General features: G+C 47.4%; 1 pseudogene; it reads left to right on the top strand.

The window, feature by feature from the left end:
* The first annotated feature begins 93,667 nt into the window (after positions 1-93,667).
* On the top strand, positions 93,668-94,698 carry LOC144133972 (uncharacterized; annotated as a pseudogene).
* The last annotated feature ends 49,481 nt before the right edge of the window (positions 94,699-144,179 follow it).

Below are 144,179 nucleotides of genomic sequence, written 5' to 3'. Positions count from 1 at the left end.
AGCTTCTCCAAGCGAACAGTAGGTGCTGGAAGTCGTCCAAGGAAGTAAGCGCTGATGCGCCCAATTCGTTCATTACAGTGTACCGTCGAAAGCGTGCCGCCGTGATGTAAGCAGTTGTTGGAAGCAGGTCAACAATCGGTCCACTGAGGGCTGCATTCGCTAAAGCGTCAGCTGATTCATTTAATAGAAGACCCCTGTGCCCAGGAACCCAAAGAAATCGAATTGATGTGATGTGTGGAGGGATCAGGAATTTTAGTATTCGAAAGAGCTGCGATTCAGTGGACGCCGAGAGGGAAGTGCATAAAGATAACGAGTCCGTAATTATTATTACTGCAGATAAAGAAATTGGTACCTTGCGCAGAGCGAGAACCACTGCTAGAAACTCAGCCAGATAGATAGGAGTGAAATCTTGGAGACGGAGAGAAAAAGATCAGTCAAGGGACTGGGAGTAAATACCTACGCCTGCCTTTTCTGCACAAACCGAGCCATCAGTCACAATTGCAACATGTGAGCTGAAGGTCGACAAATAACCCTGCCACATACCATTTAACCATGAGAAAGGCAGTAATTTTGCATTACATGGATAAATGTTATCGTAGATGATTGACAGTTGCGGGGATGGACCGCACCGGAACAATTTCAGGTATTCGCACGTTGAGTGGGCCCAGCAAATATTCAACGAAACAGATTTGGGGAGTTTGAAGGCGAGACCATCCGACACCCAAGAACTCCGCTCGCTGCCCTAGGAAGATCAACTCGGATGCATGCTGCTCCGAGTCGCAAAACTTTAAAAACGTTTGTACTGTCAAAAGGCGAAACCTTGCAGTAAGAGACGGCACCCGCGCTTCCAGATACAAAACATTGTTTGCCACGTATTTAGGGAGACCCAAACACAGGCGCAGAGCTTCTCGCTCTAAGAGCAGAAGTGGGCGCAGTTTGTATGCAGCTGCTCTAGAAAACAAAACGCAACCGAATTCCAAGATTGGCCGGATATACATTTTGTAAATCAGCAGAAGAGCATCTCTGCGCATACCGCAGCGAGGGCTACTCATCCTTCGCAGAAGGCCTACCGCCCGAATCCCTTTCGCAGCAACCTGATCTATATGTGACCGCCAAGAGAGAGAGGAGTCATAAGGTACCCCGAGATACTTTAGGGAACATACCTGAGGAATGACATGATGACGATAAGACAATGAAATGTGTACCTGTTGAGTAACCGGAAAAGGTAACAAAGTGCACTTGTTTACATTAAGACTTAAGTGTAATTCAGATAACCATCGGTCAGGGGAATTTAAATATGACTGTAAAACCATATACACAGAATGTAAATCACTCGCAGCAGCAAAGAAAGCTATATCGTCGGCATACACGTACGTAGTCACGTCAGGGGAAGTCGGAATCGAACTGAGTAAGAGGTTGAATAGAACAGGGGAGAGAACTGCACCTTGAGGCACACCTCTAGATTGATGAAATTTCCTTGTAGAAACTCCGCGTTGACAACAATAAAATTCTCTGTCAGCCAGGAAAGCTGACACCCATTCCACAAAATAAATTGGCAAGCCCAGAGCCCGTAGTCTGTACATCAGAGGCCCATGTTCGACACTGTCATATGCTTTCGAGATGTCAAGAGTTACCAGCGCAGCATACTGTCGACGCCGGCGCGCTAGTCGGACACGGCTTTCGAGGTCAGTATGCGCACACCATATAGAGCACCCAGGCTTGAAACCAATCTGACAGGGGTAAAGTAGCCTCTTTTTAGTAATAATGGGCATGATTCGTCCATACAGCACGCGTTCAACCAATTTCACCAGATTCGATGTCAATCAAACTGGTCGAATGTTGTCTAAGTCCAACCCTTCGCCTGGCTTTTTAAGCACCGGGATAATTTTGGAAACACTCCATACATCCGGGATCCATGGGGTTCTAATAGAGTAATTTACCAGCTCCAATATAGCATTGGGGGATTCGTCGAACAGTATTTTAATCATCGCAGAGGTGACACGGTCAGGACCAGGAGCTGCAGAAGGTAACCGATTTATCACCTGGGAGAGCTCAGAAACCGAGACATTAAGGAAATCATCATAGTGATTCCCAAGCAGTTGTGGGCGAGAGAGCGCAGCCGAAAAACGGTGTTCCAAGCCTTTGCCAATTTCTCCTAATGACCTGGCAAGCTCTACTGGAGTCAGCCCATTAGAGGGAATGTCGTGAGGCGGTGGCAGCCTGTTTCTTGACCTCAGAAAGCGAAACAAGGCTTGTCTGTTATTAGATTTTGATAGATGGTCATAATTCTCTTCATCATATTTTTCTTTTGCCCTAGCGACTGTGCGCTTGAAGGTAGCTGCAAGAAACTTATAATCGATCCAATTCTGGGGACATTGATTATGGATGAGTTTCTTCCAGGCTGCCTTGCGCCGCCTATAATCCTTTGAATATTCTGCATTCCACCAAGGGCTCAGAGAAGTGCCTATGCTATCGCACACTGTAAACTCTGATTGCCTCCGTACCCGATCTAAAATAGAGCATAAGCCTAACACCGTGCTCTCCTGAGACAAATTTGGCAAAGAGTGTAGTTCTGAACTGAGTGAACTTCTGAACTTGTAATCGACTAGGGTGCAACTGAATCCGCCGATAGAAGTCATCGGACACACAATGTCAAAAGTGAGTGGGAAATGGTCACTGTTTGTTGCAGAGTCAACCGGAGTCCAGGAGGAAACTGCTACCCCTGGAATTGAAAACGTTAAATCCAATGCTGATCGGGAGTGCCCACGGAGAAAGGTCGGAAGACCCGAGTTATGACAGTTTAGGTTATTCACACAAGCCCAATCCCATAAACGCAAACCGCACTGGTCTGTTCGATAACCCCAAGTCAAGTGATGCGAATTGAAATCCCCAACAAGCAACACATGTGATCTGCTGACAGAGAGTAAGGAATCTAATGGCCGTGTGTCATGAACCCGAGATCGAAAATATACATTTGCGACATTAATGGGATGGAAACCAGGAACTGAAAGATCCACTGCCTGAATTTCGCAATGAGCGTCCACACGCTGAAACACCAATCGTGCCTTGTGACAGAATCTGGATGAAACCAGCAGAAGCAAACCGCCCCCCCCCCTTGATGGGCGGTCCATTCTAAAAATTCGATAATGTTCCATTTGAAATGAAAACTCTTTCGACAACCAGGTTTCTTGAAGCGCAATGACAGGAGGAGAAAATCGATTTGAAAGAGGTACTAAATCAGTGAAGGCTGATTGAATGGAACGGCAGTTCCACTGCAGCACTCTTAGAGACCCTATTCTGCCGAGAGATCTGCAGCAGCAACTGCCTTTTCCAAAATGCTGTGGTGACCAGTTTTTCCTGAATTACTCTTTTTTGTTTTGGATTGAGGGGAGCTAGACGGACCAGCAACGGCCAAAGGAGACCGGCTACGTTTCTGAGCTCGAGCATCGAGCTCCATCAGCTCAACACACCCATCAATTGCTCCGGTCGTGACTTCAGGTACATGAGTTGGAGGCGTGCGCTCTTTTCGCGGCTGCATTGAAACAAGGAAAGGCGTCTCCGCACTGAGTTCAGTAGGTACTGCAGGATACACGGATGACTTCAACGCAGCATTGGAGGTCATTATTGAAGAGGTCATTTGCGCCACCATGACTTGCGATATGCACTCTCTTACTGAATTCACTAGCCGATCCATTACCTTGGCCATTGCCTTTTCAACCGCTGTAGCAATCGCATCTGACAGGCTTGAATCCACGACCGCAGTCGTCTGCCGTGCTGCCACACTTGAGTACCCGTACGTCCTTTCCTTAACAATAGCCATAGCCTCGCGCCTTGAGCACCGGCGCTTTTCTAACACTTCCAGCACCTTAACCTCCTCAGCCCTTGCAGGACAATTAGAATATGTGGCGGAGTGACTACCGCTGCACAAGCAACACATCTCATCTTTTGAACACCTTCCTTCACGGTCATGATTACCACCACACACACTGCACCTTGAGCTCTACTTGCAGGCGTTCGCGCTGTGGCCAAACCTCCAGCAGTTGCGGCATTGAAGTGGCCTTGAAGAATACGGATCTACCCTGAAACCCAGGGGCCGCACCTTCAACTCAGATGGACGGGAGAGACCAGCAAAAGTGGCAATTACCGTTTCAGTTGGAAGTTTGGTTTCCTCGACGACCCGAGTGCACCGATGTACAGAAATCACCCCTGCGGAGGAGAGTTTCTCTAGCGTTTCCTTAGGGCTAAGGCGTGGGTCAACACCTCGCACCAGACCTTTAGAGCACGCAAAGTGCGGCGATATAAATGCGCTTACCGACTGTCTTCGAAAAGCTGTGCACGTTAACAAATCCATGATGCAGGCCTGGTCGGCCGACCTGCACACCACGCCCCCTCTGCCGTACTGCCGGACATCACAGATTTTTAAGTGAGGCGTAATCGCCTGCAGTGCAGTCTGAACCGCATCCGGGTTATTGAGTCGAATGGCGCCACCATCCGATGGAACCAAGGCCACGGAAATAGTGCCGACGCCACCCCGAAAGTAGGCGTCCAGGGGGAGTTGGTTAGGGGAGAGGCTGGCCGACCAGGGGGAGTTCCCCTGGCCAGGAGAGGACGTCGACATGCGCCCCTAGCGACCTGCAAGCGCCCTGCAAAAGCGAAAGACAATCAAGCAATCAGAAGCTAGTGATACGAACAGTCACCGCCCAGTGAGAGCCAAGGCGCTGGACAGCGCTTCTTCTTCTCCAGGTCCTGAGCGTTCTCTCTAGCGCGTGCTGGGAACACTGCTCCCTTGTCGGCACCTGCTGTCTCCTCCTACGCTGACCTTCTCACGCTCCTTCTGCTTCGCATCAGAGAGCGAGCAACGCGTCAAAGCAAGGAGCGCTGAGTGGTTCTCATCTTTTCCTATATCGCGCGCTTAAATTTGACTGTATTCGCCTCCGGAATTAAGGCGAAGGAATTACTGATAAGCACTCGCCTCTGAGAAGCTCCAGCCTGAACGAAATGCCTTTCTTTGAGATTTACACCATAGCCTATTCATTCTTACCAAGGTATGTTTTAACGCGATAGCGCTAAAGCTCTGCTTCCCCAGAAAATCCGGTGTCGGCGTTGCTGGAGTGGGCCTCAGTGTATTCAGCGAAAAATCACGATCCTTTCTCTCGCAATGTGTCTCCAGAAAGCAACAGGATGCAGTTGGGCCACTTAGGTCTTGTTACCTCGCATCGCCATCAAAACCTGCCGCTTGACGTACAGCAAAGTGCCTACCATGTCAGGTTGCAAGTAAATTAATGATTGATCATTCGGAAAGAGCAACCTGGATGGCACAAGGCCCACTGCTGAGAGCACCTGCCACTGAATGGCAGTGGCTCATCGCCTCACCAGTGAACCACTCTACCAGGAGTGATGTGAGGACCTCCAGAATCTATGAATGCGAAGTATAGAATGAGATTCTGCATATAAGGGAATTAACCCTATACACTGGCGTGTCATATTGCTTAGGGGGAGCATAAAGGTCCCCTCCCCGTTTTGATATTTCAGTTCAAGCGTGTTTAATGTAGAGCCTGCCCTCATAAAAGGTTCAGAATTACTGTCGGAAGATTTTTTATTAAAGAAACAAAGAACTGCGCAGAAAACCATAACTAGCTTGCAGTTTAACGCTAGAACTTTAGCTAGTGAGGCTAGCATAGCAGTGCTGTTCGAGGAACTAGCGGGAATTAAATGGGATGTGATAGGGCTTAGCGAAGTTAGGAGGATAGGTGAGGCGTATACAGTACTAAAGGACGGACACATACTGTGCTATCGCGGGCTAGAGGATAGACGAGAACTAGGTGTGGGATTCCTCATTAATAAGGATATAGCTGGCAACGTAGAGGAGTTCTACAGTATTAACGAGAGGGTAGCAGCTATAGTAATTAGGCTGAAGAGGAGGTACAAGCTGAAAGTAGTGCAGGCCTACGCACCCACATCCAGCCATGATGACCAGACCGTTGAAAGTTTCTATGAGGACGTAGAATCGGCAATGAATAAAGTAAAATCGCAGTACACTGTACTGATGGGCGACTTCAATGCGAAGGTGGGCAAGAAGCATGCTGACGACCACGCGGTAGGTGACTATGGGATAGGCTCTAGAAATAGCAGGGGAGAGTTTTTAGTCGAATTCGCGGATAGAAATAATTTACGGATCATGAATACCTTCTTCCGCAAACGAGAAAACAGGAAATGGACCTGGAAGAGCCCCAATGGTGAGATTAAAAATGAAATCGACTTCATACTATGCGCAAAACCTGGCATCATTCAGGATGTGGCCGTCCTCGGAAAGGTGCGTTGTAGCGACCACAGAATGGTAAGGTCTAGAATTAGCTTAGACTTGAAGTGGGAACGGAAGAAGCTAGTGAAGAGGAAGACCATTAACGAGTTAGCCGTAAGAGGGAAAGCACAGGAGCTTAGGATAGCGCTGCAAAACCGATATTCGGCTTTAACTGAGGAAGATGATCTTGATGTTCATTCAATGCACGATAATCTGACATCAATAATTACGGAGTGCGCAGTAGAAGTCGGCGGTAGGACAGTTCGAAAGGATACCGGGAAGCTATCTCAGGTGACGAAAGATTTGATTAAGAAGCGCCAAAACATGAGGGCATCTAACCCTACCGATAGAATAGAACTAACGGAGATATCAAATTTAATAAATAAGCGCTAGGTAGCCGACATAAGGAAGTTTAATATGGAGAGAATCGAGCATGCTATAAAGAACGGAGGTAGCCTAAAAACAGTGAAGAGGAAACCAGATGTATGCATTAAGAGGCAAGCAGGGCAATGTCATTAACAATATGGATAAGATAGTTAACGTAGCCGAAGAGTTCTACGCAGACCTGTACAGTAGCCAATGTAATCAGAGCGCTAATGAGAAAGACAGCAGTGCACAGCAATGCGTCATCCCGCCAGTAACGAAAGATGAAGTAAAGAAAGCCATAGAAGCAATGAAAAGGGGAAAAGCAGCTGGGGAAGATCAGGTAACAGCAGATCTGTTGAAGGATGGAGGGGACATCGTGCTTGAAAAACTAGCCACCCTGTATACGAAATACCTTATGACCTCGACTGTACCAGAAGCTTGGAAGAATGCAAACATTATCTTACTTCATAAGAAGGAAGACGCCAAGGACTTGAAAAATTACAGGCTGATCACCTTACTATCCGTTGCCTACAAAGTATTTACTAAGGTAATCGCTAATAGAGTCAGGGCAACGTTAGACTTTAATCAACCAAATGATCAGGCAGGCTTTCGTAAAAGATATTCAACAATAGATCATATTCACACTATCAATCAAGTGATAGAGAAATGAGCAGAATATAACCAACCGATATATAAAGCTTTCATTGATTACGAGAAAGCCTTCAACTCAGTGGAAACCTCAGCAGTCATACAGGCATTGCGTAATCAGGGGGTAGAAGAGCCTTATGTCAAAATACTGGAAGATATATATAGCAACTGCACAGCTACTATAGTCCTGCATAAAGTCAGCAATAAAATTCCAATAAGGAAGGGCGTCAGGCAAGGAGACACGATCTCATTAATGCTGTTCACCGCATGTTTACAGGAGGTATTTCGAGGCCTGAATTGGGAACAGTTAGGAATAAGAATAAATGGAGAATACCTAAATAATCTGCAATTTGCTGATCACATTGCTTTGCTGAGTCACTCAGGAGGGGAACTGCAAATCATGATCAATGAGTTAGACAGGCACAGCAGATCGATGGGTCTAAAAATTAACATGCAGAAAACCAAGGTAATGTTCAACAGCCTAGCAAGGGAACAACAGTTTACAATTGGCAGCGAGAGCCTAGAAATAGTAACGGAATACGTCTACTTAGGGCAGGTAGGGACAGCTGATCCGGATCATGAGAGGGAGATAACTAGAAGGATAAGAATGGGGTGGAGCGCATGTGGCAAATTCTCGCAGATCATGAGTGGCAGTTTACCAATTTCCCTCAAGAGGAAAGTGTACAACAGCATAATCTTACCGGTACTCACCTACGGGGCAGAAACGTGGAGGCTAACGAAAAGAGTTCAGCTTAAGTTAAGGACAACGCAGCGAGCCATGGAAAGAAAAATGATAGGTGTAACGTTAAGAGATCGGAAGCGGGCAGAGTGGGTGAGGGAACAAACACGGGTTAATGACATCCTAATCGAAATCAAGAGAAAGAAATGGGCTTGGGCAGGGCATGTATTGCGTAGGCAAGATAACCGGTGGTCCTTAAGGGTAACGGAGTGGGTTCCAAGAGAAAGTAAGCGTAGCAGGGGGCGGCAGAAGGTTAGGTGGGCGGATGAGATTAAGAAGTTTGCACGCAAAGGGTGGATGCAGCTGGCAAAGGATAGGGTTAATTGGAGAGACATGGGAGAGGCCTTTGCCCTGCAGTGGGTGTAGTAAGGCTGATGATGATGATGATGATGAGCTTGCAGTTTGTACGCTCGCCTGCATAATTGTAGTAAGTATATTTTTATAAAAACGGTGAATAATTTCATGTTTTATGTCCTCCACTACTGCCAAAAGCACCTGACGAAGCAGGTACCTGCTCTCTAACTTTTGGGCAGTAGAGATTTCTTTGATTTCTTCCCCAAAACCCGGATTGATTGGTTCATCATGTAAATATTTTTAAGTGAGCTGTCTTGTCGTTTCTTGCCCATTTACAGGGAATGAGTTAAAATTTGTAAAGCACAAGTTTAAATGAAAAAAAAAAATGGCGGGCGGTGTGGCATGCTCACCCAATAATGTACTAGGCGCGCTGGCTGTTTGTGTTTTAATTATGTTTACATAAGATATACGCAGGTTACTCGTGTGCGGTGATGTTTGTCGAGATGTTCCGCCCACCTGGCCCCCTTGGCTGGTGGGCCATCTATCCAAGGTTTGAGACAAAAAAACCATTACCGAAATTTGAATTTGGAGATTTTAGTGCCTGCACACTTTGAATGCTGGCATGATTTTAGGGCTCGCGTTTTCAAAGCATTCGGTGCGAATATATCCAGAGAAAAGAAAATCTCCGAGAAATATGGAAATTTAAAATACAGCCAACAAAATATGCTTGCTTACTGCGGCGAGTAATGAGTCAGTAAACTGGCATCTTAGATAATGCTGCGAGTAATTCAACTTCAATATGTGCGTCCCTTTTGTGTTCTTTAATATATAGTTTTGTTAAAACGGGCTTTACTGCTGCATTGCTCAGTTTCTTGCAACATGTAGTTAATGAGATAGATTTGAAGCCGCTGTTAATCAGAGCGGTGCAGGCTTGCGGAGCGACATGCTATTGAGGTTAAATTTTGGGACCTGGGGGTACTCCTTCTCGTGTGCCCTCCTGTTGAGGTAGATTCTTGGGTACGGGATTAATCCCGGGAGAAAGATCAGGAACTTTGCTTTGAGGCTTTAGTGTATGCATCTTTGGAACTGACATAACTCTAATGACAAATGCATTTTTGTTGTTGCTTTTTGTTCCCATTTAAACTTTTTCCCTTGCACTGCAATCATGAATGGGAAGTTATACGCAACATATATTGTAAATACACTTTGAATGCTAAATTGCAATCGGAATGTGAACCAATCTCTGCAGTGGAAAGCAAGGCAAGGCAGATTTCCATAGACATACTTTTCCCATTTATGTGCAGGCGGTCGAAAATACCCGTAACGCAAAAAATAACGTTCTCATCAACAACAAAAAGCGTAAAAGATCAAAGAATTCAAGAGTGCCACGGATATATTTGTGCTGATCTTGTGCGCCAAATCCTCAATTGAGAACGCAAAATAGAGCCAATTTTTTACGCAGGCACCAATCCTAGTTTTTAAGGCCTTTTCTTGTCATGATTAAGAAAGCTGGTGTTTTCAATAAAACCGCTGTTTTCGGAACATTATCCGCATAAAATCCTGCCCACACAAGTGCTGGCTCTATTGTAGCGGGCAGTTTACTGATTCTTTAGCGAAAAAAACTGAGCCGAATAACTTCGCGCGTAATAAGACTTTCGCCTAATGGTGCATATTTTAAGAGCGTGAGCTCTTGCTCAGAACGCTTCGACATTTCGTGGGGTCTGCTACCACTCTTGATCACAGCGCCATCAGTGGCAGCAACTAGTCACCACGTTTCGAGATTTCGTGAGGTTTCCTCACATTCTGAGACCAAAGCGCCATTTGTGGCTGCTACTAGAAAATCGCGCATCTCGCATTGCGACTATCAGCGCCATCTACAATAGAATTGTAGAAACAACCACCTGCCACGTGCCAATGATGACATCATGGTCAGATATGGTGGACAGAGGTGGAACTATGTGAGTATGAATTCAGGGGACGAAGCGGGTCCTAGGTTTGGTTTCTCGAATCCAAGATGGAGGCCATTAAATTTGGTTATGGCCTCTCATTTCTTTCGCCCCTCACCAAAAAATGTCTTAAAACGGGTAGGAAAAATGTCCCGTTATCGGACTGCTATAAATGTATACATTCGTTCCGCGACATATACTCCGACAACAACGGGCATCCATCCGAGGAGAGTTGTGTACCGAATTTTGTAGGCAAATAAAACCCTATCAGTTGTGGTATGGCAATAAAACCCCAATTCAGTTTGGGACGTATCTTCAGGGGGTGCAACTCGACAATGGGTAGATGTGCATCGTAGTTTCCCTTATAGATGGAACTAGGCGGCGATTGTTCCGATAACCGGCGTCCGTGCACGCGTATCAGAGCATAGTGGCAATCCACCGCGTTTTAAAGGGTACCACATTCCGTTTCTTGAGAGGAGCGGGGCGGTCTTCGCTTTCTTCAACTAGTAAACCAAACAGCTACCGCTCGGCAATTCGACGTGTTTCAGAATGTGCGGTATTTTCAGGCGCACGTTGGTATATCAATCATGTTTTTAAACGGATGATGCCCTTTTAATGTTATAGTCTGTGGAAAGCCATCTCACCTTAAAGTTCAAAGAGCAATTACCTACTCTCTTAGAGCATAAAGTGGTAGGTCTTCATGTAAAATATTTTAGAAACTGAAGGGGAAATCGTTCACTGTTTGAAAGGTCATGACTAAAAAATACTTTCCTCTAAATGTATATGTTTTGAATAACCCCGCTGGATGGAATGGTATTTTTCTTCGAACGGTTGAGTTAATAATAATAATAATAATAATAATAATAATAATAATAATAATAATAATAATAATAATAATAATAATAATAATAATAATAATAATAATAATAATAATAATAATAATAATAATAATAATAATAATAATAATCAATCAATCAATCAATCAATCAATCAATCAATCAATCAATCAATCAATCTTTATTTTTCGGTGCCCAGGAACAACCCAAAGGTCTTGGTGCTGGTACACCAAGCCTTGAACATTTTTATATCGTCCGCATAAAGGAGAAATGAGGAGTTTTTGACCACGGAGGAAACGTCATTGATAAAAACAGAGAACAGAAGCGGGCCTAATACCGAGCCCTGAGGAACTCCGCTGGTTGGAGTGTAAACAAATGAGGTCTGTCCATTTACACTGACAAAGCAGGACCGATCAAGAAGATAGTTGCGTAGGAGGGCTACAATTGAAACGTCGATCTCAAACAGCAGAAGCTTTTGAAGAAGTAATGAGTGAGTAACAACGTCGAAAGCTTTGCTCAAATCACAGTACACAGCGTCTACCTGACTCCTCTGAAGGACTTCAGCTGATGTATACGTCATAAAAGTCACAAGGTTAGTTGTAGTAGAACGACCTTTTATGAAACCATGCTGATTATGAATGATTACATTTTTGAGGTGGAAGGAAAGTACTTTGTGCAAAGCTAATTCAAAAAGCTTAGAGGTTGCACAAAGAAGAGAAATGGGGCCGTAGTTCGAAACATTAGATTTGTTTCCTGATTTGAAGACAGGGAAAACACGCGCCGTTTTCCACACGCGGGGAAAGGCAGAATTTTTCAAACAGTTATTAAATATTGTGGTTAAAACAGGGACGAAGGTACTATTGAAGGCTTTTATTATGGCGGCTGGAATGCCATCAGGTCCAGGGGATAAAGATGGTTTCAAACACTTAAGACACTCACTTACTAACTTCTCGTCGAGAAGAACGGAATTATGTGCGCCAGCTGGAAGGCACACGGAGTCGAAAAGTGGAGATTTGTACACGGAGGAAAAGTGTTGAGCAAAGCCGTCAGCGACATTCCGAATTTCATTCCCATGAGAGTCAACTAAGTGAATATGACTATCAGATTTATTCGAACGCTTGCGAACGTATCGCCAGAATTCAGTAGGACGATTAGAGGCACTATTCTCTAAATAATCAAGATAGGACTCATGATCCCGCTTGTACAGGCATTTGCAAAGGGAACGCAAGCGGCGAAATTCATCTGCCCATGTATCCAGCCCAGGGCGTTTCGCTTTATGGTGGGCCCGCTCCTTAAGTTTCAGCGCTGTTCTAAGTTCCTTGGAAAACCAGAACGGAAACTTGCTGCGAGTAGGAGTGTGCATAGGTATGTACTGGCGCATACCATTGAGAACTATTTCAGTGAAGCGACTGACTTGTTCGTCAACATCGCTGATTTCGCTTAAAACAGACCAGTCGACAGAAGAGAAGAAACCGAAGAGACCAACGTAGTCGCCAAGTGCGTAAGCGAAACGGGGGGAATTCCCCGCACGATTTGAATTAGCAGAAGGTGGGACAGAAACCGAAGCCGTTATTAGAATTGGAGGATGAAATTTGTCACAGCGAGTAAGTGAGATGTCAGATGACGAGACTCGAACATTTTCAAAATTAGATAAACAAATGTCAAGAACATTACCACAACAGTTTTCAATTAAATTGTGTTGCTGCAAGGTGTTAAAAGCTATGAAATCAAAAGCCGGTTGCACTTACTAACTACATAATGATTGTTGTGTGAATATGTAAAGGTATTCCAGTTAATACCTGGAGTATTAAAATCCCCTAAAATGAGCAGTTTGTGCTTGCTATGAGAAGTGATAACATATTCAATAGAATGTAGTACATCATCGTAGGCAGGAGGAGGCAGATTAGGGGAAATATAGAAAGCTGCCAATAAGAGTTTTTGATGTCGAGTTAAAGTGAGCTCTAACCAGACAGATTCTTCGATGGTTTCCAGGTCGGAACGCCGAACGCACTGCACGGAACTGTCAATAGCAATGAGCACTCCCCCTCCCTTTTGTTTAGAAGCTGATTCAGGGCGGTCACTTCGAAAAACAGAATAGTTATTAGGAAAGAAGTCACCTGAGTTATCTTCGCTAGACAGCCAGGTCTCAGTAATTACAACAGCCGAGTAACAAGAGGCTAATGCATTAGAAAAAAATACAGGTCCCTTAGTCCGAAGACCTCGGGCATTTTGATAATATATATCCAAGTTAGGGTTGACTGCGATCAACCGTCAGCTCGGAAGGATGCAACATACCATCCAGGAGCTTTCCACGAAAAGCCTTGAAGATGCAGCCCGTAGGCCACATCGAAGGGTCAACAAGCTGATCGTAAAATTCCGCGCTGACTGTGAGGTGGAAGGACGAGTAGGAGTCATATTTCGTTTTCAACTGCCGGCAGGTTAGGGGGGTGACGTTCACGCACTTCAGATGGTTCGTCAGATCAGCCGACGTTGTCTCAGGGCACAGCTTGGAGACGAAAATAGCCTTCGGGCGCTTCTGAGGTCTGGCGACGTTCAGACTGGATGAGCTCGACGAGCCAGTGATGGCTGGGCTTCGGTGCTTCTTCTGCGCCTCAGGCGAATTAACTACAAGTGGGGGGACAGATACAGATGTCGGGCAGGTGGCCAAATCAACAGGTGCCATCCCACAGTGAAGGGCAGCAGAGTAGCTCTTGGATGGCTGGAACATACGGGAAGGACTGCTCGCGGACAGGGGCTCGACGAAAGGCGGATCACGCTGCGATGAAGCAGGGCGCCTCGCAAGCTCCTCGCGTAAGCTGCGAACATCAGCCCGCAGAGAGGCAACGACCTCAGCCTGGAGAGCGAGCGCCCGCGAGTTGTCACCACGAAGGCGCTCATTCTCCTCCCGCAGTAGGGAGCCTACATACATGCTTAGGGTGGTGACATCTCTCCCAGTGTTGCCGAAAACGGCCGCTAAACATGACGGGCAGCCATGTTGTTCCCCTTGAAGAGAGCATCCCCGGCTTTCAGTGGCGTGGTCGCTGGGGCGATCTACAACAATAGTTTATATTCTAGTTTATCGGCGTTTCTTTCGAAGTTAGTACCAACAGATGACGCCGTTCCGACGACATAGAGCAGTTCTCAGCGACGGTGCATTACACTCCGAACGGGTCTCTCCTCTGCGCGCGTCATCGCGCCAAAAGGCAGCGCTTATCAATTACGTAAAAAGGGTTCCTCCTCACGATGAGCACTAACCGAGCTTAGGTGTTGGGCGTTCAGAATTTAATGTTATGACGGTAATCAAAAGATTACGCAGGCCCACTTTTTAATGCTTATCAATTACTTGGTTCATGCGCGGCCTGTACAGAATGTGGCCGTAGTGGCTGTGTAGCTTATGTCGGGCATAATCGCCGCAAGTGTTCTATCGTTGGATAGCTTATGTCGAGTATAATTGCACCGGACTAATTGTAGGTCTCAATTAATTACCGGTAATTAGTTAATTGTAATGTAATTGAAATTTACGCTACATCACTAAGTCGCTGGATAGCTTATGTTGAGTACAATTGCACTGAACTAATCTTGTCTTACCGACCATTAATTAGATAACCGTGATTAAAAATCAATCGTTATGCTCCATCATCAAGCTATATATCGTTGGATAGCTTATGTCGAGTATAATTCCACCAGAGTAATCGCAGGTCTTAATTACCATTAATTATTTATTTGATTTAAAATTGAACCTAATGCTATAGCATCGTCATATATCGTTGAAAGGTCTCGATGAGTAGAATCGAAAATGTAACGGTAAACCGAGCTAACGCTGGTCTATGTAGGTTCAAAATAAAACCACGCAACAGAAGCAAAACAGTAGCACCTAATGCTTATGCATTCACAGCACGGGAAGAGACTTAAGTGCCCCAGTAGTTCTATTACCGACATCACTATGGCATTTGCGTGTGCAATGTACCATTAGTTTGTGCATTTTGCTCTTCTGTGAGCAATTACACATGCTCTACGCAATGAGCTATGCAACCCCATACTAGCACACTGTAGCTTCAGCAAAAGGTATAAACATACTTAAAAAAATTTAGGGAATCTTGAGGCTGATGTTAACAAATTAAGATCGAGTGTTGTAAGCGTCTTAGTTTTGTACAGATTGACATTGAGTTAACATTAAAGCAGTGCTTCATTTCACATTGCCTACCATTTTTCCACGTGTGCTGAGAAACTAACTTGTTCAGTAGGAGGCTCAAATGTTCAGAGTGTAACATGAGACTTGCTGGAATGGAATCAGAGAAAGAGGAGCAATACAAACAATGGGACAAGTGAGAAAACCTAAAATCAAGAAACCAAATGACATTTTCAGACGCCTTCGTGTAAACATTCAAGAAGCTTCTTTTATTGCCGACACACTTCTGGCAACTGTCAATTAAAGGGGAGGTGCTCATATTCTTTCTCAAGCAAACTGACAGAATATATAAGCATCCGCAGCCAGCTAAAGTGCATATGAAATTACATTCTTCCATTATCAGCATCTGTGAAACCAGTGAAATTTTTGTACACATATCAGTCACTCCTGTAAAACATATCTGGTGCGCACACTGATGGTGTAATTGCAAACAGGCTTATTATTTTTAAACATTGACCGAAGTAAAGCAGCTTCGTTGCTCAATGAACACTTCTACATAAAACAAAATATACTGATAGCCATGAACAAATTGCATGAGTGCAGTACAGAGGACACAATAAATGGGCTAAATCAGCAGGACTAGTAATGCAAACAACTCAAATGATAATGAGAAACACCACGGCAACTCTGTGGGAGCGTATGTTTTACAGCCCCTAAATAATGCAAGGCATGGTAGTGATGCTCCAGCCACAAAAATAAGACTGTTACGCACTTCACAAAAGACTTGAAACAGTGGTTTACACATTTGCATCTAGTTCCAACACTTGCTCCTAAAAACTTCACCTTTGATGAACACACTAGTGGCACGCACTGTAAATCAGTTTGCTATTTCCAAATGCTGACTGAAGCAAAGCAGCTTCATTGGTTAGTGCACACAATCTGCAAGCAACAGCTTGCTACAGAGAGGTGACATAAAAATATGCTGAAAGACGTGAACAATTTACAGGCGAGCAAAGTACACACGACATACACAGTGAAAGTGTCAGAGTGCTATATTCGGGTACAACCCAAGGAAGTAGTGGCAGATGCCCCCCGACCGTTTCCATCCAGCCAATAGCGGTGACCGATTTTCATGACAACGCGGTCAATCCGATTAAGCCACGGTTAACTGCCGTTCATCTGCCACTCCCAGCGATGCAACTTCCCAGCATTAAACATGGTGTCATGAAAATCGGTTGGCGCCATTGGCTGGATAGAATTCTTTAAGGACATCTCCCCTATTTTCTTGAGTTGTGTCAAACTATAGAAAAACAACGAAAGCAAGGCCAAATCATTAACTAGCTGACTGCAAGCATCTAAGCATATGATGTTACCATCCTTCTCAGAGTTCAGACCAGGTTTGTTGCGGCACATGTTTTGCTAGACATTCCATCCACCCTCTGTGCATGCTGCTGTCGTAGATGGATCCTCAGTCTTGTCCTCACATATTTTGTCAGGAGGACCTTCCCTGCCTGAACATGATGTGTTTCACAGCAACCTAAGTTCAACTTGACAGCCTTGCACAGGGCATTCAGAATGCTAGCAAATGGGGTTTTGAGCACCATGATTTCCTTCATATCTGCAAAAGTCTTAAACTGCTCCTCACATTCTATAAGGACATTAATCACTGCTTGCGTTGGATAAATGAGGTTCTCAGAATTTTTCACGTACTCTTTAAGCTTAATAAGATTGCTATACTGATTTGTAGCATCTCCAACAAGGGCATTTTTGCAGTCACTACAGTTACCAATGGACTTCATGACAGACTTGACCAGGAATCCTCCTAGATAAGCAAGAATGTCACATTCTGCTTCTGTGAGAGCACACACAAACAGGTTTTCTAGCTCTTCAGGCTCTTGGTTTTGTCCCTCATGTCTCTGGATAGTTGGGTCAAGGAGGTCAGCTAGATGCAAGCTGTCATCAACCTCGTAGCTAGAATTTGTAGGTGTGTGCATGAACTGTCCAACACAAATCAGCTTCAGTGCACACTTAACGTCGTATGCACTAGGGACCGGCTTCTTGAGTCTCAACACAGAGAATATGTTTTCGAGACAATCTTGTACGAGCCGGCCAAGAAGCACATACTTGTAGCTTTGGTTGTCCAAGAGGTCTTGCGACAGGCTGAGAGCAACAGTGGTCGATGCCAGAAGGCCAGCTTGTGAAGGCTTCCAATGTGCCGTTGCTCCCATTTTCATTTGACGGAAAGTGCTGCACGTCAGTTCCAAAAGCGCAGTGGCCTCTTTATGCTTTGAAGGATCTATATCGCTCAGAGCAATAACCGGATGTCTGGCCGACATAAGGGTGTACCACCTGCTCACGAGGTTAAAAAACCACGCTGTAGCCTCTGCTTCGGGGGGCAAAATTTTTTGTTGGATTAAATATCGGATAGCAGCAGGAGCCTCACGGAACAATTGCACAGCAATGTTCACTTTCATGGTAGTGAAATGTCCACTGCTGATGTGGATTTCCGACAGCCTATTTGCAATCTTCAGCTCACTTTGACAGTCGTACTTCAACACTGCTTCAACATGCTCCACCTTGACAGTGCCAGAAGGAAGACTTTGTTCCTTAACAGTTTCTTCACCCAGAGTGAATTCTCCCACTCGGAGTAGTTGGGCACGGATGTTCTTCAAGACGTGGGCGGGGTCAGCCATAAAGAATAGTTGCCTGCCACGGAGGTGCGGGTGCGGAATACAGCAGACAGTCTGTGAGTTTCTGTGGTTGGACAAGCCAAGCAGGCGCCAAACTGCACGGTTGGCAGCTCCCATGTCACTTGTGACAACAAGCACTCTAAGCGAGATTTGAAAACAAAGCTCAATCAAGTGGAACACAATGTCCTTCAAAATAGAGCCATCTATCGACCTTCCAGTGAAGTGATAGGCGATAACCTGTTTCCATCTCGTGTTCACGCCACCAACCATGAACACAAGAGCATGGTTGGCAACATCTGTAGCGGACTCCGGCAATGTAGTGCTCCCAAAAAAGCAATCAAGCGAGCGATCGTGGTCAAATCCTTGGGAGATTTCCATCTCATCCATGAAGAGCACACAGTCTTTTTCTATGTCTTGCATTGTGGCTACTTTGGATTTCAGGACATTAAAAACTTCATGAAGAACTCCAGGCAAAAATTTATTATTTTGAAGCCTTCGTATTAATGTCCTATTGCATGGCAGTGGATATGATAATGATCTTAATAATTCATAGCCTGCTGTTCCACATGCGTGCTTTATTTGAAGGGCCTCTCGAATAGTCTTCTCAGACCACTTAAGGCCCTTCGTAGTTTTCACCGTCAAAGCCCTTCTCTGGTCGTGTTTGAGGAACGGCAATTGTTCCAAGGTTATCATTTTTTGTTGTGGCGACTGTGACTTCTTTACAAGACTGCGCAGTTTTCTCTTTGTTTGCTCGTGAAGCCTCTGTAGGTTTCTGTACTTTTGGGCCAAGTCCTTATTTCTCTTTCTCAGCTCAGCATTCTGTCTTTGAAGAGACAAGTCAGTTGAAGCCGTACTTGAACCAAGTGTGAATGCAGCTTGAGGTATTTCTTTACTTGATCGCTCATTACTATGCTGTGACCTTTCAGCGCTTAAGGATTCGGCCTCCATGGGTGAAGCTGCGGGCAGAGGAAGTCGACTTGCATCAGTGGAATCTTCCCCACTGGCTTTATCTGTTCTCAGAAAGGAATGGGCAACGCTGTCTGCATAGATAACAGTGTCGACAGCTTTGGGCGGCAGCAAGGTGGTTGTTAAAGGTAGATCATACCCTGGTACCTGAGCACATTGTAGTGGACTGACAGTGTCCTGGGAACTCATGCTGTCACTCACAGCCGAGTCTTGTGTTTGTTCGGCTGTTGATGCGAAGACAGGCTCTAGAGCAGCACTACCACATGGTTCATTTCCGGTGGGGTCAAGTACTGGGCTTTGCGTTGGCGTGGCCGGACGAAAGCAAGACCGCTTCTTCGGAGGCTTCCGGTGTTTCGGGATGGCTGAAATAAAAAAATTCAGTCAATAGGGTAGCACTACACTCAAGAACTGCAGAAATTCTGCATTTACAGAAGAGCAACCTAGTACCTGCATAAAACTTCCAAATAAACTTCAGGAGTAGTAATATCAGTTGGGTTTTAAGATCCCAAAGCTGTACTGGGGGGCTTTAGATTTCTTACCGCCAGTGCATATTTAACAGCGTCGGAAAGCATGCTACAACTGGCAATGATTCAGTCGTGCAAAATTGTGCTCAACAGCAGGTTGTGTTAGCAGCTGAGGTACCATTGATGCAACTAGAATTACTAATCGTCCTGAATTTTGCCATTTTAGCTTCTGTGCCAGGTGACATAGAACAAATGAGACAGCACAGTATGCAGTCTGCTTTAGGATATTTGTTTGATTCTAGACGCCCCCTTTCTCGCAGGCGTCGGGTGAATTATAAAGAAAAAACGATGCTATACAAAGTATAAACACACTATAGGTGGCCTTGTGCTCTTTGAATACAAGGCTATATCTGTGTGTTACGTTTTGGATCTTAGTATCATATATATGAGTGCATTCAATGTGTAGAGAAGATAAACAGTAGTCCCTTAGGGAAGCAGTGGGTGTTCAAGAAAAGCAAATATAGTAGGGGTAGGCAGAGAGTTAGGTGGCAAAAGTTTTGTTTAGTGCCATACTTTATACCTTTATGGCTTACACGGAAGATTTCAATTGTCATTCATTCATTTTTTTTTCAATCTACAGTGAAAAATGAGCCAGAGGTAATGCAGAAGCCGTTAAAACACGTTAAAACGACACCTTTGGAGCAGCCGAAGGACTAGCATGCTCTACAGTTGCGAGTACCGTATCGGTGGGCTCACGTTTATCTATCGCAGAGGTGAAGAAAGCCAATGTTTTGTTCTTGGGAAGGCTCAGTGGCTGCTGGCTACAGTTAACCACCCGTAGGGGCACTCTGTGGGCGTCATTAACTGTCACGAGGCACGCGGCTGCCTTCAGGCCATTGCTGAGAGAGTCGACCGGCTCAAGCACTCCCACGGCGCCGCTCTCTACATCTGAAGGCACAAACGCGTACAAAATGTGCTCCGACCAAGGAAGGACGACCGCCTCCTCGACCAGCCGGACGGCAACCCGCGAATATACCTTCTCCAATGATCCCACTGTTTGACGGGTGTCAATATCGGTAATGCGAATCTCAGCCCCTCTCCTGTTTAAAAACGGAACTTTTGAGCCGCCCGCATTAACCTCTTCCTCAGAGAATGAGACTACTACCTTCCCTTTTCTCAAAAAATCCTGCCCTAATATACCTGACACTCCGTTTGGCAGAGACACCGTGTCCGGGCATACGTAGCAGGGGTGCTCCAATGCAATTCCGCCGAGAGAGAAGTGTAACCGGTAGAGTCCACTTATGCCAAGAGGATCCCCCGTTATGCCTACAAACTTGGTTGCCATGCCACCAGACGCTTCCAACACCTCGCGGTCCCCCTTCCTTCGAAGCGTGTTAAAACTGCTCTCCTTAAGCAATGTCACCTTTGACCCCGTATCTATCAACAATTCCATGCAACAACCATTTAACTTGCAACGCACAACAGGGCATGCCTCGTCGGCCACACAAACTACCACCACCTCATCATCCACTGCTCCCTCCCCACGCTCCTCAGGCTGGGGAGGACTAACTAGTTTTTTTGACTCGGTATCTGGAGCCCCGCTGTCGGCTTGCTTAGGGCGTGTCTCGCCTGCTTCTCTTTGTGGCTCCCCACGGCGCACGTTTTGGCAGAACCTGGCGATGTGTCCGCGACCCTGGCAAGCGAAGCATACGATTTCTTCAAAATCTCGCATACCGCGCCTGTAGCTTTGTGGCGGTCTCCGGTTTCCAGCGAATGGGCGCTGTTGAGCGCGCGCTTCAACCTGGCGTTCTACCTGCTGAGATAGCAGCTGTTCCAAGCGATCTAACCGCTCTGTCAAGAGAGCAACCTCAGGGTTGAGCACCGCTCTCTCTATGACGCGTACTCTCGCTGCGGCTGTCGTTAACGCCTCATTTCGTTCCTCATCCAATGCGGCCTCCACGGCTTGGTCGAAATTGCTCGGCTTGCGCGAGAGCACGAACCGGCGCACGGGGTCTTGCAGACCAGCCACGAACAAAGCGGTCATTTCCTCTTTAAGTATATCCTCCGCGTATTTCTTCCTTAGCTGGTCTCCTTCCTCCTCCCTGCTTAACGTATCGCGTGCTAGGCGCTGAAGCCGCGACGCAAATGTTCGCACGTCCTCCCCTACCATCTGTCCGGCGTCACGGAACCTCTGTACCCGCACGTGACGTGGTTCAGTGTCGAAATGCTCAAACGCGAGCTTCTTAAATTCCGCAAATGATTTTGTGGATTTTACTTTTTCGTCTCGCCAGGCAAAATCATGAGCAGCTCCTGCCATCTTACACCTCGCCATTCCCAGCATTTGAGCATCGGACCATCCCCCCATTTTCCCATCTCTTCTAGCATGGAAAAGAAATCGCAGATTGGAACCCCTGTCTTATCTCCCGTAAACGTCGGAATGACGCTTCCTAATGCCAGCATGCTTGCTCCGAGCGACGGCTGTGGAGTGGGAGCTCCCTCAGATACAGTCATCTTTTTTTTTTTCAAGCCCTCCAGTGCCTCAAGCCTCTCAAATGGGGGTAAAAGTCCCACAATCAGTCCCGTGATTCCCTTTTGATTACAATTTTGAAGTCATGAATGTCACAGCATTCAGAGGACATTTGCTTTTGAGACCCCACTTCTGACACCAGTGTGATGACCCCCATAATGCGCAGGTCCACACGGGACGGAGAGGCAAAGAGACACCGTATGGCTCAGTTTAAACAAACAGGTATATTCAATAATTACACATGATTAAGATTATACATCAGAGGCTGGGGCGTCCGAGCTTACGTGCCGACGACTTCATGGGGGCGATGGAGTGGCTCCGGAGTTGGGCTCGAGCGGTTGCTGGCAGAAGCTGCACGCCGTCGGGCTTCGGCGCTGAAGGCCCTCTTGGCGAACGATGTCGTCCTCAGCTCCGACTCGACTGCATCCGTTTACATGTGCTTTTAAGCACTTGATTAACAAAGGATTAAGGGCGGTCATTTCCAGTGGCCCGCCCAAAGCATCAATTCTCCAATCCAAAATAACATGCGAGATGGGGACCACCCCTTGGGTTGGGCTTAGCCTCGAACCCAGAGTCTGTTAACAATACAAACTAAATAAACAACAAAAACGCCACCACTCTCTCTCAAGTGAGAGTATACACAGGCTCTCTCTTCGGAGCTAATTCACTAGCGCCTGTCTTTCCACATTCTTGGCGAGTACTGCCTGTCCGCCATGACAGGTGTCCGTCACGGCCCTTCTGGGAATGCGCTTTTGTTCACGAGGCACGGCGGGAAGCTGTGGGTGCCTTCCCGGCGATAGCCCACGTCGAAAGGGGAAGGAGGGAAAGAATGTTGTCTTCGCGGTAGCGCATAGCGTCGGCTGTGGTACGGCGCGCTCTGGCCCGCGGACAGCTCCCTTGTCCTGGAATGTGCCCGGAAATTGGGGAGGATAAAGCCTGTTTCCCCGGGGCGGCGGCGGGTCCGGTTGTTCTGGTCGTCACTCAAAGAGCATGGCTGGGTAATTGATGATGCCGCTGTCACGGGTGTCCGTCTACGCCGCGCCGTCGAACGTGGATCCTCGTAGCACACACGGAATGTCACACAGGCCATCGCGAGGGTAATCGGACTCTGTAATGAGTGTGCTGAAAGCGCCATCATGGATCCCATTGAACACCTACTTAATCTAATCTTCCTCCACCACAGAAACAAGAAGCATTTGCACAAGTCCATGGCGTCCTCAGCATATGGGGCCTTGAAGGCCGCCAAGTGGCGATTGCCAACTTGTGGTCCCGATATCAGATTGGTGTCGTCCCTGAAGTAAGATATAACTTTGTTCTGCTTCTCGACGTCGTCCCACTTCGTGTGCCGACTTACTCGTTCGTAGGACAAGAACCAACCGAGTAAATTGCTCCAGTCCTCGGCATCTAGATCACGGCTGCCACTGAAGATAGAGAGGTCTCGTTGACAGAAGGTACCAAGGCAGGTAATAGCAGAAAGCCGAAGTTGGCTGATGTTGGATGTGAATATTGTGGTACCTCGTTCAAGTAAAGAGCGGAGCTTTTGCTCGGTCACAGCGACCGATACAGGAGGCAGTCAGCGTGCAGCAGGGCAAATCACTCAGCCGCAGAAAACCAGCTTCAGCTCTAACTTCATGCCCTGGCCATCTTCGATGGCGGCGAAGCGAGGAGCGCTGAGAAATTCTTATCTCTTCTTATATCGCGCGCTTAAATTTGACTGCATTTCTCTCTGGAATTAAGGCGAAGGAATTACTGATATCACTGTGTCGGTGTTGTTGGAGTGGGCCTTGGTGAATTCAGCGAAATATCGCACTCCTGGCTCACGCATTGTCTCCAGAGAGCAATAAGAGGCAGTTGGGCCCCTTAGGTCCCGTTACTTCGCGTCGCCATCACTACCTTTCAACGGACCAAGAGAAAAGCACCCACCTTGGCAGGTGGCAGGTAAATTAATTATTCGTCTTTCGGAAAGAGCAACCTGAGGGGCAGGCCCACCACTGAGAGTACCTGCCATCGCAGGGCAGTGGCTCATCGCCTCACCAGTGCACCACTCTACCAGGAATGAAGTGAGGACTTCCAGATTCAATGACCACGAACCATAGAGCGACATTCTGCATATATAGAATTAATACTTTACACTGGCGTGTCATATTCCTTAGGTGGAGCATAAAGGTCCACTCCGCGTTTTCACAATTCAGATCAAGCGTGTTTAAATTCGAGCCTGCCCTCACAAAACGTTCAGAATTACTGCTCGAAGATATTTTATTAAGAAACAAGGAATTGCATCAAAAACCATATCTAGTTTGCGGTTTGTACGCTCACCTGTATAATTATTGTAAGCAGATTTTTTAGGAAAGGGTGAATTATTTCATTTTTTATGTCCTCCACTACTGACAAAATCAGCAGACGAGACATGTATCTGCTTTCCGATTTTTGGGCACTACAGATGTTTTTATTTCTTGCCCAAGACGAGTAGTGGCTGGTTCACGACTTAAAATATATTGAGGTGAGATGTCTTGTCTTTCCTCGCAGTATTACAGGGAATGAGTTGAAACTTCGAAAGCAGTCGTTTAAATGAAAAAAATGGCGGGCGGTGTGGCATGGCTGCCCAATAATGAATTAGGCGCGCTAACTGTTCGGGCATTACTTCGGTTCACTTAAGAAGTATTCTGGTTGTTCGTTTGCGGTGACGTTTGTCAAGATGATCCGCCCACCTGTCCCCCGTTTCAGGAGGGCCGACTATCAAAGGTTTCACACAAAGTTGCGCCGCTTAAATTTGAATTTGGAGATTTAACTGCCTGCACACTTCAAGTGCTGTTATAATTTAAAAGCTAGCGCGTTAATCGCAGGCGATGTATATTATCTAAAATAAACAAAATCATCAAGAAATATAGCTGGCTTAGGCAGTAAAAAATATGATTGCTTACAGCAGCAATTAATAAGGGAAAAATGGCATCTTAGTTCTTGCTGCAAGTATACTACGTAAATATCTGCTTAAATTTTGTGTTATTAATTATGCAATTTTGTTAAAAGGGGCTTTAATGCGGAACGGCTCAGTTCCTTGGAACATGTTTTTAATCAGATAGCTCTGAAGAAGCTGTTATACAGAGCGGTGCAGGCTCTCTGAGCGGCATGCTATTCAGGTTGAATATTGTGACTTGGAGCTACACCTTCGTGTGAGCTCTCCTGCTAAGGTAGATTATTGGGCACGGGATTAATCCTGGGAGAAGGATCAGGAACTTTGCTTTGAGGCCTTAGTGTATATATCTTTGAAACCGACATAACTCTAATGTCAACTGCCTTTTTGTTGATGGTTTGTTCCCATTTAAACTTTTTTTCGTTGCACTGTCATCATAACTGGGAAGTTTTACATTACATGTATTGAAAATACACTTTGAATGCTAAATTACAATCGGATTCTGAAGCAATATCTTCTGTGGAAAGCAGGACAAGGCAGTATTCCCTAGAAGCACTTTTCCTATGTATGCGCAGGAAGACAAAAATACCCGTAACAAAGATGTAACAGATCACAGAGTTCATTAGCGCCACGGATATATTTTTGCTGATCTTGAGGGCTAATTCCTCAATTTAGAACCCCAAAAAGAGCCATTTTTATGAAGGGTTCAATCCTAGTTTTTAAGACCTGTTATAGGCATGATTTTAAAACTCATGTTTTCAATAAAACCGTTGTTTTCGGAACAGTCTCTCCATGACATCCTGCCCATAGTAAACCACACCAAGGCTAGCACCATTGTAGTGGTCAGTTTAGTGATTCTTTAGCGAAAAAAAAGTGACGCGCATTACTTCGCGGGAAATAAATATTTCGGCTAATGACGCAGATATTAAGAGCGTGAACTCTTACTCATAACGTTTCGAGATATTGTGGGGTCTGCTACCACATTGATCACAGCGCCATCTGTGGCAGCAACTACTCATCTTGTTTCGAGATTTCGTGAGGTCTCTTCCCACCCTGAGAACAAAGCGTCATCTCTGGCTGCAACCAGAAAACACCGTATTTCGCATTGCGACTAGTAGCTCCATCTACAAAAGCACTGTAGAAACAACCACCTCCGACGTGCCAGTGATGATGTCACAGACTAATATGGTGGATAGAGGTGGATCTATGTGAATGTGACGTAAGGCGAGGAAAAGGCGGCATAGTTCCGGATTCTTGAATCCAAGATGGCTGTCATTAAAATTTATTTTGCCATCTCATTGCTTCCTCCCCCTCACCAAAAATATCTAAACCCGGGTGGAAATCTGTTCCGTTACGGGACCGCTATGCATGTATACATTCGTACAGATATATATACACCGACCAAAACGGGCAACCATGGGTGGAGAGTTGTGTACCGAATTTGGTAGGCAAAAAAAGCTCATGAGTTGCGCTATACGAAAAAAAACACAATTAATAATTAGGTAAATATTATGCACGCAATTACTAATTGAACAGTAACCATATCAGACCGCAAGCCGAATTCTATGCCGAGCTCAACCCCCCAAACGAAGCAATATTGCGTTTGGGACGTATTTTGAGGGGGTGCAACACGACAATGAGTTAACGTGCATTTTAATTTATCTGATAGATGCTGCTAGGTGGTGATCGTTCCTCTAGCCGGCGTGCGTGCACGCGTAGCCGAGAGTGGTGGCAATCCAGCCCGTTTGAAAAGATAATACATTTCGTTTCTCCAGACGAGCGGCGCGTCCTTCTTCGTTTTCTTCATCTAAAGAACCAAACAGCTAACGCTCGGCACTTCATCGTCTTCCAGAATGTGGTGGCCTTTTCTGGCGCATGTTGGAATATCAATCATGTTTTAGAAAAAAGGATGATGCCATTTTAATGTTATACAGTCTGCGGAAAGTCATCTCACTTTAAAGTTCAAAGAGCAATTACCTACTCTCTTAGAGCATAAAATGATAGGTCTTCATCGATAACATTTTAGAAACTCAAGGAAATATTGTTCACTGTGCGAAAGGTCGACTTATGTTTAATATTTGCCTCTGAACGTACGTGCTCTGTATAACCACGCGAAAAAGAAATTTTGCTTCGAACGGTTGGATTTATAAATTCGAATTTAACTGCTCTCGCTCTGCTCATTTGAACTAAGCCACCTGCAGGCCATAATAGTTTGGATTAAAAACGTTTGTCACATGCCTTCAGGACCTGAAACCCATATAAGCCTGCATTGGTACTTCTAATTTTCTAAACTGCGTTGACGACACCACACATTAATATTATAAGAAACCAGTGCAGAAACTGATGGGTTAAGAGTGCAGCAGAGATGACGCTGTATTTTTAGCTCTATCATTTTTTACCTGGAACGATGGAGCCCTTTAGTGGTGCTTTCTTTTTTATTTCAAGGCTAGCCTCCAGAAACTGTTTGCAAAATGCAGCTTGATAACAATCATCGTAAAACTGCGAAGCGCAGCTAATATCCTATCAGGTTGGTTTACAAGAGCATAGTTAACGTTTAGGTTTATGGGTGTTTAACGTCCGAAGGCGACTCAGGCAATAAGAGACGCTGTAGTGAAGGTTTCCGGAAATTTCGACCACCTGGGGTTCTTTAACGTGCACTGACATCGCACAGTACAAGGACGTCTAGAATTTTGCCTCCATCGAAATTCGACCGCCGCGGCAGGGATCGAACCCGTGTCTTTCGGGCCAGCAGCCGAACGCCGCAACCCCTCAGCCACGGCGGCGGCTACAAGAGCATAGTGATTGTTAAAGTTCTAACAAATCTGAAAAACTGTATAGTGAAAAGTTGTTTAAGACGTAGCATTATTTACGTAAAACAAGCAACGTAATTTATTGCTGCAAATGAGATGATGATCTTACCTTATTTAAGCTTCCTTCTGATCCCTGCTCATATTCTCTCGTTTTAAGTTTAGTTATGTACCCCTACTACTATAATAAATGTACAAATATCCAAGGAAAAAATAAACCGTTATGCTTTGGATTTAATACCTTTTGTTCGTGTTTCAGCACATTTAGCTTTAAAACTTACCTGTATTTGGTAGCGTATCGGCAAATGATGTGCCTTCCTTAAATGATTTTTATTATTTGTTTGATGTCCCTATATATGGTGAGTGTCTAAAGATATAAATATTCATTGTCTGGAAAGGTTGCTATCGATTGGTGTGTTATATGTGAGGCTCTTGCGTTCGACTCGCGGCTGACCTTAAACTCAATTCAAACCAGGTGTTATGTATTTGAGAATATAATGAGTGCAACAGGAACACACAATGATTAAAGCCTCATCGCTCATTATAGTCGTTCTGTGCGAGAAATGACGGGCTTAGGCCAGGTTTCGCTGTATTCAGACATAACGTTGCCTACAGAGACACTAGGATAAAAAAGCCGCTCCAGAGACTAAGTGTTGGCGGTGCGTAGATATATGCCGCAAAGAGACGTTTTCATCTCGTGAATCGAGCGACTGTTTTTCACTCAGGTCAGATACGGCTGCAACAGTGTCTACGATCGCAAGCTTCGAAACACCTTCAAAGCTGGCGGACACAACGTTTGTAGGGAAAAGACGAAGACATTGATGTTCAGGCGAGAACATAGCTTGTGCATCATGAACTGCGGCTGTTAGTCTTTCTACGTGGCATACGGAGGCCGGGGGCGCATGTGCGAGACAGAGCATTGAAGACGAGAAGAACAGAGACCAAAGGGAAGGGACGATGAACGCACGACACTGCCGGCAGCTCCTGTGGAACTCGAAACTGAGGTGCTGAACAAGTTGTTGCAGGTATTGCATTGACGGGCAGCAGTATGCTACCTTGGCAGTGGCGTGCGACGCGTCTTGGAATCCTGCAAACAAATTAAATATGGGCGGTTGTGCGATCAGCGCCCTGGAGCTGCAGCCGGGAGCGCAGATCGAGCAAAGCTGCAGGGCGATCGCACCACGAGCAAGCATACGCTACACCGGTGAAAGGGCAGGGCGACCGAACGCCTCGGCATAGTTGCGAGGCGCCGCCAGAATGGTCTCCGGTGCGTAGACGTAACTCAGTACCGCATCGCCTAAGGCAGGTGCCGTGAGGGCGGCCTCAGGATAAGGCAAAGAGAAATCGGCCGGAGCTGGAGGATGGTCAGAATAAAGAACATCAGAGATCTAATTAGATCTAAATTAGATGCCCCAAATGCGGCGCAATGAATAATGGTGGCCCCGGTCTTCAGGTCAGCAGCGGTAGCTGAATGCGACCTCCCCACTTCAAAACTTCTTCGTATGTTATTAGAGGCAAGAGGGCTCGGTGTCCGTGGCCAGTCCTACGAAGAATGCGTCAGCCTGCTGGCCAACCAACACACTGTGCTTACGTACCTCTTCAAAGCTATGGAAGAGTTCGGAGGACATCGCGAGGGTAGTCCGACTCTGAGCAATGAGTGTGTTGAAAGTGCCAACAGAAATCGACTTGAAAGCGCTCTGAATCTTACCTTCTGTACGGTCGGGTTTATTCGGAGAAGCTCCTTAACTGGAGCAGGGCCAACAGCAATCCTAGGTGGGCTAGTCTAGCCAGGAGCGTGCACATGTAGCCATGCGGCTCGCGCGTATGATCGTCGTCTTCCTTACAGTAGCCCCCGAACAGAAGAGGGGCCATCTTGGCGACTTAAGGTTCGGATAAGACCGCGGTGTCGTAGTATCTCTTCAGGCGCTAGATATGGACAGTCTCGCGGCCGCGGCGTCTGAGATCGGGTGACGGCGTGAGAAGTTCAGCAATATAGTTGACTGGAGATGTTTGCTCCAAGTTGCAATATGGCCCCCGATATTTAGCGAGCAGATTCTGGGACACGCCCGGAGAACTGGGACGTATCCACAGCCAGACATGAGAGCTGGGCGAGTAATGTTGAGTACGTTGATCTTCATCGTGGAGCATTATTTGATGGGACTGGGTAGCTGTCGTGAACGACCGTACGGTCTACCGGTATTCTTCGGCGTGCCTGGCGTCTTCGGAAACGATGGTCCTCTAAGATGCGTGAGGGTAGTGGGGAGAACAGTATCAATGGGAACAGAGGGCTGGCGGCCATAAAAGAGGAGGAAAGGAGGGAATCCTGTCGTAGACTGCGCAGCAGTATTGTACGCGAAAGTAATATACGGGAAAATAAGGCGCCAGTTCGTATGGTTCAAACTGCGTACATGGGCAGCATGTCCCCCAAACCTCGGTTAAAGCGTTCAGTGAGGCCGTTGGTAAGAGGGCGGTAAGCGGTGGAAATTCGATGGATGACGTTGGACTCACGGAGCAGAGCTTTGATAACATTAGGTGGTAAGACACGGCCTTTGTCGCTGAGTAGTCCTCGAAGGGCACCGTGTGGAAGGATGAACCGACGTAGAAGTAAGGATGCCACATCCTGTGCCGTGGCAGCAGATAGCGTGGCGGTTTCAGCATACCTCTTGAGGTCATCGATGGCAACTATGGTCCATTGTTTTCCAGAAGCAGTATACGAGAGGGGTCCATATAAATCGCTGCCGTCGCGGTCGAAAGGCCGAAAAGCGGTCGAAAAGACAGCGGCTGCAACTCGCCAGTAGTACGGGTAGTGGGTGTCTTGCGGCGTTGGCAGTCGAGGCACGAGTGCAAGTATTTCAAAACGAAATTGTACATGCCACGCCAGTAGTACCGGAGTCGGAGGCATGTGTAAGTCTTGAAAAGGCCTGCGTGACTGCATTGCAAGTAAGTGCGAAAACATGCGCAGATATAGGGCCGGATGTGGTGAGGAAATGCAGAGCCATTTTTGTCCATAAGGATGATAATCATGGCGATAAAGCAGGTTGTCTCTGATGTCAAAATCGTAAGCTTGACTGTGCAGCGCGCGGGATGGTGTAACCGCCGATGGTGAGAAAAGAAAGTCGACAAGAGCACGAGTCCAGAGATCGTTGCGCTATTCAGAAGATATGTTCCTGCCGGTAGGAGACGTAGTAGGGGCTCCGATTTCACAGAGGCTTGCAAGTTCGGCGGGGAACGAGGAGCGAGACAAAGCGTCAGCGTTTTGATGCTTGCGGCCCGACCGGAAGACGACACGGATGTTATATTCTTGAAAACGCAGCACCCATCGCGCCAAGCAGCGGAAGGATCTTTCAATGAAGAAAGCGAACAAAAGGCGTGGTGATCCGTAACGACATCAAAAGGACGGCCGTAAACGTAAGGGCGAAAGATGCCTAAGGCCCGCACAATGGCCAGGCACTCTTTTTCAGTCACAGAGTAGTGAGACTAAGCCTTGGTAATTGTGCAGCAGGCACAGGCACCGGCATATCCGCCGTATCCATATTTGCGCTGGGCGAACAATGCACCGAGGCCAATACCGCTGGCATCCGTGTGACTTCAGTTGGGGCCGCCAGGTCGAAACGCTACAAGATGGGTGGTGCCGTGACGGGACGACGCAAGGTGTAGCAAAAAATCGTCATTAGCGCCGAGCAGCTGAGCCAAAGAGGCAGCAATTGAGGCAAAGCTGCGAATGAAACGCCTAAAGTAAGAGTAGAACCCTTGGAAGCTGTGAAGTTCGTTAGCGGTGGAAGGTTTGGGAAATTCAGTCACGGCACGAAGTTTTTCGGGGTTAGGGCGTACAGCGTCTTTCAACAGAACGTGAGCTAAAATTGTCAGTTGACGGACTGCCAAGGTGCATTTTTTAAGATCAGCGGCAAGCCTGCGTTTGTGAAGCATGTCAAGACGTCCTTCAGGCGACATAGATGTGGTTGAAAGTCGGGTAAAAAGATAACAATATCATCCAGGTAGCACGAGCACATCCTCCATTTGAGGCCACGCAAAACGGTATATATAATTCGCTTGAAAGTGGCAGGAGCGTTAGAAAGGCTGAGAGGTATTACGGTAAACTGGTAGAGGCCGTCAGGGGTCTCGAAATTGGTTTTGGCACAATCTGCAGCTGCCATTGGGACCTACCAATAACCAGAGAGCAAATCAAGGAAAGAAAAGAGCTCCGCACCTTGTAGACAGTCCAGAGCGTCATCAATACGGGGCAGGGGGTAGACGTCTTTGCGTGTGATCTAATTAATGCTGCGGTAATCGAAGCAAAATCGAACGGAGCCATCCTTCTTCTTCACAAGAAAAACCGGGGAGGCCCAGGGACTGGTGGAAGGCTGAATAACGCCGCTCTGAATCATGGTGTCTACGTGTTCTTAAATAACTCGTTCAGTGGCGGAAACACGATATAGGCGCTGTCGCCGAGGGGCGTGGGCGCCGGTGTCAATGCGATGGTCGACAGTTGACGTGCGACCCAAAACGCGTTGCTGGCAATCGAAGGAGGAGAGAAACTCCTCAAGAAACGCAATAGGCCTGGTTCGCTGAGTTTGAGGTAGTGTGGCGTCGATAGAGCGAAGAAATAGGTCGGTCAACAACGGGGCGGGCGCAGGAGTAGGTTTTGTTTAGGTTTGGTTTATGGGGGTTTAACGTCCCTAAGCGATTCAGGCTATGAGAGACGCCGTAGTGAAGGGCTCCGGAAATTTCGACCACCTGGGTTTCTTTTACCTGCACTGACATAGCACAGTACACTGACCTCTAGAATTTCGCCTCCATCGAAATTCGACCGCCGCGGCCGGGATCGAACCCGCGTCTGTCCGTCCAGCAGTCGAGCGCCATAACCACTCAGCCACCGCGGAGGCTGCAGGAGTAGGTGAACTGAGGGCGTCCATTGCGACTGGCGGTGATCCTGTGGCAGCTTCGGGTGGTTGAAAACAGAATCAAAGAGCTGCACGGTGCCGAAGCATTCGCCACGCCGGAAAGCCAAGGGGCTTAAAAACGGCTTGATGACCCACAGTGCGGTGAGGCCGGCGGAGAAAGTGAGCAGGGCATAGGGCAGCGGCAGGCAATGGCGGCGCAGAAAAGTAGAATACGGCTTGAAGAGGACACTGGCATCGCGAACACAAGCACAGGAGAGAGGCACAATCACAGGAGAGCACGGAGGAATTCAGTACTGTTGGCGACAAAAGCTTTGACAGAAGCAGGGGCGCCACAAACATCAGTCTCTGGCAAGAGATTCGACAACGTATAGAGCACTACTTGAGCCATAGCACAGTCGATGACCGCGTCGTGGAGCGATAGGAAGTCCTAGCTCAAGGTGATCGAACGTGGACATGACGGCAGAATGATGAAATCAACGAAATATAAAATGTTTTAAATGACTAGTCGAGCTGTACACGCTGATAACAACTAGATGAGGTGCGCACTTGCATTTCGTAACTACAGGCCAGAAAACGGCGTCTTCCCTTTCCTGAAAGATCGGCATAGCGCTGCATTCATGACAGAAGCCGCAGCACTGCAGTCGACAAGCGCCATCACAGATACGCCCTGTACAAAAACTTCAATTAATATAGAGGCTGAGAAACAAGGCCTTTCAAATTTCGACGACAGCGCAGTTCTCGCCTCAGATACAGCGGCACCTAGCTTGCCACTTGAATGGTCGAGGGACGCCGTCGCATCGGAGAGATGGAGCGCCGACGTGGAGAAGGCGAACGGCGTCCAGAGAAGGCGCTGCGCCCAGGAGACAGAGAACGGCTCAGTGACGGCTCAGCAGGAAGGGAGTGCTGAAGCTGGGACCAGTAACCGGATTCTTCAGAAGTTTTTCCTGAGACGTTCATGCGTCGACAGCAAAGCCGCGCCACATGCCTTGGCAAGCCGCAGAAGTAGCAGATCGGGTGGCTGCCAGGCGTGCGCCACGAGTTTCCCAGTTGAGCAGGCGGTCCATTATTATCAGGCGTGCCCCAGGAGGTTCGCAGATGAGCAGGCGGTGGAATAAAAGCAGCGGGCTCTCTAACGAGACCAGCAGGCGGACCATAGGTAGGTGGACGAGGTCGCGAAACAATGGCTCACCCGTTCGCAGGTCGAACCGATACTGTAAATTGCTCCACTCCTCGACGTCTTGGTCATTGCTGACACTGACAGAAGAGTCTCGTTGACAGAAGGCGCCAGGGCAGGTGGCAGCCGCAAGCCGAGTTTGGCTGATGTCGCAGGTGATGATTGTGGTACGTCCTTAAAGTGAAGGGGGGAGCTTTTGGTCGGTCACGGCGACCGATACAGGAGGCAGTCATCGTGCTGCAGGGGACAGCACTCAGCCGCATAAAATCAGCTTCAGCGCAAGTGTCGTGCCCTGGCCACCACCGATGGCGTCAAAGCGAGGAGCGCTGAGTGGTTCTCATCTCTTCCTATATCGCGCGCTTAAATTTGACTGCATTCACCTCCGGAATTAAGGCGAAGGAATTACTGATAAGCACTCGCCTCTGAGAAGCTCCAGCCAGAAGGAAATGCCTTTCTTGGAGATTTACACCATAGCCTATTCATTATTACCAAGGAATGTTTTAACGCGATAGCGTTAAAGCCCTGCTTCCCCGGAAAATCCGGTGTCGGCGTTGCTGGAGTGAGCCTCGGTGTATTCAGCGAAAAATCACGATCCTTTCTCTCGAAATGTGTCTCCAGAAAGCAACAGGAGGCAGTTGGACCACTTAGGTCTTTTTACCTCGCGTCGCCATCAAAACCTGCCGCTTGACATACAGCAAAGTGCCCACCATGTCAGGTTGCAAGTAAATTAATGATTGATCATTCGGAAAGAGCAACCTGGATGGCACAACGCCCTCTGCTGAGAGCACCTGGCACTGAATGGCAGTGGCTCATCGCCTCACCAGTGCACCACTCTACCAGGAATGATGTGAGGACCTCCAGAATCTATGATAGCGAAGTATAGAATGAGGCTCTGCATATATGGGAATTAACCCTTTACACTGGCGTGTCATATTCCTTAGGAGTAGCATAAAGGCCCCCTACCCGTTTTCATATTTCAGTTCAAACGTGTTTAATGTTGAGCCTGGCCTCTCAAAAGGTTCAGAATTACTGTCGGAAGATTTTTTATTAAAGAAACAAAGAACTGCGCAGAAAACCATAACTAGCTTGCAGTTTGTACGCTCGCCTGCATAATTGCAGTAAGTAGATTTTTATAAAAACGGTGGATAATTTCATGTTTTATGTCCTCCACTACTGCCAAAAGCACCTGACGAAGCAGGTACCTGCTCTCTAACTTTTGGGCAGTAGAGATTTCTTTGATTTCTTCCCCAAAACCCGGATTGATTGGTTCATCATGTAAATATTTTTAAGTGAGCTGTCTTGTCGTTTCTTGCCCATTTACAGGGAATGAGTTAAAATTTGTAAAGCACATGTTTAAATGAAAAAAAAATGGCGGGCGGTGTGGCATGCTCACCCAATAATGTACTAGGCGCGCTGGCTGTTTGTGTTTTAATTATGTTTACATAAGATATACGCAGGTTACTCGTGTGCGGTGATGTTTGTCGAGATGTTCCGCCCACCTGGCCCCCTTGGCTGGTGGGCCATCTATCAAAGGTTTGAGACAAAAAAACCATTACCGAAATTTGAATTTGGAGATTTTAGTGCCTGCACACTTTGAATGCTGGCATGATTTTAGGGATAGCGCTTTCAAAGCATTCGGTGCGAATATATCCAGAATAAAGAAAATTTTCGAAAAAAAAATGTTAAATTTAGGAATACAGCCAAGAAAATGTTTGCTTACTGCGGCGAGTAATGAGTGAGTAAAATGTCATCTTAGATAATGCTGTGAGTAATTCATCTTCAATATGTGCGTCCCTTTTGTGTACTTTATTATACATTTTTGTTAAAACGGGCTTTCCTGCTGCATTGCTCAGTTTCTTGCAACATGTGGTTAATGAGATAGATTTGAAGCTGCTGTTAATCCGAGCGGTGCAGGTTTGCTGAGCGACATGCTATTGAGGTTAAATTTTGTGACTTGGGGGTACTCCTTCTCGTGTGCCCTCCTGTTAAGGTAGATTCTTGGATACGGGATTAATCCTGGGAAAAGGATCAGGAACTTTGCTTTGAGGCTTTAGTGTATGCATCTTTGGAACTGACATAACTCTAATGACAAATGCATTTCTGTAGTTGCTTTTTGTTCCCATTTAAATATTTTTCCTTGCACTACAATCATAACTGGGAAGTTATACGCAACTTATATTGTAAATACACTTTGAATGCTAAATTGCAATCGGAATGTGAACCAATCTCTTCAGTGGAAAGCAAGGCAAGGCAGATTTCCATAGACATACTTTTCCCATTTATGTGCAGGCGGTCGAAAATACCCGTAACGCAAAAAATAACGTTCTCATCAACAACAAAAAGCGTAAAAGATCAAAGAATTCAAGAGTGCCATGGATATATTTGTGCTGATCTTGTGCGCTAAATCCTCAATTTAGAACGCAAAATAGCGCCATTTTTTTACGCAGGCTGCAATCCTAGTTTTTAAGGCCTGTTGTTGTCATGATTAATAAAGCTGGTGTTTTCAATAAAACCGCTGTTTTCGGAACATTATCCGCATAACATCCTGCCCACACAAGTGCTGGCTCTATTGTAGTGGTCAGTTTACTGTTTCTTTAACGAAAAAAACTGAGCCAAATAACTTCGCGCGAAATAACACTTTCGGCTAATGACGCATATTTTAAGAGCGTGAACTCTTACTCACAACGCTTCGAGATTTCGTGGGGTCTGCTACCACTCTTGATCACAGCGCCATCAGTGGCAACAACTAGTCACCACGTTTCGAGATTTCGTGAGGTCTCCTGACATTCTGAGAGCAAAGCGCCATTTGTGGCTGCAACTAGAAAATAGCGCATCTCGCATTGCGACTATCAGCGCCATCTACAATAGAATTGTAGAAACAACCACCTACCACGTGACAAAGATGACATCATGGTCTAATATGGTGGACAGAGTTGGAACTATGGGAGTATGAATTCAGGGGACGAAGCGGCAGCCTAGGTTTGGTTTCTCGAATCCAAGATGGATGCCATTAAATTTGGTTATGGCCTCTCATTTCTTTCGGCCCAAACCAAAACATGTCTTAAAACGGGTAGGAAAAATGTCCCGTTATGGGACCGCTATAAACGTATACATTCGTTTCGCGACATATACTCCGACAACAACGGGCATCCATCCGAGGAGAGTTGTGTACCGATGTTTGTAGGCAAATAAAACCCTATCAATTGTGGTACAGCAATTAAACCCCAATTCAGTTTGGGTCGTATCTTCAGGGGGTGCAACTCGACAATGGGTAGATGTGCATTGTTATTTCCCTCATAGATGGAACTAGGTGGCGATTGTTCCGCTAACTGGCGTCCGTGCACGTGTATCAGAGCAGAGTGGCAATCCACCGCGTTTTAAAGGGTATCACATTCCGTTTCTTGAGAGGAGCGGCGCGTTCTTCTTCGCTTTCTTCAACTAGTAAACCAAACAGCTACCACTCGGCAATTCGACGTGTTTCACAATGTGGCCGCCTTTTCAGGCGCACGTTGGTATATCAATCATGTTTTTAAAAAAGGATGATGGCCTTTTATTGTTATACAGTCTGTAGAAAGCCATCTCACTTAAAAAGTTCTAAGAGCAATTACCTACTCTCTCAGAGCATAAAGTGGTATGTCTTCATCGAACATATTTTAGAAACTGAAGCGGAAATCGTTCACTGTTTGAAAGGTCATGACTAAAAAACACTTTCCTCTAAATGTATATGTTCTGAATAACCACGCTGAAATGGTATTTTTCTACGAACGGTTGAGTTAATATTAATAATAATAATAATAATAATAATAATAATAATAATAATAATAATAATAATAATAATAATAATAATAATAATAATAATAATAATAATAATAATAATAATATAATAATAATAATAATAATAATAATAATAATAATAATATTCATAATTGGTTTTGGGGGAAAGGAAATGGCGCAGTATCTGTCTCATATATCGTTGGACACCTGAACTGCGCCGTAAGAGAAGGCATAAGGGAGGGAGTGAAAGAAGAAAGGAAGAAAGAGGTGCCGTAGTGGAGGGCTCCGGAATAATTTCGACCACCTGGGGATCTTTAACGTGCACTGGCATCGCACAGCACACGGGTGCCTTAGCGTTTTTCCTCCATAAAAACGCAGCCGCCGCGGTCGGATTTGGAGTTCCCGGGATTTAACAGCTTTTGCACTGCTCACTTGGCCTAAGTCACCTACAGTCCATTAAAGATTGGAATACCAAATTTGTCACATGCCTTCTGGACCTGATACCCATATAAGCCTGCATTGGTACTTCTATATTTCTAATCCGCGTTGATTACGCCAAATATTTATATTTTAAGAAACCACTGCAGAGACCAATTGTCGAGGAGTGCGGCAGGGACGGCGCTGTATTTTTTGCTGTATCAATTTTTACGTGGAAAGGTAGGGCCCTATAGCGGTGTTACATTTTTTTAAGGACAGCCTCTAGAAACCGTTTGCAAATAGCAGCTTGTCAAAGGTCATCGCAAGACTGCGAAGCGCAGTTTCTATCCTATTAGGCTGGTTTTAGAAGAGCAGAGTTTCTATCCTATCAGGCTGGTTTACAACAGCAGAGTTGATGTTAGAGTTGTAACAAATCTGAAATAGTGTATAGTGAAGAAAAGCTGCCAAAGACATAGCCTCGTAAAACAAGCAACATAATTTATCCCCACTGATAAGATTATCAACTTTGTTTAATTCAACTTCCTTTTGTTAACTTCTCAAATTCTGTCGTTTGAAGTTTATGTGCCCGTACTGCTATAATTAATATGCATACAACCAAGGAAACAATAAACCGCTATCCTTTGAATTAAGTACTTTCGTTTGTTTTTCAGCACATTTAGCTTTAAAATTTGCGTGTATTTGGTAGTGCATCGGCAAATGAAGTGCCTTCCTTAACCGAATTTTATTATCTGCTTAATGCGCCTAGTTATGGCAGTCAGCATCTACAGATATAAATGTCCAGTGTCCGGAATGGTTGCCTTCGATTGCTGTGTCATATGTGAGGCTCGTGCGTTTGACTCGCAGCTGGCCTTAAAACTGAATTTAAACCAGCTGTTTTGGTTTTGATATTATATTACGAGTGCAACAGGGATTCGCAAAGAGTAAAACCTCGTCACTCATTGTAGTCAATCTGTCCCAGAAATTACGTACTTAAGCCAGGTTTCGCAGTATTCAGACATCAATTGGCCTCCAGAGACACAAGAATAGAGGAGCGGCTCCAGAGCCTGAGTGTTGGCGGTGCGTAGGTATAGGCCGGAAGGAGGCGTCTTCATCTTCAAAGCTTGCGGCAACAACTTTAGTGGGGAAAAGACGAGGAATGTGATGTTCAGACGAGTAGGTACTTCGTGCATAATGAAGTGCGGCTGTTAGTTTTCCAACGTGGCAGACGGAGGCCGTCGGTACATGTGCGAGACTGAGCATCGACGAGATTTTTAGGACAGCGACCAAAGGGAAGGCATGATGACCTCACGGCTCTGCCGGCAACCCAGGTGGTACTCTAAACTGAGGTGCTGAACAAGGCGTCGCTGGTATTGCATCGACGGACAACAGTTTGCTACCGTGTTAGTGGCGTGCGACGCGCCTTGGGATCCTGCAAACAAGTTAAATTTGGATGGTTGTCCGATATGCGCCTTGGAGCTGCAGCCGGAGGCGCACGTCGAGCAAAACTGCGAGACAAGGGCACCACGAGCAAGCATATGCTACACCGGCGAAGGGCTTGGCGACCGAAGGCCTCGGCATAGCTGCGAGGCGCCGCCAGAATGGTCTCCGTTAAATCGGCTTAACTCTGGAGCGCATCGCCTAAGGCAGATGGAGTGTTGGCGACATCGGCAAGCGGGAAAGGGAAAGCGACAGGAACTGCAGGGTGGAGAGAATAAATAACTCCGAGACCTGTCCTCCAAGAGCTCGGCGTCCGTGGCCAGTCCTGAGAACAATGCGTCAGCCTTTTGGTGAAACAACACACAGTTCTTACTTATCTTTAAAGCTATGGAAGAGTTTGCAGGCCATCGCGAGGGTAATAGGACTCTGTAATGAGTGTGCAGAAAGCGCCATTATGGATCCCATTGAACACCTACTTAATCTTATCTTCCTCCACCACAGAAGCGTGAAGCATTTGCACAAGTCCATGGCGTCTTTGATACAACTCGTAAAGCTTTCTTCTGCCGGCTCCACTCTCGAGCGGAGGAGCAGCTCAAGGCGAGCTTTGCGTATGGCTGGACGGTGTAGTACATCAGCATATGGGGCCTTGAATGCCGCCAAGTGGCGATGGCCAACTTGTCGTCCCGATATCAGATTGGTGTCGTCCCTGAAGTAAAATATATCTTTGTTCTGCTTCTCGGCGTCGTCCCACTTCTTGTGCCGACTTACTCGTTCGTAGGTCAAGAACCAACAGAGTAAATTGCTCCAGTCCTCGCCATCTAGATCACGGCTGCCACTGAAGATAGAGAGGTCTCGTTGACAGAAGGTACCAAGGCAGGTAATAGCAGAAAGCCGAAGTTGGCTGATGTTGGATGTGAATACTGTGGTACCTCGTTCAAGTAAAGAGCGGAGCTTTTGCTCGGTCACAGCGACCGATACAGGAGGCAGTCAGCGTGCAGCAGGGCAAATCACTCAGCCGCAGAAAACCAGCTTCAGCTCAAACTTCATGCCCTGGCCATCTTCGATGGCGGCGAAGCGAGGAGCGCTGAGAGGTTCTTATCTCTTCTTATATCGCCCGCTTAAATTTGACTGCATTTCTCTCTGGAATTAAGGCGAAGGAATTACTGATATCACTGTGTCGGTGTTGTTGGAGTGGGCCTCGGTGTATTCAGCGAAATATCACACTCCTGGCTCACGCATTGTCTCCAGAGAGCAATAGGAGGCAGTTGGGCCCCTTAGGTCCCGTTACCTCGCGTCGCCACCACAACCTTTCACCGGACCAAGAGAAAAGTACCAACCTTGGCAGGTGGCAGGTAAATTAATTATTCGTCTTTCGGAAAGAGCAACCTGAGGGGCAGGCCCACCACTGAGAGTACCTGCCATCGCAGGGCAGTGGCTCATCGCCTCACCAGTGCACCACTCTACCAGGAATGAAGTGAGGACTTCCAGATTCAATGACCACGAACCATAGAACGACATTCTGCATATATAGAAATAATACTTTACACTGGCGTGTCATATTCCTTAGGTGGAGCATAAAGGTCCACTCCGCGTTTTCACAATTCAGATCAAGCGTGTTTAAATTAGAGCCTGCCATCACAAAACGTTCAGAATTACTGCTCGAAGATTTTTTATTAAGAAACAAGGAATTGCATCAAAAACCATATCTAGTTTGCGGTTTGTACGCTCACCTGTATAATTATTGTAAGCAGATTTTTTAGAAAAGGGTGAATTATTTCATTTTTTATGTCCTCCACTACTTACAAAATCAGCAGACGAGACATGTATCTGCTTTCCGATTTTTGGGCACTACAGATGTTTTTATTTCTTGCCCAAGACGAGTAGTGGCTGGTTCACGACTTAAAATATATTGAGGTGAGATGTCTTGTCTTTCCTCGCAATATTACAGGGAATGAGTTGAAACTTCGAAAGCAGTCGTTTAAATGAAAAAAATGGCGGGCGGTGTGGCATGGCTGCCCAATAATGAATTAGGCGCGCTAACTGTTCGGGCATTACTTCGGTTCACTTAAGAAGTATTCTGGTTGTTCGTTTCCGGTGACGTTTGTCAAGATGATCCGCCCACCTGTCCCCCGTTTCAGGAGGGCCGATTATCAAAGGTTTCACACAAAGTTGCGCCGCTTAAATTTGAATTTGGAGATTTAACTGCCTGCACACTTCAAGTGCTGTTATAATTTAAAAGCTAGCGCGTTAATCGCAGGCGATGTATATTATCTAAAATAAACAAAATCATCAAGAAATATAGCTGGCTTAGGCAGTAAAAAATATGATTGCTTACAGCAGCAATTAATAAGGGAAAAATGGCATCTTAGTTCTTGCTGCAAGTATACTACGTAAATATCTGCTTAAATTTTGTGTTATTAATTATGCAATTTTGTTAAAAGGGGCTTTAATGCGGAACGGCTCAGTTCCTTGGAACATGTTTTTAATCAGATAGCTCTGAAGAAGCTGTTATACAGAGTGGTGCAGGCTCTCTGAGCGGCATGCTATTCAGGTTGAATATTGTGACTTGGAGCTACACCTTCGTGTGAGCTCTCCTGCTAAGGTAGATTATTGGGCACGGGATTAATCCTGGGAGAAGGATCAGGAACTTTGCTTTGAGGCCTTAGTGTATGCATCTTTGAAACCGACATAACTCTAATGTCAACTGCCTTTTTGTTGATGGTTTGTTCCCATTTAAACTTTTTTTCGTTGCACTGTCATCATAAGTGGGATGTTTTACATAACATGTATTGAAAATACACTGTGAAAGCTAAATTACAATCGGATTCTGAAGCAATATCTTCAGTGGAAAGCTAGACAAGGCAGTATTTCCTAGAAGCACTTTTCCCATGTATGCGCAGGAAGACGAAAATACCCGTAACGCAGGAAAAAAAAAACGTTCTCATCAACAACCAAAGACGTAACAGATCACAGAGTTCAGTAGTGCCACGGATATATTTTTGCTGATCTTGAGGGCTAATTCCTCAATTTAGAACCCCAAAAAGAGCCATTTTTATGAAGGGTTCAATCCTAGTTTTTAAGACCTGTTATAGGCATGATTTTAAAACTCATGTTTTCAATAAAACCGTTGTTTTCGGAACAGTCTCTCCATGACATCTTGCCCATAGTAAACCACACCAAGGCTAGCACCATTGTAGTGGTCAGTTTAGTGATTCTTTAGCGAAAAAAAAGTGACGCGCATTACTTCGCGGGAAATAAATATTTCGGCTAATGACGCAGATATTAAGAGCGTGAACTCTTACTCATAACGTTTCGAGATATTGTGGGGTCTGCTACCACATTGATCACAGCGCCATCTGTGGCAGCAACTACTCATCTTGTTTCGAGATTTCGTGAGGTCTCTTCCCACCCTGAGAACAAAGCGTCATCTCTGGCTGCAACCAGAAAACACCGTATTTCGCATTGCGACTAGTAGCTCCATCTACAAAAGCACTGTAGAAACAACCACCTCCGACGTGCCAGTGATGATGTCACAGACTAATATGGTGGATAGAGGTGGAACTATGTGAATGTGACGTAAGGCGAGGAAAAGGCGGCATAGTTCCGGATTCTTGAATCCAAGATGGCTGTCATTAAAATTTATTTTGCCATCTCATTGCTTCCTCCCCCTCACCAAAAATATCTAAACCCGGGTGGAAATCTGTTCCGTTACGGGACCGCTATGCATGTATACATTCGTACAGATATATATACACCGACCAAAACGGGCAACCATGGGTGGAGAGTTGTGTACCGAATTTGGTAGGCAAAAAAAGCTCATGAGTTGCGCTATACGAAAAAAAACACAATTAATAATTAGGTAAATATTATGCACGCAATTACTAATTGAACTGTAACCATATCAGACCGCAAGCCGAATTCTATGCCGAGCTCAACCCCCCAAACGAAGCAATATTGCGTTTGGGACGTATTTTGAGGGGGTGCAACACGACAATGAGTTAACGTGCATTTTAATTTATCTGATAGATGCTGCTAGGTGGTGATCGTTCCTCTAGCCGGCGTGCGTGCACGCGTAGCCGAGAGTGGTGGCAATCCACCCCGTTTGAAAGGATAATACATTTCGTTTCTCCAGACGAGCGGTGCGTCCTTCTTCGTTTTCTTCATCTAAAGAACCAAACAGCTAACGCTCGGCACTCCATCGTCTTCCAGAATGTGGTGGCCTTTTCTGGCGCATGTTGGAATATCAATCATGTTTTAGAAAAAAGGATGATGCCATTTTAATGTTATACAGTCTGCGGAAAGTCATCTCACTTTAAAGTTCAAAGAGCAATTACCTACTTTCTTAGAGCATAAAATGATAGGTCTTCATCGATAACATTTTAGAAACTCAAGGAAATATTGTTCACTGTGCGAAAGGTCATGACTTACGTTTATTATTTGCCTCTGAACGTGCGTGCTCTGTATAACCACGCGGAAAAGAAATTTTGCTTCGAACGGTTGGATTTAAAAATTCGAATTTAACTGCTCTCGCTCTGCTCATTTGAACTAAGCCACCTGCAGGCCATAATAGTTTAGATTACCACGTTTGTCACTCGCCTTTAGGACCTGAAACGCATTTAAGCCTGCATTGGTACTTATAGTCTTCTAATCTGCGTTGACGACACCACACATTAATATTATAAGAAACCAGTGCAGAAACTGACGGGTTAGGAGTGCGGCAGAGATGGCGCTGTATTTTAAGCTCTATCATTTTTTACCTGGAAAGGTGGAGCTCTTTAGTGGTGCTTTCTTTTTTTTATTTCAACGCCTGCCACCAGAAACCGTTTGCAAATTGCAGCTTGATAACAATCATCGTAAAACTGCGAAGCGAAGCTAATATCCTATCAGGTTGGTTTACAAGAGCATAGTTAACGTTTGGGTTTATAGGTGTTTAACGTCCCAAGGCGACTCAGGCTATGAGAGACGCCGTAGTGAAGGTTTCCGGAAATTTCGACCACCTGGGGTTCTTTAACGTGCACTGACATCGCACAGTACACGGGCCTCTATAATTTCGCCTCCATCGAAATTCGACTGCCGCGGCCGGAATCGAACCCGTGTCTTTCGGGCCAGCAGCCGAACGCTGGAATCCCTCAGCCACGGCGGCGGCTACAAGAGCATAGTGATTGTTAAAGTTCTAACAAATCTGAAAAACTGTATAGTGAAGAAAAGTTGTTTAAGACGTATCATTATATACGTAAAACAAGCAACGTAATTTATTGCCGCAGAAGAGATGATCATCTTACCTTATTTCAACTTCCTTTTGATCCCTGCTCATATTCTCTGGTTTTAAGTTAAGTTATGTACCTCTACTACTATAATAAATATACAAATATGCAAGGAAAAAATAAACCGCTATCCATTGGATTTAATACCTTTTGTTTATGTTTCAGCATATTTAGCTTTAAAACTTACCTGTATTTCGTAGCGTATCGGCAAATGATGTGCCTTCCTTAAATGATTTTTATTATTTGTTTGATGCCCCTATATATGGTGAGCATCTAAAGATATAGATATTCACTGTCCGGAAAGGTTGCTATCGATTGGTGTGTTATATGTGAGGCTCCTGCGTTTGACTCGCGGCTGACCTTAAACTCAATTTAAACCAGGTGTTATGTATTTGAGAATATATAATGAGTGCATCAGGAACACACAAAGTGTAAAGCCTCATCGCTCATTATTGTCGATCTGTGCGAGGAATTACGGGCTTAGGCCAGTTTTCGCTGTATTCAGACATAACGTTGCTTACAAAGACACTAGGATAAAGGAGCCGCTCCAGAGACTAAGTGTTGGCGGTGCGTAGATATATGCCGCAAAGAGACGTTTTCATCTCGTGAATCGACCGACAGTTTTTCACTCAGGTCAGATACGGCTGCAACAGTGTCTACGATCGCAAGCTTCGAAACACCTTCAAAGCTGGCGGACACAACGTTTGTGGGGAAAAGACGAAGACTTTGATGTTCAGACGAGAACATAGCTCGTGCATCATGAACTGCGGCGGTTAGTATTTCTACGTGGCAGACGGAGGCCGTGGGCGCATGTGCGAGACAGAGTATCGAAGACGAGAAGAACAGCGACCGAAGGGAAGGGACGATGAACGCACGACACTACCGGGAGCTCCTGTGGAACTCGAAACTGAGGTGCTGAACAAGTTGTTGCAGGTATTGCATCGACGGACAGCAGTATGCTACCTTGGCAGTGGCGTGCGACGTGTCTTGGAATCCTGCAAATAAATTATATATGGGCGGTTGTCCGATCAGCGCCTTGGAGCTGCAGCCGGGAACGCAGGTCGAGCAAAGCTGGAGGGCGATCGCACCACGAGCAAGCATACGCTACGCCGGTGAAAGGGCAGGGCGACCGAACGCCTCGGCATAGTTGCGAGGCGCCGCCAGAATGGTCTCCGGTGCGTAGACGTAACTCAGCACCGCATCGCCTAAGGCAGGTGCCGTGAGGGCGGCCTCAGGATAAGGCAAAGAGAAATCGACCGGAGCTGGAGGATGGTCAGAATAAAAAACTGCCGAGATCTGTCGCTAAATTAGATGCCACAAATGCGGCGCAATGAATGATGGTGGCCCCGGTCGTCAGGTCAGCATAGGTAGCTGAAGGCGACCTCCCTACTTCAAAACTTCTTCGTATAGGAGTAGAGGCAAGAGGGCTCGGCGTCCGTGGCCAGTCCTACGAAGAATGCGTCAGCCTGCTTGCCAACCAATACACGGTGCTTCCGTAGCTCTTCAAAGCTATGGAAGAGTTCGCAGGACATCACGAGGGTAGTCGGACTCTGAGCAATGAGTGTGTTGAAAGTGCCGACACAAATCGACTTGAAAGCGCACTGAATCTTACCTTCTGTACGGTCGGGTTTATTCGGAGAAGCTCCTTAACTGGAGCAGGGCCAACAGCAATCCTAGGTGGGCTAGTCTAGCCAGGAGCGTGCACATGTAGCCATGCGGCTCGCGCGTATGCTCGTCATCTTCCTTACAGTAGCCCCCGAACAGAAGAGGGGCCATCTTGGCGACTTAAGGGGCGGATAAGACCGCGGTGTCGTAGTATCTCTTCAGGCGCTGGATATGGACAGTCTCGCGGCCGCGGCATCTGAGATCGGGTGACGGCGTGAGGAGCTCAGCTATATTGTTGACTGGAGATGTTTGCTCCAAGTTGCAATGTGACCCCCGATATTTAGCGAGCAGATTCTGGGAGACGCCCGGAGAACTGAGACGTACCCACAGCCAGACAAGAGAGCTGGGCGAGAAATGCTGAGGACGTTGATCTTCATCGTGGAGCATTATTTGAAGGGACTGGGTAGCTGTCGTGAACGACCGGCGGTCTGCGGTAGTCTTCGGCGTGCCTGGCGTCTTGGGAGACGGCGGTCCACTCAGATGCGTCAGGGTAGTGGGGAGAACAGTATCAATGGGAACAGAGAGATGGCGGCCATGAATGAGGAGGAAAGGAGAGAATCCTGTCGTAGACTGCGTAGCAACATTGTACGCGAACTTAATGTACGGAAGAATAAGGTCCCAGTTCGTGTGGTTCGATCCGGCGTGCATGGCCAGCATAATGTTGAATGGCGCAAGGGAACAAAGACAGGAAGACACAGAGACAGAAAGAGCGCCTACTAGCAACTGAGTTTGTTGTGGAAAACACCACCTTTATGCAGCAGTACATTATCACCACGAGAGCGTTATCATAGCCAGGACAAGCTAAGAAGAAAAATTATATGTGCCGAAAAAGATAACATTAATTCATAAAAGCCAGAGGATTGCTGCTCACAGAATAAGGCATGAAAAATTTGCGAACATGATAGTAAGAATAAATGGCAACATCTACATATGACCATGTAAAAATTCCAGTTCCTGCCAGCTGAGTTTGACCGACGAAGCACTTATGCACGTGGGCCCACCATTCTATATGTGAAAAGTTTTTATAACTTCCTTTTCAACTCTCTCTCTGCCTCTGCCGAAAAACTTTGCCTCTTCGAGCACCGGTCCGCAATCTTGGCAATCTCTGCAGTGATCAGGAAGGTTTCCCCTTTCATTGTTCTTTATTGTCCGGTAATGCTCACTCGCTCTCTCATTGAAACAACGGCCGGTGTGCCCAATGTATACCCGCCCACACTTGAGCGGTATATCATAGAAGAATTCGAACCTGCATTTCGTACAACGCTGCATATGCTTGATAGCGCACCTGGGGAATCGTTTGTCCATCATGGAGCACATTTTGCCAAGCTTACATGCATCGTGCTGAAAACACCACATTCACACCATAACGACCCCCTATCTTCGTGATGTTGTGCGCTATTCTGTGCAATTACGGAATCACCGCCACAGGCTTCTTATCTCGCTGCTTGCTTGATAGAGCACCGCTCAGAGAGCTTAGTCTTCTACAGCAAGGCTTCACAAACAACGGTTATGACAAGGCAGGGATAACCAGAGTTGTTTAATCTCTGAAGTTGCTTGTCGAAGCCAGAGTGCAGACAGTGATCACATGATTTAGAGAGAGCGGCGTGTAAGCACTTCATGGCAATACTTCATTTCACCAGTTTAGAATGGGCACTGCTGAATGGCATGAGGCTTTTCTTAGAGCGGGGGTTATACACCCAACACACATGATCTACGCAAGTAAAATCAAACTGAACGTCCAGAAACTAGATTTTGTCCCCTTGCGGCAGTTTTCTAGTGAAGATGAGGCCTTGGGAACTTTCTCTCAAAATGTTAAGAATATCAGCAACTGCTCCGCCAAATTTAAAAGAGGTGTGCGGGTAAAATAGAAATAAATAATCGTCAAGAAAGCAGAACACCAGTCTGATAGGTGCCCGGTTTATCTGCCCACATGTGCGCTGGTCAATGAAAGTTAATAAGATGTTTTTTAAAATGGAGCCTATAGATGAGCCAATGCAAATTCAAGTTTTTTGCAGATAAAACTTCTGTTTAAAATGAATGACAGTTGATTACAGATAAAATTCAAGCAAAGATATAAAATGGTCACTGGTAATTCCAATGGCATTCTGGAACCTTAGTTCATCAAAATCATTTATGCTCGCACGAATGGCTGTAAAGAGGCCATCTTGGGGAAGAGAGTAGTACAAGTTTTCGACATCTATAGAGAACGCACATGATTCTTTGTCTAATCCAAACCTAATTTCAGTTAGAACTGAATCAGAGTTCTTAATAAGAAAAGGGTCGTCCACAGAAAGGTGTTTCAAGGAACGTTGCAGAATTTTAGACGCATGGAATTGCCATGTTCCTTTTTCCGATACATTAACCCTAAAGGAAACTCAGGTTTATGGGTTTTGCATGTGAAAAAACGTTTAAAACTCAACTTTCCGCCGAATTTACTAGCTTCCGCACAGATTCTAAATTCAGATACTCTAGTAATATTAAAGCAACCTGCTTCTGCCTGTTGGGACGAAATTTCATTGGCTTAAAGTTCTTTTCAATACCTTGCTCTGATTTAGTTCGCATAAGGCTGTTGAGATTAACAACAAAGCCTCCTTCTTAATGAGCCTCAATGACAAAAAGATCGGCTTCTCTTAAAGTTTTTACAAAGCACTTCGACGGCGGATTCCTACATGGACTATAACTCACATAGCGGATAACGGCATTCACTCCGTCTCCTAATGCTCTCTCCCGGTGCTGTACACTGGATCGTGTGGCGACAATACGTACCATCCCTAGAGTTGAGGTCTGGAGGCTGCTGGCTGAAAGCAGTACTTTGGGCCTAGCTGCAAAGTGGCCAGTACATTGAAGGGAAGTTGAACGTTGCCCAGCTTGGGGACCGGACACGGAGAAGTACTTTTATTTGGTCTCTTGGGAAGTGAAGTCTTGCCTGCTGCCAGATGAACTCCGTTAAGATGGCGGCTTGTTTTTTGAAAGCCTTATCTTTTTCTCGGTGCTTTGAGGGTCCCGGGCGTCATGCACTAGGACAAGCAACCAGTCTTGTAACAGACGGACTTGTCTCCAGTTTTCTGACTTGAAGATCTTGTAGATCCTTCGAGCGAGGCCACATGAAGGTTGCACACCCCCCAAAATGCCTTGAAGCTCAGGTAAAATAATCCGATTCTTAATGTAGTAGGTAAAGATCCTGGCACGGCAAGTTGAAACTGCGATCAGGTTCGTGCAAGAGATCACAGGCGTATGTAAGAGAGGTGAATACAGAAAAGAGCCCAGAGTAGAAGAAATGTGTTGCAGAAGTGCTTGCTGTTGCGCTAGTTCGTTCATCATAATGTTGAATAGCGCAAGGAAACGAACACAGGAGGACACAGAGACAGAAAGAGCGCCTACTTCCAACTGAGGTTATTGTGGGAAACACCACCTTTATACGCCAGTACATTATCACCACACGTACTCTCATCCCTGCGTGTGCGGTAACCCTCCCCCGTGGTCTTACCCAGGTAGAGGAGGTTGCGCTTAGGAGGATCCGGGTCGGGGTTGCCCTCACACCAGCCATCACTCGGAAGTGGCCACAGTACCGAGAATTGTTTCCGCGGCCAGCTTGTCCCATATGTAAACACGAGGACATTGAGGCCGACATTCATCACTTACTGTGGGACTGCTCAGCTCTCAAGCCTACAAGGACCCGGCACCTGATGGTAGCAGGTCTTTTGCCAAGCAACCCGGCTTCATACATTGCCTGGATGCAGGGACCGTACCATCGTTCTCTACTGGACTTCATCAAATCAGCTAACCTTTTTTGATTCATTTAATCTCTACTACATAATTCATCACACCTTCTCCCATCGTTGATGCCCTGGGGCATTAAATTTTGCTAAAAAAAACTCTGATTCAGTTTTAACTGAAATGAGGTCTGAATTAGACAAAGCATCATGTGCGTTCTCTATAGATGTCGAAAACTTGTGCTACTTTGTCCCCCACGATGGCCTCTTTACAGCCATTCGTGTGAGCATAAATTATTGTGATGAACTAAGGTTCCACAGTGATATTGGAATTTCCAGTGACCATTCTATATCTTTGCTCGAATTTTATCTGCAATCAACTGTCATTGATTTTATGCTGAAGTTTTATCTGCAAAGAACTGGAATTTGCATTGGCTCACCTATAGCCTCCATTTTAAGTGACTTCTTTTTAGCTTTTTTTGACCAGCGCATTTGTGCGCAGTTAAACCGGACACCTGTCAGACGGGTGTACCGCTTTGTTGACGATTATTTTATTCTTTTTGACCCGCCTATTTCTTTGAACTTTGACGAAGCTGTTCTTTATGTTCTTAAGGTATTTAGAGACAATTCCCAAAGCCTCACCTTCACTTGGGAACTGCCGCAAGCGGGAAAGATCCTGTTTCTGGATGTTCAGTCAAATTTTACCGGCCTAGATCTTGTGTGTTGGGATAACCCCCGCTCCAAGAAAAGCCTCATGCCGGTCAGGAGTGCCCATTCTAAAGTGGTGAAACGAAGTATTGTCATGACGTGCTTACACGCTGCTCTCTCTAAATCATGTGATCACTGTGTACATGCTGGCTTTGACAAGCAAATTCTGAGATTAAACAACGCTGGTTACCCCTGCCTTGTCATAACCGCTGTTTGTGAAGCCATGCTGCAGAAGACTAAGCTCTCTTTGAGCGGTGCTCTATGAAGCAAGCAGCGAGATAAGAGGCCTGTGGCGGTGATTCCGTATTTGCACAAAATAGCGCACAACATCAAGAAGATAGGGGGTCGTTATGGTGTGAATGTAGTGAAGAATAGGCAACATTGTACGAAATGCAGGTTTAAATTCATCTATGAGATACCGCTCAAGCGTGGGCGGGTCTACATTGGGCAGACCGGCCGTTGTTTCAATGAGAGAGCGATTGAGTATAAACGGACAATAAAGAACAATGAAAGGAGAAACCTTCCTGATGGCTGCAAATATTTCCAAGATGGCGCACCGGTGCTGGAAGAGGCAAAGTTTATTGGAATAGGCGACAGTGAGTTGAAAGGGAAGTTATAGAAGCATTTCACATACAGAAAGGTTAGCCCACGTGCATAAGTACTTTTTTGGTCAAACTCAGCGGGCAGGAACGGGTTTTTTTAGATGGTCATGAGTAGATGTCATTTAGTCTTGCTATCATATTCGTAAATGTTTCAGGCCTTGTTCTGTGAGTAGCAATTCTCTGACTTTTATGCATAAATGTAATCTTTTTCTGTACATATATTTTTCTTGTTAGCTTGTACAGGCTATGATAACGCAATGGTGGTGATAATGTACTGGCATATAAAGGCGCTATTTTCCGCGATAAACTCAGTTGGTAGTAGGCGCTCTTTCGTTCTTTGTCTTCCTGTGTTCATTCCCTTGCGCCATTCAACATTATGATGAACCAACTAGCCCAACAGTAAGCACTTCTGCATGGCCAGCATGTCCCCCAGAGTGTGGTTAAAGCGTTCAGTGAGGCCTTTGGTCTGAGGGTGGTAAGCGGTGGAAGTTTGATGGATGACGTTGCACTGACGGAGCAGAGCTTTGATGACATCAGGTTGTAAGACACGGCCTTTGTCGTTGAGGAGTTCTTGAAGGGCCCCGTGTCGAATTATGAACCGACGTAGAAGGAAGGATGCCACATCTCGTGCCGTGGCAGCAGAGAGCGTGGCCGTTTCAGCATACCTCATGAGGTGATCGACGGCCACAATGATCCATCGTTTTCCAGAAGCAGTATACGGGAGGGGCCCATATAACTCAATGCCAACGCGGTCGAAAGGGCAAGGCGGACAAGATAGAGGCTGCAACTCACCAGCAGCACGGGTAGTGGGTGTCTTGCGGCGTTGGCAGTCGAGGCACGAGCGTACGTATTTCAAAACGAAATTGTATATGCCACGCTAGTAGTAGCGTGGGCGAAGGCGCGTGTAAGTCTTGAAAAAGCCTGCGTGACCGCATTGCAAGTCAGTGTGAAAACATGAGCAGATATAAGACTGGAGGTGGTGAGAAATGACGAGGAGCCATTTTGGTTCATCAGAATGATAATCACGGCGATAGAGCAGGTTGTCTCTGATGTCAAAATGGGAAACTTGACTGTGCAGCGCGCGGAATGGTGTAACCGTCGATGGGTCGAAAAGAAAGTCGAGAAGAGCACGAATCCAGGGATTCTTGCGCTTTTCAGAAGGCATGTCCCTGACGGTGGGAGACGGCGTAGGGGCTCCGATTTCGCAGTGGCTGCAAAGTTCGGCGGGGAGCGAGGAGCGAGACAAGCCGTCGGCGTTTTGATGCTTGCGGCACGTATGTAAGACGACTCGGATGTTATATTCTTGAAGACGCAGCGCCCATCGCGCCAGGCGGCCGGAAGGATATTTCAATGAAGAAAGCCAACAAAGGGCGTGATGATCCGTAACGACGTCCAAAGGACGGCCGTAAATGTAAGAGCGAAACATGCCTAAGGCCCACACAATGGCGAGGCACTCTTTTTCAGTCACAGAGTAGTGAGACTCAGCCTTGGTAAGTGTGGGGCTAGCATAGGCAGCGACATATTCGTCGTGTCCATATTTGCGCTGAGCGAGCACTGCACAGAGACCAATACCACTGGCATCCGTGTGAACTTCAGTTAGTACCGCCGGGTCGAAATGGCGCAAGATGGGTGGTGGCGCGAGCAGACGGCGCAAGGTATTGCAGGCGTCGTCGCATGCATGTGACCAAGCCGAGAAATCGACATTGGCGCCGAGCAGCTGAGCCAAAGGGGCAGCAATTGAGGCAAAGGTGCGAATGAAACGCCCAAATTAAGAGCAGAGCCCTAGGAAGCTGTGAAGTTCGTCACTGGTGGAAGGTTTGGGAAATTCAGTCACGGCACGAAGTTTTGCGAGGACAGGACATACAGCGTGTTTCGACACAACGGGACCTAAAATCTTCAGTTGACGTACTGCAAAGGTGCATTTTTTAAGTTCAGCGGCAAGCCCCCGTTTGTGGGGCATGTCAAGACGTCCTTCAGGCGACATAAATGCGGTTGAAAGTAGGGTAAAGAGATAACCATATAGTCCAGGTAGCACAGGCGCGTCTTCCATTTGAGGCCGCGCAAAACGGTATATATCATTCGCTCAAAATTAGCAGGAGCGTTACACAGGCCCAAAGATATGACGGTAAATTCGTAGTGGCCGTCAGGGGTCACAAATTCGGTCTTGGCACTATCTGCAGCTGCCATTAGGACCTGCCAATAACCAGAGCGCAAATCAAGGGAAGAAAAGAGCTATGTGCCTTGTTGACAGTCCAGAACGTCATCAATGCGGGGCAGGGGGTAGACGTCTTTGCGTGTGATCTTATTAATGCGGCGACAATCGACGCAAAATTGAACGGAGCCATTCTTCTTGACGAGGGCAACCGGGGAGGCCCAGGGGCTGGCCGAAGCCTGAATAACGCCGCTGTGAAGCATGGCGTCTACCTGTTCTTCAATAAGTCGTTGTTCAGTGGTGGAAACTCGAAATAGGCGCGGTCGCAGAGGGGCATGGGCGCCGGTGTCAAAGCGATGGTCGACAGTCGAGTGCACCCCAGAACGCGTTGCAGGCAATTGAAGGAGGAGCGAAACTCCTCATGAAACGCAATAGGCTAGGTTCGCTGAGTTTAAGGTTGCGCGGCTTCGATAGAGCGGAGAAATAATCCGGTCAACAACGGGGCGGGCGCAGGATTTGGTGAGCTGTGGGCATCCATTGGGACCGGCGGTGATTCTGCTTCGGGGTGGTTGAAAACAGAATCAAAGAGCTGCATGGTTCCGACGCATTCTCCGCGCCTCAAAGCCAAGGGGCTTGAAAACGGGTTGAAGACCCACAGTGCGGTGAGGCCGGCGGAGAAAGTCAGCAGGGCATAAGGCAAATTCAGGCAATGGCGGCGCAGAAAAGCGAGGGACTGGTTGAAGAGGTCACTGGCATGGCGAACACAAGCACAGGAGAGAGGCACAATCACGGAAGAGCACGCAGGATTATCGGCACTGTCGGCGAAAAAAGCTTTGGCAAAAACAGGGGCACCACAAACAGCAGTCTCTAGCAGGATATCTGGCAACGTAAAGAGTGCTACTTGAACGCGAGCACAGTCGATGACCGCGTCGTGGAGCGACAGGAAGTCCCAGCCCAAGATGATCGAATGCAAGCATGACGGCAGAACGATGAACTCAACTAAATATAAAGTATCGTCTATGACTACCCGAGCAGTACAATCTGCAAACGGCTAGATGAGGTGCGCATTTGCAATTCACGGCGGAAAGGGGCGTCTTCAGTTTCCTCAAAGATCGGCAAAGCGCTGCATTTATGACAGAAACCGCAGCGCCGCTGTCGACAAGCGCCATCACAGATACGCCCTGTACAAAAACATCAATTGAAATTGCGGCAGAGAAACGACGCCTTTCAAATTTCAACGACAGCGCAGTTCTTACCTCAGAAACTGCGGCACCTAGTTTTCCTCTAATGGTCGAGGGACGCCGTCGCATCGGAGAGATGGAGAGATGGAGCGCCGACGTGGAGAAGGCTAATGGGGTCCAGAGAAGGCGGTGTGCCCAGGAGAGAGAGAATGCCTTAGTGGCCGCTCAGCAGAAAGTGAGTGCTGACGCTGGAACCAGTAACCTGAAACTTCAGGAAGTGTTCGTGAGACGTTCATGCGTCGACGGCAAAGCCCCGCAACATGACTTGGCAAGCCTCTGAAGTAGCAGATCGGGCAGTTGTCAGGCGTGCGCCACGAGTTTCCCAGTTGAGCAGGCGGTCGATTATTATCAGGCGTGAACCAGGAGGTTCGCAGATGAGCAGGCAACGGAATAAAAGCAACGGGCTTTCTAACGCGACCAGCAGGCGGAGCATAGGTAGGTGAACGAGCTCGCGCAACAACGTCCGCATATGTCAGCGGGGCCGCGAGAGGTGTGGGCTGAGGGGCTTTCTCTCCCGCAAGCGACCTGTTCTTGAATGATGTGCCGCATATTAGGAGGTAGGTCTGGTGATTGCTCTTGATGGTGTGAATTAAGCGAGAGCTGCGGAGCAACTTCTTCACGGATGAAGCTCTTGATATGCGGCACTAGCGATGACTGGTCTCCTGTATCATTCAAGCCAGCAAGCGACTCGACTTTCGCGGTGTGTTGGCGTGTCAGAGCCCTCTGCTTGCGTAGTTCGTGGACGCTCTGACATAGGCTGACAACTTCCACTACGGTGTGCAGGTCTCGCGCCAACAACATCTGAACGGCGTCTTCGTCAATGCCCTTGAGAATTTGCCTGATTTTGTTGGTTTCTGACATCTGAGCGTTAACCGTCTTGCACAGATCGACGACATCCTCGATGTAACTCGTGAAGTTCTCGCCTACCTGCTGCGACCGTGCATGAAAGCGCTGTGCGGCACGGAGTTTTCTTACTGCTGGGCGGCCGAATACCTCTGATACGCTTGCTTTGAAAACAGACCATGATGTAATCTCCACCTCGTGGGTCCGATAAAACAGATTTGCCACGCCCGTGAGATAGAAAATCACATTATTCAGTTTTGTTTTCGCGTCTCACTTGTATCCACTCACCTGCTCATACGATGTGAGCCAATCCTCATCATGATCCTCCGTGCCACTGAAGACAGCTGGGTCTCGCTGGAGGAGAGAACGAGCACAGACGACGGCAGCCGGGCTCACTTGTACGGCTTTGTGGTTAGGCATTGCGGTAGAGGGTAGCGTTCGGTTGCGGAGTTCTAGGCCGATGGGAATTACCCGGCACCTCCACCAAATGTAAGGATTTTTTTATTCAGAGAAGCCCCTTAAAAAGAGCAGGGCCAACAGCAGTCCTAGGTCAGCCAGTTCAGCCAGGTGCCTCAGGCGATGGCCATGCTGCTCATGCGTATGCGCTTCGTCTTCTTACACTTCCTCTTACACAGTAGGGCGGAAGCATTTGTGCAAGTCTATGGCGTACTCGATACAACTCGTAAATCTTTATTCTGCCTGCTGCGCTTTCAAACCGAGAAGCTGCTCAGCACCATGTTTCCGCAGGGTGGGGTGGTCGAATACCTCAGCATATGCTGCCTTGAATGCCGCCGGTGGCGATGGTCATCTGGTGGTCCCGATATCAGATTGGTGTCGTCACTTAAGTAAAATATGACGTCTTTCAGCTTCTCGGCGCCGTCCCACTTCTTGTGCTGGCTCCCCCGTTCGTAAGTCGAACCAATACTGTAAATTGCTCCACTCCTCCACGTCTTGGTCATTGCTGACACTGAAGACAGAAGAGTCTCGTTGACAGAAGGGGCCAGAGCAGGTGGCAGCCGCAAGCCGAGTTTGGCTGATGTCGGAGGTGATGATTGTGGTACCTCCTTAAAGTGAAGGGGGGAGCTTTTGGTCGGTCACGGCGACAGATACAGGAGGCAGTCAGCGTGCGGCAGGGGACAGCACTCAGCCGTAGAAAATCAGCTTCAGCGCAAGTCTCGTTCTATGGCCACCACCGACGGCGTCGAAGAGAGGAGTGCTGAGTGGTTCTCATCTCTTCCTATATCGTGCGCTAAATTTTGACTGCATTCCTTTCTGGAATTAAGGCGCAGGAATTACTGATAAATGCTCACCTCTGAGAAGTTACAGGCATAATGAAATGCCTTTCTTTGATATTTACACCATAGCTTATTCATCCTTACCAAGGAAGGTTTTAACGCGATAGCGCTAAAGCCCTCCTTACCCAGAAATTCCAATGTTGGCGTTGTTGTAGTAGCCCTCGGTGTATTCTGCGAAACATCATGATCCTTGCTCTCGCAGTGTGTAGCCAGAGAGCAATAGGAGGCAGTTGGACCACTTAGGTTTCTGTTATCTCGCGTCGTCATCACAACCTGCCACCGGATCTACAGCAAAGTGCCCAGCTTGGGAGGTGGCAAGTAAATTACTGATTGCTCATTCGGAAAAGGCAAGTGTGTGACACAAGGCCCACTGCTGATAGCACCTGCCATCGCAGGGCAGTGGCTCATAAGCTCATCAGTTCACCACTGCGCCAGGATTGATGTGAGGACCTTCAGAATCTATAAATCCGAGGTATAGAATGACATTCTGCATATATGAGAATTAACCCTTTAAACTGCCGCGTCATATTCTTTAGGTGTAGCATAAAGATCTCCTCCCCGTTTTCATTATTCAGTTCAAACGTGTTTAGTGTTCAGCCTGTTCTCAGAAAAGGTTCAGAATTACTGTTGGAGGTTTTTTTTTAGGAAAAAACAAAGAACTGCGCAAAAAACCATAACTAGCTTGCAGTTTGTACGCTCGCCTGTATAATTGTTGTAAGAAAATTTTTTATCACAACGGTGAATTATTGCGTGTTTTATGTCCTCCACTACTACCAAAAGCAGCATACGGCACAGGTACCTGCTTTCCGACTTTTGGGCACTACTGATTTCTTCCCCAAAACGCGGAGTGGAGAGTTGATAAGGTAAATATTTTTAGTTGAGCTATCTTTTCGTTTTTTGCCCATTTGCAGAGAGTGGTTGAAAATATCTAAAGCACACGTTTAAATGGAAAACAATGGCGGGTGGTGTGGCATGGTCTGCCCAATAATGAAGTGGGCGCTCTAGCTGTTGAGGCTCACTTCGGTTTACTTAACAAGTACGCAGTTTGCTCGTTTGCGGTGACGTTTGTCGAGATGTTCCGCCCACCTGGCCCCCCTGGCAGGCTGGCCATCTATCAAAGTTTTCAGACAAAGAAGCATCACCGAAATTGGAACTTTGAGATTTTATTGCCTGCACACTTTAAATGATGGCATGGTTTAAGGGCTAGCGCTTTCAAGGCATGCGGTGGGAATATATTCAGAATAAAGAAAATCTCCGAGAAATATAGCTGCCTTTGACAGCCAAGAAATTATGCTTGCTTACTGCGGCGAGTAATAAGTGAGAAAAATGGCATCTTAGATCATGCTGCCTGTAATGCAATTTCAACATGTGCGTCCCTTTTGTGTCCTTTATCATACATTTTTCTTAAAACGGGCTTTCCTGCTGCACGGCTCACTTTCTTGGAACATGTAGTTAATCAGATAGATTTGAAGCCACTGTTAATCAGAGCGGTGCAGGTTTGCTGAGCGATATGCTATTCAGGTTGAATATTGTGACTTGGAGCTACTCCTTTGTTTGAGCTCTCCTGTTAAGGTAGATTTTTGGGCATAGGTTTAATTCTTGGAGAAGGATCAGGAACCTTGCTTTCAGGCCTCTGTGTATGCTGCTTTGGAACTGACATAACTGTAATGTCGAATGCCTCTTCGTTGATGTTTTTTGTTTCCATTTAAACTTTTTTTGTTGCACGGTCATCATGACCGAATTTTTACATCATATGTACTGTAAATACACTTTCAATGCGAAATTACAATTTGATGTTGAACCAATGTGTTCAATGGAAAACAAGAGAAGGCATATTCCCTAGGCGCACTTTCCCCATCTATGCGCAAGAGGACGAAAATACCCGTAATGCAGTAAAAAACTGTTCTCATTGACCGCCAAATGCTCAAGGGTAAAGCATCCCAGAATCCAATTGAGCCACGGATATATTTGTGCTGATCTTGTGAGCTAATCGCTCTATTTGGAATGGAAAGTACAGCCCTTTTTTACGCAGTGTGCAATCCTAGTTTCTAAGCTCCGTTCTAGGCGGGATTAATAAAACTGGTATTTTCATTAAAGCCGCTGTTTTCGGAACAGTCTCCGCTTAACATCCTGCCCATAGTAAACCACACAAATTCTGGCACTTTTGTAGTGGTCAGTTTACTGATTCTTTAGCCAAAATATTGAGAATCACAAATTTGCGGGAAATAACTTTTCGGCTAACGACGAAAATGTTTTTGGCGGATGCTGGAGTATCAATCATCTTTTACAAAAAAAGGTGATGCTGTTTTATTTTTACACAGTCTGCGGAAAGTCATATCATTTAACGTTCAAAGAATAATTATCTACTCTCGTAGAGCATAAAGTGATAGGTATTAATCAATCATATTTTAGAAAATGACGGAAAATTTTTTACTGTTCAAAACGTTACAACTTATGTTTATCATATCCCTCTAAATGTACAATTTATGTTTACCTGCTCTGAATAACCACGTGAAAATGAAATTCTTCTCTGAACAGTTGGGTTTAAAACTTGGAATTTAACATCTTTCACTGTGCTTACATGACCTAAACCGCCTAGAGTCCATAATAGTTGGTAATACCACATTTGTCACATGCCTTCAGGACCTGATACCCTTATAAGCCTGCTTTGGTACTTCTATGGCTCTAATCCTTTTAGACTGCGCCACATATTTATATTATACGAAGTCAGCGCAGAAACCGATGGACGAGGAATGCGGCAGTGACAGCGTTATATTCTTAGGTACATCATTTTTTCCTTGAAATATCGATCTTTATAGCGGCGTTAGCTTTTTTCATCGGCAGCGTGAAACCATTTGCAAATTGCAGCTTGCCAAAAGTAATCGCAAGATTGCGAAACGAAGTTGCTATCCATCTCAGGCTGGTTTACAATATCAAAGTGAATGTTAGCGTTGTAGCAAATCTTAAATAGTCTACAGGAAAGAAAAGCTGTTAAAGATGCAGCTTTATGTAGTGCGCGGTAGTTGAGATGCAAAGCAAGCTACACAATTTATTCCAGCAGATCAGATGATCACCTTTGCTTATTTCAACTTCCTTTTGCTTCCTGCTCATATTCTCTCGTTTGAAGTTTATTTATGTATCCGTGCTACTATAATAGAGACATCCTGGGAAGAATTAAAACGCCATGCTTTATATTTATTAACTTTTGTTTGTGTTTCAGCACAAATAGCTTTAAAACATACCTGTATTTGTGTCAAGATATCGTGGGCGGCTGTGGTGTTGGTTGGCGCCGAAGTTACAATTAATCGGGCCAACCTGCCCACCACTGCACTCTCCGAAAGTTCGGAGGGGAAGGAGCGACAAACTTCACCACCCCGCATGCGAAAGACTGTGATTCGACTGCTGACCGGCGATAGGTGCTACGCCTGACTAGTCCCTGACCGGAGGCATGAGGCATAGGCAAGTTCCGTAGAGAATTAATTTAATTAGGCAAACAACAACCAAGTATTACAATATACCCGACAAGGTACCGCCGTACGCTGACGTGACGCAAATAACACAAGCACCAATTGAACACGTTAACACAACAATTAACACAAAGAAAGAAACATCAGGGCGATTGCTATACAAAAATGTTACGAGACGGAAATAGAGTACATAGGATTACAACGAGAAACACAGAAAGCAAAAAGACAAAGATAAAAGAGTTGAACTAAGTGGTGAGAAACGATGGCTTAGCTGCGGAGTGGCAAGGTCCGGTCGCAGGGAGCGTTGGGCTGCGGTTGCTCGTCGCGGGGTGATGGGGGCTTGCTGATACGGGTGAACTTGGGCCTCGCGTCTTCGAGACCACCGTCGCCGCGCTCTACGCGTCAGATCTCCGCCTAGGCTCCTTGCCGACCACTTCCCTGGCTGACCTCACTCACGACCGCACGCACCGAAATCTCCAGACCAACTCCCAGCGCGCGGCGTTCCCATCGCCCCCTTCGCATGGCAAAGAATGAAAAAACAACAACACAGGAAAGAAAAGACTCTTCAGGAGCCACGCACAGAGGAATGCAGCTTCCAAAATAAAAAAAAAGAACACCTGAAGGAATGTCGAAAGAATTCGGCACAATGCTTTAATCCCACGAGGAGTCGTTTGGGGCCACGAACAGTGCCGGGGCATTCAATCCGCTTCTGCTGTTTTCAACACGTGCAAGCGCTTGCCGCCTGTATGGCAACAATGCTAGGAGAGGGGAGTAGTTTTGAGGGACCCCTTCAGCGCTATGGTGAGAACGCCGCGCCCCCGCGGGGGAGGGGGAAAAAGTCGTCGACGCCACTCCGCGACATGTTTCTGGGAAGCAAAGGTCAAAGCTGGACAGGGCAGGCGTAAACTTTGTGACAATTTGGTGGTATATTGGCAGATGATGTACCTTCCTAACTGATTTTTATTATTTGGTTGATGCACCTATTTATGGTGTTCACCATCAAAAGATATAAATATTCAGTGTCCGGCATGGTTGTCATCGATTGGTGTGTTACATGTGAGGCTCCTGCGTTTCACTCCCGGCTGGCCTGATAACTCAATTTAAACAAGGTGTTTTGTATTTGAGTTTATTTAACGAGCGCAACAAGAATACGCAAAGAGTAGAGGCTCGTTATTTATTACACTCGATCTGTGGAAGATATTAGGTGCTCAAGCCAGGTTTTGCAGTATTCAGACATCCATTAGGATGCAGAGACACGAGATTAAAGATGCGGTAGAATTGAGTTACTTTAAAAGTGATGACATCTGCTGTGAGGCTAGGAAAATAAGTGCATTTACAACATCTGTCCGTAAAGTTTCGAGACTAAGTCCATTAAAAAATGCGCTTAACATTCAAATCATTTGTGCAGCACCCCTTCGAAATAGTCTCCCTTGCCGCCTATACACAGCTTCCAACACTTCTTAAGGTCTTGTAAACAGTTGGAAAAAGGTTCTTTTGGCAAGACTGTCAGCTTCTTCGTCATGGCTTCTTGAGTGGCCTCCGTCTGCTTCCTATCTTGCGACCGTTTACGGCTTTCTTCACGCGAGGAAACAGGAAAAAATCTCATGGGGAGAGGTCAGGCGTGTATGACGGATGAGAAATTACAGTAATGTTGTGCTTGGCAAGAAATTTGGTCATGCTGAGAGCAGTGTGCGGCCTTGTGTTATCATGGAGAAGGCTCCATTGTCCAGATGCCCATAAGTCAGGGTGATGGTGTCGCAGTGCATCACGCATGTGTTGGAGCACGCGGATATAAAGGTCATTATTCACCGTCTGCCTTTGTGGGACGAAATCGTGGTGTATGACACCTCTGGAATCGGAAAAACTATCAGCATCGTCTTTGTTTTGGTCTTCTGTCGCCGCACATTTCTCGATGCCGGAGAGCTTGTGGGCCGCCATTCGGCTCTCTGCCTCTTTTTTTGAAGATCGTATTGAAAAATAACATGTTTTATCTTCACCAATAATGCTGCCGACGAATGCAGCATTATTCTCTGCCTCGGAGAGGAAGCCAACGCTCGCTGATGCCTGCGTGTCCTTCTCGTCCTTTGTGAGGGAGTGCGGCACTAGTCTGGCATTCAGCTTTTGTTTCCCCAAGTTCTCACGCATACTTTGGTGGCATGTCGAGAGCATCAGATAGCATGCAGATTGTAATGGTGCGGTCTTGCCGTACGATTTCCCTGATCCGAGCCACGTTGTTTTTATTCCGTGAGGTTGAAGGGCGCCCCTGCCTTGCGTTGTCTTCCTCCAACGTTCTCCCCAAAACGAAGCTCTTGTGCCACTTGAAAACTCGCGCCCGCGATAATGTCTCGTTTCCGTATGCGTCACGAAGGAGCTCATATGTCTGAGTGGTTGTCATGCCAAGCTTCACGCAGAATTTTATGTTTTCACGCTGTTCGAAGTGGGCGCCCATCTCTCCACATTCGCTCACATTAGAATGCGCAGAAGTCTAGTGACCACGTATTTTTATACATATAGTGCCTTCTAACCTTCTATCGGCTGCCACAGCTATTAATATAAACAGCTCAGGTAGGTCGAAAACATGGCGCTACACATATATACGCACCTAAATTTGTTTTGGGGAATCATTTCTCAGTTCCCGGGTTTGAACCCGACCGCTGAGGCTGCGTTTTTATGGAGGCAAAACGCTAAGGCGCCCGTGAGCTGTACGATGTCAGTGCACGTTAAACATCCCCGGTGGTCGATATTATTCCGGAGCCCTCCACTATGGCACCTCTCTCTTCCTTTCTTCTTTCACTCCCTACTTCATCCCTTCTCTTCCGGCGCGGTTCAGGCGTCCGCCGATAGATGAGAAAGGTACTGTGCCATTTCCTTTCCCTAAAATTCAATTATAATTATTATTATTATTATTATTATTATTATTATTATTATTATTATTAAGCATTTCTAGAGAATAAAATAAATCAGTCTCGGAACTTTCCGCATAAAGCTTGTATTTGCATCAACGTGATACCCAGAGTGCATATAATGCGCGTGGTCCTACATGGACATTTACTGCCCTATTTTTATGCTTATTCTGTAGTTCAGTGCACTAACATTCTCATGTAAGCATGCTAAAACAACGTCAGAATCGGATCCTACCGACAAAATTGTTGAAAGCTGGATATTATTCATTATTAGGACTTCAATGGGTAAATTGTGTCGAAAGAATGCAAAAAAGAAGGTGCAATGGTTTTATAAAAGTCTGCGCAAATACATCAAACTTTTCTGTGTTGGTCAAATTTCTAGCTCTGTTAAGTTCTGAGTCATGCGATACTGTTAGCATGTTAGAGCAAGCCCTCACGTCTATGGTAGCGATATTGTGAGAAGGATATATTAAGTGCTTATTAATTCCCTAGCCGACATAATTCGCGGAGGTATCGCTGCGCATTTTTGGGGCTTACCATGACTAAAATGCACTCTGTGTACATAATCTACAATTTAAGCGACAGCTTATTTGTGTTCGAAAATTGAAGCTTACTTTTTCACCAGTTTTTTATTTAGGGTATTCTATAGGAGCAGATTAGTACAGGTGCCGGATGCCGCCCCACGACCCCGCGTTCAGTCTATGTATAGGTGAGCAACATTAGTAATGTATGTATATGCCCGTGGAGTCATGGTTTTCAATGTGCCACATGCTGGCGCACGCGCGAAAAATTCATGGTTACGCCATAAACAGCGCACTCTGGCATGCATGTTCTCTAGTTTTCTCCGGTTACGCGTTCATGCACAACTTTTGTGTACACTTTATTAAAACGAACTTTTGGGCAAGTTGATAGATTAGCTTAGCAGCACAAAAATACGACCACACCGGGATGAACACACTGAAGACACGGACAAACCGTTTGTTTGTGATTTGAGTGAGTTCTTCCCTGTGTGGGTGTTTATTTGGGGCAGCAGCTAGGTCTATGTTGCGTACCCCATCGAGCTACAACTGGCATAGATTTATGTCCTTTATGTGCAACTGACGTGTCCACGAGTGGTTATGGTCCAAATGTATTTTCTGGGTGGACAGTAGAACCAGTTAGTAACAAGGCTAACGTCAAAAAAACAACAATGTTTAGACATTGCCAATACCAAGATAGATCACTGTACACAGTACCTAGAAATGATCATCAGTAGCTGCCATCCAAAGAAAGGCGACAAAAGGAGTCCTGCTGGGTCCTAACCCAGCACCCAAACCACTCAGTCCATAGGCATAATCACTGCCGTTGTAGCTTCTGTCTCTAAATCGGAAATGACACCTCACTCGGCCAACACCTCATCATATGGCACAGCCTGCTATCATATATCACTCTGCAGAGTTGCACCCTCTTTCTAAAGTGCAACCACGCTGCATTTCATAGCCGCTTCCGCGACGAGAAATACTTCTCCGTTCCAAAGGCATTCTTCTACGCTGCAACCAAGGCCAGCCTAAGTACATTCCTCCTAGAGTACTCTCTGACCAGCCGTGTAGGAACTTCGGCCACTTCAAGGTCCCGGGCTAGAAGCATGCAGACGTCAATGTCATGCACTTGGGTTTTTTCGAGTCCCTCTGCTGTCTTCATCATTTAAAATTGCTGCCGCTCGACATCCACTTAAAGATTAACTTCTTGAAAGTTGTGCTCAGAGTTTTGGAGGATGCGAAGAGAATCTCCGCAAACCTCGAGGGCCACCCGCAGTTTCTGGACCTGAGCCAGCGTGAGGATTTTCCACCCTTATTCTCTATTACTCCTCGTTAGCCCCGTGGAAAAGCAAAGCACCCGCATTACTGTGCATACTGTATGGAAGGAAGAGCTCTGGGAGGGCCAGCGTTCTGTTCAAGAATGAGCAGTGGGCGGAGACATATTCCGCGACAGCATACTTGCACCAAAAGAACGAGAGAGCAAATAGTTTATTGTCGTTTGCTCAGGAAATGCATTTAGAGAAAAACGTCTTTGTTGCAGTCTGTGCTGTTATTTCTGAGCATTACTGACGAGTGTAACGGGCGACTAGGTGATCTCTTTCTGTCGAGCCACTGTGAAACTCTATATGATGCAATGTATGTATGCAAGTAATGGTGGGAAGGTTGGTGGATATGACGGCGCGTGCATGCACACCTTAAAGGGAAAGGTTCTAACCAGGTATGAAGAGTTAACGCGCAACTGACGTGTAAGCAGTAATTATGAATATTTGTGAAAGAACTCTTCTTATGTGAAAAATGGAGCTTAACTCAAAATAATGTAGCCATGGTAGCCGATAGGCTAACTTTTTCGTCCTACGCGCTTCTCTGGCGAAAAGTCAGCGGACACTGCATTATTACTGCAACAGGTCCTGCGTTCTGAAACGCAGTGCCGTTCTTAAGTTCTGCATACAGAAGTTTTGATCTTAGTATGAAGCTCCGTATTCAAACCTTGACAAGACGGTGAACGTCTTGATTTTCCATCTTTGAACTTTGCCCGCTATGCCGGATATCAACTTCGAGCCAAAGGACATTATCAAGATAACTGACTCTTTAAAATTACCTAATCTGCTTGTTACCGACGATTTATAACAGAATTACTGATCACCACGAAACACCAAACTAACGTCAAATTGTCACATATTTTTCAGCACCTCCTTCTCTTATACAGCGTGACTGAAAAATAGGAGAGGTCATAGCAGTCCCAAGAAAGGGTCCTCATCTTCTGTCATAATTATCTACCAATATGCATCTCGTGTATCTCTTTGAAACTAATGGGGCATATAATCTTCTCTCATTTTGTAAAATTTCTAGTGTCTATTAACTTTTTCATCCTAACCAACATGTTAAATGGGGAGAGATTGGCCTGGTAAGTAGTTGATGGTGGTTCAACTCACTTAACTTTTCAATGGACGAGAAAAAGACAAAACAGCACAAAGCGGGAAATTACAAGTTTTAATGGAGGAAATCGGTGATGGTTTATACACAAGACCTGAGTGTCACCAGTGGCACAAAAAGAAACGAGAGAAGTTATTGATATCAGCAATCGTAAGCAGATGCACAAGACAAAACATATCGCGTTAGCCTAAGCACGTAAACTTCTTTCGCGTACAAAGACACATTGCTGACAAAGCTTTCGGCACCGGCAGATTTGATTTAAGAATTTCTGCACTATCTGTTTCTATTTTGTTATCGAAATGCGAAATGACATTGTTTCTTTTGAGCAGAGCACTGCACTTTTTGCAGCGATGACAGTGCGTCGCCAGCTGACAACTGTAAACCATCACGCATTCCAGAAAGCTGGCGGCACGTCATCGCTCCAAACAATGCAATCCTATGTTCGAAAGAACCACAGTCATTTCGTATTTTAATAACAAAACAGAAAAAGACATCGCAGAAGCTTTTGAAATCAAATCCGCCGGTGCCGGAATGTGTATCAGCAATGTGCCCTTGTCGTTGACCGAGAAAAAGCTGATCTGCTTAGGCTATCGCAACGAGCGAGTTACTCTCGTGGATCTGCACACGATTGCTGATATCGACATGTTCTCTCGTTTCTATGTGTGGCACTGATGACGTTCACGTGTTATGTACAGATCACCTGTTCCCTCATTTTAAACCAGTTGTAAGTTCGCGCTGTGTGTTGTCTTCTCGTTCTGTAAAAAGTTAAGCACGTTCAGCCACCATTAACCAACATGACATTCTAAATGTATTATCAGGCGAACATTAACATTCAAACTGCCAGTCTCTTCCTCAATTTTGAAAAGATCTTGGATAGCGTTCCTCCTAAAATGCGTTTTCTAAAACTCTCAGGCAGGAATCTTACAGCAACTGTTTGTTGTTTTGTCTGCAGGTTTGTCGCTAATAGGCAGCAGTTTATTCCCGCTAGTAAATGTTCATCCTTTTACTCCCTTGTCATATCTGGAGTACGTCTGGGCACTGTCCTGTGCCCCTTCTTTTACACATATGTAAAATTGTTTACCTGCTAACATACGTTCTTATGTTCGCATGTTGGCAGATGACTGTGTCATACCGCGCTCTAAACAGCGACGACCATTTGTTTCTTCAGTTTGACATTGGGCACATATTAACCTGTAGTGATAAATGCCGAATGTTTTAACTGTAAAGGAAACATCTCTTTAACCATTATGTAGACGTCATTCGCATCAATCTTCTTGGTATCATGTAGAGAAATTCGGAAATATTAGCAGTGACAACGTAAAAAAATAGTTAGACATTGATTTAACGCGCAATTTAAACTGGTCTCTCCACATAGCTCAGGTTGATAGCGATGAAAATCGCTCGATAATGTCTTATTCAGGAGGCGTTCCGGGAGCACACCGAAAGCTTAGCTCTTGTCCTGGAATGTATGCGCAAAGCTGGAATTATGCTCAAGTCTGAAAAATGCCGCTTTGAAGCGCGTCAAGCGTTAGTGTTGGACTCCTCGTTGACAAGGACGGCGTCAGATGTGATCCCGCGAAGACTGCAGCTGTCGAGTCGTTCAAGCCACCACAGTCTGTCACAGAGCTGCGGAGTTTTTTGAGTGATGATAGTATGCTAGCGTAAGAATCGCTTTGAATATATCGCATACCAGAGAAAGGCCTCCTTGACAAAAATGTGGCTTTCGAGCGAACACCTAGTGCGATCTCTCTTTGCGAGAACTGAAATTTCTTCTGACGTCGTCACCTGTGCTCCGACACTTCGATCCATCCAACCCCACAAAGATTTATACTAACGATGCAGTGACGGAATCGGAGCTGTTCTCGTTCTGCACTGTGGAAAGAAAACTTTGTTGCGCACAGGTGTCATTCCCTTAGAAAGCAGGAGCGTAATTATAGTCACTGAGCAGTATTGCTCGCATTCGTCTAAGCCACACAGTTTCCGCTCCTATCTCTATGGACGCCCGTTCAACATCATCCCCAACCATCTTGCACTCTGATGGCGCGTTTGCCTTCGTGACCCATGCTGGCGGCTCGCAAGCTGGGTTCTCCAGCTACAGGAGTACGACTGCACCGCCGCCTACAACAGTGGTCGACGTCACACTGAGGCCAACTTTCTTTCGCTCCTGCCCCTTCCTGAGACGGCGCGTTACATGTATAAATTCGAACACTTCATCGGCTTTATTGTCCGGCTTTTCCGGATATACTCTTTGAACGAGGAACAAAAAAAAGATCCAATTCTACGGGCTCTCCTTGCGGCTTAGGATCCCTCAGGTGCAAAGGAGATTTGATTCGTTGCAAATTAGGGTAGACCCTCAGGAAATGTTTAGATATGCGTGGTATTGTGTGAGCTACAGCCGCATGGTTTGGATAAGGGAGGAGCAGTTCTCAGAATACGAGGAGAGAGGAATAGAGGGCGTCCAGGCAGTGCCTGTATACTGTGTGCTTACTGGCTCGTATTCTGCGCAGACCCCTGAGCCGTCAAGCGCTGTCTTCGAGTTTTAATATTGCACCTGAAGATCATCAACAAACCGATGCTTGCGCAGCTCGCAAAGAATGCCTGACCGTTACTTGTCTCTAATCCTGTTAACGTAACCAGTTTTGGCACTGAGGTTTAACAAAAGAAAGAAGGAGCTGGGCTTACGTGTTGTATAGGTTCCGATTGCATATACAAGATTTTGTCGCAAAATCTCTGATAGAACAGAGGCCGGCTTTCACCGTCCGGTACATCCTGCACGTTCGTAGAGCTGCATCAGCGACTGTACATCGTCACCGACCCCTAGCAGGAGGAGCGCACTCCGCGGCTCCAAACCCACTACTTGACTCCAACTGCGTCCCTCTCGAGAACGAAGTAATAAAAATCTTGGGAATGTGCAGCACTAAAGTTCGACAATATCGATGAAACGCAAGTTCTTTGATTAATACCCCTGTCACACGGGTACTTGTAAGGCCTTAGGAATTAAGCTCCTTCGCTCCAAAGGCGCGTGAGGCGCATCTACACGGCCAAGCGTCGAGACCTTTGCGATAAAGGTCCGTAGCCAAAAAGGCGGCCGTCAGCAGCCTTAAAGTTGCTTAAAGGAGCAACCCAGGCGGCAGCGCCAGTTAGCGAGCTCAAAGAATAAAAATTTGAAGCAATTTTTAGTTTTGAAACGCAAGAAAGTATCTAATTTATCTTATTTTATGGTTAATTTAGCGTTACAGTGCAATTAACCGTAGAGGAGGCTATGACGTAAGACATCCACCCTGCTAAGGAAGGTCTTGAACACTTTTCAGCAGCCGCATCACCACAAACGTGCTTGCGCTTCTCGCTTTGCTGTTTTTTTCTTCGTTTGCTCTTTGTTGTGTGCGCGTTTTTCGTTTGCTTGTGTTTTCTGCTTTCCCGCTCGAATGTAGATGAACTCCTTTATATCCTTTATATATTTAAAGTGATTTGTTTTAGCCGTATTTATTTTAAATTTTGTACAAAATTTTAATGGAGGCAGGTAGTCTTGAGGCCTCTCAGGCAACAGCCGAGTTGGGCGCGCAGAAGTTCGCAGCAAAAAAAAAAAAAAAATGAGAGGACCGTGCAGCCACTGGCCGGAGCGCGAAACCTGGGCACTTATCCGTCTCTGGGAAGACGACCTTTCAGAACTGCGCGGCGAGAAACGAAACGGGCCCGTTTACGAGACCATTGCTACTTCACTGGCCGAAGAAGACATCGCAAAGACAAAGGAGCAGGTGCACTCAAAAATAGAAAACCTGACAACATAATATCGGTGAGTAGTGAACATAGCCAAGTTCTACTTTTATATATACCGCGGATTTATATTAGATCACTAAGTGTCGCGAAATTTTGTGTTATGATAACCGCGCGGCAGTTTTCAAAACATGCGACGGGTGAGGCATAGTTCTGACTCACATTATTTGAGAGGGGCTGCTTCATTGGGTTTGGGGCAGCTTGCTTTTCACACAATGTGCAGTGTGCGAAAATGCGTACTTGCCACAGTAGCCTCGTTTATTCAGTAGCAGCAGTTAAAATGGGCATTTGTACGAGATGCTCTTTTGACTACCCGAGTGTTGGGAACGTAGTGCTCATGGGACTCTGTTTGCAGGAGGTGGTCGCGAAAGCACACTGGCCATGGTGCCATACCCTGGACATTCTACTGGGAGCTGCACACATCTTTGGGAAGCCTCCCAGTAAATGACCGCTCTCTGGTGGAAGAGAGTAGCTGTCAACCTGTCAGCACAGTCGACGAGGCAATTTTCTTGGAAGAATATGAGTCTCCATCGGCAAGGACGACTTCTCAACCTTTGAAATCTGAACAAATATAAATGTCAGGTTAATACAGAGTAGAAAACTGCTCGTGAGAAAATTCGGTGCCCTTTATTCAAGGCAGAAATCCAGCTAGATTTTTATTGTTTGGAGTCTGAAGCCGCACTGCACAACAAACAACTTTTCATAAGTTGCTAATCGAAGGCTTTGTATCTTTTATTTTGGATGACACCTTTACATATGCTATGAAATGAAGGTGCATCAAACATATGAATAATACAGGATTTGTAAATGTTTATTGGTTGGAGTCTGAAGCCACACTGCACAACAAACCACTGCTCATAAGTTGCTCATCGAAGGCTTTGTATCGTTTATTTCGGATGACAACACCTTTACATATGGTAAGACATGAAGGTGTATCAAACATATGAATAATACAAGATTTGTAAATCACGCTAAGTGGCAAGTTAAAGCATATCAGCAGGTGATCACAGCTCTGTTTGTTACTGAGGTGTAACGGACAGAGGCTCATTTCAGTTGTAACACTTTTTTGACAGCAGACAAAAAGATGGTTTACCACTGTAAACATAAATATGTTTTCATGGACAACACTTATCAGAGCCCTGAAAAAAAGCATAGCTTGAGGGTTAGTTGTTCAATTTCTTTGCGAGCATGTGCTTGACCTCCTGTTATTGTTTCATCATTGTGTCAAACGCTCTTCATGCAGATTATCTCCGCCATGGAGACTGGCAACGTAGATGAAAGCTCATTTGAGCTTGAAGCAACGATTGAGGCAGCTGGCACATCTGCTGCTGCAGAAGACCCTGCACCAAAGCCCCCCCCCCCCCACAGACACACACACACTTGCGGAGCACAGCAAGCACTGCCACAGTTGTGGCTAGTACCAGCTGCCAGCAGCGGAATCGGAAGCGACCACTTTGGGCAGCCCAATAAACCCAGCAATATCTGCTAGAAGAGAAGCGTCTCCTGCGGCAGGACCTCAAGGAGTGTAGAGAAAAAGAGCTTCGGCTTCGTGAGTGACAAGTAAAAGACGAAGACCTCGTTCAGGTGCGGAAGGACTTCCTGAACAAATAAAATGTATTAATCTCAACTTGCAGTCATGTACATTTCACTATTGGGCCACAGGCTGCGTGAAAGGCACAAAGCAGTGTTGCGATACAGTACTGACAGCTGTGCAAGTTTAACAACAAAGCGACAAAAAGTACCTCAGAAAAGGCAAGGGCGAAAGAACAAAGCCAAATTGATGTGCACTGTCTTGCACTACCAATAACTAATCGTGAATGTACTGATACTGTATACAAAGACATTTGTTCACCCAAGACGCATATTGACACATATATTCATATCAGTGCTTGTGTGTCTTGCACGAGGTTAACCATGTCCAGATCATGCCACGTCAGAAATTGCCCTGAAGGAGTGCTTCTGACACCAACGAAATTGGGTGGGAAACCCCACTGAAGTAAGTTAATTAACCTGGCTGTTAGATATCTAGGTTAAGAAGTTGACGTGGTGACAGGGGTAACCCATTCTTCTGATTTTGTTTGTGCAAGAAAACCACTCCTTAAGGAAGGTTTGCAGTGAAAGGTAGCAATACATAAAACTAGACCTGCTGCAGTCCCACATTGGCATCAAATGCTACCTAGGATTAGGTATGCTGCTTAGAGGTACAAATCATGGGCACCACTATTCTTCATGTTCAGTGCCCTTTTACTGCAGCTGCTGAAAGTAATGCACAAGAGCTGCCCGAACACTAGCCCCACTATTAACTTCTAACTACGTAGTATGAGCAGGTTGCTCAAAAGCTCTGTCATGCTGACAAACTTCATCCAACCATTGTTGCTGCAGCCGGGCACCAAAATGTTCACATATGTTGTTAAGAGTACAGCAGGCTCTAATAATCACAGGCACATGCCTGATCTCGCACGCCATCCTTTTCATGGTATATCGAAAGCGGGCTTTCATTCTCCCAAAGGCATTTTCAATAATTCTTCGAGTTTTGGACAGATGATAATTGGTCTTTTTTCCTGCTTTAAAGGACCATTATGCGGGAAGGGATTCGTGAGATTCCCCGCCAGGGCAAACGCCTGGTCGCAAAGGATAATCGGGGGCACAGCAGTGCTACTAATCACTGTGACCGGCGTCTTGAATAGCGGCGCTTCAACTGTTTCAGCCAGATCCGATTGACTGTACACATGGGAGTCGTGGCACCGTCCTGGACTGCCTGCAGAAACGTACCGAAACAGGTATTTTTGGTCCACAAGGGCCAGAAGGATGACACTGTACCCGCACAAAAGAAAAGAACAATTTGTATGCACAAGGTTGCATGATGGAAATATTTAGCGTGTATTTAAGAACCGTACATCAGAAGAAGCCTAATGCTGTAGCGGGTCGTCTACTTCTGAGGTGAAAACAGAAGCGCTTCAGGACATCGAACGCGAGTAATGTTCACATCCTTGTGGCTGCGCAAGACGCATGAGGGCAGTGACAGCTCCATGCCCTGCCTGCACCTGCTCAATAGTTTGTGAGCATCTAATATAATTAGCACACATATTCACTTAAGATATGGACAGCAGTATACATGGCTGTGTGCGGGTGAAGCCGAACTTGTATACTTATGATTACTGAAAATAAGATTATAAATAAAGGTGACAGGCTGTAAGGGTGATTTTAGATTGCGAGGGATTTTTTTCGATCGATGGAAATTAAATACACGTTGAAAGAATTGTGCAGCATTGTAAGTAGCCATGAAGGTAAATTGACACATATTGTAAAAACTACCTTGTTTCACGTCACTGTTATGCCAACTACGTAATGCACTAAGGAGAAACCAAGAGAAAACCAAGGAAAAACACTTGCCAGCCTTTGTAGTTCCTATAGTCCACTGCATTCAAATGGCAGCCATCCAAGGCCCCCACTGCTTGCGGGAATCCTGTCATAGCGTGAAACTCGCTAAAATGTTCATCCATCTCGTTTGGTGCCATCATTCGGACCCGCTCCGGTTCGATCACATCCACCACAGTCTCGGCAAACTCTCTATATATAGTGTTCACAGTTGACAGCCCAACACCAAAGAATATAGCTACCACCCGGTCTTCGACAGCTGAGCAGAGCTTGAAAAGGCCGATGCCGATTCTCTTTTCTACATTGATGGTCTCCCGCATATTTGTATGTTCACGCTGCACTACAGGCCGGCACCGCTCCACAAGGTACCGAAAAGCAGCCGGGCCAACGCGGAACGCCTGTCGAACGTGCTGGTCTCCGAGGTTCGGGAAAGTATCCTCAAACCATCGTTCGTTGCTGGGATACACCCACCTACTGCGGTGCACAGTTCGCGGAAGGAACGTGAAGGCTTTGCAACGGGCAATGTTTGCGAGAAGTTGTTCTTCCAGTGCGTCACCGTGTGCCTTAGCCGCATCCGCCGCCGCGCGTAATGATGCCACAGCGGCAATCTTCATGGCAATTTCACACTTCGTTCTAACGTCTTGCGATTCGTCGCTCATGATTATGGCAGCACGCTAACCAGGCACAACCTAATTTCTTTGAAATGCGCACAAAGACCCAAGCAACAAAGCACGCTTCTCACACACAATGAGGAGCCGAACGGAAAATTGCGCCTACCGTGGTCGGACCGAGAACGATGAAGAAAAAAGAAACTTTTGTTTCAAAATATTCGTTTCTCACCGTCAGAACGCTCGTTTGTTATCGTGATAGCTACTTTTTTCAACATAAATGAAATCATTCTTATCCTCTTAGCTGAAGTGCTACCGTCTGCTTTAATTTAATAATGTTACTAGCGCCGCTTCACACACGGCGGTGACTTTTGGCATTCACGAAGGCCGCGTTCTAGCTCCTTTGGATTTGCCGTGTAGCAGCGTCACTGCTCCTTTTCGGTTTTCCTCCTTTAGTGCAATAAGACAACTTTACGGCAAAGGCCGAGAAGTCCCGTGGACAGGGGTATCATACGTGTTCCGTTACCAGAGCTAGCTCCGGCCGGTGCTTCGCGCTGCTGGGAAGGTAGTAGCAGCGCAAACGCTTTTCGCAGTCACTCGAGCTTCATGAAATTCCTTTTCCAAAGCAACGATTTAAATGGAAATGCAGGCAGAAACACACATTCACGTTGACTTCATTCTCTGGCTTTTGTGGTCCCCTCTGATGCTGCCATCTCCTCATTCAAACTTCGGGTGGTAGTTTTCGGTAGTCCACTCCTTCTTTTCACATTCGGATTCATAGGAACTGCTGGCGCATTTTCTTCTGCTTTTTTACGACCATATTCTGCTCTAGTTCTAGAGATGATCTTTATTTTTGATGTATATAAGGCAATTTTTAATTTTTTTAGTTTTGTTATTCTCTTTTCTCTAAAGACATTTCTCTCCATATCTGTAGTGTTGGGGCTGAGCGGCCTTTTTTGTCGACCTATCTATGAAGCCTAACGAAGTATCAACGAGTAAGCGAAGGGTAAGACAGTGAATCCGGCACCTGTGTGGTGGGCAGCGCTTGCGACTTCCGGCTGCTGAGCTCGGAGACACGGGATCGAAGTTAGGCCACGGAAGCGCCATTGAAAAGAATGCAGAATACAAAAGACGCTTGTAAGCTGTGCAATGCCAGTTCGTATTAGAGATTGTCAGGAGGCCAGAATTTATCAGAAACATCCGTTATCGCAGCTGCTTTAGTTTGTCAACTATTGATGGCGATACCCTGCCTTGTAGCGTCGGTATAGATGTCGAAAAATTAGAAAATATGCAAAAATGAGCAGTTCGATTCATATATTGCCACAGTACCAATCATGCCAGTGGCGCCATAACGCAGCCGAACTGTTTTAGATGGGACTTGCCATGCCTTGCGCACTCGAGGGGCTAGTTGTTTTGTCAACTTACTCGCTCGAGCTCCCTGCTCTCTTGCACGCCCTGCACGTCTAATTAAACCTGGTTTGAGTGCTTCGACCGTTTATCGGTGACATGCATAAAAAGGGTATAAGCGGAGAGACTCTACATCCTTTATGTTACTTCAGGTAGCCCTTAGACCTTTGGCTTTATAGTTTTGAAAAATTGACATTAAACCACACGATCACTTCGAAAAAGACACAGCCAGGCCTTCTAACCATGAACGCAGCTGTGGCATCAAGCCAATCTTTGGCCGCACAATTACACAGAAATTTTCATTTTTCTCGAAAACTGTCCGATTGTAATTACTACTTGCATAAAGATTCACCTCTCGTTTTTCCAATGTCGTGAGAGCTTATTTATCTGGCTCTATTATTAGAATATACTACTTATTATCAGAGCCATAGTGTGCTTCTTTGTTTATACGGCAGTGTTTGGGGCATGTAATTCCACACCTTGTATTTTGTTTTGTAACTTTATTTATGTAAACATATAATTTGTTTCGTGAAATTATTAGTAGCCTCACTATTGTCGCTGATTATAAGGCACAGTATTTGTTTAACAACTGAATGTACCTTGTTCTGCTGAGACAGATGTGATATGCAGCATTTTGTAAATAAATACAATAAAATGATATTACACGAAGCTATACTGCAAAAAGTAAAGGAAGTGGGAAATGCGTGTAATGCTGCTCCACGGCGCAGAACGGATGTTCGCACCAAACTCAATTGTGAGCATCGCGTAAGGTGATAATTTATTCTAGCAGATAGAATTCAGCTTCCTCAGTACTTGGTGAGCTGGTACTGGATCAGCCGCTGCAGCACTCTTGTCACTCAGTTAAGAGCGATCTCTTTGGTATTAGTTTACTAACATCAGAGAAGAAATTGTGCTTTCGTGCGGCATAAAAGTTCATCGCCTACAGCACACGATTAGGCTTTCAAGGTAGAAAAATTAAAGGCGAAGTGGGTTTTATGAAAGAACTAAGCCCAACGATCGGATTCAAGGCTAGATTTTGTTGGGCTGAAAAAATTCGATCTGTTCAACAAGTAGAAAAATGGAAGTCTTTTTCTGCAAGGCAAGTGATATGAACGCCTCACCCGCCTCACCAATTTTTGTTCAATTGTGCAGCATCAATGATATTGTCTGCCGAAAGTGTAGATGTAATCGTCGAGTTTTTTTGTTTTTTTTTGTTGTATACTTTTCCTTCTTGCAGTTTTTTGCTCCCCAAAAGTCCCAGAAGCAGCTCCGAAGCTAACATTTCTATTGAAATCCGCGCGCTAGCGGTACATAACGATGTGCCAAAGCTGCAACCCAAGCGCTAACTACGTGGACGAAACCGAGCGAGAATTCTGCGACGAAAGAAGTAGAACCCAAGCAGCTCATCAACATAGGAACGGCACTGGCAGAAGATCGATAAATGAGGTAGACACTTTGGCCATTTTTTTTTGTAATTCAGACAAAGCGCCGCTTTCTCTAGTCTCTAGCTGATGTGTCAGCGAATGCATAGACTTAGTTTTGCATAATTCCGTTCGTGTGGCTTAATACAGAAAGTTTTCGTATGAAATACGACTGTTGTTATTCTCTTTTTCGTCCATTTTAAATACAGTCTAGAGGAGGATGACCCAGGTGCTTTCAAATGTATATTGTGGATGGCGTTTTTGTTTTAAAGGGGAAGGCTTTTTATAAATGGAAACTTAACATATTGGCATGGCCTCAGCAGATACATTGTCAGCATTGTTTTTCTTGGTATGACGGTATTAATTGCGTTCAGCTTTAATCAATATCCTTTATTTTGCGTTATCTCTGAGGGTCTCACTAAATGTAGGAAAACAAATAGTCTCTCCTTTCCTATTAGAATTTTACCATGGTATTTTAATCGGTTCTTTAATGTGAATACTCTTAAGTTTTAATTTTTATCATTTATTGTATCTTAATGAAGTTCATAGCCCCGCTTACCGAATGGAGAATACTTATGCGTTTTATTAAGTTGCGAGACTTCTTCAGATATGAATATTAGCACCTTGATAATAAAATGATCCTTGAACTGGCCTGTTGTTTTAGGTTCAGGTACAATCTCGAGCGGGTTCAGATGAATAATCCATCTAGTTTCTTTGCACAGAACACTGGCGGTATGCACACTCGTCTCTTTTCTATACAGCGTTTTTGGGTAGTCATAGTTCTAAATGCCAAATTCTCTCTACAAAATATATCCTGCAGTGCAGCAATCGTTCCAAACTAAAAGTCTTAGAAGAAGCAAGAACGTCTCCAAATACAATGCTTTTTCAGGCGCATGACTGCGTTTCCATAAACTGTGCTACCATGGAAAGGGCAACCATCCATGTCGCTATACCGACAAGTTGCGGTCCCGCAGAGGACCGCAAACTAGTGCACAGCTGATTCCTCTCCAAAATTGTGGTGCAGGCTACCTGACCATTGCCTAATTTGAATTCAGCCTCTACATTCGATGCATGTGGCTCTCGCGCACTTTCTCTGCGCTCTTACACGCTTCCATCCTGCCCTAAACTCAAGCTGACTATGCCGAAGGTCCTTCATGCTGATACCATTTAGGTTTTCTTTTAGTACGTCTACGAAGCTTCTGGCTTTTTCCTGTCGTGATCAAGGTGTGTTGTGAAATTTAACCAGATCACCATCGTTACTGCGCGCACTTTTTTGTTCTCTGTGGCTGCAAACACCGGCTTTGTTGATATTCTTTCTGTTTGAATATGTAAATTGGTTTTTCTTACAGTAAGTTTGAGCCAAGACAATGAAGTATTTTGCCTTGGCATACATTTGGGCGCGTTGTGTTGACGCTTCGTGTGTCTTGATTTCGATGGAGCCAGGCACACATGCGCCGGTTCGTCATAGTGGCTCGTCGCAAATAGTGGCGAATGTCCGCCTTAAGTTTTTTCGGGCGAAAATGCTTGTGACAGGTTTCGACACACGGTATTTTTTTATTTGGCAAAGTTTTAAGCTTTGACTGCATTTGGACACAAACTGTTCAGTACCGGACAAAGCGAGAATGCAAAACAATTTCTTTTACTCCTAGCTCTCACTTCCATCATTCATAAGTCATTCTAAAATAATCTTTCTATACGTGGGGAGTAATTCTGCGGCCTTCTATCAAACTTCTTTTGAAAGCAGTAATTAAGTCTGAGCTGTTTAAATCTCCTTCGACATCAGTTTCCATTAATTGTTTGTGCTCACTACAGAATTCAATATATGTGCGGGGAAAGTTTCATCATTTCGACAAAGCTTCTACGCAGCGCTTGACGCAGGAAGCACAAGCTTGCCGACATGCATCTTCGTATTTCTGGGACTGATATGGTTTCCTGGCGCATATTGGATTACCAGAAGCACAAAGCACCACTATGAAGTTTCGCACAATATTTAAGTTCAAATAAAGGATGCAGACATAGCCTAATGATTGCGAAAGTTTCATCTAAGTGTTTTGTAAATCTGATTGGAAACCTAAATGGCATCATATACTTTTGAAGTACGGCAAATTTCTTTTTGACATTAGCCAGACGTTTTTAGCCAGTCGAAGACAAATATATTCGTGTTTCGACTTCTTAAAAAACCTTATAAGCAAAAGAATGCTTTAAATGTAATTTGTGAGTGCACTCACGTGAACGTCGAATTCATGACCGTTATTCTCTTACAGACTATATAAAGTATAGTAAATGAACAGAATATGATGCGCATAAAGCTTTTAATTTCATAGTTTAGGACAGTATAATGCAAAAACCCTTTCGTTTTCAAACCAAGGTAGCCCAATTGCATGTGTTGGTTCGTTTTTTCTTGGTCAAATATTTTTTTACAGGTACAAAAATCGTTCAAGGAAATTTTACAGAACATTAGCAAGGGTGTTTTTTTGTTTTAAATTACTGTCGTAGTTTGTTAATTTCGAATTCTTCGAATTCTAGACGGTTTCAACGCCTCGTTAAAAGTCATTGGACTAGACTTAGAGTATAACGTTTTTTTTGAAAATTGTAAAAAGGACAGATGATACTCAGAAATAATCTTAGCCTGAAGTTTTCTCCTACATATCCCATTATCATAGCTAGAACTGCCCCTACAGGAATGCGTTACGTTTTCAGCAAAGTTTGCAATGTTTTCGCTGAGAAATTATAGAAATAAAAAATTATTCGACTGCTTCAACAAGTTTTATACAAATATAGAAACAATACTCAGGATTTCAACGAACAATAAACATTTCCTGTGGCCTGTGTCAGCTACGATGCACTGAAAAACGATCAAACTCTTTATTGGGAACGTTGTATTACTGTAGTGTGTATTTCTGTCTGCTTCTTCTCCACATTTTTTTTGATTGACTATAACAATTAGTTTCTTTTTTGCTTTGCCTTGTTTCCGCTATTTTAATTGCCTTTTCATATGTATGACCTTCGGACACTTTGTATCCTCCGCCCCCTTATGTAATGTCCCTACGGGACCCTTAAGGGTTAATAAATCATGATGATGATGATGATGATGCATTTATTCTACCTTGTGCGGGGATCCAAACTAGCGCTTTTGTGAATTCGCTAAAGCTACGTTTTCTGCTTTGTGTTATGTGCAGTCTTCTTTAAAAAAAACAATGTCTCTCTTGCAAAACTAAGTATTATTCCGTCGTGCTGACATATTTGCCATTCACACATAAAACATAGTGTAAAGCAGAAAGTTGTTGTCGGAACTCGGTAACCAATACTCAGCATTTCTGGACAAAAGCATTTTCGAGCGGAAAACCGTTTATGAACGCCTTTTTTTCATATAATGTAATATTTCACAATAAGAATCTTTATATCTCAGATCACCCGACAGCAGTCTGGTTATTTCTTCCAATCACATTTTTTATATCGTCAAAAGCGTTCCACATTGGCTTTTTATGGCAGTCTTAACTTCTCGATGCGATATGTGGAAAAACTTTAAAAGAAAGATTTTGCTACATATCAGAATTCTCACTAATATCTTTTCCGTGGGAGTGTAGCGTATAGATGTTTTGTCACTTTTGCAATAATTCATGTTCCCGTTTCCATCTCCCCTTTTTCTTACTTGCGATGCCTGTACTGTTCGTATATGTGCAGATATTTGTTCATGGACATATTTTCTTTGTGGGCTTGAAGGGGACGAGGAAAGGAGAAAATGAGGAAAAATCTCTGATTTAGTGCATTATGTTGCATATATGTCATGATTTTTATCTTTTTTATGTTGTAACCATTCTACATTTATAGTGCAATTCTCTCGTTGAGTGCCCTTTCCTTTTACAGATGTATCTTTGTGTTTCTTGTATGCACTGTATGCGTTTGTGTTTTGACCAATGATATTTTTTGTGTGCCGCCCAGCAGCTCAGCCGTTAGTAACAGCCACATTAGTTTTAGAATTCCAAAAGCATGATTACCCTCAGCGCTAGGGCTCGACAAACTTTTGATTCTTGGAGTTACACGCACTGGACGGATTGCTTTGCCTGATTGCGTATCGAATGCTCATTTGTTTATTATTTTGGCACAGTATAACCAAAATTATTTCAGGTAGTGCGGTAGGGTTACCAGGTTTGCGTCCCAGAAACTCATATGACTATTACTAACAGTGGGCTGGAAATGTCTAATGACAAACCTATCGGTAATAGTTCGAAGTTACTGATTAGAATTTTGTTAATGACTTTACTAGTTAACATGATTAGCCAGTTTTATGATGCCGACAATAAAGGTTTTCTTTACCTCAACATCCCGACTTTTTAAAGTTTTAGAGCTTCTCAAAAAAGGCGGTATACATAAATGTGTCTATGTGTTTATATGTGTGGAGTTCAAAATTATGTTAATGTCATGCTATAGAGAAGGCATGCAGATGCGACATTGCATAAAACGGTTAAAGACTACGCTTTCATAAATAAGCGCGTCATTTGAGTTGAGTTGAGGTGTTAAATGCTACTAGTAGGATTAGCCTTGCTTATTATGCCGGCAATTGCTCCACTGTAGCGTCCCTTCTATGTTAATAATGTCCTATAACCTGTCGCATCTACCCCGCTATGCGCACAGTCTCTTATAATAGCATATATTCCTCTCCCGCAGTCACCATCTATGAACACAATCACAGTCCACTCCAAGAGTAACCATCTATGCACATGTTCAGTCACAGAACATAGTCCTTTGTAGTGCCACAATCCATACACTCATTCCCTCAGAGTATAACGTAGTTCACTCCAGAAGACACCATCTACGCACATATTCAATCACATGCAGTAGGCCAGAGTCCGTTCCTGCTGTCATCATTTAGAAACAAGATCAATGTCCTACAGAAAAGTTAAAATAAGGCATGCAGCCTCCCTTCTGCATGGCTGGTTTCCACTCGGGTAGACAATGTCCTGAACAGCACTGTGGAGGGTTCCTGTGTTCTTGAAGGAAGCGAATATCACATACCTTTCCAGGTTGTACTGTGGGCAGTACATAATATAATGTTCGATATCGCTGCACACACCACATAAAGAACATTGCAGAGACGATGCTATGCCCGTCTTATGCATTCAGACAGGAGTGCGAGCAGAGGCCGGTCGAATTCGATGTAGTAGAGTCGCCTGGGATCTTTCCAGTCCCTTGGTCACACATGGCTTGCGGGACGCACTCCTCAAGGTATTGAAATGATCGAGCACCATTTTCTTGTAGAGAATTTTTCTATCCAGAGGTACTTTTTTGATGGAAAACAGGGGGTTTATTATGGCTGGCAAGATTATCTGCCATTTCATTGCCGTTGACTCCTATGTGAGAGGACACCCTTTGGAAATATAGAGTAAAGCCTCTGCTGTGCACAATCGGCACCAAGCGCAGAGAGCTTATAAACAAGGCATGAGCAGGGAATCCGCGCCCTAACCTTGAAGGGCAGATTTTGAATAAGTTAGACGACAACATGTTGAGCCGGGGAAGACCCTAACTACCGTAAAACCGCCTCATCGGCAACACTTTCGGCCATTGTGGAGGACACAACAGCAGAAAAGCGTACAGACCACTTACAGTCCACGAACGAAATGTAAAAAACTGCTGCGCTAGCTTGTTTGACCTTGTCCACAGAATCATCCGTAAAAATTTGAAGATGGAGGGCATACTTTGTTTCCAAATGTTCAAGTACAAGCGAACACGTTGCTGCCAAAGGAGAGCAGCGCTTTGCGCTCACATGGATTATTGTGACCTTACAGTCGAGGATCGGAAAAGACCAGAGGGGTTTCAACCGATTCCTTTGCCTTTGGACACTAAGGCCTGAAAAATTAAGAGTATTAAGTGCCAAGTATGCCTTCTACTCATATCTGTTGCAGAGGCGTTGGTGAAGGGATCGCCCAGCTACCGTTTCTCCAAGGCGGCCAAGATGCATTGGTAGTCTCTGAGAAGCGACAAGGCTAAGAGGTTACGATAGAGACTCTTGAAGTACTGCTTTATTCGCAGCCGCCTGACGAACTCCAATGGCTCTTATTAGGCCCTTTCTGTGGACAACTTCGAGACAATCAAGCTTTAATGCCGAGGGGGAAATTAAAGGTAGTTTATGCATTATGCGACTGACCACCAGCGCTTCATGAAGTTTGACCATTGAAGAAGAATGGTTTCCCCAATGCTCACGTGCAGTTCTACGGATCACATTGAGACGCGAAGATATTGATGAAACAATCGCGTCGGCAGTTTTTGCCACTGTAGATGGGAGCCAATAATGACGCATAGGAAACGCGTGTGGTTGAATTGACGCATGCAAGAGTGACCGAGGTCTATCTTCAGCCGCGCTAGACGTCTTTAGACACCTGGAAACAGAACAGAGCCGGATTTTTCCACTGATAGAGACAATGCCACACGTTGAAGGTAAGCTTGTACTGAAAATAGAGCCTGTCGAGCTATCAAGGCTAATCGCTTCTGTTGGTAGCAGTAATACAAATACAGATGTCGTCAGCATATATAGACATACGCACTTGCCTGCAATTTTTTTTGCAACGAATCGCGAAGGCCAGCCACAATCGACGTTAAAGAGCGTGGGGAAAAGAACACTTCCTTGAGGCACACCTCGTGATAGAACCCTTTCGGTGCTTAAGGTACTCCTTAACTGTGCACGAATCGCACGATCACTTATAAACTTGTAAACGAATCTTAACGTATGGCCCTGGATTCCCATGCCTTGCAAACTGTTTACAATTGAGCTTTTAAGCACGTTGTCGTAAGCTTTCGCATCGTCAAGAAAAATGGCTAAGGTGGAAAGGCCGAAAGTTCTCTGGTGTTCAATGTGACTCACCAAGTCTAAGACGCAATCTTTGGCACTAAGACCTCGGCGGAATCCTGTCATACATGTTGCCAGTGCCTTGCTGTCCTCAAGCCACCACGATAAGCGTTCATTTACCGAATTGTCCATAAACTTAGCTATACAAGAGGTCAATGACACAGGGCGATACGAGGTAAGGTCCCTCATGACTTTGCAGGCTTCAGTACTGGAACTGCATGGGCCACCTTCCATGACGTAGGAACATCGCCAGCTTCCCATACTTGATTGATGGAGTTGAGGAGCTCCTTCCTGAGTTCCAAGGACAGATTATTTAACATTTCATTGGTGATGCTGTCGGGACCTGTGCACACCGGCGCCGCAGGCCACTGAGCGCAGTCTGAAGCTCACGAAGTGTGAACGGGACGTCCATGATAGACCTGGAGGAAGCAGGTGGCGTATATATATCAGCTCCAAAATTAGCACGTACGAGTGGGTCTGCAAATTCATCTGCCAAGCAAGCAATAGGTTTTTCCTTGCGTAATGCAAGAGCTTCAAAAGGCTTCGAAGGGCGAGATTCTCTAGCAAGGCTGCCAATAACTAGCCATATTCTCGTCATCGATGAGAACACAGTCAAACTAGCGCAGAATGAGGCTCATTGCGACCTGTAGATCTTGTTCGTGTGCCGTCTAATGACAGAATTCAGTCTATTGCAGGTCGTATTCAGTTCCTTGACGTCCTTGTTCCGCATGAGTTGGCGCTCCGCCCTTCTTCTCGCTGCGCAAAGGTTTCTTAGTATTAAATCCGAGGCCAGAAAATAATCAGGTAACTTGACCGCCGTAGTTGCTGCCAGCTCATTAGAAATTATTTTGTCAACAACATCACCAGAAACACGTTCTAGGGGCTTTCTGTACTTGTCCCAGTTGACCACAGTGCTTATTTTAGGATCAAGCATACGAAAGTCGGTAGCAAACACAAAAATCGGATAGTGATCACTTCCCATGCGGTCAGGCGCTGTTGACCAACTCACGCGGACGTCAGGTGAATGCAGTGTCAGGTCTATAGCTGTCGCTGCGGCTGGAGGCCGGAAGAAAGGGGGGCTTCCGTCATTGGCAACACACAGGTCCAAACTGTCAATAACCTCTACGAGTTTGCGTCCACGGGGATCCGTGTTCCTCTCAACCAAGACGGCGCGACCGGCGTTGAAATCACCGCAGATGATTCGAGGAGCTGGGCAGCGGTCGCAGAGCTGCTGTAGAAACAAATGCAATGATACCTTCTTCCGTGGAGACACGTACACGGATGCAATAGAAAGGGTTCAAGAACCGAGCTGTATTCTCACAGCCGCTATCTCAATGTCATCCGTGCAGAGATCGGGAACGCTTAGAGAAACATGTGGAATGTCCCTTCTTATGTAAAGCGCAGCACTTCCTGCGGGAAATGACTTAATGCTGCAGTTTTTATGGGCGACAAATCCAATCAAACATCTCCCGCTTGCAGGCCAACTTCTGGCAGGGCCAATACTGGAACACGTCTCTTTCAAGAATAGTTTTAGTTCAGCTAACCGACTTAATATCTCAGCGCAGTTCTATTGCAATATAAACGACACTTTTCAGTGAATATTAGATCGAGGTTTAACCCCATTCATATTAGATCGCAAGGACGTTCGCTGGAAGGTAGTAATTAGGGACTCAAAAGAAAGCACCACTTGTAGGAAGTTCAGAATACCAGGCGCCATCGCTGGAACATGTGAACGCAGGGCCCCAAACAAAACATGAAGAAGGTCAGACATACCTTGATTTTTGAGGTCTTTATTTTGCGCAACGCACTCACAACATCGACAAAAGATGCCGACGGGGACCCACTCTTGGCCGCAGTAGCTGGTTTTTTGCCATTTGTGCATATGAGAGTCCCCCACGCCATTGAGTCTGGCTGTGATCCGATCGCTCATGAACATGGAAACATTTTGCTGGAGGTCGAACAACTGACTCGCCCGCAATGAGCCTTGGCGTCTTGTTGGACTGAGGTCTCATAGGGACATTTTTGGGTAACGCAACAACATCAGACTCCAAAACTGAGAACTCGTCTTCTCCTGAAACAGGCGTCTCAGTCGGTTGGGTTTTGGGACCAGCAATAAAGGATATTCGACGGTGAAGAGTTCTCACACGGAAAGGGCAGCCTCCGAAACTCGCTGTATGATCACCACCGAAACTGGCGCAAGAAAAATCTGCCCTGCAGATTTTAAAGTCGTGGTGGCCTCCGCACCGCTTACAGCGTCGATCCTTTGTGCAAGCTTTGGCCACGTGCCCAAACCGTTGGCATCTAAAACACCGTGGAGGAGCTTCAGTGAAATCTGCAACTGCGTGTTTTGTGAATCTCAGATCAACTTTTTCGCGGCGCTCTGAGTTGGAAGCGAATGTCAAAAGGATAGAGTTGGTAGGTTTCGCAGCCCATTCTTTTTATGGAGACTCCACACGACGCACGAGTCGTTTCACGTGCAGAACACCTTGTGGTTTCAAATAATCAAGTAGATCGCGTTCTGAATATCACTTTGGTACACCCTTATTAACACATGCGTTTTTCCTGTAGGAATGGGGCAACCGCACATTGACATTGATATCAGCAATCTGAGAGTACTGCAGGAGCTTGTCAACCTGCTCTTTCGTCGAGACATCCAGCTTAAGAGCCCCATGCATGGTGAACCGACTTCGAATCGGAGCTGATCCCAGCAGTGATTGAATGGCCGCGAAAAGTAAGATGGGACTCCTTTCTCTTAGGTCAACTCCTTTCTCTGTTGGCTGAACCACTACCGGGATCCCGACCTTTCGTTGCTTGCAGCTTCATTCAATTTCAGCAGAATGAGAGGAACTGAGACAGTGTACGAAGGGACGTTTTATGTCAATATATTTTTGATGTAGATAATGCTTGAACTGGAGAATAAATTTTTATGCCGCAAGTGGTATTACCCGCCCTTAAAATCATGTTATTTCAGCGTAATGATGCGTCCCGAGAAACAGATGTGCGCATGGGACAGCCGAGAAGTCGTAATTTGTTGTGTTTTCTTCACTAGCATAGATAACATGAAAATAAAGAAGCGCATAGGGAACCATTACGAAACATCGCCTTCAGTTTTTCGTCTGGTGAAGGCGTCTTCGCAAAAATACAATTTTCTATTGAATTCGGTCACTGGTCATGAAGCATATTTTTGTCTGTCTGTATGCTTTAGAAAGTCGTGTAGGCAATCTCATGCAGGGATCAGAGACGAGCGTTCCCCCTATTTTTGGCTTTGAGGCCCTCAGCGAAGCCTTCCACCCTCCTAACAATGACTCGTCCTTCTTGGAATAGCTATGTTTGAAAATATTGTCCTTGCACAAGTCTACAGCACGTGGCGAAGAGAATTGATGAAGCTCTTTTACTTTTACAAGATTCCGGCTGTATTCATCTCAGGTGGTTTATGGCCGGCACTGCTTTGACGTAGTGAAGTTAGTTTCCTGAGTGCTCGCTCAATCATCAAAAACGGAGAGTTGTGCTGTTAAGACAGAAAGATATTTGTGCTGATTGATCGTCTCTAGGAGCTTATTTTATCATTATCGGTATAAAAGGGGTGTCTCAGAGCTTTCTGAAAGTCACCTCACACTGTGAACTGCAAGCGGAGATCTTTCCAGGCGTGTTTCACGGCTTTTCCGCAGGCAAGCATAATACACAACGTTACCCTACAGGACAAGACTGAGGTGAGTCGATCTTTATTTACCATTTATTAAGAAATTGCACGCATGGAGGAAGCCTCTCACAATTTGAAAACGTCCCCATAGCTGCGTACAAAGCAGTAAAGAGGTTTAAAACTATAGACGCTGATAAGACATCCCGTTTTGTCAAAGTGTCACGGATCCTCGGAGAACACTCGGGCAGAAAGAATAGACAAGGCGACAGGTTTACCTACACAGACGCACATTTAATACGCGCTACGTGACACACAAGCACACAAAACTAAAAAACCTAACACGAACCGCCAAGACTACCGATACAAATTATCCTGGAACACCCAGTCTACTAGCTTTCAGTGTTCGTGCTCACTGTTCGGTGTTGATGAAGGGTTGCATGGGTCCAGTAGCCGGCGTCGAGGTGGTGTTCGAATTTCTCAAGATTGCTTCGGCGGGGTCTAGAAGCTCTCCAGGCGGCGTCCTAGAAGCTCTCGGTCCAAGCGCACGTGGAGGTGTTGCTGGTGATGTTGGCGTTGTGGGCACCACCCGGAAGAGTGGAAACAGCGCTGGAGGCACCCCTGGCTGTAGCAGGTGGTTGCGCCATTCGTTTTCTCCCCGGGCTCAGGAACGGCAGCAATTCCTCGGTGCAGCGCCGTAGAACTCGAGATTACCGGTGCCATAGCTGGCGTTACTCTCTTCCATCCGAGCTGTTCCTCACCCGCCGGGACCTCCGCTTCTCTCTTCTTCCCCCTGTGCTGCGCTATCCCTCGCGCTTTTATAACCTGTGCATTGGTGCACGTCATCCTTGTCGTCGTCTCCAAACTTCTGTAGTTGACACTTCTATTTCTCAAACTCCTTATCAGATGTGACAAGGGCCCCCTCTCTCAAGAGTTTTTCCAGGAAAAAACTGCTCACATCATCCCCATATTCAAGTATTCCAGACAACCGACTATCTTCTGCGGCGATTCTGGACCCAGCACGCAACACACCGAAGATGTCAAGCACACACGAAAAGGACACCACTAATACAGCACACCAAATTGCATATAGGGACCATTAACACGCCAACGCCGTTGTCCGTACGGTGTCTTTAGTAAACATGTTAATGGCCACAACAAACTCTCTTGTTTAAGCACATAAGAACAACAATAAAAACATACATACCAGAGATAACTAGAGCCGTTTAATTGGCACTATTCATCAAGTCCGCTCGTACGTTACCTCTTCCTTTAATATATTACACCTGAAATGAGTATTCTTGCAAGGACAAACTTCATCTCATGAATTAGTTTTGTTCATTTTGGCCTTGGTTAAATATTGCAGCGGCTGATGATCCGTTTGAATTCTGAAATGCATCCCATATAATTAACTGAAATTTCTTTACTCCCACACCACAGCCAAACATTCCTTTTACACAGTGGAGTCGTTGCGTTCACTAGCCGATAATATCATACTAGCAGAAAATACCGGATGTAGATTGCGATTATCTTCTTCCAAAAGTATGAATACTAATGCTCTTTCTGACGCTTCAGTACGTAGAACAAATTCTTTATCTAAGTTCGAAGCAAGCAGAACGGCCGGTTTTGCCATATGTCATTTTAACATCACAAATGCGTTCTTATATTCAGTAGTCCAATTCAGCTTAACGCTTACACCTTTCTTTACGAGTTCGACAAGCGGATTGGCTATGTGAGCATAATCGGGAATAAAGTCCCTGTATTATCCCATTATACCCAGGAACGGCTGTACTTATTCTTGGTCGTCGGTGTCTGGGCTTGCTATATTTTGACCAAGATGTCGTCTTACGTCGCGATGCGGCCTATCCCCAGCTTGTGTCCATGAAAAAAAAAATAGCTTCAAAGGCAACCTCAGCTTTTGTCGGCTTTATGATAAAACCTGGCTTCCTGAACTCTGTCAAATAGTTTTCCAGCTTAATTGCATATGCTTCCCACGTGTCTGCTGCCACAAGGAATTCATCATACAGTGTTCTACATTTTAGAGCCCATCCAAAACTTTCCTCATCAGCTTCGTGAATATTAGGGATGCTGTCTTGAAACCATAAAGCATGAATTTGAACTGAAATAAACCCGCCGAGCAAGAAAAAGCAGTCTTCTCTTTCGAAGAATCTCTTTGGTATTTGCCAATACCCTTTAGGAAAATAAAATTTACAACAAAACCTTTGTGAGCCACCTTAGCGAACGCCACGTCCGCTCTTGGTACAGGTTCGGCATTGGGTACTTTGATGTCATTTAGCCGACGAAAATCTACACACAATCGGTTAGTACCATCGGACTTTTTGACAGCCACGAGAGGCGCCTTGTATGCTGACCACGAACTCTCAATCACACTAAGCTACAACATATCCCTCACCTCATTTTCAAGTTATTCTTGAACTGCTAAAGGTAGTGGGTATTGTTTCACACTGATTGGTCTATCTGTAGAGAGATGTAATTTGAACTTATGAGACTGGTTTTTCCCGGCACATTCAAAAACACCCCCCCCCTTGCTTTGGGGTAGGTCCTTTATCTGTGATCTTCTATCTTCTGTTAGCACATTATCCCATCTTACACTTTTATTCCCACTGCACGTGGGAACCTCGACGACATCATCTGTGTCCTCTGCTACTAGTGAGCATGCTACCTTGGGGGCGTGCCGTACGGGAACTCTTCTTATTTTTTCAACAAATTTGCAAGGAAAACCTTCTTGGTGTTATTTATCAATAATTCATAACCCACGTCATTTTTCTTCGGCGTCACAAGGTAAGGGCCCTTCTATTGCATCAGTAACTTATGATCCGTGGAAAGCAGAACGAGAACCCTGTCGCCCGGACTCAGATTTCTGTGAGTGGCTTTCTTGTTATAGTAGCCCCTATAATGTTCGCGCGCCCTTTCCAGGCCTTGATGTGCAAGCCTACATATTTCCACCAACTTGTCCCGCAACTCAATAACGTGTTTGTATGTTGTCTTGAGATCTGACGGAGTCTCTTTATTAGCCCACAGCTCCTTGAGTGTTGTAAGTGGACATCTAACGGTTCTTGCATACAACCTCTCGAAGGGCGAGAAACCCAGTCTGATTTGCAGCACTTCGCGGTAAGCGAACAAACGAGCTGGGAGGTATCTATCCCAATCAGTAGGTCTCTCTTGGTACATTTTCCTGATCATATTTTTGAGGGTGCCATATAACCGCTCTTTAAGCCCATTACACATGGGATGTTGTGGAGTAGTAGTAACTGCCTTACTGACAAAAGGCGATTAACCTCCTTCATTAGTTCCGGCGTGAAGTTCGAGCCCCGGTCACTCAAAATATCCCTCGGGAACCCACAACGCGAGAACATTTCCACAAGACCCCCCGCCACTTGGATACTGTCAATAGTCTTCAATGGAATAGCGTCAGAATAACGAGTGGCCACGTCAACAAGAGTAAGCACATATCTATTGCCTTTGGAGGATACTGGAGAGATTGGCCCCACAATGTCAATAGCACCATTTGAAACGGTAGGTAGATAGCTGGCATCTTGCCCAGAGGTACGGGACCCACTCTTCCCTTCAGAACTCTGCCCTGGCACACGTAACATGAGCGAGCAATGCGTTTAACATCAATGTGCACGCCTGGCTAGATGGACTCCTCGGTGATTCTAGACATCGCTTTGGGAACACCCTGGTTTCCGGCCATAATGGGGTCATGTCCTAAGCGTAACACTGTCTCTCTCATGTCTTTAGGTAACACCAGTTGTTGGACCCGCCTTCCCGAGCTAAATATGCATTCTTTGCGCAGAAGACATTTTACCAATTGATATTCGAATGACGTACTACTCTTTTCACATTTTCCACAACTTTTTCGATGCAGGCTTTCAAGCTCGGGCCCTCTCTTTTCCTACTTTCAATTTCGCCCGGTGTTACGCTCAGACACATTTTAATGGGCGTAGAGAGCGGACGCTGCGTTGCTCCGGCTGTCAGTTGAGCTCTTGTCTTCACTGCCGCCGAGAAACTGACTGCCCCATCACCCGCCTGAGCTGTCGTGAGCCTTTCCTCCTTAGAGTGTTCAACATCGAGCATGCTCCACCCAAGTCGGGGTCTCCAACATTTCTTGCACCAGTAATGTTTCCCAAAATGAGAAACTAGATTGATTGTTCTACACATTTTGCCACCACTTGTCCAGTATAATATGGCGTGGAAACTAGAATCCTGGCTTCGGGAATGCACCGTACTGTGCTATCTACAAGAGTGACGACCGTCGTTTCCCCTGTAAGATCCTCGTCCTTCGCCAGGCTTCTCCGAACCAGTACTGTGTAGGCTCCGCTGTCTCTGAGCACCAATATAGGACGGTCCCCTATTTGCCCAACCACCACCGGCATTGCTGCTTTCGACTTGGGTGTTCCGCTCACCGCCTCATTTTCTAGCGGCGTTTGCTCTTCATTCAGCTGTGGAACTTCGCGTGGCGTGGCAAGTTCAACCCTAGACTCGACAACGCATGCAGCTCGGTCCTGCCTTCTGTATCGACACTCCATCCGCAGTATTTACTCTCCTCTTACAACCTTGACACACAATCTGTGTCTTTTGGGCAACTCTACTAGTCCGACAGTCAACAGCATGGTTTCCCACCCTGCCACAGATGAAACACCTTACTGGCCGCTTAGATCCGCCGCCATAGCCTCTTGGCTTTGCCGCACCTGTCTCTAGGACCTTTTGAGTTTCCTGCTTTGCCTTACTCATATTTATCAACCCTTGATCGTCGAGGAATTGGTCTCCATTATCAGCGAACTCTTCCAATGAACACAAAATTCTTTGAGGAATAGCGCTAGCTTTAGACTGCAACATGCAAACAACTGCTCTGTCACCAGCGGTCACAACTCTTTTCTGTTTTTGACATATCAAGTCACCTGCCAATATAGTTGGTCAGCCTGCCGGAAAACTACTTAACGGTTTCAGAATCCTCAAGTTTAGCGGTGCGAAATCTCTCGCGAAAACCCTCTACCGTAAATCTGAATCTTTGGAGGAGTGCCTTCTTGACTTTCTCGTAGTCCACAGAATCAGCAGCAGGCATCCTCCGAAGCACATTAAGCGCCTCCTCAAAGCATGTGGGAATTCAGTCTTCCCACGGTTGCCTTTGCGCGGCCGTTGCCAGCATCCCGCGTTGTTCTCCTCTTTCCTATTCTCCCGCCTCAGGCGACGGAGAGGTAGCTGGATGACTAATCACTGTCATTCAGCTGCAGCTCCGCCCCGGCTTCCCAAGGGCCTTTGCCATTGGTGCCTTTTGGCAAGAATTCGGGACCAGCTTGGGCGGCCGCGCGCCACGAGACCGTCCGAGTGGAGCCCTTAGAGACTCCTCCGAGACAGCGTAAGGTGCGTACACTACTATCTGTCCGGGCCGGCATTTGCCGTACGGACCAGTGCATGCTCGAGCTCGTCAGCCCGGGTCCTCGACCTGTAGCGGCTCGAGCCTGCCCAAAGGTCCAGCGACCTCCGACGGGCGCACCTTTCGTTGACTTCCCACTCTCTCTCGCAAACGGCCGAACTGCGGACACGACATAGATCACAGCACTGCCACGGGGACAATCTCCTGCAGCAGCGTGATAGCGGCGGGAATTAGTCTTGTCGCTCCGAGCGTGCAGCGGAGCCTTGCACCTCGCGCGCCCCGGGACGGGGTGACTATTGAGTCTGTGTACCGCTGGAGGACGGCATGAATAAACGCCTCCTTTGGGAACTTGGATGCCTATGTCTTTGCGGCGAGTATCTATCCTCTCTGCAGAGCTTGAGGGCGCCGCAGCGGTGCCCCAGGATGCTTGTGGGGACGGCTGATCGGGGCCCTTGGCTCGCGCGAAGCCTGAACCCTCGGTGGTGTGTGGCCTGTGCCCACTGAGAAATCCCCAGCTGGCGTCCAACGGGCTAAATCCCTGGCTCTTACGCCTTTGATGGCACATTAGTCGAGCAGGTCGCCTTGACGATCACGCTTACGCACCGTCTGCCACCCCCAGCGGGGCACTCGGCAGCTACGTAGCGGCTCCCTACGAAGTCGTAGCGTCATTTAATCGATTGACTGCTGTTTCTTTGAGTCGCCAAACATCGTGGTTGCCCGCGGCCCTCATTGGGGCATACGGCGATGCAACCCCCACCGTAGATCACGTGGCTCCCATTGGAACTGTATCCGGAGCACCCTGCGGTGGACTCGTCAATCACATGCCTCAGCTGTACTAGTTTTCTGCGAAGCGCGAAAGCGGCGCGTGCGACGCTGCCGCAACCGGTAGTCCCGCACAACAGCAGCAGTGCCCCGCTAGCAGTCAATTCGTCTCTGGGAATCGTCAGGCGCTGGCCCAACTCCCTGGTTAAACCGCGCCGCTCATCGAGCCTTGCCTCCCGCGTTCGTGCAGCCCGCCCAATCTTCCTCTGAGGCCGGGGCGCAGTCGCTGCAAATAAGTAGTACCCAGATGATTCAGTGCCTGGCAGGGGCTGTTGAAGCGCTTTTGGCCCCGCCGAAGGTGTCTCACGCCGCGGTAAAGTTGGCCATGCTACCATCTGCGGGTATGATTAGCTCCTCAGTGCCCGGTATTTCCTTGAGTCCCTCACCCATTACCAGAGAGCTATTGGTCTCACCAATCAGGTTGTGCTTGCACACATCATGCCCGCAGCACTGAATACCACTGCAGCTAGGTGGAATCGGTTTGCCGGCCACCGGGCAGCGACTCTCGAGAAGTTCCATGCAGCATTCTTGCGCGAATTCCTGCCCGCTGACTACGAGCGTAGGATGCGGCGAGAGCTGGAGCTCCGTACTCAGGCTTCAGATGAGTCGCTCATGGAGTATTTATGTGCGATGGAGGATCTTTTCTCAATCGCCCAGCCCATAGCCTTGAACGAGGAACTCGTGGAAAGGACGATCAGGCAGGCACATCCGACTTTTTTGGCATACCTGCGAGGCCGCCGATTCCGAGGTTTGGAAGATCTGGCCACCTAGGCGAAGTGCATTCAAGGAGAGATTCTCGCTGCGCGCGCCTATCGTCCGCCACCGCCGGCAAGCGAGACCTTCGAGCCGCGCTGTGCATGGAGAGGTGGCATCCCCCTACCCCACCGGCGAGCACCCGCACAGCCTGCTTTTGCAGCCGTTAGCGGGCAAAACGAAGTTTGGGATTTGAGTGAACGAGCTCTTGATCCCTACGCGTACAGGAGACAGAGAGCCTGCGCTGCACTGTTTTCTGAAGCGCGTGCTGAGGGACGCCGAGCGCTCCAACGCACTGCGAAAGGAGAAACCCGAATCAGCCGGCTCCTTGGCAGTGCAGCGGGCGGACCCAGGCAGGGATAGGCGCCATTGTCTCGCGACCAAGCTCGCGGCGGTGTGCGCTGTTTCCGCTGTTAAGGGAGGGGACACTTAGCAAGAGAACGCCCCATGGCCAGGCCTCCTGTGACGCAGGGAAACGGCAGCTGCGGTATGTCGCAAATAGACGACTGGCCCCGTCTTTGCTAATTCCCTCTGGGTACACAGCAACCTGCCTTGCTAGTGCGCACGCGCCGTTTATTCCGGTTACCATTGCTGGCCGCGAATTTTCGGCGTTACTCGATACGGGAGCCAGTGCCTCCTTGTTCAGTGAACATGTGTCCCTCTTGCAAAAGCACTCTTGGCGCTTGCGGGTCTGCCGTACAAAATTCAACCTTGCGAAAGGCATAGCCCATTCGGCTGGCGCCGCGGCACTGACTGTCAGGTGAAGAGAGCGGACGAGACACACGCATTTCATCCACTTCCCAGGGCTCAGTGTGGCTATGATTCTCGGAAGGGAATTTCTCCTTAAAACTGGGATCGTGGTGGACATTGCGAATGGCGGCTATCGCGATGGACCATTTCCCAGCTTAAGCCGTTAATCTGCCCACCGGCGTCGATAACTGCCTGCGCAGTGAAGGCGTTCGGAGAGTGCCACGCTCAGCGACCACGGCAAAGCCCTTTTGTCGAGCGTTCCGCCGTTCACGCTCCCCTTTGGGACCGAGCGGCGCAACACGACCAGGCACAACATCCGTTGGCCGCCTTTGCGGTATATGTTGGACAACACACAGAGGGCTCGTTTGACAGCACTCTTGCGTCCGTACGATGAACTCTTCACAGATCCACCGGTCTGTACTACTTTAATGAGCCACAAGGCCCGCACCGGAGATACGCATCCTTTAAAGTGCAACCCCAGACCCATCAGCCTTGCAAAAAACCAGGTGATCGATGTGTTGCTGGATGAGATTCTGTTGACGGACATTATCCGTCGCCCGTCCAGCGCTTGGGCGTCTCCGGTTGTGTTGGTGGCTACGAAAGATGGCAGCCACCGTTTGTGTGTGGATTATCGCCGTCTGAATGCGCTGAGTCGTAAGGATGCCTATCCGCTTCCGAAGATCAGCTCAGTCGTAGAAAACCTGTGCAGTGCGCCGTACTTTTCCACGCTGGTTGCCTCCAAAGATTACCTACTGGTCCAGATGGTGGACGCTGACCGGTCTGAGACCGCGGTAACGTGCCATAGAGGGCTGTTTGAGTTCACTCGTATGCCCTTTGGTCTCTTAATGGTCCGGCTACTTTTGAGAGGCTCATGGACCGCGTCCTAAGAGAAGCGAAATGGTCCCATGCCATGTGCTACCTGAACGGTACCGTGATTTATTCACGAACCTTCGATGAGCACTTAGACCACATTGCCGACGTGCTCGAGAGGGTACGGACTGCTGGGATGACTGAATCTCGCGAAAGTCCAAATAGCGCGGAGACGTGTTCACTTGCTAGGGTTCACGCTGGGCGACGGCTCCGTTGTGACCGATTCGAAGGAACTCCGAGCCACACTCGAGTTTCCCGTGCCCAAGAACGTACGCGGCCTCCGCCGTTTTCTAGAAATGGCCAAATTTTATCGGTCGTTCATCCCGTCCTGTGCCCGCGTGCAGGCACCCTTTACCGAGCTCTTAGGAAAAGCTGCTGTGTGGAAATGGGGGCCTGGACAAGAGCGATCCGTTCGCCTCCTGTCTAGTGTCATTGCCGAGACAGCCCAACTCAGGCTACCGGAACTGAACAGACAGTTTGTAGTCCAGACTGACGCGAGCGATCTGTGTTTAGGAGCAGTTCTCCTACAGGATTTCAATGGCGTGCTGCAACCGCTGGCCTTTGCCAGCCGCTCCTTGCTGCCCTCGGAGAATTATTCCGTGACCGAGAAGGAGTGCCTCGCCATCGTGTTTGTACTGTGGAAATTTGACGTCTACATTGATGGAACGCAGTTCGTGGGGCATGAGACCACAGTGCGCCCAGTTGGCTGATGCGGCTCCGCGAGCCTGCGGGTGGGCTGGCGTGCTAGGCATTACGACTTTTCGTTGCAGCATTGGAAGGGGAGCACAAACGCCAATGGCGCCTTAAAGCCGGCAAGCAGAGGGGGTGAAACAGCGGAGTTGCCGCCGGGCGGCAAGGAGAGGAAGCCCACAAACGGGCCAGCCCATTCGGCTAACCAGGCAAGCACCGCTTCGCAAAGCGGGCGAGAAGCAAAGCTCCTTGTGAGCACATCGAAGACGCCGACGCGAACGAAAAATTTGGCTGCAAACCTGAGTGGGGAAAAGACTAGGATCCCCTCTGGGACGACTGGAATCGTTTTCAGCCGGACAAATTTGTTGAAAGCCCAATAAAATGACCCCTTTTGTCGCAAGGTGAGCGACGGTCTTAACGAAACTGAGCGCTGTGATGCTACTGGTATTGCAGCGGGCGCAGGGGGCAAAAGCCAGCGTGTGTCCCGGCGAGCCCCGGGGATTCATATTTGCTGGACTATGACAGGCTCGTGCTGAAGTACATAGCCACCAATGATGAGTCCATTGACCCGTTCAAGAAGAGAGATATCTCGAAAAGTCTGAGAGGCGCACTGTTGTGATTCTTTCATCACAAACCACTAGCCATTCGCCTGAGTGGCTCCAAATGTTTTGCACAAATGAGTCAATTGGTGACGTGGCCCGGCTTGAAACGCGAAATTTTCCGCTATTGCCGTTCCTGCCATGTCTGTTAAGCGGGGAGTCACGGGGTGGCAAGCCACCCGGAATGATGGGACCAATTGACAGTGTGCGTCCGTGGCAGATGGCCTCCTGCGATTTGATGGGGCCTTACCCCAGGAGCAAGCAGGGGTACATTTACCTGATGGTAGTCGCTGAGCATGTTACCAAATGGGTGGAGTTGTACCCACTTCGGAAAGTGTAAGCACGAGCGGTGCTGGATAAACTCCAGGAAGTGTTCTGTCGGTTCGACTTTGTGGAAAGACTAATCAAAGACAATGCTTCCTCTTTCACCGGTCGTGTGTTCGGTAAAACGTGCCATTCCCTCTGAATCGAGCACTACACCTCTTCACCCTACCATCCCCAGTTCAACTTGACCGAGAAAATCAACTAAACGCTCAAGGCAATGCTGGCGGTTTTTGACGCGTGTCAAAAGGATTGGGCAGACCATTTGAGTCAGTTTGCGTTCGCCATTCGAACAGCTGAGAATCGCTCAACTGGTTTCTCATCCCCCTTCCTCAATTTTGGGGGGGAGTTGGCGAATCCGACGGCAAACGTCGTACAGTGCCAGCTCGGGGATGAGCAGAAGCGGAGAGACTGCTCTGATTATGCGTCGTTGTTTAGGGACTGGCTTGGTCGGGCTCTCAACAGAGCAGAACAGAGTTTGGCGGCAGCCAGAGCTCAAAAGAAGGCTCAGTACGACCGCAAGCACCACAGCTTAACTTTTCAGGCGGGTGATCTTGTCCTGAAGCGCAACCACGTTCTTAGCGACGGGAGCAAGGGGCTCTAAGCCTCGCTCGGTCCTAAGTGGCCTACTCCGTATCGAGGGATCAGTCTGGTCGCCACTCGTGTACCTGCTGGAGGAATCTCTTTCGGGAAAAACCAGCCGTGCCCACATCGCAGACTTGAAGGCCTACGCGTCACGGTGCGACGAGTTTGCGCCGGTACCCATTGGTATAACAGGCAAGCACAAGGCACAGCTTGTGCTGCGGAACGCAAGCGTACCGTGCACCGGTGCAATCTGAGGCAACGGTCACCGATGTGATTGATACCGGACGGTGGACTCTTAAGCAACGGAAGGCACGCAGCTTCAGCTAGCTGACGAGCTTTCTCGTCGGGCCCTACCCAGGTGAAGCACGGTGTGTTTTTTTTGTCTTTTAAGAGCGTTAGATATCACGTCTCGATATTGTGTGGGGTCTGCGATTACCCTGAGATCACAGCGCCATCTGTGGGAGCAACTAGAAAACAGTATATCTCTCATGGAGACCTGTAGTGCCATCTACAATAGCATTGTAGAAACAACCACCTGCCGCGTGCCAATTATGACCTTTCGGTGCAATAGGGTGGATAGGGGAGGAACTATGTGAGAATGACGTCAGGAGACGAAACGGCGGCTTGATTTCGGTTCCTCGATTCCATGATGGCGGCCATTGAAATGGGCTGTGCCCTCACATCCCTTTCCCCCCTAACCCCCCAAAAATATCCTACGACGGGAGAAAAACGGTCCAGTTGCGAGACGGCTATATGCGTATATATTCGTTCTGCTATATATATATATATATATATATATATATATATATATATATATATATATATATATATATATATATATATATATATATATATATATATATATATATATATATATACTCCGACAACAAGAGGCACCCATCCGGGGACAGTTGTGTATCGAATTTTGGTAGGCAAATAAAACCCTATTGCCTGCGGTAAAGAAATAAAACCACAATCAAATAATCGGTAAATATTGTATACATGCAATTACTAATTGAACTGTTAACATATCGCGCCGCAAGCCGAATTCTAGGCCCACCTTGACCCCCCCCCCCCCCCCGAACGAAGCAAGTTCCGTTTGGGATTTATCTTGAGAAGGTGTAACTGGACAACGGGTATATCCTTCTTCGCTTTCTTTGTCTAGTAAACGAAACAGCTAACGGTCGTTACTTCAACGTCTTTCAGACGGCGGCGGCCTTTTTTTTCCCTTCTGTTCTGTCTAGGGATGCCTTGGTCGTCTCGCGGCGTGGGTTTTGTGCGGTTTGTGTTTAGTGGAAGTTGGGGCTGTGCGGAGAGCGAAAAGTGCGTCCTTTTGACCCCTGCGAGGTGCGTACAGCCACTTTTGACGAGCGGGTCGTTGTTGCCAATCGACTTGTCCTTCTGTGCCATTGTGTGGTTCTACGTGAGCGGGGGGGGGGGGGGTGAAGTAGACACAAGAAGGACCCCTCGCTGTCTGTTCTGTTTACCCCTCAAAAGGCAGCGGAACGCCCGCGCCTGTTTCAGGTGTCGCGAAAGGAGTGCACTGGTTACCTTGTGCCCGAACATGACATCGTGTCAGAGTGCGTGCGGTTAGCGCTCTGCCACGGCCCGGTCGTCATCAATGGAGGAAAAATCGCCGTCGGTCCTCGGTCCTTCTTACTAGTCCAAGCTGAAGACGGCGAGCTTTGAGTCCCCGGCAGGCCCAATGGGCCGCGCCACCGAACTGTGAGGCTGCCATCCACCTGTCGACAAGGTAGTTGTACAGTTATATTCATATCGCCTTGTGTACATTGTATATAATGTGCATGTTGTTAGTTTTTATTTTCTTTAGGCATATACAAGTGTTGTTTGATTCCCTTTCTTGTTTGTTTGAATTTTTGAGTTTATGGCTGGAACTGGTGTGTAGCTAGTTTTATTTTAATTGGAACGATTTTTTTATTTTGCCGCATGCTTTCGCTGATTGCTAGGAGGGAAGTTAAGGAGAGGAGGACGTGGAAATCCGGGCTCCCCGCCATTGCCTTTGCGCGGCTTTTGCCAGTCTCCCGCGTTGTTCTCTTTCCCTTTCTCCCGCCTCAAGGCCGGTTCATATGTAAGCGATTCGGCGAATAGAGCGAACAGCGGCGCGGAGCTGAAACGTTTCGCGAGCTTTCGTTTCACATGCACCTCCGCTGCGCGTTATCTACCGCTGTGAAAGCCAGTGTTGCTCGCAAAAGATAAGCGCTTGCAATCGGTTTTGGCGGCCTGCAAACACAAAAAAGTGTTATATATAAGCAATATTTTGTAATTTATTTTTATAGTTTATTGAAATAAATATAACTCTTACGTTTTAAGCACTTCACTCCACTTTTTAGGTTTTTAAATTGATTTTTGGGGAAAGAAATGGCACAGTATCTGTCTCATAAGTCGTTGGACACCTGAACCGCGCCGTAAGGGAAGGGATAAAGGAGAGAGCGAAAGGAAGAAAGAGGTGCCGTAGTGGATGGCTCCGGAATAATTTCGATCACCTGGGGATCTTTAACTTGCACTGACATCGCACAGCACATGGGCGCCAAAGCGTATTTCCTCCATAAAAACGCAGCCGCTGTGGTCGGGTTCAAATCCGGGAACTCCGGATCAGTAGTTGAGCGCCCTAACCACTGAGCCACCGCGGCGGGTATTTAACACCACTTTATATATTTTTTAAAACAAAAGTTCGTACGTGCGGCGTACAAACTCGCGAGATACTCTTCTCAAAGGGCTTCTTTGCAAATCCAGTTTCTGAAGTTGTTGTCTTTCACATCCCACAGTAGCGGCCGCTTTCAACCTAAGCAATTAGCAATTCACTGAACAAGCCGCGTGACATGTTCACGGTTTATGCTTTCTCGCACGAGGCCTCTACCTGTCACATGGAAACGCCAGGCCGTCACTGGTTGAGATGCGGTGCTCCCGCGTCGCCGGCGCGAAAATTTCCAACTTGCCCGAACCTAGCCGCTACAGCCGCTGGAGCTTCCTCCGCCGCTTTAGAGAGGGTGTATGCGCCGCGGCGGCGGGATTCGCGAGTGGTTCACTTGCATGTGAAACAGGCTTCGGGCGACGGAGAGGCGGCTTGGTGACTAAGGAGTGTGTTTCGCTGCAGCTTGGCCCGGATTCCCGAAGGGACTTTGCCATTGGTGCCATTTGGCGGGAATTTGGAACCCGCTTGAGCGGCTGCGCGCCGCGCGACCATCCAGGCGGAGCCCTTAGAGAGAAACTCCTGCGAGAGAACGTAATGTCCGTACGCTACTGCCTGTCCGGGCAAGCCTTTGTCGTTCGGACCAGTGCATACTCGAGCTCGCTAGCACGGGTCCTCGACCTGTAGCCGCTCGAGCCTGTCCAGGGGTCCAGCGATCTCCGACAGGTGCACCTTCCGTTGACTGTCCACTCTCTCTCGCAAACGGCACAACGGCCAACACGAGGGAGCTCACAGCACCACAGCGGGGACAATGCCCTGCAGTGGCGTGCTAGAGGCGCGCATTCTCTTGTCGCAGCGGAGGCTTGCTCGCCGCGCACCCGGGACGGGTGACTGTTGAGACTCTGCACGGCTGGATGACGGCGTGAATAAACGTCTGCTTCATGAACTTGGAGGCCTGTGTCTTTGCGGCGAGTCACTCTCCTCTGTGCAGAGATTGAGTGCGCCGCAGCGGTGCCCCACGGTGCGTGTAGTGACGGCTGATTGGGGCCCTTGGCTCGCGCGAAGCACGAACCCGCAGTGGTTAGTGGCCTGTGCCCACTGAGAAATCCACAAATTATCCGCTCGAATCGTAGCAGATATGCGTCCAAATCATCTCTTCTCTCATAAAAAGGTGCCATGAGCTTTCTTGGACAAACTCTGGCTGGTCTGGGAAATTCTGTACCCGCCAAGAAACGCTTACTATTTTCCGTGATCTCCTCATATCCTCCCACGAAATGCACCTGTTTCCACAAAAGAAACTAATTCTCCCGTGCTATCCTTCTTTTCTCCCGCTCTCCTGCCTCGCGAGCTCTTTTATCCTCCCGCTCTTCGGCCTCGCGAGCTTTTTATCCTCCCGCTCTTTCTGCCTTCCCAGCTCTTTTTTACTACCACTCTTCTGCCTCGCGAGCTCTTTTTAACCTGCTGTTTTGCCTCGCGAGCGTCTGCGCGGGCTTGCACCCTTTCCTCACTCTGCCTATTTTCCTCCTCTCTCTCCATATTAACCTCCCCTGTCTGCCTCTTTGTCTCCTCGTCATAGAAGCACATCGCTTCTTCCGTGCTTAACCTTAGCGTGAGCGCCAGTTCTAAAGTTTTCGCCATATCCGTAGTTTCTGCCATCGAGAGATTGGTAAGATCCCAGACAAAACAAAAAGAAACAAAGATATGAATCCTGACATAGGCTGGCCACATAACATTGTCTCGGATCCCCGGAGAACAATCGGACCGAAAGAATGGACTAGGCGATAGGTGTGCCCATGCAGACGCACATTTAATACACATTTCGTGACACGAACACTAGCACACGAAACCTACCACCAAACTAACTACCAAAAATAACACGAAGCACAAACACTACCGATACAAACTATCCGGAAAGGCCTAGTCTCTAGCGTTCGGCGTGGGTGGTCACGGTACGGCGTTGATGAAGCGTTGCGTGGATCCAGTAGCCGGCGTCGAGGTGGCGTTCGAAGGGCTCAGGCTGGCGTCGACGGCAGCGTCCTACAAGCTCTCGCTCCAACTGCCCGTGGAGGTCATGCTGGTGATGTTGGCGTTCTGGGCACAACCCGGATGTGTGGAAACAGCGCTGGAGGCATCCCTGGCCGTAGTAGGTGGTTGTTTCATTCGTTGACTCCACGGAACGGGCTCAGGAACGGCAGGATGTTCACGGTGCGGCGCCGTAGAACTCGACATTACCGGAGCAGTAGTCGCCGTTGCTATCTTTCACCGAAGTGTTCCTGACCCGCCGGAACCTCCGCTACTCTTTTCTTCCTCCCTGTAACGATATCCAATGCGCGTTTATAACCTTGGCGTCGGTACACGTCATCCTTGTCGTCGTCTCCAAATTTCTTTAGTTTAAACTTCTATTTTCCAAAATTTTTATCACATGTGACACAAAGGTGCCCCTTCTAGCCTGAAAATTTTCATGGGACGGAATGGTCTGTCGCAAAAGTAGGGCACCACGCATCGTCTGCGATTCAAACTGTTGCTTTTCTTTGAAAGTGGGGAGCGTAGGTTTCTCGGGATGTGTATTGAGAGGTACTTCATACTGGAGCAATTCATAAGATGGGCTTTTTTGGAATAAGGTGTAATTATCTATAACGGCAAGCTGGAAAATGTAAAAAATCAGTTTACTTAGAAGTTCGCGATTATCAATTGCAGCTTTTCCAGCATGCCGTGCGCCCTTCCTGAAGCCACGAAGGCATAAGTTTTCAACAGTGTTGAAGAAGTTGTATCAAAGCCTCACGTTAAGAACATTGAGTGGCTGCGCTTTACTCCCGAGTGAGTATCGAGGTAGCCCTAATATAACTTTTTTTATGGTGTTAATCACATTCAATGGGGAAGAAATCAGTATTTAAAGTAGCGCTGACGTCAGCAAAATGTATTATATGGGCACAATTGTACTAAATTTGTTTTCCATGCCACATGAACAGTCATTCAGTATAGGCTGCTCTCTGCTTGACTGATTAACAAAAAAAGCTAAGGATTCCTCTTAATTAATAGAGTATATAAATATGAGAGTGATTTAATGCTGTCAAAAGTATTAAAATTAACCTGTTATTTACGCAACAATAAAATTACACAGGGCACGGACGCAAGATTTCAGTCAGCCGTTATGAAACAAAGGCACGAATTCTAAAATGGTGCTTCGCCCTTCCTGAGGACCGAATGACCTGGCAACTCTATTCACCTATGATGGCTTTGATGCATTGAAACAATCGATATAAAGTATGTAACTTGTAGTTCGGTTGCAAAAATCAATTCGGTAGTACCCTAGGACGGTTATCTCTAGAAACAGCGGCCACATTTGGAGATTCTTTTATAGCAGTTTGTTTCTTAGCTCTCGGAATCCATTCTCAGAGGCGCAAAGGGGCCAGCCATGTACAGCGGCTCATTTTTCAACCTTCTTTTTTGAGCTTCCTATAAATAACCTTTGCTCTGTCGTTGTCACAGCCGCTTCGCATAGTTCGCCTGCACTGTTTAGGCTACAGTTTCACTGCGCAACACGTTTTGTACCGGCTTCCACGCTCTTCTGGTAAAATAATTCATTCAAAAGATACAGAAACTTGGGTAGGTTTTTCTAAGGTATACAAAAACAAATACAGCATGGCCGCAAGCTTACTGATTCCTTCCTTTACGAGATCTTTATTTGCACGTGACACGAAAAAAGTTGATTGCGATAACAGGTGGAAATGCGCTACTCCCCAGATAGGTCCCAAAGCATGGAAGCGATTTTGAATGGTACAGAGGAAATCGATCGCTTCTTAAGGCACAGTTGTAGATTGGTACGTGCGCCCTCGTAATGCCTGCTTCTCCTTCACATTCGGCGTATATATAAGGCACTGAGCGAAACACTCTGCAAGAACGTGTAAAGACGTTTTCGTGTAACGGCCAGTTAGACAGACAATGGAAAAGAAATGCGGGGCTCTGTGTGACATGGGACTCATCGGGCGCTGTTGCACTGAGGAGTTTTTTTCTTCTCGAGTATGACGACAATGCACAATCTTCGTGAGCTGAAGTCAGAGTTTTGACGGGCTCACTGATTTGTCACTCCTTGAATTTTCTCTGGCTGAAATGGCTTCTTATAAAACATTCTTTGCAAATTTGGCGGTTGCCTTCTCCGCCTTTATTGCGCACCTAATGCACATATACTACGAGTTAGGATCCATGCGGTACTAACTATCACAATGCGATCAATGAAGTTACGAAAGCAGCAAAACATAATTTCCTGTCCAGTGTACATAATTTTGCTCAAGAGTGGGTAGAGTGCCGGACACCAAGCAAACGTGTCTCCCCTAGGAAAAAGACTTTTATTGGGTTTACCTTTTAATCCGAAAAAATGTAAACAAAACCACCGACGACTTCTTTAGGCCCGCCGCACGAGAACGGATCCCAAAACATCACAAAATATTTGTCACTGGACCCTATCAATGAGCGTTTTTGTAATGTGTGTGGAGAAATAAATTTTCAATTCAATTCAAAACATGGCACCAGCGTAAGTGCAGAAGAAATACACAGAAGAGGCACACGCGACTATCGCTGGCACAAGGGGCATATGCCAGTAAATGTCTCGTGTCCTCTTTTGTGTGTTTTTCATACACGTCCGCTGGTGCCAAGTGTAATAATGAATCGCCAGCTGGCCCAACTTTCTGAACTCTATGCAATGACATTTCTTTGTTGGTATTTCCGAGAATTAATATTTTCAAAGAATGGCCCATCTAAGACTCGGCGAGAGCCTTCAAGTTTCACAAAGCCATAATGTTGTTATAAAGATAATTTTTTCTCCTTCTCAGTCGTACATTACGACAACTTCTCTCCATTTTCTCTGTGTTCTGCCTGTTGTCTATTTCTCTCTTCTCTTCTACCTCTCTTGGCGGCGAATTGACGTCCACACTTATATGTGGTTACCTGGCTTTTATTCCACATGGCGTGGACGTAGGTTGCAGCGCGGGACGTCTCCGAAGATTGTAGCGTCGAAGAGCAGAGCGCTGTTCGCCTTTAATGCGCTGCTCAGGCCAGGCGTCGCGTTCATTTCGTACACTGCATATCGGCGCAGACGTCGTATTTCTTTCCTTCGGTAAACATTCGTGATCGTGATGTCCAGCATGGCTGTATGCCCCATGCCATGAAGGAGCAGAAAATGCGTTATATTGGAGGTCTCTTGCAGCTCGGTGTTGCAGGTGAATAGGGCGGAGGAAAGGATGACATCCCGGCAGGGAGTTTGACATAGGTGGCTCAATGCACTTTCGAGGCAGATGACTGAGAAGTGGCAAAATTTTCACTCGACGTCGTTAGAGTGGACGTTGGGAGGAAAACAGCGCGTGTTGTCACAATAACTCAGGATTTGCTCGAGGTTTTTGTGGTGTCACATGTTGACCAGTGCAATAAAAATCATCAAAACTGGAGTAAAATTCTGATTTTGAGGTCATAGCACGATTAAATTGTTATTATAACATGTGAGCATGTAAGAATTTAGGTTTATAATAACGGCAAAAATAATTGTTTCACGATCTGTTCTGAATCGTAGCCGGGACAGTTCGGTTGCGTGTCATACACGCTGCCCGCTTGCCATTTAGGCATATTAGGAACGTTGTTGTTAAATTTAGGCATTGTGTGTCTTATGGTATATCACGTGGTGTTGTATAGGCATTAATTCCACCGCGTCATACCTCTAGAGCTCAGCCTAAGTGTCCTGTTAACTTTGCCTCGGATACTGCGATTTATGATTCCTACAGTGTCCATTTAGCAGCGTAGAAAATTGTGGAGCTGGGCAAAGCGAGAGCCCTCCGCATTACGACGGGATCGTCATCGTTCTGTCGCGTGTAGCAGCTAAGTTCATTCAGGTTCGTACGACACACACACACACACACACACACACACACACACACACACACACACACACACACACACACACACACACACACACACACACACACACACACACACACACACACACACACACACACACACACACACACACACACACACACACACACACACACACACACACACACACACACACACACACACACACACACACATATATATATATATATATATATATATATATATATATATATATATATATATATATATATATATATATATATATATATATACATATATATATATATATATGTATATATATATATATATATATATATATATATATATATACATATATATATATATATATATATATATATATATATATATATACATATATATATATATATATATATATATGTATATATATATATATACATATATATATATATATATATACATATATATATATGTATATATTCAAAGTTGAAAACGCTTCATTTAGCCATAGATTTATTTTGAGTCGACGTTTCGGACAGAGCCTGTCCGAAACGTCGACTCAAAATAAATCTATGGCTAAATGAAGCGTTTCCAACTTTGAATTTTTGCTTCTAGCAACCAAATACGTTTATCTCTCTATACTATATATATATATATATATATATATATATATATATATATATATATATATATATATATATATATATATATATATATATATATATATATATTCAACTTTGAATTTTCGCTTCTAGCAATCAAATACGTTTATCTTTCTTTACTATATATATATATATATATATATATATATATATATATATATATATATATATATATATATATATATAGTATAGAAAGATAAACGTATTTGATTGCTAGAAGCAAAAATTCAAATTTGAATATATATATATATCTATATATATATATATATATATATATATATAGTATAGAAAGATAAACGTATTTGGTTGCTAGAGGCAAAAATTCAAAGTTGGAAACGCTTCATTTAGCCATGAAGCGTTTTCAACTTTATATATATATATATATATATATATATATATATATATATATATATATATATATATATATATATATATAAGTAGGCGTTACGACAAACGCGACTGTTCGTTATAAAGTTATAAAGTAAAGGCTTATGTTGGCAACCATTTCGGGAATGGTATTCCTTTAGCAGGGCAGGCTGGGTAAGCCTATATATTTATATTGGCTTACCTTAACAGGTCTATCTTAACATCATTTACCAGAAAGCGTTAAGGCTGCCATTTCTGCAGAAAATCCGGCGTCGTCGTCAGCGCTTGGCATGGCGAAAGATTGCCGGGGAAGCAGTCTAGGTGGGGCACCATGCCACGTAACCTGGTGGCGTCATCATAACCTGTGCACCGGACTGTCAGCGAACTCTGCACCCTGGCAGGCTGCCGTTAAATTAATGTTTGGTTGCGAGAGGATGTTCGGGAAGAGCGACTTGTGTCGCACAAGCCCCACCGTTGGCCGCACTGCCTTCGCACGTCAGTGGCGAATCGCTTTACAGCTGCACAATGGTGCCAGGAGCGGTTTGAGGACTCCTCCCAGGGATCTTTTAATGTGCATACACGTATATATATATATGGCCATTACCCATTAACGCTATGGCATCGCAGTCTTAAGGCAGAATTTATTTGTCCCTTGCAATATTTAGTTTTGAAACTACCGGGCGAGTAATTTCCTGCATTCTAAGCCATCCGTAGCCAATTTCTTTATCGCTGTTCTTGGATCCACAACAGCCTTTCCCTCAGCGCGTCGTACTTTATAAGCAAGCCCGAAACAAAATGACCAAGGATGAAGGAAGACCCTTAGCCCGCTAGACACCGTTTCAACCAGAGCACATGTTTATATCTAGCTAGCGATTGCTGCCGCCGATAGCTATCTATCGCTATCGGATCTTGCTATCGGCTGTATCGGCTGCTGCGGCCTTAGAACATGGCGGCACGGGTAGAGGGGTATGAACGTCAAATTTTATTGCGTGCTAGATTTATAGCCACTACGGGCAAAGCAGGGCGACCTCCTCTCCCAAACGAGCTGACTGTGTGCGCATGTCCCGTGTCTTCCGGGGCGACGATTCAGCTACCAATACAGCTAGACGTTATTTGAGCGTATATCTCGAAGTACTCATCCTCTCACTTAGCACTATGCCGCAGAAAAATGGCAACCAGGGCTTCGCGGTCCTTTTCGTTTTACCTTCTCTCATCCTGCAGAGATTTGTTTCTCTTCTGAAACGTGAATAAGGATGCTATTGACCTGCAATTAGACAGAAGTATTACAGATAAACTGGTTCTCACGGCACTTGGAACACTGAAACGAATATAATATGAAACAGCAAGTACGGCTTTGGATTGCTTCCTAATGGGAAATGAGCGACTCTTACCAGGGCTCTAGACAAATGTAGCAAATTTTAACTGCAAGGACCGAAGCTTTACAAAGCAACAGATTTGCCGAAGCCATTGAACGTAAAAAAATTGTTTTACGGTACAATGACACCCGTTCGCGACAAACCGTGTTAATGCTGCATTGAGGGGATGCTGTTGAGAAGCGACATGTGCACATATTTTTCAACTTTGTGACCTTTAACTCTCTGTTACAGAAAATACAAGAATCCTAGACATTTTTAGCATCATTATCATAAAACGACCCCATCAGTGCCATTATTTAGGTGGTAGTTAGAACTGCTATCGGCAAATTAGCAAGTAGAAGGTGATCGTCTGCTCTTGAGTATTTTGCGTGATAATTTTAAGTTGAACGAAACTACTCACAAATGCTGGAACGAAAACAGCTCTGCGAGAAATGTGCATATAGCTTTTGTAGCATGGTGCCGCATGAAAGAGAAGGCATGTATATAAATAAAACCTCTGCACACTGACTGCAATTAAAACATACTAAAGCTTGAACTTCTATAGTGGAAGAGACATTTCAATACAGCCAAATTTTCTGAACACACAAGAGAGTAGCCCTACATCAGCTCACGTAGCGATCTATGCCTGTGCTTAAAATCTGTCTTAATCAGCTAGCTTTTCAGGTAATTATAGGACAATACGTTTCTTCAGTCTTATTTCTGCGTATTCACATATTAATAATGCAAAGTCCTCTGCTGAGGGTGTGCAGAAAAAACCTTTGCAGCTTCTTTCAGCTTCAGCAGACTGAGTGGTCATTACAGGGCCGAGGATTATAGATGCTATCATCATGATCAGCCTAAATATATACGTGCAGCGAACGACCAAGGACTCTCCCATATCTTTTTAATTAACCTTCTCCTTTGCTCGCTGCAGGCAACATATCCCCGCATAGATCGTTCGCTCTTCTGCCCCTTTAAATCTCTGACACTCCCTGGTACGCTTGCTATCACTTGGAATAGACTCGGTTACCTTAAAGGACAATCGATTGTCTATAGCCTTAGCATTACATTCCCTGTCTACCCCCATGTGCTGTTATATTTTGGCAAGGACATCATTAAACCGCATTTTTTCCTACCCCTCACTGTCCTCTCTCTGTCTCTTACCGCTACAAAAATCATTTTTTTATTCATAGCTCGCTGCATTGTAGTCATTTTGCCAAACCTGCAATGCAATGACAAAACTTGCCAGTGCACTCCCTATTTAGAGAAAACCGTTGTGTTGTACTGCCACGAAGACGAAATTGAGCGGGAAATAGTACAGGCATATCATATTTTCCAAAAAGCAGACTCGTGTGTGCGTGAGCAGCAAAGCCTTGGCTTTGAATAAGCGCGAGATAAGACTAATAGAACGAGATAGACGCCTGTAGGCGTTTAAGAATCAGCAAACGACTCATCATTTAACAGGTTTAAAGCAATAGCTCTTAGGCGCCCGTTCCTGTTTGGCGTAACGAGTGGGCTCGTTAATCCACCCACCGGGTGGGTGTTAATAACGCATTCACATCATATCACGCCTAACCTGGCTTGCATAAGCGTACGGTTGGCTCTGTTTGGGACAGCCGCCTACCAGTGCAGAGGTGCATAACTTCGCCACTACACCAGCTATCGCTGAATCTCGCGTTACATAGCCGTAACCGTCCTGTGAGTTTTTTTGTTTTATGTAGATGGCATGAGCTTGTTCCGCGGCTGCTTAGTATTTAACTGTGATTCTCGAATTAAACAGCCACTTGTAAGCTGGGCGCTTCTGCGCTTTCTCCCTTTCTCTGGTCTTTCCTTTTAGTTGCGCTGTTTCGTTCTTTTGAAGATAACTTTACTATTATTTAGAGTAATTTTGGAACCACGGCTCTGCTTTGTCAGTCTAGGACCTCGATCATGCTTCACAATTGGGCCCCCGCATTACCGAGCAATATTATCAGTATATGGAAGATTTTTATGGTATGTCCTGTTACCTTGTATACCTGACTATTGCCAGTCAAGATCTCTGAACAACTCCTCTAAACGCGCGGTTAATGGGACTGGAGACATTGCGCCTTCTTGCTTGACGCTCTTCCTATCAGTGTATTGCTTTCTCTCTGAAAAACTATGGTCACTGTACAACCGCTATAAATACCGGATTTTTCACCTAAAATGCGTTGTGTGTCATGAAGCATAAGTTGAAAAAAGGGGAAAGAATGCGGGACAATGGCAGTTAAAAGAAGGAGTGAAGACCCGTTTCGTGTAGGTAGTCGCAGAGGTTGTCGATGAAATGATTGTTCATAGTCCACCTCGCACAATGACGTTCGTGGTTCAACCGCCGGGCCACCTCCAAGAGGAGCCGTTTTCTAATAGCAGCCGTCGCTGGGAACGTCCACTACAATTGCTGCATATCACGAATGTCCGGTGCAGCACCGCAGTGAGGGTACCTGTCAGTTGCTGGCAGATCTTTTCCACGCCACCGATGACGTGTCAGAGCCGCCCCTGCCCGAATCCGGCGCATGGATACCTTCTCCTGCGAGTAAGACTACGGCGGAGAGGGTGGGAGCACGAAGGAATTAGAGCGCGTGTTCGCTGAAGAATTTCGGTATCGGAAACGAGACCGGAAGGGATGTGGGGAGAGAGAAGAAGTTGGCGGGTCGATGGGTGTGTGAAGTTAAATCATAGCATCCGCTTGAAGGTTATGTAGATCCTGAGCATGGCCGCGAATCCAGTGTATGAGCACAGCACATGCGTACTTTGCGCAGAGCACATTGATTGTGTAATCTGGAATGTGCCTCAAACAGCCTTCAGCATATAGGAATGGGCATGTTGCTCAGACATGCTGAAGGGAATATTGGCGCAGCATCAAGTGACTAGGACTAGGGCGCTTGTGTGCGTGTTTGCTCTCCTGCGGTCCCAGTCACTTGATACTGCGCCATTATTCCCTTATGCAGCTTTCAGCTTTTTAAGGGCGACGGGGGAGTCGGTATAGATATGAACTGTATTGATTGTGAGAGTGAGCGAAAGGGTAGCAATGGCATTGTAAATGGCATAAAGTTCCAATGCCAGGGGATTTCACGTATCCGCGGTATACGTCGCGCGAGAGTTCAGATGCGGATGGGGGGGGGGGATTATACACAGCAGTAACGCCCCTCTCAGCAGTATGTGACGCATCCGTGTGTACATTATGCACCCTTCAGGAAGATACGCGACTGATACCGATGGGGAAATAGTGGCGCGATTGTCTGTGAGCTGGCGACATGACCACGGACGAAGTGTCCTTAAACGATCAAGTTGGAGAGACTGTTTTCAAAGGTTTCGTTGCCATCCGTTATTGGTGAGTTCACTGAGTGTATTTATTTGGGCTAACTCCTGTAGCACAAGTATGGGTGTTAAACGAGACAAACATGTTATGGCGCGCACAGCCTCACGATTGATGGCTTCAAGGGGGTCCCACTCTCTGCGGGTGAGAGGTTTAAATTATTCCTGATATACTATTCTTGTCTGAAGGATAGAGCGCACAAGCTGGCGGGCCGTATGAGCATGCGCGCGACCAGAGCGTATAGCTGTGCGACGAATCAGACCTATAGTAGCGTGAGCCAATTTACGGGTGGCTGTCAGGCACGGGGTGCCAATCCCAGGTGTACGAAAGAGAAGGCCAAGAATACGAACAGTCTCTACCTGAGAAATCGGAGAATCATCGATCGCAAAATTTAAAGAGGGAGCTTACCGTAAGCTGGCTTTATTTCCAACGCGAATGAAACATGATTTAGTAGGATAGAGTGTTAGACCCAGAGGTGGGAGGCGAGATGTCAATACAACCAGACGTGCGGGAGGACCGACTGATGGATAGGCGCATTTGGATGACAGCACCACAAGGTTATATCATCGGCATACGCAGGCCCACAGATAGAAGGGATGGTCTCTGGGGCTCGAACAAGAGGAATAAAAGCCACACTAAACGATGTGGGGGTGAGAACGGAGCCCTGAGGCATTACTCTTTTGGAAGTGAAGTCACCAAAGGGCTTTCCGTGGACACGCACACTGAAGGTTAGATTTCCTAAAAAGGCGTGAATGGAGAGGAGGAACCGGTGAGGGAGACCAAGAGTTTGAAGGGAGGAAAGAATGACAGACTGAAGGATGTTATCATATGCATTTGTTATGTCTGTAGCGATCACGGTGCGTACAAGGTGGCTCTGCGGAGAGTGGTCAAGCACGTAAGCAGCCAAAGTAGCAAGGCCATCCTCCGTTCCGACTTGTGGGCGGAAACCGATTTGGGAATCTGGGTAACAATCATGGAATTGCAGCCACCACGACAAGCGCGCGGCGAGATTGTCTTCATAAATATTGCAGATGGTAGGCGTGACGGAAACTGGACGAGGGCCGCGAGAGATACTTTAGGATGTCCTGACTTGGGTATTGGAACCACAATACAATGTTTCCACTCTCCCGGCATGACGCCAGAATGCCATACTTCGTTGAAAGTGTCAGGTAGGGCTTGCGAAGCCGTCCCTTCCAAGTTAAGGAATAAGGAGTTAGGCATGCTGTCGCGCCCAGAAGTAGGGGTTGTTTTTAGACGTTCAATGGAGGCCAGCAGCTCTGCAGTAGTTAGGTCAGAAGTAGACCGATCGGAGGGCTCTGTAACTGATAAATCATGAGGAGACGTAGAGGTGCAGTCATGGTGTGAAAAAACTTACGGGTCGCTTGTTGTGCAAATGTGCCCTCATCCACATTTAGCGCGAGGCGAATGCTCTTTGTGTAACGTGCAACCTGAGAAATCCGCTCCATGTCTTGAAACAGTTGCCAAAGATGTCGACTGCCCTGCGTACAGGACAGACGGGCACACAATGTAGCCCAGCGCTGCCTGCCCGACCTATTTGCATAGCGCCGCGCACGTGCGCGCGGTGAAGAGCGGGAAGAGCCGATGGGCCATCGGGGCGATGAGTAGCGTAAAGATCCGCCTGGCGACGAAGAGCCCACAGATTAAAGAGATGAGTGTCCGGGTTTGGGTTGTTTTTATTTAAAGTAGTGATAACAGTGTGAGTCGTGAGAACAGCAGAGAGAGTAAACAGTGGTCATGACAAGTTGAATGTAGAAAAACGATTGTCTGCGCGTACAGAGACCCATGATGTTATGCGTACGCTGCGGCGTGTTTTCGGCAGACGCGTAGGAGTGAAGGAGATAAAAATAGCGCTGTGATTACTAACCCAAGTATCTGATTCAACAGAACAACGAGGGTTACCGGGGCCTAACCACCAAGATAAATCAGGTGAATACGGGCCACATCGCGGGCGGGTAGATGTATTCGGGTGGTTTACAAGTTGAAAGGAATGATCTGAAAAGCTGCCTTAGTTGTGGGCGCCCCTTGAGGAATGCGATGGGTAACCCAACGAACTGTGTGTGCCGTTGAAGTCTCCACCAACTAGAATACTTCGGAGGCTAATTAACAAAGACTCGACCGTTCCATTGCATCACTATAGATGATACGCTATCCAACGTAAGAGCTTCTACGATGAGGGATGTCACCTGCTTCATCAGCCCTAATACCTTACTGACTGTCTGTGTAGTCATGGCTAACAGATGGTCGGCACCTGATTGTGGCCCTGTGCTTACTCGAGGTAATTGCTGTAATGATCGATCCCGAGTTATTAAAATTCTTCTAGAAGACTGAAAACGACGCTGTTCCCGGCGCTAGATTAGTTCGTCTAGACGCCGGCGAGCCGCCGCGATGACATTGTCTAAAACTGTGTCTTCATCTGTGATATCCACATGTAATGGATGCACTGGTGGTTTTGGTGTACCATTTGATCCAGGAAGGCGGCCCGCTTGCGCATATGAACGCTGGTGAGGACGCGTATGGTGAGCAGCGGGATCACATAAAGGAATTTCAGGGAAGTCGTTGTCTACACATGTGAGAGAAGCAACGAGAATGCTTGTAAGAATTTCAAATTTTGTAGGTGACTTGTGAAACTTCTTCGCTCGCTTCTTCTTTGCACAAGTGGAGGAGCGAATGTCGTGGTCCAGCAATTTGCATAAGGCACAAATAACTGTTTGTTCATTCATGTCGGCCACAGCTGCAGGATTAGGGCAGGTAGTTTGCATATGTCCTTCTTTATGGCCGTGATAACAAAATTACGACTAGGTAGGAAGGGCTGTGCAGCCAGCTGTATTATCCGTATCAGTTTCAGAATTTCAAAAAAACAATGACCGTTGCCGGTGAGGCTAACAATTTTTTGTTATTGCGATGGATTGAATGTGCAGAATGGGTTGCATTACCTACAAGCTTCTCAAAAGCGCATGTATTTTAGCATGATGCAGCCAAGAAACCGAGAGTAACTGAGTTTTAGAAATTCCAAAAAACTGATGTATATTTTCTGGAAAAGCAGCGCTGAACAGACGAGGACAGAGACGAGACGATATACATCATTTTAATGTATATTACTTACAGTGGGCTACGCGCCTCTCAATAAATTATTAACAGTAATAACTAAAAAGGTTAATGTCAGAAATGGGTTGCACAATCAAAAAGGCCACAAGGAATCAAGCAGTGTCCCAGCTGCAAAAGAACACCCGCGTCTCACTTCGTTTCCTCAAGGCGTCGCCCGGGGACACCTGGCGGCATTATTCCTTCTTCCCATCCGAAAAAAATGGAAGCACAAACAAGGGCGCACTTGGAGCGAACGAGGTGCCTGTTACTGCGTAATGTACGGCTTCATACGCAGTACGTGTACGACCTCAGGCAGCGGTCGACGGCGCGAACTGGGCAGAGTGCCATCAGGGAGGACTTCATACGTCACATCCGTGTTGCGTCGCAGCACTGTGTAGGGTCCAAAGTAGCGGCTCAGGAGCTTCTCTGACAGGCCGAGGCGACGTACCGGTGTCCATACCCACACTTCGTCGTCGGGGTGGCACTCGACTTGGCGTGTCGTTGGTTGTAGCGTTCAGCATCCGTTGCCTGCTGCCGGCGGATGTCCATACGGGCCAGTTGGCGAGCTTTCTCTGCGTGCCGGGTAAACTCCTCGGTGTTTGGCGTGAGCGCCTGGCCGTCAGGGGGGCACGGAAGCATGGCGTCGAGCATCATTTGGAAATCACGCCCGTAGACGAGGCGAAACGGGGTAAATCGAGTCGTTTCTTGAATCGCCGTATTGTAGGCAAACGGTACATATGGGAGGATCTCGTCCCAAGTCTTGTGCTGTACGTCGACGGACATTGCGAGCATGTCCGCTAAGGTTTTGTTTAGGCGCTCCGTGAGCCCGTTTGACTGCGGGTGGTATGCAGTAGTCTTGCGGTGGTTCGTGTGACTCAGCTGGAACACCTCGTGCATGAGCTGCGCTGCAAACGCGGTGCCTCTATCGGTGATGACGGAGGACGGGGCGCCATGTCGTAAAACAATGTGGTGTGTGAATGAAGAAGCGCGCGATTTCAGAGGATGTACTGCGCGGCACCGCCTGGGTCTCCGCATAGCGCGTCAAATAATCAGTCGCAACTACAATCCACTTAATGCCAGAAGACGACACATGGAATGGGCCCAGAAGATCAATGCCGACTTGGTCAAAAGGTGTGCGAGGTGGCGCAATTGGTTGGAGCAAACCTGCAGGCTTGAGCGGTGGTGACTTACGACGCTGGCACTCACGGCAACCTCTGACGTAGCGGTGGATGGTCTTTGCAAGTTTAGGCCAATAATAGCCCTGAAGCACTCGTGCGAGCGTGCGTGCAAATCCCAAGTGACCAGAGGTAGGCTGGTCATGACACGCCGAAAGGATGTCGTCGCGGAGGTCTGATGGCACGACTAGGAGGTAGGGCCGGTCACCGTTGCTGGGGTTTTTCTTGCAGTTACGCCATTTCGAATGAAAAAAGTGGACAAGTGGCGGGAAAAGTGTCGAGGTACGTTAGAAGCATGGCCCTCCAGGTGATCCATGACAGACCGCAGGTCAGCGTCAGCACGCTGCTTTGCCACTAAGTCCGAACTGCTGATCACATCTAGGAAACGATTGTCATCATCTGCGCTGTCATCAGCTTGCTCGACGGGTGCGCGTGAGAGCGTGTCGGCGTCTTCGTGTTTACGTCCGGACTTAAAGGCAATTGTGTAATCAAATTCTTGAAGGCGAAGGCTCCAGCGTGCTATGCGGCCTGATGGGTTCCAGAGATTAGTAAGCCAGCACAAGGAATGGTGGTCGGTGACCACTTTAAAATGAGGACCATAGATATAAGGCCGAAATTTCATCGTATTCCAGATGACAGCGAGGCACTCCTTTTCCGTGGTGGCGTAGTTGATTTCGGTGCGCGAGACTGTGCGACTCGCATACGCGATCACACGCTCCACGCCTTCTTGATGTTGAACGAGGACGGCACCAAGCCCGATGTTGCTAGCGTCGGTGTTATCTCGGTAGCAGCCTCCTCATCGAAGTGAGCCAGCGCAGGGGTAGTGTGCAGCCGTTGCCGCAGCTCTGTGAAAGCAGCGTGTGGCTCGGCAGTCCAGGCGAACGGTGTATCGGCACGTGTTAAACGGGTGGGGGGTTCAGTGATCTTGGAGAAGTCGGCGATAAAACGGCGGAAGTAGGCGCACAAACCCAAGAAGCACTTGAGCGTTTTCTTTGTAGTTGGACGGGGAAACTTGGCTAGGGCGGCAGTTTTCTCGGGATCGGGTCGTATGCCATTGGCGCTCACAACATGGCTGAGATACTTGAGCTCTTTGTAGCGAAAGTGGAATTTATCGGGTATAAGTGTCAAGTCGGCCAACCGCAGGGCATCCAACACTGTCCGCAGGTGTTCAAGGTGTTGGTCGAAGGCTTCTGAGAATACCACCACGTCATCTTGGTAAACTAAACAGGTTTGCCATTTGAGGCCAGCCAGGACAGTATCCATGATGCGCTGAAACGTCGCTGGCGCAGAGCAAAGGCCGAAGGGCAACACCATAAATTCATATAGACCGTTGGGTGTGATGAAGGCCGTTTTTTCGCGGTGACGTTCATCAACCTCAATCTGCCAATATCCGGTCTTTAGGTCGATCGACAAAAAATACTTGGTGCGACGAAGTCTGTCGAGCGAGTCGCCGATGCGGGGCAGCGGGTACACGTCCTTTTTCGTTATGGCGTTCAGCTTACGGTAATCCACGCAAAAGCGCAGTGTCCCATCCTTCTTCTTAACAAGCACGACGGGCGACGACCACGGGTTCTTAGAGGGGTGAATAACGTCATCCGTAAGCATCTCCTTCACCTGCGTTTGGATAGGGTCGCGTTCCTTCGAGGAAATGCGGTACGGCTGCTGTTGTATGGGGCGAGCGTCATCGCAAGTGATGACCCGATGCTTCGTGATCGTCGTTTGCCGCACTTTCGAGGAGGATGCGAAGCATGTTTTGTACTGGAGAAGTAGGGCGCGGAGGTCGCGCTGTTGAATCCCTGAGAGCCCGGAGCTAATATCGATGCGATCCAGAGACGTGTACGGACGGCCCATGGCCTCGGACGCAAAGCACTCAGTAACATCGGCCAATTGGTCGGCCCATACGACGGCAGTCGCTCGGAAAAGGTGGCGAGGTTCGCTCGTAAAATTAGTAATCAGGAGTTCCGACCGACCGTTACGGAGGTGGACAACACTTCGGGCCGCGCAAATGTCATGTGTCAGCAGCAAGGAAAGGTTGCACTCGGCGACTGCAAGTCCATCACGTAGCCCATCATCGCATTCGACGCTTGCAAAAACACTGGAGCGCGGCTGGATCAAGACAATTTCAGTGGAAATACGAAGGGCAGAGCTGCGTTGCCGAACGTCGGAGGTGTCGTCGCCTTTCGCTGTCGAAAACTTATCGGTTCTGTGCTGCAGGTCAACAACAGCACCATTGTCACGGAGAAAATCTAAGCCCAAAATCAGGTCACGAGAACAGTCGTGGAGCACCATGGCAGCTATTAACGTTGAGTTGCTGATCTGAACCCTAGCCGTGCACTGCCCAAGCGGAGTAATGATATGGCCCCCGCCGTCGGGATCTGCATGCCAGAGCAAGGAGTTGTACCTTTCTTTAGAAGCGCTGCCAATTTTCCACTGATAATTAAAAACTCCGCTCCTGTGTCCACCAACGCGCTAATGCTGTGACCATCGAGAAGCCCATGTATGTCGAGGGAGAAGCGGTCCTTTAGTTCAGCAGCTGTCTTCGACGTCGTCAAAGCTCTGTCATCAGATATCTGCGTCGTCTGCATCGTCAGGGGGTCTTTACAGAGTCGATATCCAGCGACCATGCCCCCGGAGGTCGCTGTCCTCACTTTTCCCTGTGAGGGCTGGGCGAGCGGTCCGCCGTCGCTCGCGGGGAGTTCTGCGCATTAGGTGAAAACGATGGACGGCGAGTTGACGGTGATCGGGACTGACGGCGCGCCATGGACCACTGAGGTTGCTGGGTCGGGTACTCTTCAATCTCACGGGGCCGTTGGCCAAACTGGGGCCTTGGAGCATCGGATAAAAAACCCTGCAGGCCAAGCTCTCGATATGGGCACCGGCAGAACAGGGGACCGGGCTCCCCGCAGTGGAAGCACAAACGCCGGCGGTCAGGGCCACGCCAGACGTCCGCTCTGCGGAGGGATTCTCGATCACTCAGGATGCAGTGCTGTCCTGGCTGCACGGAGGGTAGCAGTACGTCGTGATGGTTTGGAAAAACTGCCGCTGGATTTGGGGCAGGGCATCAGCGTAGATCGGGAGGCAGTAGTTTGTCTGGTTGGGCGGTGGGAATGCCGGTGGATTTGGGCAGGGCGCCGCGGAGCTTCAGCGTATGTCGGGCGGCAGTAGTCTGTCTGGGTAAGCTGTGGTTCGGCGTGTAGTAACGGAGGCCTGATAGCTTGCTGCACCTCTTCGCGGATAACCTCATAAGGGAGCTGGCCGCTGGCTGCGACGTACCACAAATCTTCTCTAGCTCCTCACGGACAGCAGCGCGGATCATGTCGCGAAAAAGCCGGTATTGCTGTTGAAAACCTGTGGGGACTCCGTAACAGAAGCAGCAAGGACAGGCCGGTCGTACGAGGTGGAATGCTGCCGGAGGGCCTGCTTGTCACGGATCTCTCCGGTGAACACTCGGACTGAAACAATGGACTAGGCGACGGGTGTACCCACACAAACGCACACCTAATACACCCTACGTGGCACACACACTAGAACACAGCCAACAAAACTAACACAAAACACAAAGACTATAAATACACACGACCAGGGCACACTGCCACTAGCGTCTACTACTAGTGTTCTACTATTAGCGGTCGGCGTTCGTGCTCACGGTTGGTTCGGTGTGGATGCGGCGTTGTATCGTTCCAGTAGGCGGCGTCGAGGCGGCGTTCGCCGTGCTTGGGCTGGCGTCGCTGGCGGCGTTCGACGCGCTTGGGCTGGCGTCGCTGGCTGCGTCGTACAAGCTCCAGGTCCAAGCGCCCGTGGAGGTGATGCCGGTGATGTTGGCGTGGGTGGCAACAGCGCTGGAGACACCCCTGGCCGTAGCAGGTGGCAGCGTCCTCTGTTGACTCCCCGGAACGGGCTCAGGAACGGCAGGAAGTCCACGATGCGATGTCATAGAACGCGAGCTCACCGGAGCAGTAGCCGGCGTCGCTCTCTTCCAGCCAAAGTGACCCTGACCCGCCGGAGCCTCCGCTTCTCTGCTGTTCCCCCAGTGCCTCGCTCTCGCTCGCCCTTTTATAACCTCGGTGTTAGTCCACGTAAGCCTTGTCGTCATCTTCTTCTCTTCCCCACCAAACATTTCTCTCCACCGCACCTAATGACTCTCCACCAATCATCGCTCTCCACGTCAACGAATGCTTCTTCTTCCTCTTCTTTATTCTTCGGTTAATTCGCGTCGTCTTCTTCACACCTTTTTCCTTTAAAATATATTCAAGGGTCCTTAATATATGTGGCACTGCTCTATCTGACTGCTTCCGCTATAAACTCGGCAACAGTGCTGGGTGAGCTGTGCACGACGCCGACGAAAAGCTGTTCTTTAACACCGCGCATTAGGCGGTGCAGCTTTTTGGCGTCCGACATGGCTGGGCAGCCCGTCGGAAAAGCCGCGTCATGTCTTCGACATACATGGTAACCGTTTCGTTGGGCTTTTGCATACGGGATTGCAGGGCTCGTTGAGCTCACTCCCGACGATCAGCGCTGATATAAGTGGCGAGCAGTGCACGTCGGAACTCAGGCCGTGATGAAAGAGTGTCCTCACGGTTTTCGTACCCCGTACGAGAACCTTCCTCCAAGCTGAAGAAAACGTTCCTCAGCTTGTCGGCGTCATCCCATTGGTTAGCTGCGGCGACACGTTCAAACTGGCGGAGCCAATCTTCCACGTCCTCCAGTTGAGTCTCGTGAAAGGACTTTTTTAGCCGTGGGTTCTGGAGGGTGTAGTACACGGAGCCTTGTGTGACCGGTTGCGGAGTAGGTGCCGAGAGAGTCGAATGGCCTGAGCACAGTAGGCAGTCGGCCAAGTGGCGAGGTTGTCTCCAGTAGCCTATGCTCAAGGGGCAGTCCAAGATTTCGGCTGGTGACCCGGTGCACTGGCGTGTCGACAGGAAGTGGTCTGGGGTCCTCGTGTTCGGAGGAGTGTGCGAAATATTCCAGAGCGATGTACCCAGCGCACTCCACCACAAAATGTCACAAATTGGTTGCAGAATCAAAAAAGGCCGCAAGGAATCAAGCAGTATTCCAGCTGCAAAAGAACACGCGCGTCTTTCTTCTTTTTCCTCAAGGCGCCGCCCGGGGACACCTGGCGGCAATATTGAATCAGCATTAACCAGTCTATATAATTAGCACGTCTTAGCTGTATTATGATGTCCTACATCGTTGATAATGTTATACCTAAAAGGCGCAGTTCAAACTCAAAAAGCACATTTTTAAAATTTGCTGAACACCTTATGTGAAATACGTGGTATATTACAGCATCTTAACGCACGCCTCTTCTACACCATGGTTCCTCTATGCCTACAGGAATAATGAGGTTTCGACTGTCTCGAATGCTTTCTCGTAATTTGGGAGCGAATTACAGAACGATCACTGTCTTAAAACAGTCATAAAATGGTCACAAAGACCAGGTCCTCTTAGTCGGCGCAGACTGGTGGACAAAGCGACCATTAGAACCGGGACTAGTGAACCCGTTTGTGACAGGTTTGTTAATTCATGGCTCTGTTTTAGCCACTGTGAAGGCTCTACATATATAAGGGTTGGTCATATAGCACTGTGCAGAATGAGAAGTAAGTTGGAGAAATTTTTTACCTTACTCTCTCACTGAGCGTTTTTGTCAGTTTTTGAACATCCTATTCATTTTCATTTAGCCACCTCTGTTTCGTTCAGAAAAATGCCGACGAGGTATCGAAATATATTCTCACTTCTTTAATTCTTCACCAGAAGGGCAGAAGGAGTTGAAAAAATGCTTCTATAAGTGGTAACGGACGTCCACCTTACTATTTTGCCAGTTTGCGAACGTTCGTAGAAAAATAACTTAATTATAATGCTTTTTTGCAGGACGACGACCTTGCATCTCAGCAAGCTGAGCAATCTGTTCAGGATCCTAAAAGAGTGAGATGTTATTGCTTTCAGATGCTTGGGGTAATAAAGGTGGCAAAAATGTGACATAAATATGTGTGTTAGAGAAAAGGTGCAGTCAAAGCTATGGGTCCTTTGTATAAATAGGCATATTGAAACGGGACGACGCTCCCGCCCAAAGAAAACCACACCAGGTCGGAGAGAGTTCAATACATACCCCTCCCCCCCCCCCCCCCCCCGGCGGGCCCCAATCTTTATCTTCATCTGCGCGCGCTCGCTCCTTCGCGCACTCCCCGCGTCTCTTCTTCCTCGGCGCAGGGCACATGGTCGGCGGACGCCGCGCCCGGGGCGGTTATTTCCGTAACATCTTCCCACGGGGGAGCGGGGAGGGGTGAATGAAATGGAAGAAAGTTTAGCGCAATGCAAGGCCACGGTCTAGGTTGTTCGAGTCCAGGGAGGCCAGCCGGAAAGTACGCCAGCCTCAAGTGATGCCGTCCCACGGCAGTGGCCGCCGACTCCAGTTTAGCGGGGCGGGGCGAAAAGTGCCGGAAGGCTGCAGCACTGAAGCAGTCGTCCTAGTCGGAGAGGACCTGGCAAGCTTTTCGAATACGTTCTTGGAGCCGTCAACGCCGGCACCATCTGGGAAGAACGCCGTTCCAGCAGTGCTTGTAGCATCAATCTCCTGCTTCACTTTGTAGTCGACCAACAAGCCGTACAGGTGTTCTTTGAGCATGGTCGTGTCCTCGGCGAATTTGAGGAGGATCTCACCGCTCGCGAGAGAGGTATTGTATGGCACCTGCAGATCTTTGACTAGGGACGAGCGGGGTTCTGAAATATCAGGAAAGCAGTCGCCTCAGGACGGGGACGAGGACTCTTGCGATGAAGAAGCATGTGGGCTTGCAGACTCCGCGCTGCTGCCCCTCGAAATGGCGTCCAATGGAGTAGTCGACGGTGACCCATATCTAGGAGGAGCTCCCTGCTGTTCTTGTACATCTTGTGGCGCTCTCTTGACGGGGCTGCAATCCTTGGGAAAGGCATCCAGCTCTTACAGTCAAGCCACAGGGCATTCCGGATTCAGGTTCTTCTAAGGAACACAGCTTGATTTGCGGTAGCCATTATTCCGTGGTGAAGGTGTTGAAGTGCCGTTTGATACCAAACTGCCCAGTGTGATGGCGGAGCTGCTTGTAGGTGGTCCTTCCGCGTACGACAACGGTGAGGGCTCCCGCACGCCTTCAGACACCGGTTCCAGTAAGCCGTTCACCGCCAGCTTAGCCCGAGTTTCGGTTCCGGCGGCATATTCGGGCGAAGGTGCTTGTATTTACTTTTGCGGCTTCGTGTTAGCTTTTGAAAGCGCATCACCGCGCTTGCCTTTTTATAGTTTTCCTCTGGGCGACGGGGTTGCTTCGAAGGGCGCAGTCTGGACGGAGACACCTCGGAACTTGCGAGTGCGTCTACGGCACGGTGCTCCAATTATGGGACGGCATTTTGCGAGGGAAGCCTGGAGCCAGCAGGCGGCGACGGCACCGCTGAGGACGTGGGAGCCAATTAACGTGATCCGGGAGCCAAGTCCGGATCACCGTGGGTGCCGGAGACATATCTTTTCATGTTCGAAACATGTTCCAGAAAAATGTGGTGCACACCGCGTTGTTAATGCTCAGGCAGATCTTCCGAGTCGTTACGTCACGGGGCCGATCCGGGCAGAAACACGGTAAGGCCCGCGGTACCGGGGTAAGAACTTCGCGGCACGCCCAGCAGCGCGGAGGGTGCTGCGAACGAGGACCAAATCATCGGGTCGGAAGGAGGGAGGAGGCGTAGCTGCTTCATTGGCCGCTTGCACACGCCCCGGAGAAGGTTGCGCTGGGCGTCGAGGCGAGTGCGCCGAAGTCATTGGGCGTTGTCCGGTGATGACACCATAGGATGGGGCAGGTCCAACTGCGTATCGAAGGGAACGGGAGGGGTTCTGCCATACACGACCGAGAACGACGTCGCATGTGTTGTTTCCTGTGTCGCAGTTTTGACGGCAAAACCGTGGCAGGAAAAAACGATCCCAGTCTCTGTGGGATGGAGCAACGTCGGACGCAAGTATATCCGTCAATGTCCGGTTAACATGCTCCACGAGGTCATTGCACTGGAGATGGTTGACTGATGTCGTTGAGTATGCAATCCCAAAAGAGTAGAGGGCCCGCTCAAATTCATGCGACATAAAGCAGCTCCCTCAGTCCGTAAGGAGGCATCGGGGCCCACCGTGTCGATGGACGAGGTGCTGTTCCACAAACAAAACGGCCTGGGCCGAGGACGTGTCAGGAACGGGCAGTGCTTCGACCCACTTCGAGAAGTAATCGATCGCATCCAGAACATACCAGTTGCCGGCGCGCGTCTTCAGAAACGGACCCAAATGGTCCAGACCAGCCAGCTCGAAAGGTGCACTCGGTGGTGAGAAGGCTTGCAGGGTGGCTTGGGCGCCCGAGTGGACGGCTTTCGGTACTGACACGTGCGGCAGGACGCCATGTGTTCGTTAACGTCTCGGAACATATTGGGCCACCAAAAGCGGTCCGCCACGCGTGCATAGGTCTTGCCGCGGCCCAGGTGACCAGCCGTGGCAGCGTCGTGCAAGCTGCGCAAGACCTGCGAGCGCAGCGTTGCCGGCACCACTGGCAATCACACAGGAGATCGAACACGGAGCCGCTTCAAATGGCACAAAAGGGTGTTCTCCACCCGACAGACCCGTCCGTCGCAGTTTGCGGTGGCGTGTGCCGGCACCGGTTTTGAGAGAGCGAAGGATGGCAGCAATGTCGGGATCATGTAATTGCGCGGTCTTCAGGTCCGTTTTAAAACAGAATAGCGAGCACTATAACAGGGACGACGAGAAAGACACGACACAGACAGCGCTCGTCTGTGTGGTGTCTTCATCGTAGTCCCTGTCAAAGTGCGCGCTGTTCTGTTTTAAAATGACTTACCAACTCTCCCAAGCATTAGTTGTAACGAACTTCAGGTCCGCCAAAGCCATCACAGAACAGGGGTGGCGCGAAAGGAAGTCGGCATTTTGCGAGGAGTGCCGCGCCGATGCACGATAATGAAATCGTACTCCTGAAGTTGGAGGGACCAGCGCGCAATTTTAGCATTGAAATGTTTCCTGGACTCCAGCCAAGTGAGAGCGCTGTTGTCAGTCGCGATGGTAAAAAGACACCCGTACAGGTAGGGACGTAACTTCTCGACGGCCCAGACAACGGCGAGGCACTCAAATTCCATAGAGTGCCAGCGGCGCTCCACGTCGGAGAGCTTGCGGCTGGCATAGGCGAGGACCCTGTGGTCGCCAGACTCGTCTTCCTGCAGGAGGACTGCGCCGAGCCCATCCTGGCTAGTGTTCGTAGGGAGAATGGTTGGGGCCGATTTGTCATAATGGGCCAACGTAGGAGGCTCGAGGAGAGCGGTCTTGACGTCGAGGAAGGCGAGCTGTTGGGTCGGAGCCCAATTTCACGCCGCATCGTTCTTTAACAGGGCGGTCAAGGGAGCGCTTCCCTTGGCGAAGTACGGAATGAAGTGGCGGTACTAGGACACAAATCCAAGAAAACTTTTCAGCTCCTTGGGAGTGGTGGGAGCGGCGTAAGGCTTGAGCGCTTGTAGCTTTTCAGGGTCTGGACGAATAAGACGCCGGTTCAAAACGTGGCCCATGTACGATTCTTCTGCGCATCAGAAGGAGCATTTTTTGGTTTCAAGTGAATCCCAGCTTCGAGCACATGTTTGAGGCGTCGCTGGCGTTCGTCTCACGTAGCCGCGTAGTCAATGACATCGTCCATGTAGACCAACGCCATATTCCACTTCATATGGCCCAAAATGTGGTCCATGAGGCGTTGGAAGGTGGCCGGCGCATTGTCAAGGATCTCCCCGGAGAACACTCGGACCGAAAGAACGGACAAGCGCCAGGTGTACCCACACAGACGCACATTTAATATACCCTACGTGACACATACACTTTAACACAAAACTAACAATACTAACACAAAACACAAAGCCTATAAATACACACGACCTAAGAACACTGCTACCCGCGTCTACTACTAGTGTTCTACTGTTAGTGGTCGGCGTTCGCGCTCACGGTTAATTCGGTGTGGCTGCGGCATTGTATGGGTCCAGAAGCCGGCGTCGAGGCGGCGTTCGACGTGCTTGGGCTGGCGTTGATGGCGGCGTCGCTGGCTGCGTTGTATAAGCTCTCGGTTCCAGCGCCCGTGGAGATGATGCCGGTGTTGTTGGCGTCGGGGGCACCACCCGGATGGGTGGCAACAGCGCTGGAGACACCCCTGGCCGTAGTAGGTGGTAGCGTCCTCCGTTGACTCCCCCGAACGGGCTCAGGAACGGCAGGAAGGAAGTCCACGATGCGAAGACATAGAACGCAAGCTCACCGGAGCAGTAACTGGCGTCGCTCTCTTCCAGCCGAAGCGTCCCTGACCCTCCGGAGCCTCCGCTTCTCGGTTCTTCCCCCTGTCCCTCTCTCTCTCTCTCGCCATTTCATAGCCTTGGCCTTAGTCCACGTAAGTCTTGTCGTCATCTTCTCCTTTTTATCTTCTCCACCAACAATCTCTCTCCACCTCACCGAATGCTTCTCCACCAATCATCTCTCTCTCCCTCACCGAATGCTTCTTCATCTTCTTTATTCTGCGGTTAATACACGTCGTCTTCTTCAAACCTCTTACCTTCATAATTTTATTTTAGACTCAATATTTTATATGACAAGGGCTCTCTCTCGCAAGAGTTTTTTCATGAAAAACTGCTCACGTCATCCTCATCTTCAAGCCATCCACCGACTATCTTCTGCGGTGATTCTGGACCCAGCACGCAACACACCGCAGATGTTCAGCACAAACCACAAACACGCCACTAACACAGCACACCAAACCGCATTTTCGGAACATTAACACACCACTGCCGTTGTCCGTACAGAGTCCTTAATAAACATGTTGATGTCCACAACACACTCTCTTGTATTATCACATAACAATAGCAACAACAACAACAAATCAACAACACCAAAAAGATACATTGCAGAGATGTCTACAGCCGTTTAGTTGGCTCTATCTGTAGAGAGGTCTAATTTTCAACATATGACCTTCGTTTTGCCCCGCACATCTCAAAACATCTCTCCCTCGATTTGGATTCGAGCTGTGATAGTCTGTCTTCTTTTACATTTGGCTTCATTAGTACCTCATCCCCTCGTGCATTTTTCTTCCCACTGCACGTAGGCACCTCGGCAACATCACCTGTCTCCTCTGCTACAACAGAGCATGCTACCTTGTGGGCGTGCCGTAAGGCACCCCTTTCTTCGTACTTCTTCAACATATTTACATGCAAATCCTTGTTAGTGTTAGTTATCAATTTTCATAATTCATGTCCTTTTTCTTCCTCGCCACAAGGTACGGGCCTTTCAGTTGCATCATAAACTTATTATGATACGTGGGTAGCAGGACGAGAATCTTGTCGCCCGGAATCAGATTCCTGTGAAAGGCTTTCTTTTCATAACATTTCTTATGGCGTTCACGCGCCTTTTCCAGGCCTTCAGGTGAAAGCCTCCATGTTTTCTTCAACCTGTCCCGCAACTCAAGAACGTACGTGTATGTTGTCTTGAGATCTGATGCAATCTCTTTGTTAGTCCACAGTTCCTTCAATATTGCAAGTGGACTTCTAACGGTTCTTCCAATAACATCTCGAAAGGCGAGAAACTGTCACGGCTTCGGCGATCCAGCGAAGTTATCTCCGACTCCTGACAATAGGGGGTTGGCCGTTCGATGCCCGGCGTAGCCGGTAAGCAAACTTAGTGAACGAGATAGGGACGTGTTGGGAGGTAACAACAACAAAACAACGTTTATCACATCGATTCTAGGAATACTACAGCTTTGACAAAAAAGTAATGAAAATTTTACAAAACAATTACAGCAGTATTATAGAAAAACACACATGGCAATAAGTACACTAAATTAAGTTACACATTGGATTAAGAATTATTTTACAGAGATTACGGCAACAGTTGGAAAGAAAGCTCAGAAAGTGAGCGAACAAACAGTCGACCGCGGACTAGGGCGGCAGTCCATTCAGAAAGGCAGAGGCTGGGTGACTTCAGGAATGCCGTGCCGCAACTCGGGGTCCCGGGAGCACGTGTGGCGGCTTTCTCCCCGCGGAGCGCACTGAAGCTTGTCCCCATCCGACCCCTTCTTAAAGGCTTCGGTCGGTAGCGGACGAAGCACTCGGTGTTAAAAAAACCACACACCAAGAACGCACCAAGTATTTCACACACACACACACACACACACACACACACACACACACACACACACACACACACACACACACACACACACACACACACACACACACACACACACACACACACACACACACACACACACACACGCACACACGCACACACGCACACACGCGCACACACACACACACACACACACACACACACACACACACACACACACACACACACACACACACACACACACACACACACACACACACACACACACACACACACACACACACACACACACACACACACACACACACACACACACACACACACACACACACACACACACACACACACACACACACACACACACACACACACACACACACACGCACACACACACACAAAAGTCACGTAGGCCCCCTGAGCGCGCCGAGGGCGCGCAGATGACTGGGGCGGTCAAAAATGCCAATCCTCAGATGCCTTCGGTCAAGAGCTGACAACCGGACAATTAGTCCAAACGCGACCCCGGCGGGCGCGTCTGAAACACTGATCCCTTCAAACCGGGGGAGATGAGTCAGCCCTCACTCCCGTGTAGCCATCCCAAGCATCCCGTACGCTCCCGCATTGCAGTGCGAAGGGTTTGCACCACTACCAGAAACCACCACGGAAATGGCGTGCACGTACACGTGTTCTTTCGCAGACACAGAGGCTGCATCGACATACATATTTGTAAAGAAACGCGGACACATCAATTTTATATAAACATAAGTGAAACCGATGCCACCACTTCTGTGACAGAAACCAAGACTCGTTTGCGGTACTTTGCGGTAAGCGAACAAAAGAGCTGGGAGATATCTATTCCAATCAGTAGGTCTCTTTAGGCACTTTTTCTTGATCATATTTTTGAGGTTTGAGCGTGCAGTTGAACCGCTCTACAGGCCCATTACACAAGAGATGGTAAGGCGTCGTCAGTAACTGCCTTACTCACAAAAGGCGGTTAACTTTCTTCATTAGTTCCGATGTGAAATTCGAGCCCCAGTCACTCAAAACTTCCCACTGGAAACCAAAATGCGAAAACATTTCCACAAGATCCTCCGCCACTTGGATACTGTCAATAGTTGCCAGTGGAATAGGGTCAGGAAAACGAGTGGCCACGTCAACCAGAGTAAACACATATCTATTGCTTTTGGAGGATACTGGAGAGATTGGCCCCAGAATGTTAATAGCCACTCGTTGAAACGGTAGGTCGATGGCTGGCATCTTGCCCAGAGGTACGGGACCAACTCTTCCCTTCGGAACTGTGCGCTGGCACACGTCACATGAGCGAACAAAGCGTTTAACGTCACTCTGGACACCTGGCCAGAAGAACTCCTCGGTAATCCTAGACACCGTTTTTTGCGCACCCTGGTTCCCGACCATAATAGCGTTATGTCCGAAGCGTATCACTGTTTATCGCATATCTCTCGGTAACACCAACTGTCTGTTGGACCGGCCTCCCTGAGCTAAATATGCATTCTCTGTGCAGAAAACTATTTACTAATTGATATTTGAATGACGTACGACTCGTCTTTGTTTTTCATTTTTGCCCGGCTCTTTCGAAGCAGGCCTTCAAGCTCGGCTCTTCTCTTTGCCTAATTGCAATGTTTCCCGGTGTAACGCTCAGGCACATCGTAACAGGAGTAGAAAGCGGAATCTGCCTTGCTCGGGCTGTCGCTTGAGCTCTTGTCTCCAATGCTGACGAGAAACTGACTGCCCCATCACCTACCTGAGCTGTCCAAGGGCTTTCCTCGTTTGGGTGTTCTTCAACGTCGATCATCCTCCACTCGGGATCGGGGTCATCGACACTTCTTGCACCGTAATGGGTTGCTCTAAGCATTTTGCCACTACCTGTCCAGTATAATATGGCATTGACACTAGAATCCTGGCTTCGGGAAGGTATCTTACTGTGCACTCAACAAGAGTGACGGCCGACGCTTCCTCTGTAAGATCCTGGTCCTTCACCAGTGTTCTCCGAACTAAAATTGTGATGGCTCCGCTGTTTCTAAGAGCCAATATAGGAGGTCCCCTATTTGTCCAACCACCGCTGGCATTGCTGCTTTCGACCTGGTTGTTTCATCCACGGCTTAATTTCCCAACTGCGTTTGCTCTTCTTTTAGCTGTGGAACTCAGGAGGTGTGACAAGTTCTGTCCGAGAGTCGACCATGCATGCGGCTCGGTCCTGCATTCTGTATCGGCACTCATCCATAGTATGACCCCTCCTCTTACAATCTTGTCACACAACCTGTGTCTTTTAGGTAACGCTACTAGTCCGACAGTGAACTGCACGGTGTCCAACATTGCCGCAGAAAACACCTTGCTGGCGCGTTAGATGCATCACTATATGCTCTTGGTTTTGCCGCATCCGTTTCTAGGGTCTTTTGGTTTCCTCGTTGGCCTTACTCAAATTTCTCAGCCCTTGAGCATCGAGGAATTGGTCTGCAGTGTCGGCGAACTCTTCCATTGAGCACATCTTTCTTTCTTTCAGCAATAGCTCTAGCTTTGAGCTGCAACACGCTAAAAATTGCTCTGTGACCAGTTTGTCACGCACCTCTTCAAAGCTCTTTACTGTATTTGACATATTAAGCCACCGATCAAAATTATTTGTCAGCCTGCAGGAAAACTGCTTAGCAGTTTCCGAATCATCAGGTTTCGCGATGCGAAATCTGTCATGAAAGCCCTCTGCCGTAAGCCTGAATCTTTGTAGGAGTGCCTTTTTGACTGTGTCGTATTCCATTGAATCAGCAGCAGGCATCCTTCCAAACACATTCAGCGCCTCTCTGACTGAACATATGCTCAATGCCATTGCCCATTCACTGCACTCCCAGCCTTGCCCCAAAGCTGCCCGTTCGAATCGTTGCAGATATGCGTCCAGATCATCTCTTTTGTCATCAAAAGGAGCCACCAGCTTCCTTGGACAAACCCTGGCTGGTCTAGGAGATTCTCTACCCACTAAGGAACGCTGATCACTGTCCGTGATCTCATATCCTCCAGGGACATGCGCCTGTTTTCATAAAAAAACTCCTCCCGTTCTATCCTTCTTTTCTCCTGTTCTGCCTCGCGAGCTCTTCTAGCTTCTCGCTCTTCTGCCTTTCGCGCTCTCTTCTCGCTCTGCGGCCTCGCGAGCTCTTTTCGCCTCCCGCTCTTCTGCCTCGCGAGCTTTTTTATCCTCGTGCTCTTGTGCTTCGCGAGCGTCTGCGAGTGCTTGCGCCCTTTCCTCTCTCTGCCTTTTTTGCCTCCTCATTTTCCTCGTCACAGAGACGCATCGGCTCTTCCTTGCTTAACCGCAGCTGGAGCGCCAGTTCTAACGTTTTTGCCAAATTCATATTTTGCGCCGACGAGAGATCGAAAGATACGAGACAAAGCAAAAAGAAAAGATGAAATTAATCTTGGCACCGGCTCGCCAATTATGTTTGTCACGGATCTCCCCGGAGAACACTTGGACTGAAAAAATGGACTATACAACAGGTGTACCCACACAGACGCACATTTAATACACCCTACGTGACACACACACGAGAACACAAAACTAACAAAACTAACAAAAACAAAAACCTACAAATACACATGACCTGAAAACACTGCTACCAGCGTCTACAACTAGCGTTCTACTGTTAGTGGTCGGCGTTCGTGCTCACGGTTTGTTCGGTGAGGCTGCGGCGTTGTGTGGGTCCAGTAGCTGGCGTCGTGGCGGCGTTTGACTGTTTGGGCTGGCGTCGCTGGCGGTGTCGCTGGCTGAGTCGTATAAGCTCCAGGTCCAAGCCCCCGTGGAGATGATGCCGGTGTTGTTGGCGTTGGGGGCACCACCCGGATGGGCTGCAACAGCGCTGGAGACAGCCCTGGCCATAGCAGGTGGTAGCGTCCTCTGTTGACTCTACGGGACGGGCTCAGGAACTGCAGGAAGTGCACGATGCGAAGGTGTAGAACGCGAGCTCACCGGAGCAGTAGCCGGCGTCACTCTCTTCCAGCCCAAGCGTCCCTGGCCCGCCAGAGCTTCCGCTTCTCTGTTCTCTCCCCCCGTGCCTCGCTCTCCCTCGCCCTTTTATAGCCTTGGCCTTGGTACACGTAAGACTTGTCGTCGTCTTCTCCTTCTCGTCTCCAACTATTATCTCACCATAGGCTGCAGGAAGGAGAAATGATGCCCTGGTCGAGCATGTCAGCCACGTGCTGCTGAATAACCCGCAGTTCGGCTGGTGCGACACGACGGCGTTGATGGTGGACGGTTTCGTGACCGGCAGTGTTGATGCGGTGGTGTGTCCAGGTAGTAAGCCCGAGTTCGTCCGCACGTAGATCGAGGCAGCTGCGGTGTTGCTGCAGCAGGTTGCTGCGAGCTCCGCGGAGGTGAGTTTGGGGCAAAAATTGAGGCTCCCATTGTAGGGCCTCAGGTGTTGGTGGGATCGGAGCAAGGTCCACAGGCTGCAGAGAGGCAAACGGCGAGCCTGGGTTTAAAACGTGCGCCGTGCCCAGGGATGACCCGTGATGCAGTACGAGTGGGTGACCACCGATGTTAAGGACCAGCACGTGAGCCTTTTTGTTCACCACTGACAGAAGGTACCGAGGTGAGGTGGTCTCTCGGGCTGGTGCGGCACAGCGGACTGGCTCGAAGAGCACATCGGTGGTTATCTTGGCGCCAAGCTGGCCCTGTACCCAGGTTGCGGCGCCCGGTGGTAGGGTCTCGTCAGAAGCCGACAACACTGCACACACGTCGGACGGCGGAACGTGACATCGAAGGTTCGATACGCCGCGCAGAGACGCGGAGGCACGCTTGGCCGCCGACACCAGGGAGAGGCACAGCTCCGCACCGTAGTGAAAAAACTGACGAGCCCAGCCTTGGCGAGGGGGAGGCACCGGTACGCCTGCCTCCGCGAGGCCGCGAAGTCGACAACGACCCCAACTTGCTGGCACCAGCCACAAGAGAACCACCAGCCAAATTGGGTTGTCGACGACCCCAAACTCGGTAGCGAAGGTCGTGCCGAAAGCACGCACATCCACAACGACACATCTGAGTTGGTGCACCAGGGTGCGTCGAATGTCAAAAGCTGGGTCTCTGGGCCCGGCAGAAGCACGTGGGGCACGCCGGTCACAAGTGACCTGTGCGGGATGTTCACAGCAGCTCCCGTGTCGACTAGGGCGTTGACGTGCTGGCAGAGTATAGTCAAGTCCGCAAATGCGTAGGGCGCTGCACGAGAGCGTAGCAGCGACGAGCAGGAGGAATCGAGACATAGGAGCGTGGGGACAGACTCGGCGGACTTGCGCCCCCGGAGTTCCGCCGAAGGGTCCCTCGAATAGTGCCCCGCTGCCCGCAACGAAAGCAGGTCTGGGTCAGGTTGGTGCGCCCTCTGCGGGCGGTGACCGCAGCGATGGCCACGGCCCGTGAATCCGACTCTGTGGTGGGGGCACGAACAGCCGCTTGCTCTGCGCGTGGTCCTCAAGATGATATCAGCCTCGACAGCGAGGTCTACAGCTGCGCGGACGGACTCGGGACGCCCGAGACGGACCTGGCGCCGGAATTCCCGGTCCCTAAGGGCGGCGACAAATGCCTCCGTGCTGACCAACACCACGGTGTTCGGTGGCGCACCCGGCAGCGACTGTGACACCAACCACTGAATAGCCGCACAAATGTCCTGGTAACTGTCGTCAGGCTCCTGCCGGCGAGCACGCAGGCGCTGGTACTGGAGCAGGGGCTGGCCCGACCCATAATAGTCGGCGAGGAGGCTCGCGATGGCATCGTACCGGCCCAGCTCCGCGTGGGGCAGGTTCGGAAGCAGCTCCGCCTCTCGGCCCTGCAATGTGGAGACGAGCATCACCACCCTTGTGCTGGCGTCCCAGCCCTGCACCGCCGCGATGGTGTCGAGCTGGAGCTGCAGCTCCAGCTCGACATTTCCAGCTCCAGCTTGGGAGGCTTACCATGGCAATCCTCCCAAGAGCCAGTACCATGAAAAGTTGGTAACTGCGATGCCATCCCCAGCGGGCAGGCCGGACGAGAGGAGCCTGCGCCGGGTACACCAAGGTCGTACTGCGAAGCCAGCCCGACGACCACGGGTGCGGATACCATGGTGTTGATGGAAGGCACCAGCCCACCGCGGTTCGGGTCGGTCGTATGCACCGCATTCCGGAACCCTTGCTCGACCACCTCCGTCGTTGCCTCTAGTCGGTCCAAACGCCGATTGAGGCTCTCAAGGGCAGCCTCTAGCGCCGGGGAAAGGGGAAGGCCGCTGGAATGCCAGAGATCAGCGACGCCATGAGCGCATCGTGTGCCGCGTCAGCTGGAGATAGCCCACCGTCCTCGGCGGCCTCCGCAGCCTGTTTCCGAGCGCAGGTGGCCGCCATCCCACCGCTGCCACCAAAATGAAACGGGACGATGCTTGCGCCCAAAGAAAATCACACCTGTTCGGAGAGAACCCAAGAAACACCCCCCGGTGGGCCCAATTTTTACCTTCATCTGCGCGCGCTCGCTCCTTCGCGCGCTCCCCGCGCCTCATCTTCCTCGCCGCAGGGCACATGGTCGGCGCACGCCACGCCCGGGGCATTTATTATATCTAATACAATTGGTTTTTTGGGGGAAAGGAAATGGCGCAGTATCTGCCTCATATATCGTTGGACACCTGAACCGCGCCCTAAGAGAAGGGATGAAGGAGGGAGTGAAAGAAAGGAAGAAAAAGCTGTCGTAGTGGAGGACTCCGGAATAATTTCGACCGCCTGGGGATCTTTAACGTGCACTGACATCGCACTGCACACGGGCGCCTTAGCGTTTTTTCTCCATAAAAACGCAGCCGCCGCGGTCGGGTTCGAACCCGGGAACTCCGGATCAGTAGTCGAGCGCCCTAACAACTGAGCCACCGCGTAACAATATCCAGCACAGTGCTGTTCTATTGGCGCCGAAAAAAGTGGTTAACTGTGCCTACTGCACCCTCAGCTGAGATTAGGCACGCTCTGCGGTTTTTGATACAGAACAAACTTACAAATATTCCTGCTGGATTTTCGAATATTGCGGTAAGGGGCTCTTGATTATGCACACTTGCACGTAATGCGACTCGTGACTCTGGCGCGTTCGCCGCTGGCGCAGGGGACGAGGAGGGATGCCAATGTATCCCACAACACATCTCGAGGTTTCAGTCGAGACGAATGAAGACTTTACTATCAAGGCGATTGTCGCTGTAGTCGCTGGCACAGGCAACCATAAAACGATCCCTAAAAAAATGTCCGCGCATTTTTTCCAGTATTAGAAGGGTTCACAAATTGTTAATTCACTCCAAAAATCCATCTTTGAGAACAGTCTTCCACTCTCTTTGGGGCAACTATGGAAATTCTTTTAGAGACGTGACCAAGATTGCCGATAAACGAAGCTAAGCGCTTTGAAATTTAGAAATTTTAGTACTAGGAGCAATACTGTGTAAATCACTTTCCTGCTTTTTGTTATATATATTGAATTTGTTCGAATGCAATGCATTTTGAATGCATATGCGTATTGGACTTTACCTGAATTCACGTGCATACCGAAATTTGGAGCAGCCGGGGTTGTTCAGCGGTTACGGCGCTGGCTTGGCTGCTCTCCCGGCAGATGCTGGTTCGATCCCGGTCGCGGCGATCGCATTTCGATCGAGGCGAAATGCTCGATGCCGGCGTACTGTGCAATTTCAGTGCACATAGAGAGAACCCCAGGCGGTTGAAATTTCCGGAGCTCTGCACTACGGCGTGCCTCATAGCTGAGTAGATTTAGGACGTTGAGCACCACAAACCATAAACCAGCATACCGAACTTCAACTTGAAGTTATTGAACTTCAGTACAGCCGCCGATTATAATAACTGTATTTTCTGTGCCCTTCAATTTTGTTCTAAATGGGTTAATAATTGGTGGAAGAATACTGCTTCTGTTAACTACAAAGAGCGGTGAAAGAGCGGTTGAGGGTAAGTGTTAGTCGTTCAGATGCCGCAAGCAATGTGTTGCTTAACGTGATCTCTACGTCGGCGATGTGCCCCGTGGTGCTGGCACCCTGTGGGCCTTGCCACGAAATTGGCGAATCCTGCTCCACAGCTTCGGAGGCGAGGCGGTGTTGCAGCTCGTTTCCATCCGTTTTCCTCTACCCACAGATGCAGATAATTATTTTGACTTTGCATAAATAGTAAATGTAACTACACAAAATTGAAAGCGCGCTTCCAAAAATATACATTCGCATACTTGGCATTAGGAACTGTTTAAAGACGCATCGCCGTTTCAGCCTTCCCGCTCTGTGAACACAAACTAGTACGGCCGTGAAACGTTGCCGTTCTGTTCTTTGAATGTTGACGAGTGTACGCCTACATTTTCCTCGCCGCATGCAACACGGCCTTGCAACGAACCCTTGAATATATACTGACTAATTAAGTATATGTGCCTTCGGTTTCCTATCTGTCCCGGTGAAGGCGTATGATGTGATCCATGGCGACAGCGACAAGAACAGAGCGAGCAGCCGACTGCAGCCTGTTTCGCATGCAAGCGAAAAAGCTCGCGATTCCTGCCGCCTCGGCGCGAAGACCTGTTTCGAGCTGTCGGATCGGCTGGAGCTGTTTCAACAAGTCAGAAATCTTTCACCGCGACGCGCCGCTCAACCGCTCAGTCGCTTCCATGTGAACCGCCCTTTAGGAGCAAGAAACATTGGCTTGCGGGGCTGATAGTGTGCAGGCGAAGACTTTTTTAAGTATTAGCAGGTGAACTCCGTAGGGAGAGTGGTAGGGAGACAGATTAGAAGCCTGGAGTAGCCCGCAGTATAGGGGGAAAAGTACTAACCTTGCGGATATTTCTAAAATGACTCGCTGACTGCGCTGATAGGATGTCCTTGATTTCAAGTTGCACCATTTTTCGTATTTCGCAATCAACGTTTTTCGCAGTCCAAGTTTTATCTGCTCACAAATAAAAGTGTGATGTTTTTAAAACTGATGACTCATTTCTGCAGGGTGCATCCTATACTGTGACCTGCGACTAAAATGCTGACTGATAATGCAGTTTTTAGGAGATGTGTGAAGATTACGACAGTACTTAAGGTAGTGCTGTATGTTTCTATTTCAGTTTACTGCTGAGCTATAAAAGTATTATTCATGCAGGTATCGGATAATTTTCCATCGTGTGTTACGCACCTGAGTTCATCCTGTCACCGTTGGCGTTATATCATCGTTTTGAAAGACATGCTTTTTGCCGGTGATGTCCGTCTCGCCGGTCCTCACTGGCTGGCATTTCCGTGCATCGCGAATGCACCCTTGTCTACCTTCCTACAAGAGCTGTCCTGAACTGCTGTTGACTGCAGAGCTCTGTGTATTTGGCGGCACGATGGTCATATCGATCATCGTAAAGCTAAGGGCATCACGTCCAGGCAGTTGAATGTTAGCGCCAGCCGCGACACGCGTTACACCACCTAACCCTGTCTCTATGTTCGCTATATTAAGAGACGGGTCTTCTCTTGCAAGCCTGAGATTTCTATGGCTCTTGGGCCCGTGTTGCTCCCGGACTTAAGTACATAATTACAAACTTTTAAATGAACACGTTCATATGAGATTCGTTCATACAAGAATTTAGTGTCGCTTTAGCAATTAAGTTGTGTGGAGGTTGACTCCACCGCCTTAAAAATGTCAATGGAGCTGCATAAAGCATGGGTCGACTCGTCAACTGGCGTTCTAGCGTTCCGAAATGAGACAAAATATTGGATGCAGTATCCAAACCCATCGTATTTCCATGGTTATGACATGAAAACACAATACTCAGTATTTGTGTACTCAACAATGTTTTTTTAAATCCTAGCCGAAATTAACGAACAAATGGAGTTTATCTGCAATAAATCAAACCTTTACAAAGCTATCGGCAACCAAGCATGAGAACTCGGCGACTGCTATAGCGCAGCTTCTGCTGCATTGTAGCCTGGAGCACATTAAGCTTGCCATCCAGGAGTTGCATATCAACTAACATCATCTTTAACAGGCGACAGGCACATGACAATATGATATAGCGGCCCTTAAGATCAAGATGGACCGAAGAAATAAGGAAAGAATAACGCTGGTCAAAACGACCTCGGTCAAGAGTTGAACAGCGAATAGAGTTTGAGACGACGATGACGATGAGTGCCCCGAATAAGATGGACAGTCATGATCAAGAAAAAAAAATAAATTTTTTGGCAATAAGTGTGCAGAGGATTTCGAAAAAAGAAACAGGCCACATTACAGTAATTTGTAAATAGTGTTGATCTCAAGCCCGTGTTAATAGCGCTGCGAGAGACCAATTTGGACGCGAAGCTAATTAAATACAAGGCCTTCTATCTTCACTCAAGCAATTGTGCATTAGAACGCAGGGAATACACAAATCGTTGATGTGGAACTGGAGGGGGTAGAATATGCGTACATAGAAATGTTAACATATCCAAGACAAAACAAGAGTACTTGGATCGTAAATATCTATACCAGGCAAAAGATACATGAGTCAGATTCGAGAAGATTATCAGAAAAGCCAATATTGGGGCTAATTGAGGTCCGCAGTTAACTGAAGGCGACTGCAACGCCCCCACCTTCCTAGAGGTCTACTCGTATGAGTTTCCGAACGGAACCTGTTAGCATATGCTGTCACGAATGAAGGGCTAACTATTCTGATGAACCCAAGTGAGCCTATAGAAGTGAGGAATAGTGTCTGTAATGACACTAGTGCAGATCTGACTCTCTGCAAAAATCTGGCATGCATCTTGGGAGAACTTGAAAGAGAACAGGAGAAGCGATCACTTTATCCTGCAGACTATGTTGGATTGGAACAAGAGCAGCAGGAAGAAGGGAAAGGAGAATTTGAAAATTGGGGAAAGTCAGGCGGTGCAGCAGCGATACGGAGAGGCGCAGAATTGAAGATTCTGAGGCATGGGTGGAAACACTTTTGGAAGACATGGAAACTCACACCACAAAAAATACAAAGAGATTCGAATACTTTCCGGCAGTTGGCTCATATTTATTGAACCTATCGGAAGAGAGGAGAGATCTCAGAAAGGAGTGAAGACGGCATAAGCTAACGAGGAAAAAGAAATAATAGCAGATCTTGTGGAGCATGCGGAGAAGTATGCCTCCAATTCGGCCAAGGCTAACTGGCACAAACTCTGCTAATCTTCGAATGGTAAAACTTAACCTCACGATAACCCGGTTCTAACTGAGATGCCTGATGGGCCCAAGAAAGGGGAAACAAAGCACATAGAAAATCCGCTGAAGGCAATATATAACTTCAAAAGGAGCGAGAAGGAGCTCATTGCAGAACTTACGAGGAGATGCATACTATTGGAAGGCGTCGGTCTGAAAATGGAGACTACACGTGCAAACAGAATGACGAAATGGACAAGCGATCTCGGCGATCTCGGACGCCTCCATCAGGATTCCCGGTTGCGCATGCGTTCACCTGAGCGGTTATCATCCACGTGCAGTCGACAAGCCCAAAGTGCCCGGATGCAAGAAGCCGGACGGAGGATCACGTGGTGTCTGCCGCCAGCTATATAAACAGTCCAACACCCAGGCATCATCGCAGTGAGCAGCAATCCCCTTCGTTGTATAACCCTGCGTTTCGCTCTAGACAGGCCGATCAGGTGTGCTGCGATCTTCAAAGGGGCGGCTGCGTCCACGCGGCGATCTCGGACGCCTCCATCAGGATTCTCGGTTGCGCATGCGTTCACCTGGGCGGTTATCATCCACATGCAGTCGACAAGCCCAAAGTTCCCGGATGCTGAAGCCGGGCGGAGGATCACGTGGTGTCTGCCACAAGCTATATATAAACCGTTAAACACCCAAGCATCATCGCAGTCAGCAGCAGTCCGCTTCGTTGACTAACCCTGATTTTCGCTCTTGGCAGGCCGATCAGGTGTGATGCGATCTTCAAAAGGGCGGCTGCGTCCGCGCGGCGATCTCGGACACCTCCATCAGGATTCCCGGTTGCGCATGCGTTCACCTGGGCGGTTATCGTCCACGTGCAGTCGACAAGCCCAAAGTGCTCGGATGCAAGAAGCCGGGCGGAGGATCACGTGGTGTCTGCCACCAGCTATATATAAACCGTTAAACACCCAAGCATCATCGCAGTCAGCAGCAGTCCGCTTTGTTGTCTAACCCTGATTTTCGCTCTTGGCAGGCCGATCAGGTGTGATGCGGTCTTCAAAAGGGCGGCTGCAGCCGCGCGGCGATCTCGGACGCCTCCATCAGGATTCCCCGTTGCGCATGCGTTCACCTGGGCGGTTATCATCCACGTGCAGTCGACATGCCCAAAGTGCCCGGATGCAAGAAGCCGGGCGGAGGATCACGTGGTGTCTGCCACCAGCTCTATATAAACCGTTAAACACCCAAGCATCCTCGCAGTCAGCAGCAGTCCGCTTCGTTGTCAATCCCTGATTTTCGCTCTTGGCAGGCCGATCAGGTGTGATGCGATCTTTAAAAGGGCGGCTGCGTCCGCGCGGCGATCTCTGGCGCCTCCATCAGGATACCCCGGTGCGCATGCGTTCACCTGGGCCGTTATCATCCACGTGCAGTCGACATGCCCAAAGTGCCCGGATGCAAGAAGCCGGGCGGAGGATCACGTGGTGTCTGCCACCAGCTATATATAAACCGTTAAACACCCAAGCATCATCGCAGTGAGCAGCAATCCCCTTCGTTGTATAACCCTGATTTTCGCTCTAGGCAGGCCGATCAGGTGTGCTGCGACCTTAAAAGGGGCGGCTGCGTCCGCGCGGCGATCTCGGACGCCTCCATCAGGATTCCCCTTTGCGCATGCGTTCACCTGGGCGGTTATCATCCACGTGCAGTCGACAAGCCCAAAGTGCCCGGATGCAAGAAGCCGGGCGGAGGATCACGTGGTGTCTGCCGCCAGCTATACATAAACCGTTAAACACCCAGTCATCATCGCAGTCAGCAGCAGTCCGCTTCGTTACCTAACCCTGCTTTTCGCTCTTGGCAGGTGAGTTTCATTTGCCAATTGCTGTAAGTGGTTGTATTGTATTTTTTGTTGCCGCTGGCTGCAAAAATTCTTGATACATTCTCTGCTTGCCCCAAACCCGTTGACGGGAAGTGTTTGACTTGTTCTCGTTCCAAAAGTAGATTGACGGAATTATAAGCGCACAGGACAACGCACACAAGAGCAGAGGAAGACATGGACTCTTGTGTGTGCTGTCCTGTGCGCTTATTATTTCGTCAATCTGCAATGCACCATTTAGCCCGGCAGTAGGTATTGTTAAACTATCTTGCAAAAGTAGTTACCATTTTAGAAAGAAAGAAAGAAAGAACTGTTCTGCTATCACGAAAAATGCGTTTTCAAAACTGTCCACTGCCAAACGTGAAACCTGGGCATGTCCACCTTGCGTATCCAATTCAAGCAGTCAATCCGACTCAGATGATAGTGATGCTTCTTTTGGTCATGAATTCTCTGCAGTTAACAGCAAGTTTGACCAACTCAGAGTTACGGTTGAAGCACTCACCACTAAAGTGTAGGAACTGCTTCAATAAGGCAACAGGCGAAAAGATGGCTGTAACTGTCACTGAAATCCATACGTCAATTGAGTTCCTATCTTATAAATATGACTCTGTTATGTCCACCCTGGAAGCTAACCAAACTGAGCTAACTTAGCTACATGCCCGAGTGGAATCACTTTCCGAGACTGTGGTTGCTCAAGCTGGGCTGCTGGATAAATCAAGGTGTGCAGTTAACGAACTTGAACTGTACAGCAGGCGATGCAACTTTGAAATACTTGGCCTCCGTACCAACCCTAATGAAAATTTGGTTTCTTTCATGGGCGATCTAGCTCAGAAACTAGAGTTTCCAGAGTTTGAAGCTAATACAATTGCTTCAATACATCGAATGCCAATCAAGTACAGTTTGACTCCCCCTATCCTTGTACAGATGCCTGACCTGTCATCTAAAGAAAAATGGCTTGCTCTATGGACAAAACCTCGCAAGCTGTCTACAAATTAGTCTCATTCTTGGCTGTATTTAAATAAAAATTTGACAATGACAAACAACGAGGTTTTCTAATTGGCCACGTCTAAGGAAAAAAAAAGCAGTACAAATTTGTTTGGGCACGTAACTGCAAAGTTCTGGCCAAGAAATCAGAAGAAGCGAAGTCTGTCATCCGCACTGAGACAATGCCTCACCTGGATAGGATCTGCTAACCATGGGCGATCTTGAATTCCTTGCATGCGCAACATTTTCTGAAGTAACAAAATTTTTTCACAAGTGACACACAACTTGCGCTTCGTGCAACGCACGTTAATATCCGCAGTATCCGAAAGCATTGGGATGAATTCTTGGCACTAACTTCTCCTTATCGTTCGACATTTTACGTATTTGTATTGACGGAAATTAATATTTCAGCTGATATTTTCAATCAATGCGCAATACCGAGCTACCAAGCAATTTCCTGTTCACGACCTGCAAAAACAGGGGCCGGCGTCGCAGTTTCTGTGAGAGACCGTTACCGTTACAGAGCTAAATTTTGACTTCCAGCAAGCAGAAGATGTAGCATTTCGTATGAGCACGCCAGCTTTCTCTTTGATACTTTTTACAGTATACCGACACCCCTGCTTAAAAAGCAGGCTCTTTTTGGCCGAACTTGACAAAGCCGTCTCAGCTCACTCCCATGAAGAATATATCTTTGTAATGGGCAATGTTAACATAGATACCTATTGCCCATCTAAGGCTCTGGTCGCAGATTAACTTGATCTGTTATCAAAATGAGGACTGCAACCAACTATCCAGAAAACAACGCGAGAAGAATTTTTGGCGGGGCAACTTTTCGTCTCTTGCATCGATCATATAATTATAAGAGCTCCGAATTTCGCCCTACAATCTGCTATCGTTCAAGCAAAGCTGTCGGATCACTACTTTGTTTGTTACTATTTAACCAGGAAATCGAACCCTACAGCAGCGAATCACGGTAAAAGAGCAATAACCATCCCTGATCCCAAAATATTCTACAGACTGTAATCGGAATACGATTGGGAAGTGTTCTTGGAAAATGTGTCCTCGACAGACATTTACGATAAGCTTGCTTAACTAGTACATGAATTTAAGAAAGCGGCTACTCGCGTGGTTGAAATCAGGCAGCGCAATAAAGGAAAGTCATGGATGACCTCAAAAATACTATCAGCTATTAAAGAAAAAGATTTACTCTGGGCCCAGTCGAAATGAGCACCCGCATCTCTCCTGCTGCGGGCAAAGTTTAAGGTGGCAAGAAATAAAGTAAATGCAATGATTAGGCAGGCTAAACTAATACATTTTTGTAACAAGTTTAAGAATGCAGGCTCAGATACTAGAAAAACTTGGTCTTTGATTAGTAATCTAAGAGGTGTCAAAAGGCATGGAAATGTTGGTAAAGATATTGAATCTTATTTCGGCATGGATCAAGAAAGAATAGCTAATGAATTCAATACGTTTTTCTCGCAAGTTTCGGGTAGTGCTTGTTTTGTACGAACAGCACAATCGAATCTATCTGCACACCTACCTTTGCTAAGTGAGGATGAGCTAAGTTCAATTATTTT

The sequence above is a fragment of the Amblyomma americanum genome, chromosome 5, assembly GCF_052857255.1.
Source record: "Amblyomma americanum isolate KBUSLIRL-KWMA chromosome 5, ASM5285725v1, whole genome shotgun sequence".
NCBI lineage: Eukaryota > Metazoa > Arthropoda > Arachnida > Ixodida > Ixodidae > Amblyomma > Amblyomma americanum.
Note: the sequence above shows the minus strand (reverse complement) of the source record. Positions and strands in the feature narration are given on the sequence as shown.